Source organism: Juglans regia, chromosome 2 (assembly GCF_001411555.2).
Source record: "Juglans regia cultivar Chandler chromosome 2, Walnut 2.0, whole genome shotgun sequence".
NCBI lineage: Eukaryota > Viridiplantae > Streptophyta > Magnoliopsida > Fagales > Juglandaceae > Juglans > Juglans regia.
Genome location: NC_049902.1, coordinates 26,965,204 through 27,078,973, shown reverse-complemented (window position 1 = coordinate 27,078,973; position 113,770 = coordinate 26,965,204). Strand labels below are relative to the sequence as shown.

Genomic DNA, 113,770 nt, shown 5'->3' with positions numbered 1-113,770 from the left:
ATGCCACTATAGGAGGAAAAAACTCACTATTTATGATGGATTTCACTTTTCAAATGATTTGCATATCTTATAATTAGTTTGGGTAATGAAGTATTTTCAGATATTTTTTTTTTAAATATGAGTCAAATATAAAACATTTATTATGTATGATTTGTAGTGTAGTGTGAAGATGGTGTTAAAATTTCTCTATTTACGGTTACTTTAATTTGACAAAGAGGGTTGTGCAATATTTTCACGAGTTCCCTTGATATTTCTTCTTGATAGCTTGAATGCCACCATAGGAGAAAAAAACACTCAAGTTCACTATTATCATCTTTGTCTTGAAACTATCATCATTATTTCTTCTTCACTTGCCTCTTTTTCATTTGGACTAGCATCGTCTTAACATGTCTCTGTTTTCTTTTCCTCCATTTCTTTCATTTCTGTTTTTTCTTTGCTTTCATTTTTAGTTACTGAAATTAGTTTTCTTCATGAGTAATTATCGTCATGAAAGTAATTACGACATAAATGTATGTGCTGTCTTATCTATTTTATGTCTTGTATGTGCTGCCTTATCTGTTTTCTGACAACTTAAACATTACGATTCTTTAAGGATAGACACTCCATTTGAGGAGGACACCTTCTTCACCACTTTTTTACAAAGTGGAGGAGAAGGTTGTAATAGCACTCCAACATACACTCAACATTTTAATGTTGTGGTCCAAACAACCTCCATTCACGGTGAAAAGAGGCCTTTGGTAAAAAAAAAAATTAAAGAGGTGCATATTTCACTGTTGAGGAGAATAACTTACTTGTCTCCGGTTGGCTCAACATTAGCATTGATGCCATACGATGTACTAATAAAAAATCCACTCAAATGTGGGACAGAATTTCTGAGTTTTATCACAAGTATAAAAAACCAAATACTGTGAACCGTTCAGTAGGGTCATTGATCAATCGTTGGTCCATGATCAAAAAATGCACAAACAAGTTTTGTGCATTTCTAGCACAAATAGAATCATTGCACCCAAGTGGTGCGACTGGCAAGACAAGGTATATATAATTTTCCTTTAATAATGTATTTATTTATCTAATATTTATTTTCTGACAATATTCCTTCACTTTTTCAGATTGAAAAGGCAAAAATAATGTACAAAGAGATGGAAAAGTGAAACTTCACACTGGAGCATTGTTAGTGTCTTTAGAGACACCAACCCAAATGGCAGCAACACATAATTTTACTGAATACGAGGAGAAGGCCACACAATAAACGTCTAGCTAATTAGCAGTCAAGTGAAGTTGCTGACGACATTGTGGAGGAGAACATTGAGAGGTCTCCAAGCAAAAAAGCTGAGAAAGATAACTTGAGGAAGCGGAAGGCCCAGGAATCATGTGATGCTGAGTTTAACATGACGTTAGAAAAAATGACCAAGAATAGAGGGTTGTTCATAGCAGAGAGGAGATCATGAGTGACGAAGGCAGATGACAATAGAGGTGCACAACTAGAACTTGATAAGAGAAAGTTCGAGGCGGAGATCATGAGCAAGGATCTTTCTGACATGAATGCCATGCAGCAAGCCTACTTTCTAAATATTCAAAGAAAAATTTATGATGACTCTTTAAATTATTCCGAAAGTACATCTGAGAAATCTCCATCCACACCTGATGGAGGTGTGTAACTGTTGGTTATGATTTCAGATTTCCAGCTTTTAGTGGCTAGGCAGCCACATGTTTTGGGCAGCCACTATGAGATCTAAATTTTTTTTATTTTGAAGTTGGTATGTATCCTTTTTGTGTTTGGCATAGACTGAAATTGTATATGTGCCCTTGGACTTGTTGTGTAAGAATTGATGATGTGTAACTGAACTTGCTGTGTAACTGGAATTGTTGAACTTGTTGTGTAACTGGAATTGCTGATGTTAGCATTTTGTGTGATGATAGCAGCTTGTTCATATCTTGTATGTTACTTGATGATATTTGCCTTACTGTACTAGTTTCTGTGAGGATGAATTATTTGTTTTTCTTTGGATCTAAAGCTCTTTCTCTTCATGTCTCATGTTGCTTGTGGTCCTGTCTCATGTTGCTTGTAGTGATTGAAACAAATTCAAGGTATTATGTGCATTTAATTGGAGCAACTAGCCATGGTATATTGAATATATTTATCACATCATCTACTCAATACATGTGCATTGATAATATTTATGACCTTTCCAAAATGGAGCAGCTAACCATGGTGTATGTTGTTGTCTTACTTAATAAAGCAGAAAAAAGGGATTTTTTTTCGCTATGCCAAATAATTTCAATAGGTTTAGTTTTTTGGTTTTTTGAAGAAAGGGATCTACTCAATGTATGTTGTTGTCTTACTGTATCGTTGGTATTGTGGAGGCATGATAGCTACCTAGACAGATTTTCAATAAAAAGGGAAATCTTAAATAATGAACAATAAAAATGGATTGCAAAATATGAAAGAAAAAATTAAAAATATTATTATTAAAAAAATAATATTATATTATTATTTTGAGCTAAGAGCATTCGTAGTGGTTTATGCATCTTGATATGCAAAATCACATATTTTGAATATTGATTTTGCATATGAAGAACTTGTCACACATTAGATTATGCATCTTTAAATCAAATAATAATAAAATATTCATTATTTTATAATTTTTTCCTATAAATCTGGATGGTTTATTTTAAGCATCTAGATAGTCTATTGTTAATCTGGATAGTTCAATAAATTCAAGTCAAATTACACTACCCGAAGGCAAACAAAATTCAATAGACCATCCAACTCAAATAAATTCAACTTCAAGTCCAATAAATTTCATAAAAATTCACAACTTAATATAATGTAATTCCAAACAAATTCAACTGCCTAAATAAATTATATACAAATTCAACTGCCACAAAATAAATTCCATACACATTCAACTTCCAACCAAAAGAAACTCCATACAAATTTATCCTTAAACCTCATGTATCAAAATCAACTTAATAGAAAATTCACAAAGTTGATTTTAATACAACTTGAACTACATAAAGTTGGACTTGGTAGCTCCATATGTCAACCACCAGCTCCTCAGCAGCCTAGCTCCACACCAACTCCACAACAGCCCAGCTCCATAGTAGCTCCACAAAAAAATGATGCAATTTGATGTAACCAGCAATACAAAAATTACCCAAAATATGCCACCACAACCAAAACAATTACAAAATACTAGCGTACAAACATACAACTATGTACGAGATATGGCCTTATTCCTTTGTTCCTCAATGATCTCCATTTGAAGATTATGGAAATATTCTTGTTGCAAACCATTCATGAAATCAATATCCAAGTTCATAATTTTCATATCAGCTTTTCTCTTTTTAAGAGCTACCAAGTCAAATCTCTCTCTTTCAGTCTTAATTTCTAACTCAATTTTTCTCTTCTTAAGAAGTAGTAACTCAGATCTTTCATTCTCATACTTCAATTGTGATTATCTTCTCTCTATCATACTAGTCCTCCTTTCCTCTTTCATTTGGTTTAATGCCTCATTAATTACTATATTTTGTTTTTTGTTACATTTTCTTTATTTCTCTCTTGCTTTTTCAACCTTCTTGTCCGGAGGCCTCTCACAATTGACGGACACATTTTCTATGTCTTCCCCTAAAGGTATTGAGTTTGGAGTAATACTTGAACTTGTCCCATTTTTTTTTTTTCTTTTTATGAGGTCCATGTGTGTTTGCCATTTCGGTTGGTGCCTCAATAAATTCCAACAATGATCCATGTTAAAGTTATGTTTTTGGTTCTCTTTGTACAAGATTTTTGCCTTATCAATCTACAAAATAATGGAACAAGATACAACTAAAAACATTGCAAATACGTAATAATTAGAACCACAAAACATAGGAAAAAATATTATACCTTGTCTTGCTCGGTTGCACCGCTTGGATGCATTCCTTCAACTTGGGCTAAGTTACCACATAATTTATTAACGCATTTTTGAATGACTGATCACTGATTGGTCAAAGAGGGTATAGATCGTTCTTGACAATTAGGTTTTTTAAATGTGTGGTAGTAGTCATAAATTCTACTTCACATTTGTGTAGATGATTGGTCAGTCCCTCGTATGGAGTCCATACTAATGTTAAGTCAAGCTGAAACAATGAGAGTATCTTCCTCTACAGTAAATGACACACCTCGCTGTGATTTTTGTTTCTTTTTTTCTCATTGGGGTTGTGTCGCTTGGACATCAACACTTGCACTGCACATAGGGGTTGTTAATATCACCTTCACCACTTTCCAACAATGTGTTGAAGAAGGGATCCTCATCAATTAAACAGTTCATCCTTCAACAAAATATTGAAGGATAAAATGTTACTAAAATTGTCACAATAGAAAAAGTATGTATGCAACATGGAAAAAATAAAATACATGGAAAAAACAGAGTATTTATGTAGTGCACATGGGTTAAACATAAACATGCATTCGTTTTATTTGTGTGAATTTGTCTAAAGGCATACATAAATAGAACCGTTCTTTTGATCAATTTGGTTTAAATGCATGCATACTTGCTGACTTAATGGTTGCTGACTTAATGGTTTGATACATATACACTCAAAATCACTTTGTTGAAAGAATAGATCATTAATCATATTAAACGAAAGGAAAACAATATATTTTTGTGCGATATTCTGCCATACACGAAACACTACTACTTGATTTCTCATGTCACATTTATAGAACCGTTCTTTTGATCAATTTGGATTAGAATAAGTGAAAGCAAGAAAAAGAGAAAAGCAAAAGGCTATCCCCCACCATAGTCTAAGAGATAAACCAACCAAACCCACATGAAACTAAGGCTGCGTTTTGCTCGAGGAGGATCTAAAAAGCCACATTCTCATGATAGACACATTATACAGAGTAGTTTCCTTTATTTTGGCAATAAAAGGGCAAAGAACATAAGCAAATCATACCAATTAGTGTAGGTAATTAGCATACATTCTCATTTGCAAACCACAAGAAGCAAATCCCAAGTTTTTAGAGACAACATATACAACCCATGAGTTTTTTTTACGAAAAATGAGAAGCATGTATAGAGGCATGTACAATCTAAAAAACCCAAGAACCAAATTATACTGCTCTATGTATCCATATTCTCGGTTCAATATCAAGGAAAATCACACAAAAAACCCTAAAAAAAACTATCATCAAGGGAAATCACACATTCCATATAAGGAAAAATCACACGACAATTACAAGTGGCTTGCACGAAATCACCTTCTCTAGGGTTTCCAAACAGCAGCATGAAATCGAGTACTGGGCGAGAGAAGAGGCCGTCGTTGATGAAGGAACGACCCCGTGGTGCACTTGAGCTTTGCTTTGGGCAATGGTGTAGCAGAGCAAAGAGAAGAGAGAGGAAGGATGAAGACTTTCGAGGGAAATGAGTTTGTCGAAGAGAAGAGAGCAGAGAGAACAAGAGAGAGGAATGAGGGAGACTTTTCAAGGGAAATGGGTTTGTTGAAGAGAAGAGAGCACAGAGAGCATGAGAGAGCAAGAGAGAAGAGGGAGACTTTCGAGGGAAATGGGTTTGTCGAAGAGAAGAGAGCAAAAGAGAGGAATGAGAGAGACTTTTCAAGGAAATACGCGTGAGAGAGAGGAGTCGTTTGAATAGAGAGAGAGAAAAAACATTATTTTTAATGTTTGAAGACTAAAACAGTGTTTTTTTAAATTTGAAGAAGTATTGTTTATAGCTATGGATAAAAATGAAGATAGATAAACCAATGTGGATGATTTTAAAGACATTATCTTCAAATTTAAAGATGAAGATGAAGATGGAAAAGCCACTACCAGTGCTCTAATCCAATGTGGGGTTATAGATATAGAAGTTTTAGATATATAGAAAATATGTACTTTCTATTAAAATTTAAAGATGAATTTGATGAAGACAGTGCTAGTGCTCTGAGTTTCCACCATCAAACTGACCAAAATGTAAATTATTTCTTACTTTCAGACAACGTATCTCTCAAACCCTAGCCTCCAAGAGTCCAAGTACCAGGGATGACCATTTCCTCATCTGTTTCAGTTCTAGTTCTCCCAAGTCCGTAGTCATGGTGCTGGTGGGTCTCGTAATCCGGAGTCAATCTTGAGCTCCTTTCCTCCACCACTTGACAATGAGTGTATTCCATGCATTGGCCCCGATATGTAAGCCCGATTCTCCATCTCTTTCACCCGATATGTAGCTTAATTTGACAAGATCCTCGTAGATCTGGCCATCCCGAGTGAAGGCCATCATCACCTGCAGGATCCCAAGAGGAAGATTGTCCCTCCTGTCAACCTACCAGAAGTGGAAAACCTTCCCATAAGTCTTGGCACACTTTTCCATCTGGCTTATTTATTCACTACCTTTTGAGCCATTCTCAGCCCTCTCATCCAATCTCTCCGGCTATCTATACTTCCAGCAATGGCTCCTACTCTTCTGTTCTGCAATCTTACATCCGAAACCTTCGATTCAACATGTCCACAACCCAAAAACCTTATCTCATTCTCACTACTTACATGAGTCCCACATTCAAGCAACCGTGGTTTGTGCTCACATGCACAACCTGCAAATGAAGATCAGAAGTGGAGGCCATGACTATGAGGGTGTTTCTTATGTTGCCAAGCTCCCGTTCTTTATCCTCGACATGTTCAATCTTCGTTCCATTCACATTGATATGGAAAGTGAGATCGCTTGGGTCCAGATCGTGGCAACTCTCGGTGAGATTTACTACAAAATCTACGAGAAAAGTAAAACCCATGACTTTCCTGCTAGTGTTTGTCACACAGTCAGTGTTGGTGGGCATTTTAGCAGAGGAGACTATGGCAATATGATGCCAGCCTGATAAGCTAAGTGTCTCCTCGTTTTCATGTGTGCAGTAGTTATGAGCCTCAACTTGGCAAGTCAGTGGCTTAGAGGAAGACTAGAGAAACAGGAGAAAAGAAAATGAAAGAGGTGAAATGCAGTTGGTTCTAAAAGAGGTGAAAAGGAAAGGAAAGGGAGAAAAGACTAGAGAAAAGTGTTCAGTTCCGAAAGTTTTTTACCCGACCTCGAATGTTGTGGGTTGGGTCGGACCAGTTTTAATCTGCCTGGTTGTCGGGTCGGCCCCAAATCTATCCTCGATGGATCAGGTTGCAAGCCTATTTGTAAGAACTTGTCATTGGCTTCACATTTTCATGTGGAATGATGTTTTTACTGTCTCCTCTTTGTCCTCGAGCAATCAACAAAGTTGCCAATCATCACGTGTGCATCCTGCCTCGCCAGTTGCCAACGTAAATTGTTAGTTTTTATAAATGCATGAATAATTAGCAGAATTGCTACATTTATAAAAAAAAATTCACAAAAAAAAATTATAAATTGATATAACTTTATATAATATGTTATATCTACTTTCTAATAAAAATAGTTTTATAATCTAATATATTACATCAAGTCATATCAATTTGTAAATTTATTTTTATAAAATCTATTTGTGGCTAAAATATCTATACATTATACACAATATTTTGATGACTTTTATAAAATAAAAGGCAGATTTTTTTTTTTTTAATTTGGGTATTAATAAAATAAAAGAGCATTATCCCAAGACAAACAAGGGCACTTACAGATTTTTTATCAGTTTTATATTCTTTATTTTTTTTGTCAGGCAAGTCTTGTGCAGTTTTTTTTTTTTTCCCTAAAGTGACTTCATTGGAGAAAAACATTAGTACAATAGTAGATTATATTACAAACCATCTCATGAGATCATGCTTCTAATACCTAAGGGAGGGTCCTTCCCACTATGAAAAGCTAATAAACATGGTGGTATTTCTATCAGAGGGATTTTTCCAAACTTATTGTTGGAATATGCCCATTGCTCTCCATTCTTCCAAGTCTTTTAACAAAAACTTGGTATCCCTTGCTACACTTTCTGATTTCCAATTGTGTGATTTTTGTGGATGATTAATGTTGTTGATGACATTCAATGAATCCCATTCTATGATCACTTTTCTGATACTTCTTGAACTCCTACGTAGGCTACCATTGTTTCACTCTGATTTGAATATGTATTCCATACAAACCTTGTCACTACAAATTGAACTTCTCCATTGTTTGATCTGCAAACTATTGTTGATGTACTACTATGTTGTCTCACTGTAGCATCAAATGTGATGGAGTAGGTGTCTTTGAATTCAGGTGGCTTCCAGTTCCAATTTGAATTGAGTTTTGAACTTTTCCACTCCCATGCTTTACAATGTTCCTAATACATGTTTAAGGTTTTGTTGACAAATTGTTCTACTGCTATCTTGTTGTTTTCATGAGGGACTAGAGTTTTTTCCATGAGGGAGTGGGATTTGTTGAGTTCTGCTGCTATCTTGAAGATTAAGGGACCAGAGTTTTTTCCATGAGGGAGTGAGATTTGTTGAGTTTTGTTCATTTTGTTGAATAACAATAGTTGTATAAGCTGATTTTACAAAAAATAAATCTGGTGTATGTTGAATTCATCGTGAATTGTCCTACTGATTATGATAATGGTGCTCAGTTAGATTGATTTTCCTTATTGCAGTTACTGTTTCTTAGTAAAAAAAGCCTATAACAAAATTATATTCCATCTTCTTGACTCTTCAAGAATGAGTTCAGGAATTGTCATTTGAGGGTCTTGCCATGTTTCAGGTGTTTTTGGTTTTAGAGTGAATCTATCAATAGAAGGTACCTATGGGTCTGTCCAAACTTTAGTTCCTGCCCCATTGTTGATTTGGATACAGAGATTCGAGAGAATGAAGTCTTTTTGTTTGAGAATGCTTTTCCAGAAATTGGAATCTGTTGGTTTTGAAAAGATATTGTTCCAATTTGAATTTCTCATATATTTTTGGATGAGCATTTCTTTGCATGTGCCTGTTTCTTTATTGATAAGATGCCAAGTAATTTTGCTCATAAGATAATTATTGAAGTTTGTTGCAGTTCTCATTCCTAAGCTTCCTAAGGATTTAGGTTGACAAATTGATTTCCAAGATTTTGGTGTAAGATTGTGAATTTTGTTAGTCTGAAACTCCCACCAGAACTTTATTTGAATTCTATCAATTTAGTTTGTGATTTTCTTAGGAAGCCAAATAGTTGCCATAGTATAGGAAGGAATTGTGCTAGCCATAGTATAAGCCAAGTCACGTGTGGTTAATTTAAAGAAAATAAAATCTAGTATTAAATTTTTTTTATTACGGTTCTAAGACTTGTTTGTTTTTAGAGATAAGATGAGATGAGTTGAGATTAAAATTAAAAAGTTGAATAAAATATTGTTAAAATATATTTTTTAATATTATTTTTATTTTAAAATTTAAAAAAATTGAATTGTTTATTTTGTATTGTATTGGAAGTTGGTAAGTTGTAATGATTAAAGAAGATAAGATGAGATGTTTTCTGAAAATAAACGAGGCTTAAATCTTTTCCAATAGCCTGATAGAATTATTATATTAAAATAATATTAAAGATAATATATTCAAATAATTTATTATATTTTTATTAAATTTGTTCTCCTTAATTTCATAAAAAAATTCAATAAAATATACAAACCTTGCCTTAAACGATTCAGCTCAAGCGGCTGAAATAAACGTGGCATGGAACAGGAAAGACACGCGGACGGTTAGTGTGCATCGTAAGTTTGGGACATGTTCGACATTTATACAAAACCACAATGCCCTTCCGTCCCACCGAAAGTCGAAAAACAGAGCGGTTTCCCTCTTAAAAGATGGCGCTTCTTCCTTCCTAGGGTTATTAAAAAAACTGTTCGACTCTCTCGTTCTCACTCTCACTCTCACCGAAACTCTTCTACTTTCTGTTCACTTTCTGTCCGATTCAACCAGATTTTGCCTCACTTTCACTTTGTCCAAACGCCTCAATCTTTTTCCTTAAATGGCGATAAATCTGACGGAAGGTGCGATAATGATGATGTGCCGCGGGGAGCTGAAGGCGGAAGAGGTGAAGCCGGTGCTCCAGGTGATCGACGTGAAGCAGGTGAGCACTCAGGCACAGCAGCACAGCAATACCGAGAGGTATAGGGTCTTACTCTCCGATGGGTCTCACCATCAGCAAGGGATGCTGGCCACGCAGATGAATGCTCTCGTCAAGGAAGGGAAGTTGCAGAAGGGCTCTGTCGTCCAGTTGACTCAGTTCGTCTGTAACGTCGTCCAAAACCGCATGTAAGACTTTCTTGCGTCAATTGCTTCTGTTTTCGTTAATTGTGTTCGGGGGAATTGTCGGTTCTTGGCTGAAATAGATTGATTTTGTTCAAGATTTCTGGGTCTGGCTTTGCTTGTTTTTCTAGACCGTGTTGTTGGAGAAAATGTGGAAATTAAGACAGATTATTGAAATCGCTTCAATTGTTCTTGATGGATATATACTTTTGAGGGTTGGGAAATACATATGCGCTTTAAGTTATGGTTTGGTGATTTGACGGCATGTTGGGATAAAATGAGTATGCATGTTTGAACAAGCACATCTTTCCACATTCTCCGATACCAATTGTTGAATCAATTCACTTGTCAAAAAGGTCACTTTTTTAAAAAATTGTGAAGGACCTGAAACTGTTTTTCTATAATTGTTGTATATATAATTTTTGTTTTAGTAGCTCTCTATTTAAGCAAGTCATGTTTCATCATGACCACAAGGCATGACAGTTTGGTGGAACTGCTTGTATATTGGAGTGAGCGTATTAGAGCATTCATAGTCGGCTTGGCAAACCAACTGCTTGGCTATATATTATCCAATTCCCTTAAACAGCATCATACAATGAACTAGTTAAATGAACAGTATAAATAGCTAGAGCTATTTTCAGAGGCCAAATCTGTTGAGCCAAATTCGCTGGCCATTCAATTTATTTGCTTATTTTATTTATTTCGTGTCTTTCACTATGCTATCCTTGGTAGATCTGGAGCTCTCTAGCTACTATATGTTCTGTTGTTATTAGAAAAAAGCAAATGAATGGGAAAGGTATCACATTACAATTAGTTCATGTCTGTTTGCCAAGTACTATATGTTATGTTGTTAACTCTTAGGGGAGGTTTGGATACAAAAAGCCTCTTAACTCATCTCATCTCATCATTATAATTTTCTCAAGTTTCAAAACAAAATACAATAAATAATTCAATTTTTTCAAATCTCAAAATAAAAATAATATTCTAACAATATTTTATTCAACTTATCTCATCTCAACTCACTATCCAAACTTCCCCTTATTGTGTGTAGTATGTATGCATTTCTTTCCATTCAACCAAGTTCAAAGCAATGTATGTTTATATATAGTTATGTTGAACTAAGAATTTATTTGTTAGAAATTATCATGTTTTTTATGTGTATGTGTTTTTTTAATATGATTATCTTAAATAAACTTTCCAACTACAATTAGAATAAAAATTGCAAGGGAAGAATGGAAATAATTATTTAAAATGAATAAGGGATAGGTTTAGAGAGTTTGTTATTTGATGTTGTTGAAAGTGGCTAGCTAAACTAGGAAAAATGAATTTTCTAGTCAAATTTTGGCTAAAGAGTAGCTTCACTAATGCTCTTATAGGCCTGGAAGGTTTTCTTTACGGAAAAGTGAATGTAATGATGGCACATGTATAGCTTGTGTAATGTGGTTGCATAATTTCATCTTAAGTGTATTAGGGTGTTACATGGTCAACGTTTTTACGGTTTGAAATATATATGGTCAACTTTTTGTTTCTATATATGCATTGGTGGTCAATAGATTTTTTGTTGTTTTGGGCCTTGGCAAGTACTATGAGTTATGCTGATGTTTTTTAAAAGAGAAGTGAATGTAATGTGATTTGAGAAATTATAAAAGTTCTATAAAGAGAAATTATAAAAGTAAACTTACAAACTGACGTGATTTGATTTGAGACGCCATATCGACTTTACAATAGGAGTTTTACAATCTAACGTATCACATCAAACCACATCAGTTTGTAAGTTTATTGTTGTAAGATCTCTTTGTAGACCAAGTATTTTTAAGTTTAAAAATGTTGAAGTTCGCAAAACCTAAAAGTAAAACTTTTTGTGTAAGGTACAAGATAAGAAAAAAAGAATAAAACAAGAGAAAAATGGGCATACCTAAGAAAACATGAGTCATGCGCTAAAAAACTGGCACAAAAAAACTCATGGTTTTGTTTTTTTGTTTTTTGGTGTCTATCATGCATAGAGCCACATGCTGTGGCACAATTCAAAACACAAGTGACTGGAAGCCCACATTTGCACATTTTATTATCAGCTTAAACATGCTACACTGCCAAATATCTTCTTTGAACTATATGTCAATAATATATACTAATTTATTCACTCAGATCCCTATGCTGTATGTGCTTAGCTCTATTTCCACTTATAGTATAAGAAATACGTATGTCTTGCAGCATAAGAGTTGCTCTTGTATATGTCCCGTGTACTTGGGCTATGCTTACTTTTCTTATTTGGTTACGCAGTTCAGATGAGATTAGATGTTTTGTTGAAAGTTGAATAAAATATTCTTAGAATATAATTTTTATTTTGAAATTTGAAAAAGTTGAATTGTTTATTATATTTTGCGTGGGAGTTTGGGAAAGTTGTAATGATGAGATAAGATGATTTTGTGTATCCAAACTGGGCCTAAAGTTCTTCTTCACTGATAAAAAAAAAATACTTATGTCTTGTAAGCACTTTAGAGGAAAAAAATACTTGTGTCTTCCTGTGGGTACCATTCAGAATATTTCGGACTTGGCCAATATATTGGGTTGCAGAATTTCTTCACTTCCTATGCGATATCTCGGTCTTCCGTTGAGGGCTTCACATAAATCAGTTACTATTTGGGATGGGGTGATTGAGAAAATTGAAAAGAGGTTAGCTAGTTGGAAATTGATTTACTAGTCTAAAGGGGGAAGATTAACATTGATAAAAGTACTTTGTCTTACTACTTATTTTTTATCTTTTTTCCCGTTGCCGGCAAGGGTAGAAAGAAGAATTGAGAGTTTATATCGGAATTTTTTGTGGGGTGGTAATGGAGAAGAAAAAATGTTCAATTTGGTTAGTTGGAAAAAGGTTTGTCAATCGATTACTTGTGGTGGGTTGGGGATAAAAAAAACTTGAGATTGTTTAATAGAGAGCACTACTTGGGAAATGGCTTTGGAGATATCACATGGAAAGAAATGCCTTATGGAAAAATGTTATTGATGTAAAATATGGAAGTTTGTGGGGAGGTTGGTGCTCAAAAGATATTAGAGGTGTGTAACCTATCAAAAAAAAAGAAAAGAAAAAGAAGATATTAGAGTTTGTATAAGGTGAGTTTGTGGAAGTTCATTAGAAAAGGCTGGGGGGATTTCTCTAATCATATTAAATTGAAGGTGGGAAATGGGAAGAGAATTTTTTTTGGCATGACATTTGGTGTGTGGATTCTACACTTAAGTCGGATTTTCCCTCTCTTTCTAGGATTGCAAGGGATCAAACTGCAGCTGTCGAACATTCTTTCCCATGCATTGATAATAATATTCAGTGGAATGTTAACTTTATTAGGGATGTCAATGATTGGGAAGTGGATGATGTTACTGCTTTTTTGGAAAGACTTTATTGTTCAAAGGTGATGCTAGGAAGGGAGGACAGTATGCTGTGGGTTCATGCAGGAGATTCTAAGTTCTTGGTTTCTTCTTATTACAGCATATTAACCTGTCACAGGAGCAGTGAGTTCCCTTGGAAAAATATTTGGGGAGTGAAGGTTTCTTCCAAGGTGGCTTTTTTCAGTTGGGTGGTATCCCTTGGCAAAGTTTTGACAACTGATAATCTTAGGAGGGGTATGTACATAGCTGATTGGTGTGTCATGTGCAAGAAGGTTGGAGAATCTGTTAATCATCTATTTCTTCACTGTGAAGTGGCCATGTTCTTGTGGAATGAGGTTTTTAATCGGACGGGTTTACTGTTGGGTGATGCCTAAGGAAGTGCTGGATCTATTGGCAGGGTGGTATGGATTAAAGGGAAGAAAGTATGCTGCTGATATTTGGAAGATGATTCCTTCATGTCTCATGTGGTGTCTATGCTTGAAAGGAATGAGAGATGTTTCGAAGACAAAGAACGTTCGATGGTAGAACTTAGGGATTTTTTCTTTAGTACTTTGTGTTTGTAGGCTAAAACTCTTGTAATGGAAGATGATAACTTTCAGAACTTGTTTTAGATTTTCTTTTGTTATTAGAAAGATGTAGGTTTTTCCTTTGTATATGTCCCTTGTACTTGGGCTTTGCCTATTCTTGGGAATAAAGTTTCTTATTACTTATCACAAAAAAAAGTAGTGAAATTGCTTATTTGATCTTGGGATATTAGTTTATTTCACTAATTTTTGTCCTTGTCTTCAATTATGTAAATAAGGTTTCTTTGGCATGGTCCTTGAATTTTTATCTCTGATTTTCTTTTTACTCTGAATTTTCTGCTTCTATATTATGTTTCTGTAATGGAAAATTACTAGGTAGTCCTGGAGTACAGATGACGTGGTACTCCCAACCTATCACAATATGCCATGACATTAAAATTGCTTGTGTAACTATTCATTTTTAATGACATGATATCCTATGATAGGTTGGAGGTATCACCTGTCCATATCCTATGATATCCTAATAATTATTCTTCCTTGACATGTTCAATGCGAGCATGCTCCTGTGTATTGGTTGATGGAAAGCAGCACTTCAATGCACATATATTTAAGGAAAAGAGAGAATGTTTCAAGTAAGGCCCCATCAATGGGTCCCACCATAGGTGCCATCGCGAGCGGTGCATTTTTGGTGTGTGATGGTCAAATTTGTTAGCCTGTAGCATCTTTAGATGTGCTGAAAATTAGAAACTTAATGGTTAGGTCCAGTTGGAAATTGTTGATATGTTGGTATATGGTTGAGAGTCCATTCTTTACTTGAAATTTCTGTCTTTTTAAGTTGTGAGACACACTTTTTCTTCTGTAAGATTTTTAATTCAGAATACTTTTGCGTTAAATGGTCTTTGGACCAAGTAATATATCCTACCCCATTGATCTTCAGGGGGATGTCAGCAGTTTACACAGGGTGTGTGAGTGGTACTTGCCTTTAAAAGAAGTCTCAGTTTTATGAGTTTTTCTTCCGAGTCATTTTTTCCTGATTTGTTTTTGCTCTCTTACTATAGCATGCTTTTGGTGATGACATGTTGACTTTATTACTGCAAGCAGGATTATAATCATTGTTGATTTGGATATGATACTGGAAAAAATGGATCTAATTGGAGAACCTGTATCAGCTCCAAGAAATGTTGCTGTACAGTCCTCCATAGCTCAACCAGGGATGCAAATTGGGAATCTCTCATCTTTTGCCAGCAGTTCACCTGGTGGTCGGGCTAGTAAACCAAACATGGCTGAGGCATCCATGGAGCATCCTAGAATAAATCAATCACATGGCAATACTTATCCAACAAATTCCGATTCAGGAAGATATGCTGCATCTAATGCACCTTCCATGCACCCTAAAGTGGAGAATAGCACTGGGTTTCCGGGATCAGCATCCTTAAATGGGTCATATGGTGGTCAGAACACAAATTTCCGTAACCCCAGGCCAGAAGCTTTGCGGCCTCCTCTAAATACCTCTACTCGTCAACCTCAGTCTGGATATCAACAACCACCTCCAATGTACACTAACAGAGGACCAGTAGCTAGAAATGAAGCTCCCCCTAGGATAACTCCCATTGCTGCTCTGAATCCATACCAGGGCCGGTGGACAATTAAGGCTAGAGTCACAGCAAAAGGAGAACTTAAGCACTACAATAATCCCCGTGGTGATGGTAAAGTATTCTCTTTTGATCTTCTTGATTCTGATGGTGGGGAAATTAGGGCAACTTGCTTTAATGCTGTGGCTGATCAATTCTACAACCAGATTGAAGCTGGTAAGGTCTATCTGATTTCCAAGGGAAGTTTAAAACCTGCTCAAAAGGCTTTCAACCACCTCCAAAATGATCATGAAATTTTTTTAGAGAGCATTTCAATAATACAGCCTTGCTTTGAAGATGATAGCACAATTCCACAGCAGCAGTTTCACTTCCGTCCCATAAGTGATATTGAAGGCATGGACAGCAACAGCATTGTGGATGTAATTGGTATCGTGTCTTCTATCAGTCCCCCTGCTTCAATAATGAGAAAAAATGGTACTGAAACTCAGAGGAGAATCCTACACTTGAAGGACATGTCTGGCCGAAGCGTTGAATTGACTCTGTGGGGAAACCTTGTAAATGCAGAAGGACAGAGACTGCAAAACATGTGTGATTCAGGGGTTTTCCCCATTCTGGCTGTTAAAGCTGGTAGAGTAAATGACTTCAATGGGAAGGCACTGGGGACCATCTCTACCAGTCAACTATTTATTGAACCCAATTTTCCTGAGGCTCACAGGCTGAAAGAATGGTTTGACAAGGAAGGAAGGAGCATCCCATCTGTCTCTATTTCCAGGGAAACAAGTGTGGGTAAGACAGATAGTCGCAAGACAATATCTCAAATCAAAGATGAGAAGCTAGGGACATCTGAGAAGCCAGATTGGATCACTGTCAGTGCAACCATTTCATTTGTGAAGGTTGACAATTTCTGTTACACAGCATGTCCTATCATGATTGGTGATCGACAATGCAACAAAAAGGTTACAAATAATGGGGATGGGAAATGGCGGTGTGATAGGTGCGATCAGTCCATCGAGGAGTGTGATTACAGGTATATACTTCAGTTCCAGATACAAGACCATACAGGCTTAACATGGGTAACTGCATTTCAGGAATGCGGTGAGGAGATAATGGGTATGCCTGCAAAAAGTTTGTATTATTTGAAGTATGAAGAGCAAGATGATGATAAATTTGGAGAAATAATTCGCAAGGTTCTATTTACAAAATATATATTCAAGTTGAAAGTAAAGGAGGAGACATACAGTGATGAACAACGAGTAAAGTCAACAGTGGTCAAAGCAGAAAAGGTAGATTTTGCATCTGAATCCAGATTCCTTTTGGATTTTATGGAAAAGCTTAAAGCAGGGAACTATAGTTCTTTTGCTTCAAATACAGAAAGTATCTCTCCTAACCCTGGAATAAGTGGTACTGTAGTTGGGAATATTGGAAATAGGCAACCAACACCATCAATGAACTATACCGGGAACAGTAGCAATGCTGGCAAAGACTTCAGTGTACCATCACACCAAGCTGGTCGGTATGGAAACCAGTATAATAGTTCTATTGCTGCTGCAATTGGCACTCCTGGTTCATATCCATTCTGTAACAGTTGTGGGGGTACTGGTCATAGCTCCACAAATTGCCCCAGTATCATGAGTAGTCCTGCATTAGGAGGGAGCTATCCTAATAGAGTTTCCTCTGGGCCTGGTGTTGGCAGCTCCTCAGGCGAATGCTTCAAATGCCATCAACCTGGGCATTGGGCAAGAGATTGTCCAGGGTTGAGCACTGTACCTCCAGCTTATGGAAGCAGTGGTGTTACACCTGGTAGATATGGTGGAGCTTCAAAGCAACAATTCGGTGGCTTTTGAAGTCGCCTTTAAATTTGAGATATTAGACGTTTGTACAGAATAGTGCATGTTTTCCTGGGTGTATCATGTTGTTGCATAATATGAGAGACGTTGCATTTTGATGCTCTTGGGGTTTGGTGGATCGATCGGGTGTTTCTCTGTGCAGATATGGTTGGCATGCTTAGGCGCTTATCGAGGCTGAGAATGGCTGTGGGTTCCAGCCTTTTTAGAGTTACTATTTTTTGGTAGTGAAACGCAGCCAAGGAATGGGAGGCATCTTTCTTGTTTCTGTAATATATTTCTTTCATGTTTGAGCTCTATTTTCAAATTGTTGCAAATGCTGTTAGGCTAGACATTGTTTCTACATGGCTTTTCTTTGATGCTGGTGATCTCCAAGGTTTACTGAATTCATGTCTGTTAAATCAGTTTGGTTGACGTAATGGTATTGTAATTATGATTATGTAGCCGAACCTAAAATGATCCTCCTTTTTCCAGGGACATAGCCATAGGTGATGCCTGCCTTATTCTATATTTCTCCCAATCCTCCAACAATTGCCTTGTATTTGGATAGGATAATTGTTATCACAACTGCTTGTGCTTTTAAATTACTTGTGGATTAAACCTTTTTAAATATATATTTCAATTCTAAATTCGGCTTGAATCTCGGAGTCAAAATCATATATATTTTTACCCACTTAGAAAATTGAACGGTCAATTAGACCAGATACATGAGCAAAACTAAGGGCCCATTTGGATGTTGAGATGAATTGAGTGTTTTTATAAATAGTAGTGAGTTAAGATAGTGAAAAGAAATTAATTTTTTAATAGTGGACTCCACTCTTTTTCAAAGCGATTGCACGGCGTTTGCGCATTCCACGACTGTACGTAGCATTACTCTTTTATAAATAGTAGTGAGTTAAGATGGTGGAGTGAGTTTTGTGGAGTTCACTTAAGATGAGTGTAAATATGTTTGGATAGTAAGATGAATTTAGATTTATTTATAAGAAGTTGAAAAATGTTGTGAATTTTATATCTAAATAGATGTTGAGTTAAAAAAGATTGTGGATCGTACGTGTAAAGAAGTTTTGAGTTGAAATGAATTTAGTGACTTGAGAGTTTGGTGTTTAGATGTTAGAATCAACCTAAAATTAAACTGAACTGTTTGTATGTTAAAATTAGCTTAAAATTAAAATGAATTGAGTTGATCTATGTTCAGTTCAAGTTCCAAATGGGGTCTAAAACTTCCCGTTATTCATTTCAAAACTCTAAAGGGCTACACCCGACAAGGTTGAACGAAGCGAACTACCTGGGGAGAGGAAAGCAATCTATTCATGGGCACTTCGAATAGAGCAATTACCTGCACATTTTATGTAACAATGAGTTGATCTATGTTCAGTTCAATACCTGCACATTTTATATATTTTGGGTGAACATACACATAAATTACCACTCACCATATCACACAAGCACAAGATATTATAGTTAAATAGCATGTATTACTAAAGGGTAAATCTTTAACGTTCAAATCTCCGTTTCTTCCACTGCATGGTAGCAATACTGAACACACTTTATTTTATTCAAAACCCAGCTCACGAAGTAACAATCAGAAACACGTACTTGCCGATGAACTTGGCCCATCATTTTTGACAGGAAGTGTGCTGTACTTGAGTCCTTCTGAACCACAATGACCACCTGTGATGCCATCAACCTGGCTGGAATCATAACCTATGACTTCATTTGCAGTTTCTATGTGAGCTGTCACCCTTCCCCTCTCAGCCACTCCTTTAAGCCGGAGCCGCTCAGCTCTTGAGCCAATAACCTGCCCCAGGATAGAAGCTGCAATTGTCAATGCCATAGCTGTTTTGGGCATCATTACAGACTTCCTGAGCATGGCTATGAATGGCACAGCCGCATGCACTGCTGCAAACCAAGATAGTGAGAACTTCTGAGTATGCTCCCTCCATACACCCAAGGGCACATTAGCAGCCATGCCTAAGACAGCTATTACTAGCATTTTTTCAGGTAGTGGCTGAGGGCGCAATGTTTTAACAAGGGCGGTCCTGGCCAGGGCTGCCCTTGCAGCAACTACTGCTGGAGGGCATTTAAACTTCATACCAGGTGGTGGCCGAAGTGCTGTTGCCACAAGTGGAAGGACATGGCTGACGGCTCTGTAGGACTTGGCAATTGGGCAGTTTCCTGTTTTTAACCACTCATTTCCCAGCGCCTCGTGGTTTGATAAATTTCCTTTCTGCATGGTTGATCAGAAACAAAAAGCAGTTGGTCAGGTTCACAACAAGTAGATTTTTTATTTGAATCTCAAAGCAAGGGGCATGATTCCAAGAAGCATATTTATATCATATTTCCTCCTGCAACATTAAAAAGAAAATCACTGTTTGATATAAAATTATAAATTAAATTTTGAACCTGAAATCTAGGAAGTAGGAACCCATAACAGATTTTATCATCCCACACAGAAGCAGGCACCCACCTTGATTACAAATGCCATTTTGTACAGTTTTTCTTTTCCCCATTTCTCAGAATAAAATGGCTTGCAAAAGGAGTTAATCTACCTCAGAAGGGGGTTCCCTTTCGCGGGATGGCTCAGACTTCTTCTGCTGCTTTCGTTTCTCAGAGAAGTTACCAAAGCTGAATGGTCCTCCAAAACCAAATGCTGACAAACTTATTGTGGCCGCTTTCGCTGCTAAAGGGTTGAACTGAGGTGCAGGCTCAGGTTCTGGAATCTCACCATGAATGTTAGATCTCCCCAAGAGTGGGACAACCCCATCCTTCCCATGAAAGAGCCTAAACGCCATATCAAAATTGGGACCATCTTCAAATATTGGGCCTTTGGCTCCCCAGCCCTGAAGAACATAGAACACAAGCAACTTCAATATTTAATCACATTGACGCATCAGCATCTAGTAGTCAAGATTAATAAGAAACTTAATAAAAATCGCAAAGTGGCATAAAAGGAAAAGAGATAAAACTCACAGGAGCAAGGATATTCACTGAAGAGAAGGAAAAGCAAGTGGGTTTGTTGATATTCCTCAAAAATGGACATTTTTTAATCTCCTTCTCACTAAAGGGGCATTCAGATGCCTCATCATTCATTCCATTAAGAAAAAAATCCATGTATTCCTCTTTTCAAAGCAATTTCCCTGCAAAGAGCATGAAATGTGTCAAAAAGAATAGTAACAGTAGTTAGAGAAAATTAATTTCTGAGGTTGATAATAATCATAGCGAAATCACACTTTAGAGACAACAAAGATTTGCATGTTTGGGTACAAAATTGACACAAATTCTATGCTATACAAATAACAGAACATGTTCATTGTAGCAGTCACATTAACAAATCAATAAAGCTAATAATATGGTTAACAACTTACCATTATAACATGGGTTAATCGCAAAATCAATACTAGGGTTTTCATGTTTTTATAATTTGAGTCCTCAGTTTTCAACTTTGGCAAAATTGATACATGAGCTTCAAGAAGCTCACAATTAGGTACCTCCGTCAATCTCCCGTTAAAAAACTAACGGGAGGCCATGTGTCAGTCTTTGATTGGCTGACATGTGGCATTGTGGTGCCACATTGCAATCCTCCCTTAATTTTCTAACGGGAGAGTGACGGGGATATCTAACTGCACAATTTTTAAAGTTCAGGTATCAATTTTTCGAAAGTTAAAAACTGAGGCCTTGAATTGTAAAAATGTGAAAATTCAAGTACTGATTTTGCAATTAACCATTTATAAAATTTATGAATTATAGTGCAATTACCATCCTCAATATTAAAGTAGTACAGCTGTTCCAAAGGTTGATCTGTCCTAATTTTCTGCATTATCTCACCATCTCGACTTCGATATATGCAGTAAAAACCACGAAGAGAGAACATAACCAGCATGAACACCGAAAGCACCCACACCCTGTATTTTTCTGTCAACCAGTGGCTTTTATGAACTTTAGTTTTTTCAAATATCCATGGTTCCTTATCATTGGCTGAGTGCTAGATGATGACACACAAAAAATCAATTATCACAAAAATTATCCTGTTTAGAGTCTTTAGACTAATCCATGGCACAATTGCATTTGATTTGATTCAATTCGATTTTGAAGAAATGAACAATTCAAAGTCACAATTCAATTTGTTAACTACAAGAAATTGAATTGGTTGGTTAGAATTAAATTTGTTAATGACATGAATTGAATTAGTTTTGCAATTCAATATTTTTTTTGGAATATACACGAGAGAAATGGAATTCCTTTGATAAATGTAATGAAGTAGGGAGGTTTTTGGGATTTAGTAAAAAGTGACTAGATTTAAATGGAGATGAAATAGGAGTTGTAGCAAATTTGATGCAATATGGTCATTTTTTGTCCAACTCACGTGAGTCCAAAATCAATTCATTCAAGTTGGTTAGTTGGGATTCAAACACACGAAATTTGAATTCATTTATGTTTTTCTCCAACCACATGGATTTTTTAAATGAATTAAGTTTAAAATAATTTTTTCCAACTAATGGGTTCCAATGGTATGTCAACAACACAGATCAGTGCAACTCTCTCATTAACTCACTTTCAAAAAATTAATAATCGTCACATCACGAGAGAGATTGGGCATCTCTTGCATCAGATTTTAACTTGTCAATATATAAAAAATTAAAAATTACTTGTTAAGGTCACTTTGAACAACACAAGCTTGTAGAATTATATAGCATGAGAGAGTGCCAATCACTATAGTAATCTTACTTTAGCCTAAAACATTCGCGACACCAAACCGTCATGGAAACAAACCCTAGAGTATAGACAGGAAAAGAAGGCCCTCAAATAATGAGTATGAAGTCGGCAATTATTAACTAGCAATCAGAAATTTTTATGACCAAGAGCAGGAGCCAGACCTTTTGGCAAGAGGACTTGTCATACGGTCATAATTAGCTAGCAATAAGCAATATTTATGACCAAGAGCAGGAGCCAGACCTTTCGATAGGAGGAATTTGTCACCATTCCACAACCCTATTTCAATTTCAGATTTACGTGCATATAATATTTCGAATTATACAAAAACCTCAAAAGAATGAAAGCATGGTAACAGGACTTTACACGCATTTAACTTTGCAATACAGAATTAATAGGATAACAAAATAACGAAAATGCATTACGAAATAGGAAATAGAAGCCTCGTGCATGTACATGTAAAATCAAAGCATCTACAAGAATTCACAAGAAAAATGTCTGTGAAAGAGTTCCAAAACGCAGGGAATTATGTCAAAAAAAAACAGGGAATTAATTGTGTTAAGAATCGAACCAACGTCACATTCAAAAACCTGTTTCTTGAAAAAGGAATCGGAGATCTAATGAATGAAAAGTGAAAACGAAACTTACCTGAGAATCGACCGGAAAATCCCAGCCAGAATCTAGAAAGTCGTGTGGAGGCCACAGACGCGCGCGCACTGTACGGGATTATTTGTGGACGTTTCGGCTGCCCAAAACTTACATGCTCAGCCGGTAAATGTCCCGTAGCTCACTTGCTATTGCCGGTCTAAATTAAGCAAAGTCAGGAGGAGCCCCCACAATTATTTGTAAGAGAAATAATATATACAAATTTAAATGCACAAGTCTTCCATAAGTTTTTTATAAAAAAGTAAATTTTATTATGAAAAAGTATAAAAAAATTTAATTTTTTTTATGAGACTCACATTTTTATAAAAGATTTATACGAGACTGTTACATTTGAAACATATCTCTAATATGAGTTGTGCTACACAAAAGCTCCACACCCTGCACACCCGCTTAAAAATATGTGATTTTACTTTTTTATCTTCATGGGTAGATACAATTATTTGATATAAAGAAATGCAAAAGATAATAATAAAAAATGGGATATTGAAAATGAAGGTAACCATAATTATTATTATTTTTTTAATAGAACTTGATTTTCTTAGTTATGTTAAGCTTATTTATTACTTATTATTAAAATAATACTAGATACAGTATATAAATACTAGACACTCTATTTGGAAAAAAAATGGATTGATTAAGAAAAAGTTGACTTTTTCATATGAATTACATATTTTTCTTAATTTTTTTTAAAGTACGAAAGACTTACATAATTCAGAACTGTATAAATCATTTACTTGTTATTAATGGTCAACAAACTTCTTTTGAAAAATCAACCCATTTTTCAAAGTAAAATTTTATTATCAAGTCGGTACATAGAGCATATTTAATAAGGTGCTTACATGACATAATTTAATTTAGAAGATAAATTTTAAAATTTGAATCTTATAAATAAATTCTTATAATTTAAGTGATGTGAATGATGTATTCTATATACCGACTTAAAAATATAATAATTTTTTTCAAATAATATTTTTTCGAGTATCATAAAAGTAGGATTATGCATTAAAAAAAATAGTTTGGATTGGAAAAAACTTCAAATATGATTTATTAGAGTATGTAAAAAACGGCGAGATCCATTGAAAACATGTTTGTATTTTATAGATTACACAGATAATTAACTATTTTGATTATGAGTTATTAGGCTGCAAGTGCACAATTGGTAAAGCAATACAAGCTAATGGATTCTAACTTCTAAGATGAATGAAATTATTCACCCAACTCGAGAATCAAAAGTCAAAAGGCAAGCCCCACAACATTCAAGTTTCCTTTAGACAGTCATACGAGATAATTTTAAATAAAAATAAAAAATTATTTTTAATATTATTATTATTTTATAATTTAAAAAATTAAATTATTTATTATATTTTATGTAAAAATTTTTAAAAAATTATAATAATAAGATGAAATAAAAATGTTTATATATACAAACGAGACCTAAATTTGTGAAAGAAATTATTTTTATTAAAAATTCAAAACTACTTCGATTTTTATAATTTATTTATCATAAAAATACAATATAAATGATTGCATGAGAAAATTAAAAAAAAAATGATTTTTTTTTTAATAGATCAAAAGAAAGAAGCGTCAAGGACACGAATGACGAATGTCTTTTCCGGTTACGGTGGAGCAGACAAGCAATCTGTCTCTTTCCTAAGAGTATTCTCAAATTTATCTTTAAAATTTAATGGATTTCATAATTTTTTATATTTATCTATTTTATTTAAATTTAATCTTCATATTAAATTAGTCATTTATTCTCTATATAATAATAAATATTATTAATTTAATATTTTTTTATTTAATTTATTTGTATCACATTTTATAATTCTATCAATTTAATATTGATAATAATTATATTTTAATTAAATTAATCTTTATTACATTTATTAAATATTAATATTAATATTAATTATATTATAATTAAATTAATATTAATATTTATCACATTTATTAAATATTAAATATTAAATTAATATTAATTATATTATAATTAACTTATCATTATAATTAACATAATGATTAATATTCCAATTAATATTAACTAATTAATTTATTTTTATCACATTTTATATTTAATAATAATAAATTGATCCAAATTTCATAATTACAAAAAATACCTACATATTTTGTGAGAGGAGTGAGAATTGAATATTTTAATGTTTGGCTAACCTACTGTTCACCTACAAATTTGGAGAATCAATGTTGTAACACCTGAGATCAACACCAAGCTGCTTTCTAAAATTTCTGGATTTATGTGTATAGAAAGCTAGTTGATTTGTCAAATATTTATATGGGCTAATAAATATTTTTCAAGAGACAAGTTGGAATATTGTAGAGTTTTGGTTTAAGGCCCACAACTTAGAAAAGAGTCATTTCATTTATTTATTTATTATTCACTACCATACTTGGACCCAAATGTTTTTGAAATGGGCCCAGCCGCCCAAGCCGTGGGAACTTAGGATCCGACTCCATGCGATACATATCTCCACGCTTATGCACTAATTCACGTATCTCCCTTTTGTTTCTCGAGAGTTTTTTATCAGTTTTTGTTTCTATATTTATGCGCCTTAAACACGTCCTGCACACTTCTCTTCCTTCTAAACATAAGACCCCATGGCAAAACAACAACCTCGGCCCTCCTAAACCACGAAATACGTACACTGCCATAAAGATAGTAAACACAGCGTTGCATTGCATGCCCCTCCCACCGTCCAATTTCAATGCCCGTCCTCACCACCGCGTGAAGCCCAACAGCTAGTTGTCCTAGCGTCAACCACGGGACCACCGTGGAACAACCACTGCCACTAGCATCCATCCAATCAACAACAACCAGGGCACACCTTCTCCTAGACTCCACAACCTAGCCATGGAGGGTGCACCCTTGCAGAAACTGTAAGTCAAATCACCGTGAACCACCCCCATTGCCAGAGCTCCTTCACAACCAACTCACAACTGCTGGCCAGCCACTAGATCCAGCCTTGTAAGCACTGTGCAAGGAAGCCACCAAGTCACCTGCAATCACACGGTGAACCTCTGTTTTTCACAACTAAAAACAGAGTAATCCACATATAACAACTCCTCCACGCTGGTTGCCACAGCCTCAAGCAACATCACTGCCCAGCCATCGAGCTCACCACTATCGACCTCCACCTAGCCCTTTGGTCTGCCGTGTGCCACCTCAGGCTCACGGTGAGCTTCATTCTCTCTCGTGCCGAGCTCTCTCTCCGTCTCTCTCTCTTTTTCTACGTGAGGTTTTTCTCTCACTCATCTCTCTCTCTCTCTCTCTCTCTCTCTCTCTCAGAGTGCCCCACCACCGTGATCTACCACCGCCCCCAGCCATGCCGCCGTAGTTTTCCACCCAAGCCACCACTGCACATAGCTTTCGGTAAGCATGGCCCCTGTCACGTGATATTAGATCCTAGGTTATTTTTCTCAAAGAGCCATGCAGATTATAAGTTTTTCTTTTCCAAAAATGCCCTTGAATGAGTATGTATTGATCATGTTTTTATCATCTGCCATGTGCGGGATTTTATTTGTAATATAAGAATTTATATTTACGGATAGAAGTTAAATTACTAAATATATGAGTTCTAAATATGATTAAGTTAATTTTCAAAATGAATCTAAGTTGTAGTTGTTTAATTTTAAAATATTTTGGTATAAATATATTGGCTAGTATTAAGTTTTACAATTTTATTTCATTAGTAAATAAGTTAGATTTTGAGTTTTAGTCGGACTAATTATTTGGACATTAATGAATTGAGAAATGTGACGATATTTGAGGATTACGTGAATTTAAGTTTTTGAGGAATTAAATAGCTTATTTTAGAAGGTTAGGCTTAAATATCGAAATACATTATTAATTGGAAATTTACGAGAATTACGTGATTATTTTATAGGTGACGATTAATTATTGTTCGGCATTTTGAGAAAAATTCTGAAAAAGTTAAGAAATCCAGATAAGCAGGGTTCCTATGCTATATTTGCATAAAAATAAAATGGGTTGAGGTTGATTTTTGAAAATATGCATGTTTTGTTATGAAAAGATATTTGAATTACCTCAGTTATTTGTTCTGCATTACTCATGAGATTCTGTTTAAGAATAAAGTATTTTCTGGCATGACTGGTATAGACGTGCTATTTTGCATTTTGCTTCTGAACTATGCAAAAGAGAGCTAATATAAAAGTTTGTGCATAAAATTATGTTTTGTGATTTGATTCTATTATATTCTGAAGATGTTCTGTACTCTGATATGATGTGATTTTTGAAAACTTTTGGCATGACATTCTGAATCGGGATTTGGTTTGTGGATTGTGATCTATTTGACCTACCACGGGTGCTAATAGTGGCTTCTGTTTGGGTTGGTACCAACTGTTATGTTTCTGGTGAACTCACTTTGGAAACAAAATGATTTTTCTGGTGATCTTTCATGTGTGCACACTCGGGGCTCCGAGAATAAATAAGGGGAAGATTCACATTTTGTTTCTGCTCTATTAGCTACTGGGGTTTGCACAACCCTACTACGGGGGTTAAACATGGCATCTGATGTGATATGATGTTCTGGTATGATGGTGGTCAGTTATGCTATGCCAAAAGACTTTTGAATAAGAATATTTTCTGAAACTTTCACTCTGATATTTTTGATAACATGTTATGATTTTGCATTCTGAAAAGAAAAATATTTTGTTCAGCATTCTGAATTATGATAAATGCTTATGTTTACACACTAGTATATATTTTTTGCTTACTGAGTTGTTGATAACTCATCCCTTATCTCTAAATATTTTTCAGATGATTTTGAATAGTTAAGCTAAGGATCAGGATTATAGAGCAATGGTGAGATGATTATTTAAGCATAGTGGATTACTCATAGAAGATTTTTGAGAATTGATGGATTTTATTAAGAGATTTTGTAGTATTATGATGACTTTATAATTTGGAGTCTGTAAATATATTGATGAATTGTGAGTTTAAAGTAATAGGGAGTAACTCTTCGATCCCTACGGGATCGGGGCGTTACAACTGTAGCAAAAGTCTAAAATTTTGTAGAGATGTCTAATCCAATGTGGTGGTTTTTTTGGCACATATTGACTAAAGTTTAGCTATCATTAGACTTTAACCAAGCCAATGAGGATGTTCTAAACCGTTTTGGCTAAATTGCACATCGGGAAGGCCTCAACTATGTCACATCATTCAACTTTATAAATTAGACATGTTTTGAAATAGATTCTCTCGTAAAATAGAATAAATAATTTAAAATTTTAAAATTTTAAAATAATAATAATATTAAAAATAATATTTTATTTAAACTTTCAATTTTTATCTTAATTCATCTTATCTCAACTCAATATCCAGACCTCTCAAAATTTCTTTTGAAGCCATCAAATTAGAGGACTTTTTTTCTTTAAAATATTTGAAGGAAAAATGCTATATGAACTTAAGAAAAACTTATAAAAAATCTAGTTATCCACGTATCAGTTATTAATATATTAAAAATTATGAAATTTAAAATTTAAATTTCAAAATAAAAATAATAAAATGAATTTTATAAATAAAATTATAAGTAAAAGTATAAGTTCATATAGCACAAATCTATTTGAAGTAGACTTACAAGAAACTCACTGCAAGTTGGTTATAACTTATGGCCTCCATGGGGCCAAGAGAGAGCTATTATACATGGTGTTAGAAAGAAGAAAAATGGGACTCCATCATCCATGTTTATTGTAAGCTATATATATTGAGAGAAAGCAATTGGATTGGAAAGCCATGTTAAAAGAGATGATGGTCGAGGTGTGTGCCCACTTGAAAGCTATTTTTCTTTCTTGACATTGTTATATGTTAGACACTGTTGTAATATAGTAAATTCCAAAAAATCTTACACCCTTGTCACCTTCCAATTTGACCTATATTTTTCTGTTTAAAAATTACTGAATGCATCCGGTTAGAAAAATATCAAATAATATAATTTCTAATAAAAATACCAATAGTTTTTTTAATTTTATCTATTCATATTTCAACTTGATGCATTCAGTGAGTTTTTAACAGGACTTTTTTTTTTTTTTACATGTTTTTTCTTTATCAAAGAGGCTTATTTTTCTTTGTTTATTTCTTTCTTTTTGAAGTCCCTCCCATTGTTGTTTGGCCTTACACCTTTTTTTATTGTTATTTTACTATCCTTTTTTTTTTTTTTGGCTCTTTGAATTTGGATTAAAAATATCAGAATATGATGTTCGTGCATAATCTAGAAGAAAATAAATTCAATCAACTAATGTAATCATGTAATTTAATTAAAAATAAATTCTGTTTTATAAAACTTGACTTTCTTTTGCTCTTTGAATCAATTTTTATAAAATTGAAATTATTTTAAATTAATTTACGTGATCACGTTGGTTGGTTGATTGAATTTATTTTCTTCTAGATTATGCAAGAAGCTCATATTATGAGATTTTTAATCCAGATTCAAATAGCAAAAAGAAAAAAAAAACTGAATAATAAAGCAATAATAAATTAGGTGTAAGGGTATCGATCATTACCCTTGTGGTTTAGTGTTGAAGATTAATAAATCTAGCTGGTTCTAAATACTCGACAAAACCAGTTTGACAAAATGTTAATCTTCTGATAATATAGGAAACTCAGTTGTTTCGAAAAAGCAAACATTGATTTGCCTCTTAAACGTTACCTAAATGGCTTCATTGTCTTATTTATTTTATGGGAAAACTATGTTTTTGTGCTTTCAAACTAATTAATTATGATTCTACATTTTTTTTTTTTATAAATACTATAAAATTTGAGACATTACACTTAGATTAATAAAAAAAAAAGGTGACATTGCATAATTATGGCTTTCATATCATATCTTAATGGAAGCTGAAAATTATAAAATTACTGATAATTTGAAGGTGTAACATGTAATTAAATGATTTTTAGGGATCGTTTGGATAGTGAGATGAGATGAATTGAGATGATTTGTAAATAGTAGTAAAATTATTAATTGAAATTAAATGAGATGAGATGAAAACCTCTATATCCAAACGGGCCATTAATTATTCCAAGGTTTATCCAAAAAAACAAAAACTGCTTGTGAGACTCAGATTCTTTGTGTGTTCAGTATTTATAGTTTGCTTGCTTCTGTGGTTAAGATTGGAAAGGACTAGTCTTCCTTATCTAAGATGTAAATAATCCCCTGTTTTGTGGATCCCTTGTTTCATGTAATGTAGGTTGGATTTGTATAGTTTATGTATAAGATCAGCTAGCTAGGTTTAGAATCTTGGCATCTTAGTTTATATTTTTTTGGTTATCTTGTAAACCCCAAAATGTTTAGATGTAATTACAGTATTTATCCGCTATAAGCGAGATTTTACCAATAAAATCTCGGACATCGTCCTCTTCTCTGAAAAAAAAAATACAATAATTACTATTTTAAATTTGACAATTTTTTTTAAATGAAGTGCATGATTATTGATTACACACCTTAAAACTATCCAAATCATTTATCGTCTCCTTGCGCAGCCAATTAATTTAAAAGCAAATCCTAAAATGGTTAAAAAAAAAAATTATCTAGCAGCCATATATAACACATCTGCTTTTATTTTTTTATTTTTTTTTTCAATAAATATATAGTATAAGAGTGCTGAGTACTCAAATTAAAAATAAAAAACTTGCCATGCATTTCATTCATATGTTTGTGGTCATTTTTTTTTTCTAATTTTTAATATTTAAAATTTTTAACACTAAAATTGAAGAAGAAATGAGTGATAAAAAAATTAAAAAAAAAAAAAGGTGTTGGGAAAACCATAAAGTCTTTTGTCAACGTCTCTGTGCCTCACCACGACCCTGCTGCATTACTCACCGCCATAAAAGTCTCTGTCTTCCTGTCAATTGTCATGACTCGTGTGTGTATATCTGCAATATTATTTCGTATTTTCATTTTCTACATTCTTTTATTGTACCTTTCGAGAGAGATTGCCTGTGTGTTTCTAGGAGATAAAATGAATTAAGATTAAAATTAAAAATTAAATAAAATATTTTTAAAATATATTTTTAATGTTATTTTTATTTTAAAATTTAAAAAATTTATTTTATTTTATATAAGAATTAAAAAAATTATAATAATAAAATGAAAATTTTTTAAAATTTTCAAGATTTTAAATTTTAATCTTAAAAGCAAACCAAGTCTCGATAATTAATACATACATACATATATCTCATTTTATATTATTGTTAGACAATATTTTATATTGTGAGTTTTACCCACCATATTTGTGGCTTTATAAATTTACAAATATTTAAATTAAAAACTTTATAGAAAATCTTAATTCATAATTTGATACATAAATCTTGAGTTGTCCTCTCCATTGGCTCTCATGCATGCTAGCTCATTCTATATGTAAGAAGTCTTACATTTAAAAAATAAAAATAAAAAATTTATAAATTAACGTGATTTTATATAATATGTTAAATTTATTTTATAATACAAATAATTTTATAATCAAACATAACACATCAAATCACGTCAATTTATAAATTTATTTTATAAAAACTCTTTACAAATAAAATATTTTTTTATATAAAAATTATTTATTTAAAAAAATATCATAAAAATAAACTCGTGATGAAATATGAGGTTATTATAACATTCTTTTTACCGTAAGTACTTCTCCTAAGAAATGATAATATTATATATTGCCGGGCGTCTTGACCCTTAACTTTAGCGACGTTCATCTAGTCGTAGGGAGAGGGACCGCTATGTTTGTCTTTATAGGGTAGAGTGGGCGTACGTGTACTGCATGGTTTATGTGCATTTGGCTGTTCATATCATATCCTGTCCGATTCTATTTTTGTAATATATATATATATATATATATATATATATATATAAATACAATTTGGCAGAGGAATGTGTTATGTCACGTTATTAGCAAGGCAATCAGAATCGAACGATCCAAACTTCTGCGAATGTCTTGGATGCAGAATTGGAAGGGTTGGCTGTGAGAGAGAGGTGGTTTGGATATATATAAAGATAAAACTTCTCATAATTTCATTTAAAAATATTTTTTAATTTTAAATATTCAACTTTTTTTTATCTAATTATTACTTAATCATTATCCAAATACAAAAATCAATACGATTTTTACAAATTTTAAAATAAAATATAAAAATCAATACAAAAATTAATACAATTTTTATAAATTTTAAAATAAAAATTATATTAAAATAGTTTTTTAACTTTATAATATTTTTATCTCTCTTATTATTTACAGAATTCTGAGATACTCAAAGTGTCCAGATGAGCTCTAATAAAAAGAAAAAAGAAAAAAAAAATTATGGGACACTATCCATGTTACAAAGAGTTATAATAAATAAATTTGTTGAGTGTGTTCCTTTTGATTTAAAGACAGGAAATTAAGGGCATGATCGGTCCTCTTGACGAATCCGAAAGCCATGTACGTCCAAGACAACTTAGAATCCATGCCCTTTCTTCAATTCAACCACCATCTCATGAGTTGTATCTTGACTCTTTTTAACTTTCAACTCATGGCACCTTTGACTTGTAACATCTTCATCTTGGGTGCATCGTCGTGCATGGTTCACTAAGTATTCCCACTAAATAAGTGATATAGTTATATAAAAGTAAATTTATAAATTGATCTGATTTTATTATGTGATCATTTTGATCTATTTTATTATAAAAATAATTTTATAATATGAGATATCGCATCAAGTTATGTCACTTTGTGAATTTATTTTTATATAATTCTTTTGCGTCTAAAGTAATTAAATACTACATTCATATATCATTTTTATTATATATTTTAAAAATATGCTATTTTTAGTACTCTTACATATATTTTTTTATATATTTATTATTAAAAGTGAAAAATAAAAATTGATAAATAATATTATCTTTTCCTAATAAAATAAGTTAGAGTCTAATATTTTTCATTTATAAATAATACGAGATATATACATATATAGATAATATTATAGTAATATTCTAAATATTTAGAATATAATTATTTCAATATAAATTATTTTATGACTTAATAATTAAATTATCATTGAATTTAACTTTGAGAATGCTTAAGTAAGGATTAAAGATAGAGAGTTATGGCAACGGAAGGCTTGTGTCGCTTGAGCAAACCAGAGTGGAATACCTGAAAAACCATTCAGTTGGACCTTTACGTGAATCGATGTAGATTCACCCAGAAGGAGAGGAAAAAAAAAGGACAAAACTTTAAAGTGAGTGTAAGAGGGAGATTTCTACAGTATTTTACCCTTTTTCTTGTTTTTTCGAGAACGGAGAAGATATTAATCAAGTAAAAGAAAATCTATTGAAGGCAAGGAGGTCATAGTTTTTTAAGACAGCTAGATATCCCAGTACAGTTATCGCATAATCCTGAATTCAAGGCTCTTCTCTCTTGTTCACGCACAGAGAGAGAGAGAGAGAGAGAGAGAGAGGTGTGTGTGTTCCGGACAGCCATAGCTTACTCTTTGGATTTTGGAAGCAAAGTAAAAAGAGAGGCTATACACAGACAGAGAGAAAGAGATAGACAGAGGTACATACTCGCCGATCATCTCTCTCTCTCTCATCATCATCATCTCCCTCAACTTGTACTGTGCTACTATTCTCTACTTCCCTCACTGTTCTTTTGTAATTTGTTTCTTGCTTTTCTTCGTTCTCTTTCAGATCTGCTCAGATACTATCATCCAATTGATACTCTAATTACCTTCTATCCGTCCTTTTCCGTTTTCATTTCAGATGTATATGGTTGTCTTTAGACATAAATGCATGCCTCCTTCATGGGTTTTCTTTTAATTGCATAATGGATCTGCATTTTCGCTGCAGACCCTATTTTTCTGTTTTGATTTCCTAGTTCTGAATGGTATACATGCTTTAGTTTTGATAATTACTGGACGGGTATTTTGGAAAAGAAAACATTTTCTAGACATAAAGTCTACATCAGTTACTTTGTTCTGCTTCTGCGCTGTCTCGCTCTGTTTCAGCAACATATGGATGATTTTCATGCTATACTTTGATCGATATGCAATGGGACTGTGTGCTTTTGCCTTTTTACTTTTTTTTTTTCATCTCATGTTCCTTTCTTGAGGTCATACAGCCATTGATGATTCAAAAGAAAAGCAGCTGATTGGCAAGCAGTGACGATAAAATCATGGAAACTTTCTTACGTTTCAAGAAATTATTAAACTACATGATTCGCTTTCTATTTTATTTCCTTTTTGCTTTTCCATGGTCTGGGGTAAGATCCAGTGCTTCTTTTTCGACTTTTTATACTTAAATGTTTGGATTGTTGTGGAAAATATAGCTTAACGAATAAGTTTTATTATTAAAAAATTATTTATTTTTTGATAACCATATGTTTAAAATACTTTCAAATGTGTTACATTTATTTGAAAACAAATTAAAAAAGTACAATCTAATATAGAAATAACGATTATTTGATTTTTTAAAAAATTATGGCCATATCCTTTAAATTTTGAAAATTATAATTATCTGAAAGTTGTATAGTTATTTTCGTCCATTGACAATCTTTTTTAAATTCGAAATATGTTTCACATTATCCGAAAAAACTTCTTTGAGAAAATAATATTTTTCTTCGAACCTACTTTTTGATTTATTTGATATTAAAAAGTACTGTTATAGTAGTTTCAGCCTCTACCCAAGTCGTTTTAGAGATTGGTATTGAGTATTGACAATGAGAAATTGGAGAATCCTTCCGAGATTTTCGTTGATTATGTTTAGAGTTTTGTTTTGTTTTTTTTAAATGTCCACCTAAATCTCTCTCCTACTTTTTTTTTCCTTAGCAATCTCTTCTTCGGGGTGATTGAGGACAATTTGCATGCATAAACTGGAACTTTCCTTGAAAGTTGAGTCCTGTTTCATGACTTGCATCGATCTAAGTGATACACTCTCCTGGGGACTTTAACTTCTCACCAAAGTAAACATCTTGCCTTTTGCTTTCCACGTTGTAGATGTGTTTTGCTCAGTCGAACACATTATTAATACACACTTTTTACGTGAAGTTGTAGCATTTTTTTCTTTCTTTCATTCATTTTGTGCGTGTGTTTTTAGTGGCTCTTGCAAGGTACTAAGTGTTCTTCATTTCCTTTGACTTCCAAGTGCGGATGGAATATATAATTTTGGAATTGAGGAATGGTTCTGATTTCTTTAATAATAAGGATACAAAAACAAGGAATGCCTCTGTTTTATATATGGCTGAATGACCGAGATTTACTGAGTTGGGGGAGGTGGATTATTAGCATTGTCAAAAAGTCATAGAAAAATTTCCAGTCTTTATTTACTTGCTACTTTTTTCCCTTGCATTTGTACAGATAGTTTACGACTTCAAGGATCATGAAGCATAAAGATGGAAAACCAGCTCCCCAAGGGGACAAAAGTTTGAGGCTTGTCCCCATGTCAGTCATGTTTTTGGTGCTATGTGGATGTTCCTTTTATCTTGGTGGGATATTTTGTTCTGAGAAGAGCAGGTTTGACACTAAGAATGTTGCAAGTGATGTCCAATCTCCCAAGGTATTGATAGTTGCGCCTCTTCAAAATAAACACGTTGAGTTTCCTGAATGCAGCAGTGACTATCAAGACTACACTCCATGCACAGATCCAAGGGTACTGTTAATTTTCATGTTCTTGTGCTGTAGTCCTTTTGGGATTTAGGACAAGGCTTTATGGTATTAAATTCCCTTCTGATTCAAGTTTATTTGTACAGAGGTGGAAGAAGTACAGTGTTCATCGGCATAGTTTCATGGAACGCCACTGCCCTCCAGTATTTGAAAGGAAGGAATGTTTGATTCCACCCCCCGATGGGTATAAGCCACCAATTAAATGGCCAAAGAGCAGGGATGAATGTTGGTACAGGTATAAGATCTTTTTATTATTAATTTAAAGTGCCTTTCTAACTTTAAGTCACATGGTTCAGATATCTAATTATGGTGCTTCATTGAATTAATCATGTGGACCTTACAGAAATGTACCATATGATTGGATTAACAAGCAGAAATCAAATCAGAATTGGCTCAGGAAAGAAGGGGATAAGTTCCTCTTTCCTGGTGGGGGTACTATGTTCTCTACAGGTGTTGGTGCATATGTTGATCTGATGCAAGATCTGATCCCAGAGATGAAAGATGGAACTATTCGAACTGCCATTGACACTGGGTGCGGGGTGAGTGACACACATTGATCTTCTCATTTGTTCATGGAATTCATCTTATTGAAAGTAAACAAGATTTTTGAGGGGGAAATGTGCTTACCTTCACTGTTCATCATGAGGTGGTGCTCATCTTTGATTTAAGTCACTGATTGCAGAAACTAACGTCCAATTTTTTTTTGGTCCTTTCTACTAGTCATTCATTTGTATATATATTTGTTGATATACGTTTTATCCATATTTGAGACATGTTCACCTGTTTGCAGTACTGTATATTCCCAATGAGAAGTAGTGGAAGTCATAAATATTTTTTACGCGGCAAAAGCTAGGCCAATTAATTTGTGTAATTGACTAAAATTTCAGGTTGCAAGCTGGGGTGGTGATTTGTTAGATCGTGGGATTCTAACAGTTTCTCTTGCCCCAAGAGATAATCATGAAGCTCAAGTCCAGTTTGCACTGGAACGTGGAATTCCAGCAATCCTTGGCATCATTTCTACACAACGACTTCCGTTCCCCTCAAAGTCATTTGATATGGCTCATTGCTCAAGATGCCTTATCCCATGGACAGATTTTGGTAATTCTTCTCTCATACTGTGAAAATTTTCTGGTAATTTCTGTTTAAAAATCTAAAAAACTTAATCGAGTCCAAAATAGACAATTGAGTAGCTGCATACAAGTTCTTTTCATGCTTGGTTTTTCCTTTTTGGAACTTTGGGTGAGAATGCTTGTGATATGATCTAATTAGAGTGCTTTATGTGCTCTATGTACTAGATCAGCAATTATTCATTTTTTGCCTCTTTTATTGGCAAATAGCATGTTGCTCTTTCTGATCATACTGTATATTCAGTTAAGTGTCTGCAATTTAATTTTCTGTAATTTTCATAAGGCAGATTGTTAGGAATTTCTGAGTTGCCTGAGTTTCTTCTTTCTTCACTAATTTAGATGGGAGGTGGTGGTATTAAATCCTCCTCCACAGAGGTGTTAGGAATTCCCTTTTACAATATTCATAAGGTATTAGGGGAAAAAAAATTGCTGACTTCTTTTTTCTTCTCTGGGTGGTATTAACCTTGCTTTCTTTCCACAATGGACATTTCCTGCTTTCAGGTGGAATTTACCTCCTTGAAATACAACGCATACTTCGTCCTGGAGGTTTCTGGGTCTTGTCTGGCCCACCTGTTAACTATGAACGTCGCTGGCGAGGATGGAACACAACTGTGAAAGAGCAGAGATCGGATTACCAAAAGTTGCAGAAGCTGCTAACTTCTATGTGCTTCAAACTGTACAACAAAAAAGATGACATTGCTGTTTGGCAGAAATCTTCAGACAGTAGTTGCTACATTCGGCTGGAAAATCCAGATGCCTACCCACCTAAATGTGATGATAGCATTGAGCCAGATTCAGCATGGTACAGTCCACTTCGCCCTTGTGTTGTTGTTCCAAATCCAAACCATAAGAAATCTGCATTGGCATCCATCCCTAAATGGCCTGAGCGGTTGCGTATTGCTCCTGAACGGATTTCAATTATTCATCGTGGGAGCGCTAGAGCTTTCAAGCACGATGACAGTATGTGGAATGCGCGACTGAAGCACTACAAAAAGTTGCTCCCTGCCATTGGGACTAATAAGATACGAAATGTAATGGACATGAATACAGCTTATGGAGGTTTTGCTGCGGCTTTAGTTGATGATCCCTTGTGGGTCATGAATGTGGTCTCATCCTATGCTCCCAATACACTTGCTGTGGTCTTTGACCGGGGTCTCATTGGAACTTATCATGATTGGTAATATTTTTTTTATTAATTTTGGAATTTGTCAAGCTTTCTCTCTGCATTGATAGCATACCAAGTGCCTTCTTTGTAACGTATTAATTATGATACTGAATAGTGTGTGATGTTGAGTGTTCAATTTCTGGTTGCTAGGTGTGAAGCATTCTCAACATATCCTCGAACATATGATCTCCTTCACCTTGATAGCCTCTTTACTGCTGAAAGCCACAGGTAAAGGTTTTTTTTTTTTTCAGTTTTGGGTGCACTGTAGCTTATATATGAGAGCAACAAATCAAAACAGTCCTGATTAATTGAAACATAGAACACTTGATTCATCTAAGGAAAAATTATGAGTAGTAGAATACTGTGAACTACACATAATGTTGCTTATGACTCATGTTGCTTATACTCTAGCAGATGTGATATGAAACGTGTGCTCCTGGAGATGGATCGGATCCTGCGACCAAACGGGTATGCAATGATTCGGGAATCCAGTTATTTTGTGGATGCTGTTGCCTCGATTGCCAAGGAGATGAGATGGGGTTGCCATAAAGAAGACACTGAGTATGGTACCGAGAAGGAGAAGATAATGATTTGCCGGAAAACATTATGGTACTCGTCTATCAGGAGCTCAGGCTGAGAATGTATTAGAGGGTCAAGAACAAATATAATTCTGGATAGAGAGATTAGTTCAGTCTAAAGAAGCTCAAAATCTTTGAATTCATATTCTTCAAACTGAAAATTAGTTACCGAGTAATATTAATTTATTAATGTAAAAGGCCTTTAACTTTATATATATATATATATATATATGTATATTCTTGAAGGCACCATATAAATTAATTTGAAGGCTTACTACGTACCCTCTTACCACCTTTTTACTACTCTTTTTTCAAATTTTTATTTTTTTTTATTATTTTTTTTAAAGTATTTTTTTAACATCCTTAATAATTAAGAAAAAATTAAAAAAAAATATTTAACTTCACTAATAGTTACTTCCTTAACCATTAAGTAAAAATAAAAAATAAAAAAATAAATGAGTAATAAATGGATGGTAGGAAGTAGAGTTGTACAGAAACCGAGAAAAAAAAATAAAAAAATAAATGAGTAATAAATGGATAGTAGGAAGTAGAGTTGTACAGAAACCGAGAAAACTAGCTGGCATGGTTGCACCGACTCAAACTAGCTGCCAGACCATGAAACCAACGAGGAACCGGTCGGCTGGCGGTAGATATTAACTAAAATCGTGATCGGCCGGTTCATGCAAACTGGTTGATTATATAATATATATATATATTTTTTTTTTATTTATATGCGTATGCAACATTTCACTTACTTAAGTGAAACGGTATCGTTTTAAGTTCCCATTTTTGCAAAAAACATAATATGAAAACGACACCGTTTGGTTTAATACGCCAAACGGCGTCACTTTGGGTTAGGGCTTCAACCCTAACCCCCAACACACCCCCCTCCTTTCTTTTTCATGATTCTTTTCTTCAATTCCGCCGTAGCTCTTTGGTTCTCAACTTCTCATCTCCCTCAGCCCTCTCTCTCCCTCTCACGCGCTCAGATCTCTCATCTCCCTCTCAAATTTCCCATTTCCCTCACAGTCGACTCTGGTCTGAGATCTCTCAACTCCCTCTCAAGTCTCATCATCTCCCTCTCACTCTCATGGGATGTATTGTTTCTGGCATTAGTGGATGTTTTGATTGACTGAAATTGTTTGAATCTGATTGTTAGTTACTTGGTTGAGAAATTTGTATGTGATAGGAACTGATGGGACGCCAATGAATCGACGGCAACTGACCAAAACTACACCGGCCAGTTTTAGCACCCTTCATCGACGGTTTCAATCGGTATCGTCTCCTACAAATCATATCAGTTCATTTTTTATTTTGGACCGAAACCGAGCCGATATGATCGATTTTCACCCCTAGTAGGAAGTAGTAAGTCTATCATATCATATTATACATATATATATATATATATATATATATGATTACAAAACAAAGGCACTCTGACCATCCCCAGATGATACGTATTTCTGCTCTGTTCTGCACTACTCGGGACTAGTTTGACAACTTCTGGTGTTTGGTTGAATAATTCGAAGCAATTGACTCTAAAAGAAGGAAGTAATGAATCTCGGCTGCCAACAATTTTGACCACCAAAAGCTATTTCCATCTTAATTTGATGTTTTTGTAATCTTTTATCCAAATTAAAGATCGTTTTTCAACATTTCTTTTGGAAAGAGAACTTAATGTTTAAGCTTTCACAAGGATGCAAACAGGTCAGATGCCTTTGCTTGAGTGCCACGCAACGCTTCTTGCACTATAAATTCTAAATTAATCCCCGTCCCTGAACTTATATTTAACACTATTGATCAGGACAAGTGAGCTACTCGGAAAACACAATTCCTTGTAAATAAACACGCATTAGAAAAGATCAATCATCAAAAGAAGCAACACCAGTTTAACAAACATATTCTTTCCAACACAGCATATATATCAAAGGACCAATATTTCAAACAAAAACACAGCTTCATAGGTTTTCTTTATATATTTTTTAAATATAATAAAAGACAGTCTCGACCACAACCGACAAACAGCACACTATGCATATATATATATATATATAAAATAATGGAATAATCCATCAGAGAGCAACGTTTCTCGTATATGTTGAAGGAGGCTGAAACTGATCTTTAGCAGGCTTCAGAAACATATCACCTGATCCAGAAAACCATTGGACTCCAGCCTTCATGGGAGGTGGTCGTGGCTTCCCCACATACTGCCTTTGTGGACCAAGACTCATGTTTGCCAACTTCTCAGTTGAATCCAAGACTTCCCGTGCAGTCATCATCTTGTTCATGGAGTCTTATCAACAAACAGTGTACTCAAAGTTAGTTGTAAAAATCATATTCGACATAATATGCTCCGTTAAAAAATACATTTAAAACAAGCAACAGAAACAAAAACACCATATCTCATCCCCTCCTTTACAACAAATGGTTTAGTACTTCTAACTTCAAATTATATATAAACTAATAACAGGCGGAAGATGGAAGAAAGAAACAAAGAATGTATTTTAACAACAGAACGTAAGAGACGAGAAACTTACTTGGAATATTCCTTCCTGGCGGCCGATATCTTGGCTGTTCTATAGAGCTCTTCAGATATTTATCATCTTTACTTGCATCCTTCACCCCAAAAAACAAAAGAAAAGAAAAGAAACAGGGTGTAACTAGCCATTCTTTTTACAAAAAAAAAGATGCAAAAACTGAAATGCGTACAGTCATGTTTATCCTTCATGAACCTCAAGAAATTTATTTGAAACATGAAAAAATATTTGATGGGGCCAGGGGGAAGCACAATCGTCTTTGGCACTACCGTGTTGGTAATACCATTAAAACATTTTACCAGGCAATCTTCTTAAAAATACAGCTAGTAAATGCACTCAAAAAGTCTCAAAGCCACATGACTCATTCTGAAAAAAACTGCAACCAATTGACACTTTCCACAAATCTTAATCATCACAGTACAATTTAACTTCCAAGAAAAATGGTTTAGAAAAAATTGAGTGCAATCAAATTTCATGTGAAATATATATTTTTTTTTATTAGTAAATTTCATGTGAAACATAAAGTTTAAAAATTCATCAAAAAGACATTAAGCAAAAATAATGTTCCGTCCTAGTTAAAAAAAACTAACATATTTTGCAAAAACACAAACAACACACAAACTACAATGTTAAACAAAAGACTTCCAGCACCTACCTGATTAACCAAATCCAGCTTGCGCTGCACACCTGTAACACCATTTAGGATAGCATGAGAATATGGCACTTTATTTGGCACCTTGCTTTGCACACCATATGTTATTTAAAAAAAACTCATAATTCAACACGTAATGAAAACTTATTCGTTCTCCTCAAACTATATCCAAACAAATTTAAAAATTGACAGATAAAAATAAAACATAAAATTTGCATTATACAAATCACATATGATCACTGTATAAACAGTGGTTCTTGGGAGAATGACAAGTTAGGCTCACTTGACACATACAAGTATACACCAAAAGCCTTCCGACATTGATTGATTGACCAACAAGACAATTTTTGTGATGACCCAAGGGAAGCCCAGCCCATGCCTCATCTGGGCTTATACTCCAAAAGAATTAGTGAAGGTTATAACTGAAGCCTCTGGGAATCATTACAATCCGAAAGAACTTCTACCTCCCAAGGATCCCGACCACCACCCTTTTGTACCATGTTCAAAGCATTACAATTTCAATCCTTAACACGGTGCTCTAAAAAGACTAACAGTAATGCATTTGAGTCCTCAGAAGCTATCTTGCTATAATATTTGCATCAGATTAAAAGCTATACAAGTATGGTAAATAGCACACTGTCATTAAGTATTGAAGCAAAAGAAGACTCAAAGTCTTATATGTAGCTCATTATGATTATGGTTAGAAACAGTGTCTTTGAAAAAATCTCTGAACATTTTTTCAATCTTAATCCACACTTATTTCACCAAAACAATGTCAACAATATATATTTTTTTTTAATCAAAACATCTAACCTCAATTTCTATAAAAAAACAAAACCAAAACTTGGAAAAGAAAACTCTCAAATTTTTCCTGTCCCCTTTTCAAATCCCAATAAAAACACATCTGCAGAACTTTCTCAATCCAAAAATATTTTCAGTGGGTCACATCACTTTCACAAAACCTCAAAAAAAAAAAAAAAAACACCATCTCTAAAAGTTTCCCAAAAAACTTTTTTGATAAGTAAAAAACTTCAGAAAGAACTCAACAAATTCTTACATCCAAACATACATATGTTCAAAGTCAGACTGTGGCAAAGATATACAAATTCCTTGCAAATTCATGTCAAGTCTTCACGTAGCATTTCACGAATTGTCTAGTTATGCATTCATAAATAAAATTTACCAACCCACTAGGGCACCATCCTGATATGTACAACTTATGTCTTTTTTCTGCACGTCGCTTGTAGAAGTTTTATTCTTTAGTTAAGAGAAAACTGTCGTTAAGTTAAAAGCAGACTATTTTTTCTCATAACCTCATCTTACGCACCACAACTATCCCCTGAACATCATTAAACAGATCAGGCAACAAAGTCAAAGAAAGATGATTTAAATGCAAAACTATGTAAGTAACCACCTGTGCTTAAAGAAGCATTTAACTTAGGAGAAGGATAATTGCTAGTCAGCTTTGAGCTAGGTAAAGGCCCAGATTGTCTCCTAGCAGATTGTTGCTCAAATGCTCCCCTTGTTCCAACTGTGCAACAAGGAAACCGAATTAGGGTCCTGCATATTATAGGTAAAGCAATCCAAAAACCATCAAACATTGAACTAATGGCAGTCCAAGTAGTAGACAAACCTGAAGGAGGTGTTCTAACAACAGCTTCCCTAGATCGAAGGTATGGTGGAACATAAAAGCAACTCTGCCATATCAAAAGGAGTTAGGCTTTAGAATTCATGGAATAACAACATTACTTAACATATCGCACTCAAATTCAAAGTAAATATCACCAGACAGATTCACAAAGATGAGCCAATACCTGGAAGAAAGGATGCTGAAGGGCTTCAGCAGCTGTTGGCCTCTTGAAGGGATCCCAGGAACAAAGTGACTAATGTTTATTAAGAGAGAGAAAAAGTGAGACAAAAGAAAAAAGAAGGTTTAAGTATAGATTGCAACCTCCGTAGAACTAAAATAACAGAAGCAGAATACAATTTCTTAAATTCCCTATTTTTCAACAATAAAAAAATACAATCATCTTAAAATAGCGGCCAAGAAAGAAAGAAATGCACTGTATTGGTTGAAAAGAAAGAAAGCAGGTTCGTATTGCTTTTTACATGGTGGTACTTACTGTAATAAGGCTGATAGCATCATTGCTTGCAGATGGGATCAATACAGAGAGATGGACAGCAGCAAACTGCAATGTCGGAATTACAAATGTCAGTAAAAAAGTTTACTTTTTGAAGTATCACCAAATTAGCTGTTAGCATGATAAGAAAAGAATGGACTGCATAGATTACAAACTCAAAAACCATGCACTTTGTGGAATAATTAACGTCAGATGAAACTGCTCATACTGAAAGTGAATAATGGAATGACTTTTTGTCACCTAGTTAAGACATGAAAAGATCAAGCATTTTTCACACATTTTTATAATCCATAAAGTAATGTAAGGCAGAGTGACAAAAACCATTATCCTCAGAGCAGGTAAAGCTCCTCTCCATTTACTTCTTCCATTCAAACCATAATTTTTTTTTTCTTTTAAAAGGCTAGCAAGACCAAGCCTAAAGCCCTCAATTATTTTTTTGTTGATCAGTAAAGAAGGACTTTATTGATACAAATAGGTATAGCCCAAGTATACGGGAAAAGCACTCAAAATATATCACAATGATAAATGCAAAATATTTTCAGAGTTTAAAGCATGCCCACAGAAAATTTTCAAGAGTCAACCTCCTACAGCACATGCAAATAAAATATATGCAATTAAACAGAAAAGCAACTTACCTGGGGGAACTGGTAGTTGATGTCTCTTGCCAGATGAAGTCCATCAGCCCATGTATCCTTGGTTGGACTGCCTATAACACTGCATATTTTGTATATCTCATCGGCTTCACTGCAAGAATACAAATAAGCACCAATTATGGACCATCCAATTAGCAGATCCCTACCTAATACTTATCAAAATTAAAACCAGATCCTCAAAGTAACATAGTTTTAACAAATTTCCAACAGATGAGAACAAGGATAAAATAGGCATATAAAAAAGAGAACAAAGAAGAAAAGGGATAAAATTTCATATGAAATTCTCATATGCTGCCAAGAAAGTCTCTCCTCATGCAATAAGCAACAGATGAAAAAGGTACTCAATATTCAGAAAAGAAATACATGTACCTAATACCCGGGAAAAGAGGACGGAGAGTGAACAACTCAGCCATTATAGCACCCATTGCCCACATATCTAGATGTCAGAGAGAGACAACAATTCGTAAGTACCATATGAATAGAACTGCAGGCAACCATAAAAGTTAACTACAAGTTCTTCCAACCAAACACTTACCAACTTTAGAACTATACAGGTATGACTGAAGCAGTACTTCAGGGGCTCGATACCTGGCAATGGTCACATATTAGAAGCCTATAACAAAGTACAAATTCAACTCCAATAATACATGCAGAAGTTCATAAATAAGAAAGAAGAGTAACAAGAAAAAAGGAAAACACCTACCAGCGCGTCGAGACATACTCAGTATATGGTGGTTGCGAGTTAATTTCACGAGCAAGACCAAAATCAGCAATCTTGATTTTGTCCTTTGTAACCAACAAATTCTCTGTAAAGTGGCTTGCAGGTATTAGTTGTAAACTACAACTAAAAGAAACTAGCAGCATACCCGTTGACATAAATTAGCAGGCTCTCTGCAGTTATTGTACAAGACATGATTCTTTTACATAAATCCAACAGTATATCTTTGTCCTCAGAAAATTCATAAAGCACTTTGGTTTCTCTTTAATCAGTAAGGTTCCACCAAGATTGTCAATTACCTGGCTTAAGGTCACGATGAAAATATCCACGCTGGTGGATGTAAGCAAGAGCTTGAAAAACTTGAAAACACCAATTTCTGACTTCAGCTTCAGAGAAAAGCTTTTCCCTATCCTTCATGAGTTGGTATAGGTTGCATTCCTGAAACAAAAATGTTATTTAAAAATAAAAATAATTAATTATAATGCTAGCTTTTATAGCAATCAATTGCCAAGGACAACAGAAATGCCACCTACCATGTACTCAAACACGAAGTACAAGATGTCATGTTCTCTAATGACTTCCTTAAGCTTCACAATATTTGGATGATTCATTTTCCGTAATGACTGTCATAAGAATAAATCTTTTATGTTATTTACAATATATAGCAATGCCAGAAATTGAAAATTCAGAAATGGTAGATCACATTACCTTCACTTCTCTCAGATTTACACACTCCTCCCACGAATAATACCTTTTCTTCATTTTTTTAATTGCAACCTGTTAAAATCGAAGAATCTGTATTAGAAACAGAAGTGCATTAAAGACAAGAATACTCAAGTTCATAAAGGTGAATTAAAAATTATAAAATAAAAATAAAAATCACCTCTTAAAAAGAAGAATGTATTATAAACAGAAGTGACTTTCAAAAAATACTCAAAACTGTAGAGGCCAATTCTAGAGGCAATGGAACTTAAATAAAACTTACAACTTCATCAGTCTGCTTATTAATAGCTCTCCAGACACATCCAAATGTTCCATCACCAACTTCCTTGATTAGGTTGAACCTAGAATAGACCAATAAATTATGACAAGAACAAGAACAAACAAACACAATAAAGCAAGCCACACAATAGAATAACTCACCTCTCCATTTTTTTGGAACAAAAGCAGCTCTTTCTTTATTCGGGAAAACTATAGGAACTCGCAAAAGATAAAATAGTAGTTGTCTTCAATAGAAACTTTCCATATGACACTAACAATTGCCTTGCTGGTCCAGCTGAATCCAGCATTAATCTTCAGCAATAGCATCCACTAGGGCAAGACCAGAAATCTTTTGATGGATGGGCTGCACAGACTTGTTTACTAATAAACCCACAGCTTCAAGGCAGTAACGCAGGGTGGACAGTAAGATAGGATGAGTACCAGACATCATATTGAAGCCAATCAAAGAACCAACAGGAAATGATTGATCTAGCGAACAGAAAGGATCCCCTAGCTCAAGACAGGGTTACCCAAGGGTTCGGAACTTAGCAATAGCTAACTCATCTATACTATGTAGAATTTTTAGCAGAATCTTCAAATAACTTGGATCTTTTCACACGAAATGGTACCCATTTGGAGCAACAATGAAACAACTAAGAACTAAGCAGTCTGCACAGAGTCGACAGAAATGCTTATCTAAATGTCAACTATGGTAAGCAACCTCCAAAGTGTTATAGGCAGAGTTCAGCCCTGTTTAAATAGAGGAGGAACACAGTTAGAAATGGTAAAATGTCTTAAGAGTATAAATAAATGTAATCACAGAAAGATAACTGACAAAATGCCGTACCCCGGAAGATGTTTTCCCAAAACTTTTGACTGGATGTTGTATCAGAAATGCACTAGAAACAAAATTATTTATTAGAAAGTAGATCAAGAACTTGGCCAGAAGAGAGAGAGAGAGAGAGAGAAAGAGAGAGAGATCTTACTTATACAATTGCACTAAAGGTCCAACATCTATCTCCGAAAATACTTGCATTCCGCCTTCTGAAATGATCATTTACGAGCAGACCACTAAGTGCAATTAACAAAGGAAACCAGAAGAAAATCTCCAACGACAAAAAACCTCCAGTCAAGCACTTCCTGGAATGAGAACACCCTAAACTGGTAGCATTTTGACCAGAAGCACACTTGCTCCATATCTTAGGAAAGATAATAAATCCCTTTGAACCCGAGCCTGGCAGAACCTGAAAAAAAATTGCAGCATTCAAGCTCAGCGCAAATAATCATCCAGAAAGTATTAACCTAATTAATATCAGCAGGTGAACAGTCTCTCAGAAGATACGGGAGAGCAAGTTCTAAACCTAAACTAGTCACATATTCAGGTGAGAAGTATATTTATTTGTTCAAAGCTACAGTATCTACCAAACAAGTTAACCCACCATCATGCTTTTTAAAGTAACGATAGCTTATCTGTTGTTCGCTCTTACAACCGACCCATCGAAATATATTCTGAACATGGCACGTGAAAGAAAACAAAAATACCGGGGATCTAACACAGTGCAATAATAAAGGATTAAAATAAATACTTCAAACACAAATTTAACAGAAAACCACAAGTGAAATTCTTCAAAAGATTAAAACAAGGGCTTAAACATGGACGAGAAAATAAGATTACCACAAGATGACTACAGATACAAACAAAATATTAAGGAAATACAACCAAATGTGGAAAATAAGTCCAAAATACGAAATGCTAAAAAAAAGAAGCACATCCCTCAAAGTTCTTAACCCACGAGAGAGAAAAATTGATAAACATCATGCATATCAAATTAGCAATCGCAGCTAATGGTATAACGACAAAAATAAAAATGTATTGACGATTTCTTTATACAAGCAATAAAGATATTAAAACTATCAATCCCGGTAAAAATCTCAATTACGTACTTATAAAAAAAAAAATCTCGATTACCAACAAGTTAAAATCAAGTGAATAAACCCTAAATCCAGATCCGAAACAAATCCAAAAATCCTTGATAAAATTCCGCAAGGAAACCATAACCCTCAGCGGTGAAAACCACGAAATATCTAAATTTGTTGAAATTAAAGGTGTAACAACGGAAAGCTATCCGTTTCAGCCACACACAAAAAAGGCCACAAAACCCCAAAGTCTCAATTTAATTCGCACAAATTTCTATCGATTAAACCCAATTCGGAACTTACCAACAAAGCAAACAAATAAAACACAATACAAGAATAAGAATTCGGGACAACCCAAAGAAACTATAACCCCAAATCGAAAAACTCCCTATCTCCCCCCCCCCCCCCCCCCCCCCCAAAATTAAAATCAAACAAATACATCAGATATGATTCGATCCGACCACAACGCACCTGAAAGCCAAGCGGCAGAAGCACCGTCGCCAGGGAGGAGAAGAATTTGAATCCAGAGCTTCCGTCTCTCTCTCTCTCTCTCTCTACCCCAAAAAATCTTGATATGCGCCTTCCTTGCCTCCGTCCTTCGTGGCCACCAAGATATATATAGTACCCTTCCTTATACAAGTATAACTTTTATCGCTCTCCCGGCTTCGATTTTCTACGGTCAGATTTATTTTTCTCTCTTTCCTCCAACGGTCAGGATGTCCCGCTTGTTGGTCACCCATCTTTCCAGACCTCATTCTGTTTCTTTATTTATTTAATCACAAATTCAATAGTAATTAAAAAAGGGTAATTCTTTGTATTTTAAGTCTTTTAATTAAAACTTATTTGAGCAAGTAAACATAATCCTGCTATTTTAAGGCATCAATTGTTTATGCGATATAATTTAATTTTAAAAAAAAAATTAAATTTTATAAATTAAATTTTATCATTTAAAAATTTTAAAACTATAAATATTATTTCTTTCCATTAAAAATCGAACAAAATAAAAAATTGGATGATTTAGGCTTCGTTTGCTTTGTAAACTCATCTTAACTGATTATTATAATTTTTTAAAATTTTAATATAAAATATAATAAATAACTTAATTTTTTAAAATTTTAAAATAATAATAATATTAAAAAATAATATTTAATTATCTCAATTCAATTTAACTGACTCGTTTGTATTCACAGTTTCCATATTAATTTATCTCAATTTATCTCACTATTATTAAATAATTTTAACTCATAAATTTCATTACTATTTATAATGAGAAATGCTTTAAGTTCCGAATTCGGGATCCAAAAAATGTCCCGAATGGAACTTTTTTTTTTTCACCAAATGATTAAAAAAATATTTTTAAATGATGTTGTGAATTTTTTATTTTTTTAAAAATATTTATGATAATTAAAAAAATACATGAAAAAAAAAAATTAACTCTTTTCGAGATAATTTTTAGATCCCGAATTCGAAACCCGTAACATGACTCATTTATAATTTATCTTATTATTATTCACAATCTATTTTAACTCATCTGCGAATCTAAACCACACCTATTTAACATCCAAACACAAAGATTCCATCGGTCGGTTGGTGGGTGGTTGGCATCGTATACCCTCCCATCCTTATCGGATTTTAATTAAATTACTTAAACAGATCAGAAAAAAAGGTTAAATAATTAGATTAGGACAGAAATAGTATTGGTGAAATTAAAAAAAATAAAGAAAGAATAAATTGGGTGGGTGCCGACTGCCGACCGGTCGAGGTGTTTGGAATTTGGATTAGCACTCACACAGGTGGCGGCCCCGGAGTCCAACTGCGGTATTACGTGTCACGCATGCGGATTGTCCAAATTTCTATTACTTTTTAATTTGGCATTTTTTTTCAGGCAGGCTTTTCTATTAAATAAATAAAAATGTTACTTTCTCATTTATATTTTGTAATGTTGTGTATATTTCACATGACTTGTTTTATCAATTACTTATTAGCAGTTATATGCCACGTGACTGAAAATACTAATAATTAAGATAAAATAAAGCATTATTTTAAATAAATTATGTCTGACTTAGTTTAGAAATTTGATAAGGGTCAAAGGCATACAAAGTATGTAGGTGTGTAAAGCATATTTGATAAGATAAATATTTTTTAATCACAAAAATATTATATAAAAATAAATTTACAAATTGACGTGACTTAAAATTATACGTTATTATGTAAAATTATTTTTATTATAAAATAAATATAACGTATCATGTAAGAAAATATCAATTTATGAGTATTTTGTAAGAAATAATTTTATTTAAAAGTTTTTACATCACATATCATAGATAAACTTACAAATCAAATCATGATATGTGAATAGTATATTGTATAAAGATCTTTAAATAACACTACTTTTTATAAAATATGTTTGGGGTGACAGCAATTCTCATTTGATAATTCACATGTAACACAAAGTCAAAGGTAAGACTATTCTATATGCTTGACATCTTTCTTCGTATTTTTTAAAGAGTTCAGCTACCCATCATTTATTGTTCATCTAACACTCTACACCTGACGTGATTTTTTTTTTCCTTACCAATTGAAACGTGCATTTTAGTCTTCCCCCAGTTTCTCCCTAGAAGGTGTAAACAACCCATTGCTCGCTCAAAATTTCTTCCTCTTCGTCTCTCCATGCTCGTACTATTACATATTGGTGAAGTTTTTTTCTTATCTCCCTACTAGCGCAAACTTCTTCCTCTTCGTCATAGTAACATTATCAGATGAATCACAATAAGAAGAATCACAACAAAATGATCAGACAAGCTTACCCTCCCCTTACATTGCGTGCATGTGTGCTTCACATTCTCGATCTTTATTAATGATTTTTCTATAGGCTTAGGAAAATAAAGCAACCGTTCAATGAGGAGCATCTATTTGGGGGTCTTAAGGCTTGTTTGGGAAGTAAAATTAGATGAAAATTTTATGAATAATAGTAAGATAGTTTGTGAATAGTAGTAAGATAGTTTGAGTTGAGTATTTTTTAGATTTTAGAAAATGAGAGAAAAAGTTAGATAAAAAATGTTATAAAATTAAAATATTATTAGAATATAGTTTTATAATATTATTTTTGTTTATGGATTTGAAAAAGTTGAATTGTTTTTTATTTTTTGTTTGAAAGTTTGGGAAAATTATAGTGATTAATTTGAAAAAATTGTAATGATTAGTTTGAAAATGTTTGTATTTGAATTATGTTTGAAAATGAGATGGGATGAGAATTTTGAGATGAGATCTATTTTCAAACAAACCCTAAGTTTTTGTAGACAATTTTGGGAAACAAATATGCCATTGCTTTCTTTTCTTCTTTTTTAAATCAATTTCAAGATAATGAGTTTATGGCTAGTAAGAGCTGTAATTTGTTGCGTAAATTTACTACTGGGTTTAACTCCCAATATCTTTAGAACAATAAATCTTGCTGGAAAGAAAAACCAGAACAACAATTATCCTTCCTCACGAGATGCAGATCTATGTTTGTTTTTGCCCTAAAATCTTCATTCTTCATTTCCTCACTTCTATCTTCCAAAAAGAAGACTTCCATACTGAACAAGGGACGTGTGCTAGACTTCCCAAATGTCTGTGTTTATCTAAATCACAGAAAAATGAAGAGATTTGTTTGCCCTATAATCATAGACAAAAAAATAGATGGACCTAAGAATGAAAGAGGAGCACGGATTTTGCCTTAAAATGTTGGAAAGAAATGACTAACTCGGTTAGAGAGGAAAATGGAGAAAAACATGCACTACACAAAAAGGGAAAAAGAGCCTGCACGAAGAGGGGAGAAGAGAGTAGGAGAGGTGAAGTTCGGGTGAAAGGGCACTGGGTGAGAGAGAACAGTCCATTTTTTTGTTACTAAACTCGATCTGCCACATAGTGTAGTGTGAGGTGTAAAAAGACTAAACCAGATTATGAAAAAGAATATTTCTTTTTAACTGCTTCCTAACGTCTTATCTCATACAAATAAGATTAAGAGCACTTTGTTAAAGAATGGACCCTAAAATATTTGTCGTCAAGCTCCTATTTCTCTTTCCATTATTTCTTTTTTAGAAATCTCAAGTCAAGAGCACAGGAAACAAATATGAAGATGTAAAATTTTGGCTAAAATTAGGTGATTAAGTTGATAAGTTTGGATATGATTAAGTGACTAAAATGATAGAGTTTATCCTATCATTAAGTTGATAATTTTGGATGAATGTAAATTATTTATTGACTTTATCTATAACAATATTAAATTTATCTAATAGGTATTAGAAGTTGTTTAGATAAGTCATAAGTGTGAAAATCGAGTCTCAATGAATCTGCACTTATCTATAGAAGGGATTGAACTGAAATCTATTACTACAGAGAAGATTTATCGCGAGATGTCAGCATTCCGTCAGGAGACTTTTTTGCAACATACTCTCCCCGTCAGCAGAGTCTTACTGAAACTAAAACTGCTTTCAGATTGTTTATTTAAGGGATCTTACTGCTTAGGATCTGTAAAGATTTAGATTTAGATATTTTCTAGAACACTTTTCAGTGCATATTTTGGTAAGAAAATTCATTGGAGAATTTTCATATTATTTCTCTCAAAGAGTGTGATCGTGCTCCATGTTGGAGAACTGATTGGTCGAGTTTCAGCCACTGAAGTTCTAGGAGAAAAGTCAATATTTGAAGATCGTCAGAGGTTCTGGCTACTACTGCGGTAAAAGACAAATGAGTCATTTGTCTGGTCAAGTAAAAGTGTCAATTGACAAATGTTTTGTAATTGAGCTTTACTTGTAATTGATTTTCAAATAATAAATTAAATTTTCTAGGTTTGGCTGCCTTGTAGGGTTTTACATTTAAAGAGTTCTTTAAAGGATTTTCTTTCGATATTAATCTTGATGTTATACAATTTATTTACTTTACGTTATTTCTTAATTATTAAATTAATTGCATGGTTGACGACTAACCAATTTGTTGAGTGAATTTGTAGATATTTTCGCTACATTACAAAGGTACTTGGGTAATTTCAATTGGCATTAGAGGGTGATTCACTCATTTGAGTGTGATTCGTTCCCCTGTTGACCACGTCGTTATATGTCCCGCCACACTTTGATGGGGAAACTTATGCTTATTGAAAAGTTCATATGAGAGATTTTCTCAAATCTTTGGATGAACGTGTGTGGTTTGCAGCTGAGCGATGATGGACTAAACTCGAGACAACTATTGATGCTTGGACAAGATATGAGATTACCAACTCTAATTGGAATAGCAAGGGACTTAATGTTATCTTTATGGTTGTATCTCCGGAAGAATTTAAGAGAATCTCTATGTGTGAGATTGCTAAATAAGCATGAGATATCTTGGAGGTTACACATGAAGGAACAAAATTTGTGAAAAAATCAAAATTACAATTGTTAACAATAAAATTTGAAGATATTAATATGCTAGAAGATGAGAATTTTAATAATTTTTATGCGAAACTTAACGATATTGTGAATTCCAAGTTCAATTTAGGCGAGAATATGGAAGATTTAAGAGTTGTGAGGAAGATCCTAATATCTCTACCTGAAAGATTTTGCCCAAAGGTGATTACTATAGAGGAAAGTAAGGACTTGGATGTAATCAAAGTTGAAAAACTAGTAGGTTTTCTACAAATCTATGAATCTTCTCTTCTTCAAACAATAAAAAGTAAATCCATTACTTTCAAAATTGTGAAAGAAGATTGTGAATATTTTTCTAATAAAGAAAATTTAAATGATGAGGACATAACACTTATTGTTAGAAAATTCAGGAAATTCATGTTTAACAAGAAAACAAATGGAAAGCAAAAGAAATGTATGGAATTTCCTGATAAAAAGAGTGATTCTGAAAAACAAAACAAAGATAAATCTGAGCAAAAAGATAAAGTGAAGTGCTATAAATACTCAGGTTATGGCACATAAGAAATGAATGTCCGAACTTTAAGAAAAACAAAGGAAAAACACTAAATGTCACACTTAGTGACAGTTCAGAATTTGAAACTTCAAGTTCATCATCTGATGATGAAAATTCTTTTGTGGCTTTTTGTTAATGATTTTTCTAAAATTGTGCAAACAAAATCTGAAAGTGGGTATGATAACAGTGGCTCAGATGCAACTCTTGTTAATGTTGACCATGAGCTGGGTATACATGAAGCTTATGATGATTTATGTGAACAAGTGGTCAAGCTGAAAAAACTCAACAAGAAGCTCAACAAGAAGCTGTACTATAAACTCACAACTATAGAGAATGAAAATAATAACCTTACTGAAACGCTGAAAATTTTTGATGTTGAGGTATCAAGGTTAAATTATCAAAAGGCTGCACTAGAAAGAGAATTAAAAAATTTTCAAGAGTGCAAACAAAAAACTGCAACTCATAAATTTGATGAGATGTTGAGCTTTCAAAAATCCAGTTGTGATCTCACGGGTTTGGGGAACATGAATGTTCAAGCTATGGAACTTAAAGCCTTATTATCCACTGCCACTTTATCAAAAGATATCATTTTTATTAAAGTAAGTCAATATGAGGAAGCTCCAATGAAGACCGTGTCTAAAACTCATGTTCCAAGAGCCTCACATGATAAATCATGACAAAAAAGCTCAATCAATGTAAGTTTGAAAGTAAGTTTATTCCTATTTGTCATTATTGTGGTGTTTCTGGCCATATAAGTTCATATTGCTTTAACTTGATTAAAGTGAAGAAAAATAGAGGTGAAAGAAAGTTAAAAAGAAATGAAAAGACTCTAGAAAATTAAGTTGATGAGATGAATCAACAAATCACCTTCATAAGTCTAAAGCTTGGTGAACTATCAGAATTTTATCTTCACAACAAAGAAAAGATCATACAAAGTGATGTTGATGAAAAGAATAGGCCAAAATTTAAAGCAAAACGGGTGATCAAAGAAGATGTCATGTCACATTAATTAATAGGACTACTTGCATGTTCTTGCATTTCATTTTATTAGTCTAAGACATGCATTTTATTTTTCCGTTTTTAATTTATGCTTTTGTTTTCAGTTTTTAAATAAGAAAAATAATATAAAAAATTTCTAGTTTGTTTTTAATTTTTTTTTTTTTTTTGAAGTGTATGCTTGATATGTCAAAATTTTGAACACATATGTTCTCACAAAATAAAATTTTAAACTTATGCATATCTCTACTTTCTGCAGTTTTCTTTGTGCATGCTAACCCTATGGGTTATCTTGACAAAGTTCATTTACAAGCATTGTGAGGAACTTATATGTATGTTCATTATAATTAAATTCCATTTATTATTGAGATGCTCACCACAGAGGGAGTTCATTCATTGAATTGATTAATACTAGTTGAACCTAGTATAATAATAAAGGGATCTCCCCTTACCAAACACAAATAGTTGATCCATTTAGAAAAATTCGGTATTGAATCATTGCTAAAACAGACAAACATCCTACACTGATTTGTCCCTTAAGTTCTTATAGAAAAAATCGTTGCTCAAATCATTGTAGAAAAATTTGAGTAACAAAAATGGACATAAAAGAGGGGGGGGCTTGTGCGAACTAGTGTTTGGAGAAGATACTCATGTATCTAAACCCTAGTATAAAGTTTGACTTTTGAGGTGAATGACAATATCTTGGGAGCATCTATAAGAAGAAAATATTCATGAATAATATTATCAAAAATATATTGAAGAAAAAAGGGATAAAGAGTTACTTTTCTTTATAAGTTTGCTCACTCACACACTTACATAAACTTTGATATTGATGATCTTATGAGGTGTGAACATTCATGGTGATTGTTGCACATAAGAGGGTGTACTCTATTGATTTTTTTTTTGAGTGACACTGTTTGAATTGAGATGCATCAAAACATGTTACTCGCCTTATTGCCTATATATATATTATATATATAAGAAAAATATTATTTATTATTTATTATTTTAAGTTTTATTTATTTTGTTCTATATAAAATAAATAAAGTGATGAAAATATAAAATGTATTTAATATTTTTATTTTTGAGGTTGGGTCAATGTTGGACATGTGTGATGTTGAATTAGAAGTCTCGAAGGTGTTTTTGTTTTAATAGGATAAGTCTCAGTGGGACGGGAAGGCAGAGTGCATATACATGACTTTTAGTCACGTAAATGACTTAAGCCACAAAGACTCGCCCAGCCCTCTTTCCGAATATTAGTTCCCATTTTCTTGCGATAACACACTCATAGCACCTTCGTCCCTTATCTCGAGTCCTACACGCACGGCGCATACCTTATCGATTTCGTGCTTCTCGTGATTAAGACCCAAAACTAATACCACTAATCTACGTCCCTTCATCACGGAAAAGTTTCTATCTCAGTCAAATTCCTCTCCTTCTCAAAGTCTAGGGTTTGGCACATATTAATGGAGATTGGGTTGTTGATTTTAGTTATGTGATATTGGGTCTTGGATTTTGGTTGGGGTGAGTAGACATTTACACGTATGATTAAATGGATTTATATTAGCATGTATTAAGGATGATTTTTGGTGGGTTATGTGTTTAAACATTTCGGTTTTAAACTAGTGTCCACCAAGTGTTTGTTTTTATGTCTCAACCAAACTACTTCATTTACTTTGTCATGATTTTACTTGCATTCATGCTCATATATTAGGTGCATTTAATCCATGAAAAGTTGATACACATGAGAGTTGTTCATCATGTATTTCTTAATGTCTTCATCTCGACTCACATAAGTGGTATTTATTATATTATGAGTCTTATCAGATTAGTGACAAAAATGGGAGAGATATTATAGGAGTATAGGAGCAAATTGATTTTTTTTTTTTTGTGAAATTATGGAAAAGTTTGAGTAAGTGTGTTGTTAAGGAGGAGTTGAATGATTTTTTGGTATGCTTGTGATAGTTTATTATTGAGGGAGAGAACTAATTATAATATTGAGATAGAGAACTAAATTTTGGACATAATTCTGATGTTGGACTAGAACATGATTAGACTTTGATTTGGATTTTAAATCTTATGAATTTTGATAGTACTAATCTTAGTCAATATTCTATGTCATTACTTTTTTCTTGATTATTTGTTTTGAATTTTTACTCGGTTTCTTGGTCTGTTGTTTGTGCTTTTAACATATTTATATTACATTCATCAAGTTGGCTTTGTCACCAATCCGCTAAAGGGAAAGATTGTAGATGTAAAAGTTTGGTTAGGACTACATAACTAAGTTGATAAGTTTGGATAGGATTATGTGTCTAAAATGATAGAGTTTATCCTATCATTAAGTTGATAATTTTGGATGAATGTAAATTATTTATTGACTTTATCTATAATAATATTAAGTTTATCTAGGAGGTATTAGAGGTTGTTTAGATAAGTCATAAGTATGAAAATTGAGTCCCAAGGAATCTGCACTTATGCAGAGAATAGGTTAAACTGAAATCTGTTACTGCAGAAAAGATTTATCGCGAGATGTCAGGAGGCGTTTTTGCGACAGACTCGCCCCGTCAGCAAAATCCTACTGAAACTAAAACTGCTTTCAGATTGTTTATTTAAGGGATCTTACTGCTTAGGATATGTAGAGATTCAGATTTAGATATTTTCTAGAGCAATTTCCAATGCATATTTTGGTGAGAAAATTTATTAGAGAATTTTTATATTGTTTCTCTCAAAGAGTGTGATCGTGCTCCATGTTGGAGAATTGATTGGTCGAGTTTCAACCACTGGAGTTTCAGGAGAAAAGTCAATGTTCGAATATCGTCAAAGGTTCTGGTTGCTACTGCGGTAGAAGATAAATGAGTCATTTGTCTGGTCAAGTAAGAGTGTTAATTGACAAAAGTTTTGTAATTGAGCTTACTTGTAATTGATTTTCAAATAATAAAATTGATTTTTTTGGGTTTGACTGCCTCGTAGGATTTTACCTTCAAAATTTTTTTAAAGAGTTTTCCTTCGATACCAATATTTGTATAATGTAATTTATTTACTTTATATTATTACTTAATTATTGAATGAATTGACTGGGGTACTTGAGTAGTGGAAACTTCATTGCCATGCAAGCTTTTTTAACTCCCTCGGCCAATCCAATATCATCCCAGAAGGTTTCTCTCTCTCTCTCTCAATGAGTCTCAACTGGTAAATGGAAATAGGGTCTTCCTAATTGTATCATTGGATGCATAAGATACAGAAATTTTCTGCTTTAGATAGAATCAGTTTCTTGGCAAGAATATGATAATCTGTTAAATCTCATTCCTTTTGGTAAAACAAAAACCTCTTTGGCATAGGATTTCTCAACCATGAGTTCTTAAACAAGTTGGCATGCAGATTGATAGAAATTTTTGCACCCTCCCCATGAACAGCTACTGTTTGGAAAGACGTGATGACGCAATTCCCAATTTCTGCAACAAAACTATACCAAAACCATACTCACTTATCTCAGCCTACATTACTGTTTTCAACCTTGAGAGGTCCCCGAGGCTTTGTACCATCTCCAAGGAAAACCAAGAAGCCAAACACAAAGACAACGACGGAAAGGGACAAGAAGAGGAATAGGAATAGGAAGAGGAAGATCAAGGGGTAATACCAGAGGTAGTGACCAACAGACTGATCAGTAGGATGGGTTTCTCGGTAGGGATACCACTGTTCATAGGGCTTTTACTCTTCCCATTCTTTTACTATCTGAAAGTTGGACTCAAGATTGATGTGCCCACACGGGTGCGCTTCATTGTGCCATTCTTCTTCTTTGGGTCTGCTCTTTTAGGGGTGAGTTATGGGATTGTATCCTCTAGTTGGGATCTAATGAGGGAAGGTTCACTCTTGGGTTGGAACGAGGCTCAGAAGAACTGGCCTGTTTTTTGGCAGTCACTTTGGGGTAGATCTGGGAAAAACTAGAGTATTTATCTTTCTCTCTCTTTCTCTCTCCTTAATTTACATTTCCCCCCTCCTCTTCTTCCTGTCATCATCATTACTATTATCTTCATTCAAACCATGAAGTAAATTTGATGGGCTTTGAATCTGTAAATACATAAATCAAAGCTGATTTTTTGCAGACAAATATCAAATACCAACCTGAGCCCCACTTCCAACACCTAGCTAAAGTGCTAGAAGATATACAGAACCAAGGTTTGCCACCCAAATCAGATTATAGCAATAAAGCCCCAACAATCTATCCCCAAATACAAGCTAGTTGAATAAAAAGCATCTTCAAAAAGAATAGAATCAGCAGAAAAAACCAGCTCCATGTATGACAGGGAATGATTTCAATTCCATTTGTAGAACATTAGTAACAGATAGCAAACTCTAGTATGTAAGTGGGGAGCCGGATAATCCCATGATGCCCAAAAAATTTCACTAAATAAATAGTGACAATAATCATAAAAACAAAGACAAGGGCAAAAAAGGACCCATCTGGACATCTCACTGAAACGAGCCTTTACTCAAGACAGAGCCATCACCACAAGCTAATGATAGTGCACAACCTTCTGTGTGATGAAGTAATGGTAATTCAGTTTATAACCATCACTTGTGGTGGCTAACTCCAATTCGTTATAAAGGCTCCATTACAACATGTAGATTCATCCTGATATATTCTAAGAAATAAAGTTTGATGATTCCACCTGTTTGAGAGATCCATATGCACCCTAACTTCTTGTATCTTATCTGTGGTAATTAATGTATGTCGTTTAAATCAATTCTTTAAAGGTACTGAGCTTGTATTCTCTCTTTGTTCTCTTCCCACCACAGCTTTGCGTGATCCTCCCCGAACCTTTCTCGGCTGTGCAAATACAAATGAAACTTGTCAAAAAGGGGACTCTACAGAATGCCAAAAACTTCCTGTTCTGAATCTACAATGTCAATGTGACTGATTCCAAAGTTGGTGAGTAAAGCATGAAAAAAAAAAAGACTGAAAGTACGAGCAAACTTGAATCATACCCCCAGGACCTTTAGTGGCTTAAGTACAAAATATCAAGAAAATGAAATGAAATTATCCCATCTTTTTCCAAGAAAATCTTGACTTAAAAAGCTCACATCCAGCGACATTTGAAATGGGTTCCAAGGCCCAAAAACAAAGTCAAATCCGTTCATTAAATCCTAAGAATATTGTTTTGAAATCATGAAAAATCTACTCATTCAAAGACCATTTCAAGTGGTTTACGATAATTGTTAAAATGCTGTTTTAGACAACTTAGGAATATAAGAAAAAGAAGTTAGATTTGGAGCTTAACGGTTAAAGTTCCCCGAGTCCCTTAAGTTCATAACCCTTTCCTTCCTCCGGTTTGATTGCCACCAAATGGTGCAACACCAACAAGGAATACGATGTAGATGCAAAATTAACTTGTTTACCTGAACCTGACACGCCGCAGCTCCCTAGTGCCATCAGCTAACTGTCTGATTGTAATGTACACCCCAGGGTCATCTTCCTCTACCCATTCTGTCTCTAAGTCACTGGCATTGCTTATCGAAACTGAAGCCTCGTCCCTAGATGAGGTTGTCGTCCGTGATGCTTCCATGGATGAGCCTACATTGTAATGGTGGCCACCACCTTGATCCATAGGGTCAGAGGGGTAATAACCTTTGCCAGAGGGTCTATAGTGGCTCCTTGGTGTCCACTCCCTGTTCAACGATGAAGCCATAGGGCTTTCCCTGGCTGATCCGAGCCTTGTGAATGAAGAATCCCTCTGCTGCTTAAGAGTAAAAGCATCCGTCAGCAATGAGTACAAATCAGCTATCAAGAGTATAACTGGAGAAACAAACATTTTAATAAATTTGGAGAATGTGAACTCATTATTTAGGATAGAGATACATATGTTTCTAGACATTGTGCCAATTTTCAGCTTATTATCATTCAAGCAAATCCAAGGCTGAATTTTGATTGTCATTAGAAACAGCAAAAAAGAAAAGGAGATATAAAATGATCTTTACGAGTTTAAGACTGCATCTCCAACACAAACACTTTGAAAGGTCCCGAGTTCGCATATATCTTTCCATGTGTCGTAAATGAGAATGAACACAAACAAAACCTCTGACAGCAGTCGATGGTTTCGTTTTAATCAAATGATCTATTTTTTTTTTTAGGTTTGCGAGGATCTCATTGAATCAAATGAGCTACTAGAAGGTTATGTGCCTGAACCATAACATTCTTATCATATATCCACGAATTGTTGTATTTGTCCAAGCTAGAGGATCGTCTACGGAGAAATTAAGGAGAAACAATGTTCGATAATGATAGACTTACTACCCTCTCATCACTCTCATCACCCTTTTCCTACTCTAAAGTGTATTTGAGATTTTTATTTTTTTAACATCCTTAATTATTAAGAAAAAATTTTTAAAAAAATACAATTTCACTATTAATCACTTCCTTAACCATTAAATAAAAATATAAAATTAAAAAAATAATAAAATAATAAAAAGAATAGTAAATTGATAGTACGAAATAGTAAACTTATCATTATCCAACAATGTTTGCATAGTTAAGGTTTCATCATGATAGAGGAAAATAAATGTTTTTCATTGTGGAGGATGGAACCGACATGGCTAGACAAGTCCAGAGCATTTAAAAGTTAGTAGTCCACTGGTTAATTCCAATATGCTAATAAAGTAAAAAGACAAGGAAAATGATGACATAAGAAGTTTTTACCTCATCCTCAGACCTTGGGGGAGTGTGAAGAGCTTGTCTGTTGAATCTCTGGACGTTGTAGAGCTCCATGATCCGGTCATAATTCTCTCCCCACCACCGTTGAGCTTGCCATTTATTGAACATCTCTCGGCTTCAAAATTAAATGCCAAGGAATCAATTTCTGGCCGTGCAAAGTAACTAAGTTCCAGTGACCAAAATCTGAAGTTATTTGAAGAAACTTAGGGTCCTAAAGGTCCACTTCCTGTTATGCTAATAATGGCTTCAAAGTGGCCCCAGTGGTCAGGCAAACTATCTCATGCATCATACAGCATGGAGACATGACTAATCAATGCGACATCTAAATCCAACCTAAGAAAGCTACAAGACTTTGGACCTTTGCTGGCAGTGCAGTTGTAGGGCATGTTAAAAGCTGAAAAATAAGTCAATGTTAATGTCCTTTAGAGGTTGATTGATTTCCAAGACATCTTTAGACATCTCAAAGCATGAACAATTTTCAACTCAAATCAAGGGGGAAAATACTAGGATTAAATTGCTGATGTTGGAAGTAACCTTCATCATACCTGAAGCGTATTCGCTTAAGATCATTTCCGCCATTAGGAAGGGAGACGAAAGTAATGTGAACACCCGGTTCCACCTGTGCCATCCACTCCTTGGGCTCATCCTCATCCTCTAGCACCACATCACAAGACTGTGCGGATACAGACACTCCTCCAGGAGTCTGGTCACCTCTCAATGCACCAGAAAATCTTGAATCAGATCTTGTATTATGGTGGTGACTTGTGAAGTCCCATGCGGGAGTTGAACTTGCACTTGCACCTCCAAGGTAGGGGTATGGAACCCCTTCTGAAATAGTATCAAAGTCTGGGTAATGCCGCTGGCCTTTCTTGTAGCTGCTGCTGGAGCCTGTGCAGGGCTTGCATTGCCGGTAAGCACCAGAAAATTTCAATGCCATATCCTTGATCTGCACATTAATGAAATCCATGGTTAATGAAATGCTTAGCAGGAATTGGAAAACTTGATTATCACATAATTAAAACTCAATGTTATAAATGCTGAACATCGGATCAGATGAAGAATTATAAATTGGGCATGCCAAAAGAATATGGTACAATTCCATGAAATGGAAATTCAAGTTGCAGATATCTATACTATGTTCAGAATAAATTCAGTCAAATCTACAAATACTAAAGCCATTCTTAAAAAGACTCTACTGGTGAGGGAGTGAGGGATGCATTAGTAGATGGAGAAAAAACTTAAAAGCTGATATCATGACCCACACGAGCTAAGCTTTCCTTTAAGACTGATAACAGACTTCTGAAATACAATTATGAAGTAGAATACTTGCACTCGATGTGGCGTAAATACAATAAAAAAAGCCTGCATCATTTGGATGTTCATGTATATAGAAGAATAGGAAGAAATATGATGACGATCCTCACACAAATAATTTCTTGATAAAAATAAAAGCCTAGGATAGAATGAAATCTCAATTTATGGGCTTGGCCTTCCAACGTGGACAGTTTTTATTTGAAAAAAAAAAAAACTGGGAAATCCAGGATTAGAAAATATTAGTCATACAGGTAAGTTTTGAAAATAATAATGCTAGACTTAGTATTGAATTTACCATTCTTAATCAACACCCATTTATGTGCCGCATTATAAATGGTTTCTAGATCAACGAGAAAAATAACTCAAAATGAATCATATCGGCTTATATGATTAGAGATTGACAAAATCAATGCTAAAGAATAACATTTATCATTGACAAGAAGTAATAAATAGAATCACATAATTCCTTTTAACTTGAATATTTAGAGTAGTGCTAAAATAGAGGTGCATGCAAGTAGCAAAGTTCAATCAATAGACAACAGTGGCTTGAAAGATTTTGAACCTTGCAAGATGAATTAATGCTATTGAAACGATCCTTTATCCACACACCCAGAAAAAAATAAAAATAAAAATGGCCCTTTATCCACTATCAGATTCTAGATATCTGGTATAGAAACGAACCCTTGTACATGTAAAATGTTCTACCAATCTACAAGGGATCCAGCCTAGAACTGAGAGTACTGCAAGGTGTTACTTCTAAAGCTGTTGAGATGTGCATGGTTCAGGAAAAAGGACCCAAAAATGTGAAGCCAGTTGTCCATGCATTAAAGTAACTTGACTTGGCAGTAATCATCTTCTCCCTTCACATGTACCCCATTAAACGGGATGGAACCCCGGTACCTTTCCCTCATAATAATGATGATAAATGCCAGTCGGGCCAACAACACCGGCGCCTTTTAATTGTTTAACCTCAATGCTATTTCTTTATTTCCTTATGGTTTTTCATGGGGCCAAACTTCGATAGAAAGAGAAAATTAAGAATATAATGGCATGCATGCAAACATAAGAAACAAAAGCCATGGCTTCTACTCTCGGTGCTAAGCTAGACGTGCTCTATTCAATGAAAAAGCAAAATTCAGCCTACAAAATAGTGCCAGAAATAGATTTTACAGTCAGCATGAGTGAATTGAAGCATGCATGCAGCTTTTATTCTATATACAGTAATTTTTGTCTTCCAACATGTCAGTTTATGTGTTTATTTTTATAGAATCTTTTTGTGCCTATTGCACTTCTATTTTCTTAATGCTGAATATCGCAGTAACTCTTATCCACTTGTAGTAGTCTAGCTTTCAGCATATTGTGTTTCTTAAAATTAATTAAAAATTAGTTCATTAACACATTAAATAAATATATATATATATGCTTGTAAAAATAACCATATCAATAACCATATCTATTAATCTGAAATATGTTAAAAATATAATACAAATAATTTATCTATTCCTATGAGTTTAAGTTATTGAGTTAAGTAATGATTTTACATGATATCAGAATAGAAATTCTAAATTCAAACTCTGACTTTACACTCTACCACATTTAATTAAATATTTTACGTATTAAATTATTTATTGAGAGAAAGTGTTAAGAATATAATACAAATAATTAAAATTTAAAATATATTTAAAAAAAAAACTTAATTCTACATATGTTAATTATTAATATACTAAAAATTATAAAATTTAAAATTTAAAATTTGAATTACATCAACTTAGACACTACCAATCATAAATTTAAATCAACGATAACATTCTCTACTATTTGTTGTAAACCTCCTAGAAGTAAACGCCACAATATAAAGAAACTGAAAATAATACAAAGGCACTTGTCTCAGTTGTCTGTCTATACGGGACTTGGCTGGTCAGCAAACGTGGGCAGTGCGGGAAGAGAGACATGGTCAAAGCTGATGATAATCTAAACACAATCTGAAATGAATATGCACTTTTTTTCTGATAGGCTCTGATCCCTTGGTCGGGTTGTCACTCACATTTCTCTTTAAGATGGTACCCTTTTTTCTCTGTCATTGGCTGGTTATAGTTCTCAAATGCAGTGGAAACGACAAAGAATTTAATGGTGGGTCACACAAAAAGGATACTTATATTTGGGGCAGTCTTTTCTTGATGTGTGACTTGTCTTTTCTCAGATCCCCCCCTTCCCCAAGACTGGTCCATCTGTAATCTTGTAATAGTCTCTCTCTCTCTGCGCGCAATCACCCACAACCAGGAAGGAATGAAGGAAGTCTCCACCAAAACGAAAACCAAAGGCCAGTCTCATATATATATGAGTAAAAGTCGAATGTTTTTGAACCGAATGGTATATATTCCAGCCGGCACAACTATGGTTACATCGAGGTTGAAATCGTGGTCAAACAAGCAAAGGAAAAAAAATAAACATAATAAAACAAAACAAAACCCTCGTATTAATTAATAGAAAGTGCTCCCAGACAAAAACAGCTAGCCCCCAACTCACTCTGTCCTTCTACCTATTTAGGCTCAAATACTTAAGCTAAACAATGCCATTTTATCCACTGCACAAAGCTTTTCTAGGGTCCAAAACTTGTTACAGACAAAACTACAAGTATTTATAGTTTCTAAAACTGAAGTGAGGACAACATAAAATGAAATCAAACAATAAGGAACACACCCATGTCTCCTAACGGGGAAAATAAAAAGAAAAGAAAAGAAAAGGGGGGAAGAAGGAATGAATTGAGAATCCACTAATATGAGATTACCACAGAAGTTACCAAAAGTACACACATGTGGGTATCCATCCTCACCTAAGTGACCCCTGAATAAGGGGATTCTGTTCATATACTGTCTTTTCTTTTTCCGTAAGAATATAAGGTGGGTCACGTACAAACGTGGCCATTCTAATCTCCCCTAGACCAAAAATGGTGCGGTTCATGAATAAGAGACGACTATCAATTCCATGGAACTCATTCATTGGAAAACCAAAAAGAAAAGGGATCGAATTTATAAGATTGAATGAATATGATAATATCCGAAGCAAAACCCAAAGGAAAAAAAAAAAAAAAAGGGACTGTCGCACGTGACAGAAATCGAATAAAAGCTGGACAAAGCAGATTCTACAGTGCATTCACACGAAAGCATAGCAGCTAAAATATAATATTGTTCAGAGCAAACAACAACAGTACGTTTGTACAACTCTCTCTCTCTCCCCGTAAGTGTGTAGGCGTGAAAGATGCCAAACAATGGTCCCCACGATGCATGATTTTGTTTGTTTTCACAAATATGGAAAAAGACACTGAAAAAGCAAAGATAGATTGAGGACGAAGCAAAACAGCGACACAGAGGTAGAAAGAAACGTAAATCCACGAGAGAAAAGAGAGTGATCAGTAAGTGAGGGTGTGGGATTAGGAACCTGCGCAGTCAGGCTTTTGACGGCTTCTTTCGTACTTGGCGTGCCACTGCCGCGCGCTCCTCCGCTTTCTTCCTCGCCATCTTCCGGCTTCGTGCACGCTATGCATGTAAACATTTTCTCCCCTCTCCCTCCTCCTCTTTACCTCCTCACCCCTGCGCAAACAGAGCACATTCAAAGTACTGCATTAAAAACAAAACAGAGAGAGAGTATATAGATGAAATAGTGGTAGTCAACCGTGAGAGTGATGAATATGGCTTAACAGGAGCAGAGTGAACAAATCATGACTTTATTATAATTTCTGGTCAAATTTGGACCGTTTCTCTTTCATGGGAAATTAAATAAAGTTATCTTTATTTTAAATCACTGTGTTGCCCATGTTGGGTCCAATTTTTCCGGGGTTGAATTTCACCATTTCACCCACGACCTCTTATTGCTGCTGTAGGAAGCCAAAACCAATTGTCGTGCTAAAAACACTGTACTGACTATCACCCAAACATCAAACTTAAAACGACGCAAACCGATAGACAGTGGCGATGTCTTCTCTACAGAACAGAAGTGTTCTTTTTCTTCTTTTTCCTCGTTTCTCCTTTGGATTTTCAAGAAAACAGGTTGGTCCCGGAGAGGAAGAGTAAAGCGAAGCGAAAGAAAAGAGATGCTCGGGATCAGAGAAGACCAAGAAAGTGAGTTACGAGGCAATAATTGAACAAAAAATAAACAATTGTGGGCTTAAGCCATTTTGAAAGTGATCTCATTATAGCGACCGACTCTGGTTTATGTGCATGCTTTAATGCACAACAGCCCCCGAATGAAAAGAATCAAAGATTTTGCAAGCCGTAGTTTCTGACAAAACCCAAATTTTTTCCCTAAAAAAGAAAGCAGTGTTTGATTTCTTTCTTTTTCTTTCGTTTAAATCACATCCCTCCTCCTCCTAGTTCTTCAAGAACCACCCCGCCCCCTCCCAAAAAAAAAAAAAGTAACTTAAGACAGAAACAAATGTATTCGGAAAAAAGAAAACAGAGGTTCTCGCATCACTCTTAAACTCTCTGTTTGTGTTTATGTTTTTTTTCTTTTTTTTCTCTTTCCGGGGTGGTCGAGGAATGAAAGCTGAGGATGAGAGGACAAAGAGACATGAGAAAGTAACGATCACGTTAGCATTAGACAATTTGTCCATCTGGAATTAAATTGCATCATTACCATACGAAAACGACTTCGCTTACCCAAAGCCAACCAACCTACTGTTTCTCCTCTTTTCTCTCTTTCCCTTCAGCGCCCTCCACCTCCAAGTCTCAATCACCAGTAAACCCTTCCAAATCAATCTCTCTCTCTATACCTGCAAAACAGAGTTCAGACTTACAACATGGAAATGCAAACTATGATTGAATAAATGAATAATGCTAGTGGTATAAAGAACAAGCAAATCAGAAATCTCCAAAAAGTAACATTCTGCTTGGTTGCTGAGAAAAGTTCGACAAAAGAATATAAAAAAGGGAAAATCTGAGCTGTCTTACCTTGTGATGCTCTTCGCGATACGAACCGATAGAATTATCACTTTTTTAGGCTTGTTTTGATTCTCTCTGGCTCCAAACGGCACATAAGAGAAGCAAGGAAAAAAAAAAAAAAAGAGAGAGAGACTAAAAACTCTCCCTCCCTCCTTCCTTTTGCTGCTATCAGAATCCCCGAAATTTCGCTGTAGAATCTCAACTCAAAAATAAATAAAAAAACGAATCAAAGAAAAAAGAATCCGCACTTCAATCTGCTAAATCTTCGCCGGGACCAAACGCCGGTGATAAATCGGGTTGAAATCCCAAATGCTCAAGAAGGGAAGGTCTCGGAAAGGGGAGCTACTGGCTAGTAGCTCTCGGACATTACGTTTCGGTTCGACAGACGAGAGGGGGGAAAGAATATGGGGGCTCGGATATTTATACAGAGGCGACTTGACGACGTCTGATTTTGCCGTTAACTTAACGGGTAAACAGTGTCCATCAATGCGAGGCCGTTAAAAGGGACCAGAAGTTGAACAGTTGGTCTCAAGCTCGGACGACAGTTAGGGTCCACATGTTCAGTGGAAGAGGATCGAATGGCTTGTATTATGTGGGAGAATACGTGGCGTGTTTTCATTGGCTACGATATGAATTAGATGAAGATGGACGACTGGGATTTGTCCAAAATATAAAACATCCCGTTATTGGACTCGTGTATTTTGAGGTAAGGGAGTTGATTAAAGCGAGAAAAACTAAAATGTTTTTTTTATTTTTTTTGTTGGGAAAAATACGAAGGTATGTTTGGATATTCAAATCATTTCAATTTATCTTAAATTAATTATTAATAAAATTCATTATTTTTTAATTTTATAAGAAAGTTAAATTTATATCAACCTATTTTTTATATTCAAATGCATATTTTAATTTATTTATATTAAACATATTTCAATAAGATTCATAAAATATTACTAGTTATATATCAATTCAGATCATCTAAAATCATCTCACATCCAAACGAAACTTATATCTACAAATTATCGTAGAAAAAAGATAAATGTGTAATATTGGGTCGAATTCAAATTATGGGGTATAACTTATTTATTTATTGTATAAGAGAGGAAACGATTTATCTGGCTAAATCAAGTGCTTTTGAATTGAGACTATGGGAAATATAATTGGTGAGCCACAAAGGTGTGAGTTATAGGACATGAGTTAGGATGGTATTTGTTACATTATTGACTACTTGAATCGTCCCAAGCAAGACTTAAATCATATGATCCTAGTACACGTTTGGGTCAGCACTTAGGTGAATGGGTGGTGTGAATGTTTTGATGGGATAAAAATTTTGTAAATAATAGTGAAATAATTTAAATTAAAATATTTTATTAGATTTTAACAAATGTGAGAGATAAAGTTGAATAAAAATATTAAAAAATTATTTGAATATTATTTTTATTTTACAATTTGAAAAAGTTATATTTTTTGTGTTTTGTTAAAAGTTTGGAAAATATATAATGATTAGATAAAAATTTAAAAAATTTAAAATTGAAAAATGTTTTATATTTAAGTGATGTTTGATAAGAAAATTATAAAAAAATTTGAGATGAGATAAGATGATTGTGTTCCCAAACAATGCCTTAGTCTTTTTATTTTTTTTACTTTTTTTGCTCTTCTAAATGTTACACAACAGTCAGATATTGACGCTGATGTGATGAACGGATGATAGTTTAGCAAATAATGTAATCAAAGTATTAAAAATACAATGAATAAAAAACTTAAATTAGAGCTTAAGGATTAATTTATTAAAAAAGACAAATTAGAAGAACTATTTTAACATTAATATTAAGGTCCCGAATATATAAATGGTTTCATCTCATCTCATCATTACAACTTTATCAAATTTTTACATAAAATATAATAAATAATTTAATTTTTTCAAAAAAATACTAATAATATTAAAAAATAACATTCTAATAATATTTTACTCAACTTTTAACTTTTATTTAAAACCGTTTTATATAATCTCATCTCATCTCATTATCCAAACGGAACCTAAGTTAACCCTAAACAATAACATTTATCCTTCTTACTTTCCCTCCCTTGCGCGAGACATGATGAAAGGTCTCTTTTGAGGCCATATGGCACTTTTTCGAGCCAACTTCAGAGACCAACTTTATATAAACATTGAAACCAAATCACTCTTTTTAAGTGATAGTCATTCCCTAGTACTAGAGTTATTGTCATTGACAATGAAATGTGATGATCAAAATATCAAAATGTTAGTAAGTAAATCAATGTCAGAGAGAATCTAAGTTATTTAAATTGAATATTATTTTTCATTTAAGAAAATGTAAAAAAAATAATTTTATATTTATTTTTTAAATTTATTTCAGTCAGAAGAACCCTTTTTTAAGACTTGAATTGTGAAGTAATTAAGGTCACAGCTATGTCTATTTAAATTTAAATTTAAAAGTGGAAGTGTTGAGACAGATAAATTAATTATTTTCTTTCATCATCTCTTTATTGCTTTATTCTTTGTTACTTTATTCACTTCTATGATCCTTAAGGAATGATTGGGTGGAAATCATGCTTGCTAATTAGTAAAGGTAAATAAATAATTAAACTCTATTAAGAAAAATAAATTAATAATAAATTAGAATTAGTTTATAATTATATAAAAAACAGAAATGAATGTGAATATTTACGGGTAATTCTAAACTTGATGATTTTCTCAACTTTTTGGCATTGCTTTTTCATAAAGGTTCTCATTGTCTTGACTGCCGACTAGAAATTTCATTCGTCCTAAAGCTAAAAATTACAACATCCCATTCCTTTCCCATGAAGATTTCTTTTGTGAGTACTTTCATTTTATCTCATCTCAATTTAATATCTATATTTCTTTTTATTGTTATTCAGACTCATTCCATCTTGAATGGCACCATGTGAGTAGAAATGGAATTGGAAAAATTTCGAACCCCTCCCTCTCTGTGTAGTTTCGCCATACCGACTGTGGAGGGGAAGTCTCCGACCACCCACTGAGCATCAACAATCTTGATATTTTTGTTTAAAGTTTAATTATTTATTTTCATTTTTTCCCACCAAAGACATTTTCCAATAAAATTACCAAACACTCATTGCTACAATATAAAAGCATCTTACATAGGGCTATAATTGAGTCAAGCCGAGCCATTATTTGGCTTGCCGAGCTCGGCTCGACTTAAAAAACTCGAGCTCCAGTTCGAGTTCAAGATTTTTATTTAATCTTTGTTTCAGCTCGGCTCAAGTTGTTTTTTTAATAATATTTAATAATTAATAAATTAGATAAATAAAAAATTTAATATTAAAATTGTACAACTAACAATTAGAACCTCTATTGAGTTATAAAATTTTAAAATTTTATATTTAATTTATATCTAATTAGTTGATATTTATCCATAATAACAATATATTATATGTCTACATAAATTATTAATACACACACATAGTATGATAACATATATCTATTTCACATATGATTTTCACATACTAATATATGAAATTATTAAATTTCATCAACTAATTATTGTACAAATTATAAATATAGCTATGAAGTATATCAATATATAGGCATAAGTAATTAGGTTACATATTATACATATAATTATAAAAGTGTTATGCTTATATTATTAGCTAAGGCATAAATATATATATATAGATGTATGTATATATTTATCAATATATGAACGAGTTTTAATCGAGTTGAGTTAACGAGTCGACTCGAGCATAAACGAGTAGGCCTTAACGAGCCTTAACCGAGTCAAATCAAGTTTTGTCGGGTATGTATCACTTACAAATCGAGCAGGCTATTGAATAGACTGATTCATTTATAATCCAAAATTCTTACAACACTTCTTAGAGTACTCTCAATGGTTCATTTTATATCTTGTACTTTAAAATGAGTATTACTATTCTATCGCCTAAAGTATACCACTGGAGTTGCTCCATTGATGCGGCACCATCACTTGCCATGTAGCTTATTAAAAAAATTAAAAAAATATTTAAAACAAAATAGAGTCGAAAACACAAAAAAATGAAGATTGAAATCTTTAAATTCCTTCTAGCCTTTTTATATTTGTATTTGTATTTGTATTTGTATTTGTATTTTTCATTAAGCCACGTGGCACCACGTGATGATGACATGTCAATGGGGCAACTCTTAGCGGTATACTTCAAGTTCAAGACTAGTTCAAGCAGAGTAATAGTATTTTTCCTTTAAAATACATCATCAAGATTCACTTTTTCTATTTAACACACTGAATTTTATAATATACCATACATTAACTTATTTATTTTTTCTTTATATCATTTTAATATTTTTTTTCTTCATTTCAAATACTTAATCTAACTAATGAGTTTTCAATTTCCCTATATCTTTTGATATTGCAATATCTCTGCATATACAATGTGATGTAATTTCATCCTATACACACAAAATAAAAATATATAAGCCAAACAAAACTATAAATAAAATCAAAAGATGAAAAAGTATGAAAATATTATGAGAATATTCTTAATAGATTATTGGGTATACAATGAGAAACTAGGGTATGAAATAAAAATAGGAGAGAATAAAGGAAAATGAGAATAGAAAGATAAATAATAAAAAAAGTTTTAGATGATGAACAATACCCGCTACATGTAGTATGTTTACTTTACACAAATGGGAGATACACATGGGATACATAATCCATTGGACATTCATTTGGACAAATATTTACACTTTTAGAAGAAAATATATATTTTACATAACCCGCTCTAAGAGCATTGGCATTCGTCTAGCTAAGGCCATCTCTAAAATTTAGTTAAAAATACATGATTTCAGTAAAACCAAAATTATTCAATATATAAACCCCACATTAGAATAGACAAAATAATAATATAATATTATTTTTTTATTTATCTTTTATATTTTATAATTATTCTAACAATATGTTAATTAATAATTTAAATTTTTAATTAACTTATTGTTTTCCAACTATTTATTTTTTTTCAACCTAATTATATAACATAGACCACACATATATATAATCAAATACGGGAGAGAGAGGGGGTTAGAGCAGAACAAAATTTAGGAATAAAAGAATTCATTTTAACTATGAACAGTAACTCACTAAACTTGAATAAAAGTTTAGAGTTTTTGTAGCTCAAAAGTGGACCTGAAGAAAATCATTTTAGTTAAAATTAGACAAAATTTAAATATGGACGAGCATTTGACTAATCCAATACCCGAGCTCTAACAAATGCACTACCAAAAAACACTTCTTAGAAAAACAAATGAAGCACGATATTCAAATTTATTTGTAAAAATCCAGATTTACATATACCATAATTTAGTGGCAGATTTTGATGTGCCACTTTGCCCTGGCCTTCTGGGCTAGCAATCCAAATATAAGGTCTCTTGAACTGTCCCACCCTTTTCTGTATACCTCCCATACTTCTTTTTGGGTAGTAACCTTTTCTTTGTACATCCAGGTCAGTAACATATACTAAGTTGATTTGGGTTAAAAAAAAAATAAAGAAAAAGCATATTGTCCAATCACATTGCAGGGTTGAGGTACATAGGTCAGCTACTTTAAATCAGACACTCTCATAGTTATGTGTATCTACTGGACTAGATAACCAAACCGGCCGCGACTCAGTACTGATGTTATTGTTTTTCTTTCTGGGCGAGGTACAATCCGTCAACTGTATGGTCCAATCTAATTGCAAAAGAGTAGTTAGATCCGCCGCTGGTGAAAGGAATCAAAACTGCTAAAAATCCAAATTGGAATGTAGGAAGATCTTCAATCTTGTCGGAGTGATGACAAGAAGAGAGAGAGAGAGAGTAAAGCTATTTGGTTCCCAGGGTTCTGAGTTGTTTTTGTCCTTCCGTACTCTTTACTCCTGACTAAGCAGTGGGTCAGAGGTTGCAACCCAAGCTCTCCCCTGAGGTGGGTATGGTCAGAGAAACTTCATACGGAAACTAGATAGTAGTTACTAGTCTCAGCCCCTGGACACCGGCTAGAACCGGTGACTATACGCTTGGGTTGGGGGCAATTTATATGTGCTGCTGTTGTGTGTATGTATGTGTCTTGGTCTGTCTTGGGCAGAGTTGTTTTGTGTACAGAGAGTTGTATTCTGGGTGTGGTCGGTTGTCAGCATTGGCTAGGTTGGGTGGATGGAGGGATGAGGGGGCATGGGTGGGGGTGCAAATGTGGTGCTAGCTTTGGCATTGTGGGCAAGTGAGAGATCATAGCTTTAAATTTTTATTTTGTTTTGAACTTTAACCCCATCACACTGCCCCCTTGTCCTTAGCTTTATTCCTGGGGCTAACCTCTCTTTAAGCAAAGAATGGTTGGACTAGAGGGACAGCAAAACCCAACTGATCATGATATATACAAACCTCTTTCTCTCTCTAAGACTGCCACCAGTACAGTGTTCTTTGGACACTAATACCAGTCTCTTTCCCCCCATCCATCTCTCTCTCTCTCTCTTTCTCTCTGTGAAGAAAGGGTTGTGCCACGGGTCAACATATGGCGGGTGCCAAGCTTTAGGTAAAGAGGTTCTTCTTACAAGATCTTCTTAAGCAAGAAAAGCGTAGTCAAGGTCCAAAGCAACTCTCTCTCTCTCTCTCTCCATTAGTTGGGTTACGAAGCAATTCTTTAAAAAAAAAAAAAAAAAAAAGATTTAAATAGAACTTTGCTATTTTTTTTACTTCTCTTTATGTGTGATCAATGTAAATCATGTGAAAAAAGAACAGTAATAACATGAAAACAAGAAACTCTTTTACTAAAGAGTACTGCTACGCCAAAAAATGTCCGGAATAGTTTTTTTTTTTCTTATTTTTTTTTCATATATTTTTTTAATCATTATAAACATTTAAAAAAAATAAAAAATTCACAATATCATTAAAAAATATTTTCTTAATCATTCGGTAAAAAATAAAAAAAATCTCATTCGGGATATTTTTTGGATCTTAAATTCGGAACCCAAAACATTTCTTTTTACTAAAACAAGAATTCTATACGTCAGTTATTATTCACTTTCACACTCCATCCTCATCGTTTTTTTTTTATAGGTTGTGAGGTGTGAGGTAGTGAAAATAGTGGCTGATATGAATACTTTTTCTTTAGCCCCTGTCTTGATTATAAACCCATCTCATCTCATCATTATATTTTTTTTAAATTCATATACAAAATATAATAAATAATTAAATTTTTTAAATTTAATAATAATAATATTAAAAAATAATATTTTATTCAATTCATCTAGAATTATTTAAACTCTTCACAATTCATCTCTAAATATAAATATATCATCACATACGTCCATGAATGTGAGATGATGATGCATTCAGGGACTATAATTTCCTCATAAAAAAAAGGAATCTAAACATCATTATATAATATTACTGTGTAAGATTATGGATCGATCAACAGATTTTCTTTTTCTGGGTAGGGTTCATTTCAATATGTGGGATGGATACAAATCAGCTTTCACAGATGATCATAGCCGTTTCTTGATGATTAAACCGTGCCGTGCATGTACTTGACAAGATTCTCGAGCATAATCATGAATTTTCAAAAACTCCTGAATCTCTCTTTCTTAAAGGAAAGATACAATAAAAAAAAGAAAAACAAATATTTTATTAATTACTTGAAAGACTGGAAAGAATGAAAGACACGATGGACATTAGACTACTTTTAACGTTAGGAATGTTCGGTTTTCAAGTTTATTATAATAATGTGCTTTGAAAAGTGGTTATAAAGCCAATCACCGATCCTCTCTAAAGTAGATCTCTATCTCAATCCCCAAGTCTTTCCCTATTTCCAATGATAGATTGATTACTTTGATTATTATGCATGCTAGCTAAGCTAGCTGCTTGCTTGCTTGCTTGCTTGCTGCATCGGTCTTTTGATTTTCTGCTGCAGATCATTAAAACAAAAAACAAAACATATATGCATGTTAAAAGAAGAGACCAGGCGGGACTCATGTCTTACACAAACATACGAGCTTTTACTACTCTGTGGCCGTACAACCCTACTCTTTATGTTTGCATGGAGCTGGCTGGCTGGCAGCTAGTTATTACTACTATATATCTACGTGTATAATCTATATATAGTCATCCCCAAAGGTAAAATCTCAGTCCCTGCAGGAGGAATATCTCATGTGTTATGTTCGTCTTGATTTCCAAACCATAAACTAAACTATCGTGGCCCACCAAAGGGGCAATTTCAAGTACTGTCCAGAGCAGGAATAAGTTTGAATGGCCAAGAAAAGTTGGAACAAAACGTCAATTTGATTTTTTTTTTTTTTTTCTCTTTTCTTTATCCTGGTAAACTGGGATTGATCTGTAGCATGAATATTCTACTGCTTTTTAAATGTTTCTTAGTAAATTGAGAGAATTCATGAAGGAAATAGATAGGACCTGAAAAGAAGATCAGGGGAGTAGTACTGTACCCTCTTGATGATGGTCTCTGCCCCCACCAAGAAAGTAATCTCCCTAGCTAGCTGGCCTTTTTCCCACGAGGAGGGAGAGATTTCCTCATTCGCTTTTATTTTCTTCAGCAGTGTGGATGTAAAATATTGTATGTTTGAATGAAATATTTCTTTGGACGGAGTAGATTATATCATTGAGCAGTAGTGTACGTATGTTGATGGCCATGATTAACATAAACTACTGCTCTTGATATGTCTAAAGTATTGTCTACTTGAAAGAAATGTTGTGAAAAATACCACACCCACACACAACGATAACAAGACGGACAATGAAGTAAATGTGAAAATACAAGAATCAACCACTTACACACGACACACATTATTTAAAGTGGTTTGGCAACATTCCTATATCTATAGAATTGCAGAAAATTTTATTACAGAGGAGATTACAAATATACAATGAGTTACAAGAGCTTCACTTTACTCACACAAATCTCAACTCTCTCTCTCTCTAGGACTTTTTTTCTCTCAAAATATTGCTCTACACTGTTTTTGTACCTCTCTATTCAATCTGATCCTTTATGAACATAAAACATTACATATTTATAGTGTACGATGATGGAAATCCTAATCTGAAAAAATGGTTCTTTGCTCGAGTAGGTGTTGAGCGCACTGCGAGCGAACAACCAATCCAACATTGGCTTGAGCTGTTTGTCGAGCGAATTTTCTGTCCAATGTATGGTCGAGTGCACTTCAAGTAAACTCACTGTCTGAATTTTGCTCGACCACATTGTCGAGCGAGAGTTGATCGAACTTTCAGCTTGATGTATTCTCTGCTAAAAAACAACCATGCTCCATAACCCAATATGAAATATTTCCTCATGGCTTTTTGATATGTTTAAAATCATGTGGGGATGATTTAAAAACCTTGTCTCAATACCATATCCATGATTAAACAACTTTAAGCATATAACTGACTTGGCTTCAATGATTACATAAATTGGAAGGGATATTCCCCTCCCAGCCCACTAGGTTGGGCCTGGGTAAGACATGCACTGAAGCCCATTTTAGCCTGGACCCTCCCCTCCTACAACCCATGAATTGCCAAAAGAACTCAGTCCACAAACTGTATTAGTAGAAATGAGATACATCGCACAGGAAACAAGTTGGTGGGGGAAGGGGGGGGGGGGACAAACGGGACGCACCGACCCTGACACTCGCTTGTGAAACCTAGCATTAAAAGATCTACGTTGGTAAGTAAACAGAGAATACAGACAACCTTCCATTCTTTGACGATGGAGACGAGAAGTGATCATGCCGATCGCCTACCATCGAGACACTATCCGAGGAGTCACGCCGCATTAATGGCGCTATCTCAAATGCCATATTGCATTAAAAGCCATAACTTGGGCAACTGTGGACGTGACCCAGACCCCTGACACAAGATACAAGATGTGTCCCCAAAACCTTGTATAAAAGTCATGTTTCAATTACGAATCACTCTCTTTAAACTCCCTAATTCTCTTAGAAGAAGTGCTGACTTTGGCATCGAAAGCTCTTCGGACCACCCATGAGCTACCTTCGTCTCTGTGATTGCAAGTAGAAAGATCTTGGAGTTTAGCCCTGGTGTACGAAACACGACATTAATAGAAATGTTATAAGAGCTTTGTATCTCAAAAAAGAAAAAGAAAAGAAATGAGCTGATCAAGGCTCCACATATTAAGTACATATACATATATTTTAAAAGAACTTCCATTTAGGGTATGCTAAGCTGACTATATATAGATGAAGAACCCAATAGAAGTCTCAATAATATGTTATATTTAGCCGTTAATAATCCTTTTTCTAGTAATTATAAATCATTTTCATAATTAACTAAATTGAAACAATTAGTACTTTTCTCGCTTAGCTAATTACTGATAATGATCAGCTACGTGTGTATATATATATGTGTGTGTGTGATGACTTCGATGTTTAAGCCCACTAGCTAGACGCCTTGAGGTCCCATGTTCCCCTCTAATCTAATCGTGAAGGGAACATATATGGTTTCTTTTTAATCGTATTACAAGAAAAATATTTACATGTGGCTAGTTATTTATGATAAAAATGATTATACATTTTTTTTTTATATTAAAATGAGAATATTCTCAATCATTTTTGTCACAAATGATCGTTTTCTTATAATATCTTGAAGTGCATGCTTGTGGGTATGTAGATATACAAGTCAACAGGAAAACTTCTTCTCCATCTCTCGTTCTAGTCTAATTATGTTATTGGAATATTGATCGATCGTGTTGTCTGGTATCAAATGGCCGGCGTGGCCATGTTTGACTTTGAGGGGAATTTATAATCTTTGGAAAATCATTTGCCACAAAAGTGAAGAGATTCTTATCCTAGTTGGCTGTGAAACATGACAGATCATAATGTTCAGTGCAAAGAGAGAGCGAGCGAGCTAACATATTTGTCTTAAAAGTTCACAACAGAACACATGCTATGATGTTAACATGTCTTGAAAGATCAGTTAATAAAGCTTATCTAGATAAAGGAAATTAGGATGGCACAAGTTTCAGATTCCTTTGGTAGGGAAGTTTTGCTGCTTGCATGCATATATACATGCATACTTGCCTGCAGCCCCAGACCTAATTACCAGTAGTCATTGTCACTTAAGTACGTAGTTGTCGAGAAACTGATCATGAAAACACATGAAGCCAAGCCACTTGCGAACTACTGTACCAGTACAGTACTTCATTAATTTGCCGCTTATGTATCCTTAATAGTTAATTCTCGTTTCTTCTGTACAGGAATAGTTACCATCGCCATTAATCGACTTATTACTTTTTTTCCCACATGATGTACGTACGATGTCGTTCTTTCCTCCTCAGGGGAGGAACGTACTAAACCCGAAAAACAGATCAAGAAGAGATCAAGATGTTAATGGCAGTTGACGTTGTTGCGAGCCATACATGGAACCAATGGGTATTCCAAAAAGTTTGAGGATCGGTTTCTTGCATGCATGCATGCATGTTGTACGAGGAGCTGAAGCCCCCAACCATGGTTCCAAATTCCCAGTGAGCCGAATTGCATATATGGCCCAGTTATTTGTTTTTCCAATTCAATGATCGTTACTTAATTTACTCCGTGAGGCAACAGTCCCTTTTTTTAAGCTCGAGACTGAATGGGCTTCGTACAACTATTCAGTACTGTGTTAATACGGTCAACATCTCTTTAATGTTTTTATTTAGATTTAAAGTGGAAGAGAGGTAAATACAACAAACAAGTACTTCTACAATATTTATTATTTCATCTAAAGTAATATTATATATAGTCTTAGATAGGGGCGGAATCATGAAATTTGGTTTGGGGAGGCCAAGTTAAAAAAAAAAATTTCGAGAGGCCAAATACTTATTTTTATATATATTCTATTTTATAAAAACACATTTCAAAACTTAATTTTCATCAAATTTTGAAAATTTTGGCTCCCCAAGCCTCTTAGTAGTTTTACCCTTGGTCTTAGGATATACAAGTTTCGCATACTTTATTTTTCACGTGGGTCCTAGATTTGCCAACTTTTTTTCAGTGAGAATGTGTGAGATTTGCATATCCTAAAATTAGAAATATCATTTTTTTTTCATTTAATGTTGCATGAGATATATATATATTTTTTTTGTCGGGAAATCTCTCTAAGGTAGGGTCTTTTGGATCCAGTCTTGTAGAGTAGACCCCAGTCCTGTACTCCGCACCCTCATAAGTTTTCCTATATGAAACTGGTTAAATCGTTAGCTTTTTACTAATGAGTGTGATTCTAAATGATTGTTTACACCCATAAAGTATTTAACCTTAGATTTTGAAAGGAGTGATAATCCAAGACTAAGTCCTTCACCACTTGAGCCAACTCCGAAAAGTTTGTTGCACGAGATATCTATACATGCATGTAATATTTATAAATGTTGTAAGACTGTGTTTGTCAGTTTCTTACTTGTGGAGATCTTTTCCGCATTTCAAGCATGTCAAATAGAAAATGGGATGGAATAATATAAATGGAAATATAATACCATTTTGGTAAGGATCTGAAGGGTTAGGAAGCTAATTGATAAAAACCCAAACATACAATTACAGGACCAGTTTTAAAGTTGTCCTAATCATGGTTGAGTGTGTCTACAAACAGGATTGAGGGAGAGAACAAGCCCAGGGAGTGATTGAGAATTCTCCCAATTATGATTACCATTTTATGCTATTTCAGAATTCTTCCTTTTTTTTTCTTCTTATTTTAGATTTCCATTTTTACCCCTTCTACTGGGTCCCCATATCTTGTTAGCAGATTTTTATTTTATTTTATATAATGTTCATTTTTTCATGGTACTCTTTCTAGAAAGCGTGACTGGGCCTATCCGCGATTCCTCCCTTTGGGCCAATGTCTCTCCTTTTTTTTAGGCTCTAGCCCATAAGATACCATGTGCTACATATGCTCCTTGTAAAGCCAATTTAATTAAAGATTTTCCAAATGGTTATAAAGATTTTTATTTTTCTCCATATGTTTTAATACTTTCTAAGTGTATTTTTATAAGTATTAATTTTATAAAAATTTCATAAATAAAATTTAAAAATTGATATGATTAGATGTGATTTATATTAAAAAATAAATTTATAATCAAATGCACAAATCACAATATTTTATAAAATTTATTTATGAACTAAATATTTCTGTTTCTCTTTTATTTTGGCTGGAAATTGAAAGGTTAGTCACTAATCAAATTCTACACGTGTAAGCGAGAGTAAAAAAAAAAGGGGCCATTTTTATCCATTGAGTAAAGAAAAAAATTCTACTACGTACATTTATTTTTATTTATTTTTTTGTGCATTTCACTTATTTGATTAAAAAAAATAATTATTTTATATTAAAAAAAATGATGCAGTCAATCATATTAATAGTGTTTAAGAAATATGTAAAAATGACTATATATAAAATTTTTGAAAAAAAAATGATAGTGCATATCTTATAGTTTTATCAAATTTTGATCGTTAATGTATTTTATATATATATTTTTATTTTTTTAATAATTAAGAAAGTCAGTATATTGGTATTTTTTTAAATGTTTAAAAATATTGAAAAACTATTTGAAAGAAAAAAATAGTAGTGGCACCCATTAGTAAAACAGTAAATGTAAAACTCCGAAAGCTCCATGTAATTTCTCCGGACACAGGCATGGTAATGATTGCATTATCCATTTCCCATACGTCGCTTGCCATTCTTTATTGATCATTAAGCTCAGCAACAAAGCCGAAGGCCCAGATATTCAATCTGCTTCAGAAGTAGTAAGAAAACAAGAGGAGGAAATAAGAACACTGATACGGTTCGAAGCAGAATTTGATGGTAATCCCAATGCTCCAATTTTTACTTCTCTTTTTCAGTATATTCCAATTTATTTTTCTATAGTGCTGTAAGTTCTTGTTATTCGTTTTTCTTTCGGGTATGATGTGCTCTGGATGAGTTTCCATTTGTTGTTAGCGCATTCTCTTGTGACGAAAGGAGATGGGAAATTTTTAGGCTTTTTAGTTTTTGTTTTGAGGTCGAAACCTGTTGAGAAAATGGAAATTGGGGATCATATTTTTTCATATCTGGGTTTCTTCTAAAATTTTCTCAAAAACAGTTGGAGTATAATTATTCGGGAGAAAAGATGCATATTAATGTCATGTGATAGAAAGTTTTCGAGCTTATGCTGCATGTTAAGGCAGCAGATTTCCCTGCCTCAGATCAACATAGTCGAAAGGAAGATTCTGGAACACTTGAGAATACTCAGGAAGAATAATTTGTAAAAATTCTAGGAGGATACCTTGTAACAGAATATAGTGACCTGACTAGCTAGGCATCACGATGATGTGATTTGAGGATTGGATTCTGTTATGAAATTATGTTTATATATTGGTCAGCATATGCTGGAATGGAAAACAGAAAGGAAATTACTCTGCCCAAAATTGAGGCTTTTTCACAAACAGTTTATCCTCACTCTATCTTTACACAATTCATTATGGTATCAAGAGCCTAAAAGACACGTCCATTCTTTTCTCCTCTTCCTTCTCATGGAGTCACCAGAAAAATCACCCGCCCCCACTGTCAACTCCTCCATCATTAATTCAGCCACACACTTGTCACACTTAAGCTTACCATAGACAACTATCTACTATGGAAGTCTCAGATTGTACCTTTCTTAAAAGGACACCAGCTTTTCGGTTATGTTGATGGCTCCATTCCAATGCCTTATGCTTTTCTTGATGATAATCCCAATCTAGCGCACACACAATGGGTCCTGCCGGATCAACAGATTATTTCGGCCATCAATTCCTCCCTTTCAGATACTATATTGGCCCAGGTTCTAGACTGTACAACCTCTTGTGAGGTCTGGACCACTCTTCAAAGTCTCTTTGCAGCACAATCTTCAGCATATGTGATTCACACACAATATCAGCTCGCCACTCTCAAGAAAGGCGCGGAGTCAATCTCTGAGTATTATAGCAAAGCCAAAATACTGGCTGCTTCATTGGGTGCTGTTGGGCATTCTCTCTCAGATTTAGAATTTTCAATTTATCTACTAGCAAGACTCGGCACCGATTATGAGTCCTTGGTTACCTCCCTTACTGCAAGACCTGACCCACTTTCACCTCACCAGATTTACAGCTACATTCTCAATCATGAGTCACGCCTTTCTCATCAGACTCAATCCTTACTTTCTGGCCCCACTCTTGCTGCTAAGAATACCACAACCAGACCTGTTCCCTCTTTTGGCTCTCCTAATCGTGGTTGTAATTTCTCTTCCTGTGGTGGAAGCCGTTGTGGAGGTGGACAATCCTCAAATTACTTCTCCAATCGCTCTGACAGTCGCCCAATCTGCCAAGTATGCTACAAGCCTAGACATACCGCCCTCTCATGTTATCATTGGTTCAACTAGTCTTATCAGGCCCCTGCCCCAGCTTCTCTTGCTGCTAATTTTACCACTCTTCCCCCATCAGCACCGTCGTCTCCTACCTGGTTCTCGGACACAACAGAGACCCATCACTTTACTGCTAACTTCTCCAATCTCAACCTGTATTCTTCCCCTTATTAGGGCTCCAACCAAGTTAGCATCGGAGATGACTCTACCTTGCCGATTCAACATGTCGGCTCTGCCGATCTGAATTCTCCATCTGGCAATTTTCTTTTGCAAAACCTTCTTAATGTTTCTTCTATCTCTCGCAACTTACTATCCATTCGTCAATTTTGTCTTGACAATATTGTTTTCTTTGAATTTCACTCTAATTTTTTTCTTGTGAAGGATTTACATTCCTGGGAAGTTCTTCTTCAGGGGCCCGTTGAGAATGGATTGTATGTTTTGCCTCCGTCTGCTGCTTCAACGACTTCTCTCTCCTTACGTTCTCCTCAAGCTTTTCTTGGTGCACGGACTTCTGCTCAACTCTGGCACTCCAGGTTGGGCCATCCTTCTCCTCTTCGCCGTTTTCAGCTTCCTACCACTTCAAGTGTTGCTCTCTCTCCTTGTTTTGCCTGCTCCCAAGCTAAAGCCCATGCTTTGTCGCATCCTCCTTCTCCGTCTCGATCTCAAAGGCCTTTTGAGCTTCTATTTTGTCGATGTATGGTGTCCGGCACCAATTATCTCTACCAATGGCTGTTGGTTTTATCTTTCAATTGTAGATGACTTTTCTAAATACATTTGGTTATTTCTTATGCAATCTAAGTCGAATGTTTCCTCTTTAATTCTTGCATTCCTTGGTTTTGTTAGCAATACGTTTTTTGCAAATGTTGTTTCGGTTCAGTTCGATTGGGGAGGGGAATTTCGCCCTTTCCATGTAGTATTTCAATCTTGTGGAATTTCTCACTGCATCACCTGTCTCTACTCCCATCAACAAAATGACAGTGCTGAACGTCGCCACAGACACATTGTAGAAATTGGTCTCTCCCTCTTATCTCATGCCTCTGTACCTCAAAAGTATTGGGCCAAAGCCTTTCAAACCGCCACTTTTCTTATTAATCGAATGCCCACCCTAGTTCTTCATAATATGTCTCCTTTTGAGGCCTTGATGGGTCAATACCCTGATTATTCATTTTTACGCGTTATTGGGTCTGCCTGCTAGCCCAACTTAAGGCCCTTTAATCGCCACAAATTAGATTACCGCTCCAAGCTATGTGTCTTCATGGGCTATAGCCCAGGTCATAAGGGTTATCTTTGCTTACATCTCCCTTCAGGTCGGACCTACATTTCATGGGATGTCACATTTAATGAAACAATCTTCCCCTTTGCACCGAAGCCCAGTTCAATATCTCCCTCTCATTCTTCATCTCTGGGCTCCCCTTCTTGTGGGCCATTATCTATTTCTTTACTCCCTACTTCGGCCTCTCTTGCATCTCCCACTTCTTTTAATAATCCAGCACATATCTAGGTCATCTTCTTTCATATCGTCTAGGTCATCTTCTCCCACAGAGTTGCCTCACTCCGATCCCTCACCTCCCACGTTGCCACTGACCACTCATCCAATTTTCACTCGCTCTCAGTCTAATATCCACCGTCCTCGTCTTCGTACCGATGGTACTATTCCATGGCCGCTTCCTAATCCGTCTCTCTCACTTACTGTTTCCACTCCCAAAATGTCCTCTCTGCCTTTCTCTGTACCTGAAGAGCCCTCCTCTTATTCCGAAGCATCCAAATACCCTGAGTGGTGTTCAGCCATGAACATCGAATTCAAAGCTTTTCTTCAAAACCAGATGTGGGATCTGGCTCCTCCTTCCTCCAACCTCAATGTTCTAGGTTCCAAATGGATTCTCAAAACAAAGCATCGAGCTGATGGAACTCTTGAGCGCCGCGAGGCACGCCTTGTGGGCAATGGTTCTCATCAGCAGTTTGGCCTCGATTACAATGAAACATTTAGCCCAGTTGTTAAACCTGTCACCATTCGGCTTCTTCTTTCCATTGTTGTTACCTCCAATTGGCCACTTCATCAGCTGGATATACAGAATGGTTTACATGAAACCATGAAATTGGCTCCTTACGCCTTGTGGGACCTTGAGGAAGCAGTTTACATGAAATAATCACCCGGGTTCATGAATCCAGACTTTCCATCTTATGTCTGTAAGTTAAAAAAATCTATCTATGGTTTGAAGCAGGCTCCTCGGGCCTGGTTCGCTAAGCTCAGTGATAAATTGCTTTCTTTTGGTTTTCATAGCTCTCGCTCTGATTTCTCTTTGTTCATCCTGCGAACTGCCTCTGATTGTATTTATATTTTGATATATGTTGATGATATAATAGTCACGGGTTCTAATCTTGCACTTATCTCTGATTTCATAGCTTCTTTACGTTCTTACTTTCCTGTTAAAGATCTGGGTGTGTTACACTATTTTTTCAGTATTGAAGTCAGTAGGACATCCTCTGGTCTATTTTTTTCTCAGTCTAAGTACATTTCTGACCTCTTACTATGCACCAACATGCATAACTCTAAATCTGTCTCTACACCTATGTCATTGTCTGTCAAACTCTCTGCTTTAGATGGTTGTTCTTTTGAGGACCCTCAATTATACTGTAGTTTTGTTGGTAGTCTTTAGTACCATAATTTTACAAGACCTGATATTTCTTTTACTGTCAATAAGGCCTGTCAATTATACATTGTCCTCGTCTTCCCCACTGGCAGGCTGTAAAACGTATTCTCCATTATCTAAATCATACTCAGCATCTAGGCTTATGGTTTTCTCCTTCTTCTTCCTTTAAACTGTCTGCTTTCTCTGATGCTGACTACTGACTAGGCTGGGTGCCCTGATGACTGCAAATCCACTGGCGGCTTTTGTATTTATTTCGGGACTCATCTTATTTCCTGGGGTTCTAAGAAGCAACCTACGATTGCTCGGTCATCTATTGAAGTCGAGTACAAATCTGTGGCTAACACAACGTGTGAGCTTCTCTGGTTACAGTCTCTATTGAGAGAACTTGGAATTTTTCTCACTAATTCTCCTACCTTGTGGTGTGACAATCTTGGTGCCACATACTTGTCTGTCAATCTTGTCTTACATTCTCGAACCAAGCATGTTGATCTTGACTATCATTTTGTAAGAGATTGGATTGCTGCTAAATCACTCCAGGTTTCCTTTATTCAAGCAAGGATCAGATAGCTGATATACTCACAAAGCCCCTATCTTCTGCAAGGTTTTCCCAGCTACAATCAAGCCTCACTATCACTCCAATGCCGCTTGAATCGTAGGGGGGGCTGTTAAGTTTGAAGATTTCCCTGCCTCAGATCAACATAGTCAAAACGAAGATTCTAGAACACTTGAGAATACTCAGGAAGAATAATTTGTAAAAACTCTAGAAGGATACCTTGTAACAGAATATAGTGACCTGACTAGCTAGGTGTCACGATGGTGTGATTTGAGAATTGGATTCTGTTATGAAATTATGTCTATATATTGGTCAGCCTATGTACTAAAGAAAGTGGAATGGAAAATACAAAGGAAATTACTCTGCCCAAATTCAATTGAGGCTTTTTCACAAACAGTTTATCCTCACTTTATTTTTACACAATTCATTACTGCATATTAAACTTCTTTTTGCACAGTTTAATTTTCTTGAATGTTAGAGAGAATTGAATGCTCGCTAAACTTCTGGTGGTATAGGACACAGTCATGGTTTTGGAAGATAGATGCCTGGGAATAAACTAGAGGGTAAACTTCGAACTAATCTCTGCTAGATTGGATTAACGAATCAGGGTGTTGTTGTTGCTGCATATGCCTTTATATGTATGACGGCTTCTTATAGAAGATTGTAAGGCTCTTGTTGAGAGGAAGGACTTCAAGCTGAGCCAGTAAATGTTTACATTTATGCAGACGGGCAGAAACTAATGCAAATTCTGTGTATTTAAATAAATTTTAGGATGATTTCAGGGCACTGTTTGATTTTGTTCTCTTTCCTGAACTTGTTGATCTAAACTTTTTTTTAATCTATTCTACTTGTTGATATATGAGTCAGTACTCAGTTGTATTTTCCAGTGGATCAAACATCATACTGTAACAATTTTTTATTTATAGGAATAGGATATTGGGAGGCTTTGCTCCAATCATATTTGCACAATCCCGTATGTCTGTGATGTACATGTATGTATTGAGATTATTCCTTCATCGATGAACATGAGTGCCTAAGAAAAAACTTAAGGGGCCTAAGGTCTTTCATTGCAAAATTTTGCTTTAAACATGAAACACGACAAGTGATTTTGCAAACAAGCTTTTACCAGTGACTATAATGTCCTCAACATAAATCAAGAAAAAGGTAAATTCTTGATCTATGAAAGATGAAAAGGGAGTAGTCAACCTTAGACTTGATGAACCTGAGAATGAGAAGTGTAGTAGCAGCTTATTGAACCAAGCTCTAGGGGCCTGCTGAAGCCCATAGATTGCCTTCCGAAGCTTGGAAATGTGACCAGGGAAGTCAAACTTGGGGGTTTTTCCTTATAACCCCCCCCCCTCCCCTCTCTCTCCCATTTTTTGATATTTTCCAATTATAGGTGTTGTAGGCTTCGTAGAAAGTCTGGGAAATGATGCATATTTGTATTTTATTATTAGATAGCCTGCCACTTGCAAAACTCTACTTGGGAACTTTTTGCTGTGTTATGCTCTGGATGCTTATATAGACTTCCATTTTTCTATTTAGCATGTGCATTAGGCATGAATATCCTTTTGAGTGATTTTCTGTTCTTTTCCATTGAGGAGAGTATAAGAAAGAGTTCAGCATCATTTTTCTTTTCCATGTGAGGGGAGCATACAATTTCTTTCTCCTTTAGTTATTTTTCTACTTAATTCTATATATCTTATAGTAACCAAATAATTACTTAAGATGATTGAGTAATGGTGTAGAAATGGTCTTACACTAATGTCATTATGTCATGTTTGAGGTGCATTGTCAAACAAAAGTCTTTTTTCTTTCAATAATTTTTTTAATCATTTCTGCCTGTCATCTTCACTCTCAGGTAAAATGATTATAAAAGGTGTGTTCAGGAGATATGAAAGATGGAATCCTGTACGTCCAACATTTGGAGCCTTCTGGGGCATGGGAATAGGTATTGGTTGTGGTGTTGGATGGGGCCCTGGTTTTGGCCCTGAGGTAGTTGGCTATGTTGGAGCTGGCTGTGGTGTTGGATTCAATGTGGGCATCACTCTGGCTGGTTTTGGATTCGGTCTACCTGCAAATTACCTCTTTGAAGTTCCTTACAATGGTATACTATTTGTTGGAAATCAAGCCATTACACATGCTACATTTTGTATTAGTTGCTCTGCAAAAATATATTCACACTACTTTTATGCATTTTAGTAAACCTAAATTCTTCAAGACTAATATGAATTGCTTCATATAATTATGCATGTACGCGTTGTTGATTTGTATGTTTGTATGTGTCTGTCTCAGTTAAGGATTAGTCTTGAATGCCAAAGCTTGATGACTGAATTCTTTTTCCAGCTATCATGGCTACAACAAGTGGTGCATCAGAGTTAGCCCATTCAAGTGGCCTTCTTTCCATCAAACATGTTGCAGAGGATGGCTGGAATAATATTGCACCTCACATCTCTGGTTTACAAACAGAAGCCTGTAGAAGATTGTCAAGCTTTAAGAAGAAACGTTTTTCAGACAAAGAGGTCGACTTATTTGGATGGAAGAGTGTGATGCCCGTCCCTAATATGTCTCTACTGGGAAGTTTAGGAATGTTTGGCCATCGCTTCTTTGACCATCAGAAAGGTAAGCAAAAAAATACCTCTGGCCTTGTTAGTAGTTGTGAAAAATATTGATGATAATTTCTTCTGTAACTGACCCACCCATTGGTAGCCCAAGCGATAAGGGTGAACTTGTGTGCATGAGCCCCATGGCACAGGTTCGATTCTCCCTGAGATCAAATTGTGATTTAAGTGGGAGGCATGGCGGTGGGTTGCTATGCTAGTCTCCCCAGGGATTTAAGTTCCATGGGTGAGTCCCAAGGGCTCTGTTGTGGTTCCCCCGTCATAAAAAAAAATGATAATTTCTTTTGTAAGTGGAGCTATTGCCTCTATTTGGTTTTATTTGAATCCTTATACGATTCTTATATCTTTTTGTTGGTTTTTTCTTTTTTCTTTTTTTTTTTTTTGGGGGAGGGGGGGTGCTGCTCATCTTCTAGTCTTTTCAAAGTTAGTTTTTCTATAATGCTGCATACTATTTACGTGATATATGCATCTTTGTTGTTTTAATTTGCTTTAACTCCTAGGGTTTGACTCAAGTGGTAAAGGACCTGGTCTTGGTGATATGCTCCCTCCAGGTCTAAGGTTAAAATCCTCTTCGGTGCAAACAATGTCTATGGGCCATCGAACTGGGGGAACTTCCTCTTGAATTACCCGAGTTGTACTTGTGGAAAACTCTTTGCTGAGGGCCTGTGCACCCCCGGGATTAGTCAGCACTTTGTTCTCGGACACTCGGTGCCAATAAAAAAAAAAATTGCTTGCTTGCATTTGTTGATAATATCAAACCAATTTGAAATTCTGGAAGCTAGTTGGAGATGTTTTCACTAGTATTTATAGGGTCGTAATTCACCATAATAGTTTTGAATGAGCCAAGAGAAGGAAACAAACTAGGTAGTTGTGCCCTTATTTTGCTAACTTTAGGATCTTCATTAATGAGTTTTCATTCCTCATTTAGATGACATATTTGAGCAGTAAAGTGATTTGAAGAGTTAACATCTTAAAGTTGTTTGTTTGGCATCTCTTATCTTTCACTCCATTGTAATTTTGCCTGAAGTGTGAGTAAAACTATGCCTGGCAATTGAATTAGGAAGGTAGGAGTCCTCTAGTCAAAATAATTGTTTTCGGACTCTGAAGAAATGCTAAACTCATTGCACAGTATAAAATTGACTTAATGGCCAAAAATAATGACACTCTCAATTATGGGTTCGGATGCATGAATCTTACACAGTTTTTTTGCATTTTTATTGCTTAATTTTGTTTCATTTTTGTTTTTCATGAATAAAGGCTCAAATTATGTTGCCTTTGCAATATGGTTCCCATGCTTGTAACGCATTGAATACAGTGTGTCTATGCAGTTCAAAGATGCTGCTGGTTTAGAAGATTTTATATGATAGTGCATATTTTTTTGTACTTGTGATTTCATCTCTCTTTGGACTTTCATGTTTCTTACGTTTGTTGATCAAGGAAACTGAAAGAAAGTAGTAAAATGTGCATCCCTCGCTTACAGGTTTGAAAGATGATTAACGCCTTGCGGGCTTGCAGACCTCCAAGTCATGTAGGTTATATTTTATGAAATTTGTTAGCATTCTGCAACTGCCATCGTTTTGAATTATGGTGTATGTTGGATGCAATACTGAAACGTGCTTTTCTTTTGTTTCTTTCGGTATAATCTTTTTTCAGTCGTACTTTTGGATTCTTCTCTCTAGCGGTAGAAAAGGGATGAAAAACATTGTTTCATTGTCATCCCCAAGATACAATTCTCATGCTCTAGATTTGCCTTTGACAACATAAACTGTTCAAAATCGTTGGAAGTTCCCTTATTTCTTAGAAGCATGTAGGAAATGAGAAATGGGAAGGAACAAGAAATCTGTCAGCATGCTTTTTTCCTCTTGGCTTTGGGTTGCAAGATATCATCAGTCAGGAGCTTGAGACAAAAGAATAATGAAAGTCATGTTTACAATCATCTGTATCTATTTAGATGAACTGAGCTTGGATTCTTGCCGAGAAGGTATGTCGGAGCCAGCATGTCGGTAATTCTGTTTCAAAAGAGTTTGGGGGTAGGGATTTAAAGCCTTCATTTAGAAGGAATAATACATTGTTAGTGATTTGGAACTTGAGTGAGCCATTAACTATCTGTGGTTTATTATAATCTAAATTAGATTTGTTTGAGAGATATAAACATATTTGGTCTTATTTTGATTATTTATTTAAATTAATGTTTATGGACGAACACTGTAAAAGGAGAATTGGGGAATCTGTGAGGTTTGAGGGGCTGGTCTGGGTGGAAAGCAGATGGTGGGAATGTTTTCATTAAGACAGTGCCGTGGGTTTTATTTGCTTTCGGCCTCTCTTTACAGGAATACAATAATAGATCCTTCCTAAGAAGGGTAAGAAAATATAGAGAAATAGCTATCCATTCTTTGTAGAGAAAAAGAAAAATAGGGCTGCTACAGACACAAATGGATCCCACACACTGATGTGGCACAGTGTGCCACGTCTCCATACTTTTTTTTTTTTGACCGTCCGCATATGCTTGCCGGGTGGGCAAATTGACACCCCTTATATCGTTTGTCAACACATTTTTTTATAAAAAATTTGCACAAAATCGAATATACATTAGAAAAATTGGAGAAAACCAACAAATAGTTTCAAATCTATGCCCAAAAAGATAGATCCATGACCATGGGTTATAAAACGCACATATCCATGGTCGCAACCGTGGGCCTTAAACTTATAGATCCACGGTGGCCAAGCTGTGGTTGTACCATTGTATACCGTGACTTGGCCTTGACCCATGACAATGGAAAGAGAAGCTGGGCTGAGAGGAGGAGAAGAAGAAAAAGAAGAAAAGAGGAGGAGAAGAGAAATGAGAGACAAGATCACGGTGAACTGTGAGGCGTGAAAGGAATGGGGGAAGAGGAGAGGACAATGAGAGGAACTTAGGAAGGGAGAGAAATGAGAGATGAGAGAAAAATGTTTGAATTTATAGGTAGTTTTTTTTATTTTTAACGCGGGTGGGCAGGGTGAAATTCTAGGCAGGTTGGGTACCCACCCATACACCCCTTGCCCGTATAGTTCTTTTTTGAGTGAGGAACCTTCCCACACCGACACTCAGGGGGCGAGTTGTCTGCCCATCCCCTAGTGGGATGGGGGGCCTGGGTGGATGGGTTGGGTTGCGGGGGCTCGCTGCCCAAACCAACATGATAGAGGTGACCAATTGCATTCCTTGTGATAGCCTGCCTGCATGCATCCCATTTTCGAAATGAGTAAATACATTAAACATTGCTAAAGTCACACAATCAATCAATATTGTCTATTCAAATTACATATTTTCTTGTTCCCTTGAGCCCAAATCTTCTCTGGTTGCCATCTCAAATACTCCACCATTAATGTTTCTTGTCCCTCCTTTGTTCAGATTACAAATATCCCCAGCTAGCTCCCTCAACCAACGTCCCCTTCTTATCAGGCGAAATTATTGGTCTTGCTAGCTGCAGTGCTCTGGAACTAATCTCAGTATAATTTTTATGCTGGAAACTACTCGTTCATGCATGAAGTTGATTATAATTAGGTGGCTGATTGGGAGAGTAAAGCTGCTTATTGCTAAAATTTAGTAGAGCCTTAAGGCTCATCCCATTGGCAATGAGCATGCAGTACTGCATGGATGGATGTGTTGATAGAATTGTAATGCTAACATTTAGCTGCTGATTGCTTGTAGCTTCCTGATCTTTCTTTCTATTTACAATCGTTTGAATAGAGTTGGACAATTAATATTGATTTTAAAAAAACAATGATGGGAAAAAGAAAAAAAAAAAGAAAAAAAAAAGAAGAACAAAAAAACTTTAATAATTACAAAGATTGAGAAGATTGGGGTCATGTACCATTGAAGATCAAACTAACTCCATTTGTGTTGGGGAGCTAAAGATTTGCAGAATTGAAAGCTAGCTTCTTAATTTCTTTATTGTGAATTAGAAGTATCATCCAACGAAAAATCATACAAAAATCAAACTACAAAAAAAAAAGAAAAAGAAAAAAAAGAAAAAAGAAAAGGAGCAAAATTATCGATCTTCACGATGACATGAATTCATCATTAATCATGTATGCATGGACAAGTACTATAGATGAAAGATTATCTAAATTTCGTTCCCGAGAAGTTCATGTTTGGATTCTGAGCCATGAATTGCTTTAGCAACTCTTGCTTTTGAATCTCATCGCTCGATGGACGGCCCAACTGCTTCTGCCTCTGATCAAACATCATCTTCTCGACAGCAGAACGAGTTTCGGAGTCCAACTCAGACAACCTGCTCGGCTCTGGTTCGACTTTCTGTGTATCGATCTCCGGACCACTCTTCAACAAAGACTTCCACCAGTCAATCTGATCTCTCTTGCTCATAAGAACAGATATCGACTTCTGATCCTCCAAACTCCAAAAGCAATCGTCAGCTTTCACCGGCTTGTACAGCCCCCCATCGATGATTGGAGGTTGACCTTTAAGCCCAATCTTCAAAGAATTATTCTTTATTTCGCACAAAACAAGGCTGGATTTCGTTCCATGAGGAACTGGTACATTAATGGTGACCTCTTGTAGGGACTGACCCCATGAATAATTCTCCATGTCGAGGCCATTGCCATGATTTGGAACAAGCTGCTTCTTCTCCTTCTCCTTCTCCTTTTGTTCTTGTTCTTTCTGATCAGTCGCCATCTTTGCAGAAGCCTCGGCTAGTTTCAAACGCTTCTTTTGATCAGCCTCTTGCGCCTTAATCTTTTCCTTGATCGAACGAACCGACGACATGATTTCTTTCTCAGCAGAATCGTTCTTGAACAAATCGGACTTCTGAGATACAAAGTTGAAAGCAGATTCTAAGAACCCTAGAGGGTTTGATGGATCGAGAACCGCATTGAAAGAGAACGAGTTAGAAGAGTAGTGTTGATCATGGGGTTGATCTTCTTGGTAATCCGAAAGGATGGCCATAACTGAAACTCTTATATATTGGACTTGTTTTTTTATGGTACGTTCTGTGCATGGGTTTCCAATATATATAGAGGCCCCCGGAAGGAACAATGGCAATTCTTTTCAATATATATATATATATATATATATATAGAGAGAGAGAGAGAGAGAGAGAGAGAGAGAGAGAGAGGATTTGGAAGTCTCGGCAGCTTTCTATTTGTTTTTTTTTTTTACCTAAAAAAGTTTTAGAATAATTGGTAAAATATTCAAATATTCTATATAACTATATAAATAAAAAGCATTCAAACTATATATAATATTCAAATTTTACCAATAATATAAAACATGCTCAATTTTCATTTTCAATCCTGTGATTATAATGTCCAAATCTGACATTAAATAATAATATTTGCATTTATTGATTCATGATCATGTAAAGATTTTGGGTTATTAAGCTTTAATTGGGTCATGATCTGTATTTTCAATCCTTTAATTTCATACGCATGCACAATTTATATCATACTGAAAATCTAAGTAATTGAATTTGATATAATTGTACGGTGTTTTAAAGAAAAGTATTATATTCCAAAAAGATTTCATAAAAATAAAATCACTAACATGGTAGCTTATATATTATAAGAAAATAGGTAATTTTCAGCAATTTTAAGATTACTCCCAAAAAAATCACCCAAATAGTAATTATTTGCGGCGATTTAAAGTTTACCTCTCAATTCAGTATGAATTTGGCAAAGGCCATGGGAGAAATCACTGTTGAGGTTTTTGTGGTGACTTTTTTACCTATAGCGGTGACTTTTTTTGTTGTAAATAATTATTGATACTGTAGCGGCATTTTCTTTTTGTAGAAAAGTAAAATCGCCACAATAGATACTTTTTGCGGTGAACATTGCCGCCTTAAAATTCTTATGCGGCCAATTAATTCTTATTTGCGGCGGAAAAAAGCATCAAAAAAGGTTATAAAATTTAATTAACCCGTGTGTTTTCCCCTTGGTTATTTCCCTCCCCCCTCTCTCTCCCCAATCCCTCTTCCTTGTTGGCGTGAGTCATGTAATTAGCCAGCTATAAAAATCTTAGATACAGGAATTCCTTCAATTAAGGGTCAAACATCATTATAGCCGTAGATACTATATAGACAAAGAATAACTTCCAAAAATAGTTTCTTGTATCTCTATATCTTGTACTATGTTCTATGGAATAAAAATACTGAAAAATTATGTTTTATATGGTATCAGAGCATGTTCTTGGGTTCCCTGTTTCTTGATCAGGCAAGGGTCCAAATTGCTCGGCATCCATGTCTGACTCCACTGAAACTATCCTTGACAATCTGACATCGAAAATGATGGAGGTCTTGACAATGGCCCAGACCCTTCATCACCCATCACTGATTCCCCGATGGTTCCAATAAGCATCAAGTTAGATGGTACCAACTATGGATTATGGTCCCACGTTGTTGAGATGTACATCTTAGGAAAAGACAAACTGGGATATATAAATGGAGACTACCCCGAACCACCAGAAACCGACCCATCATTTCGTAAGTAGCGTACTGAGAATGCCATGGTGAAAGGATGGTTGATAAACTCAATGGACTATTCCTTGGTCGTGAACTTTATTCGCTACCCAACGGCTAAGCAGGTATGGGACTCTGCTGCCACAACATACTTTGATGGAACTGACACCTCACATGTATATGATCTCAGATGTCGTGTATCTCGGATGAAACAAGCAGGCGGATAGAAAAATACTATAACAATCTACAGGGTTTATGGCGAGAGATTAGTTTTCATTGTCCAAATCCAATGGAATGTGCAACCGACATACAAAGCTACAACTCAATTCTACAGGAGGAGCCTGTGTACATTTTTCTCAACGGACTAGATGATCGACTGGATAATGTTCGGAGCAATGTTTTACAACTGAAACCTTTCCCTTCAGTTGAGTAGGCATATGCTCACATTCGAAGGAAAGATATCCGACAATCTATGATGGCATCGGGAGTGGAGGCAATAGCTAGTGGTGTTGTTATGGCCATCAAAGGCATGAAATCTGGTCAGTCACACTTTTAGGGGTGCTACCCGCCCTGTAGGGGGGGGGGGGCACCCCTTCCCTGCACCCTGCCCCGCATGGGCCGAGGGGGTGGGGTTTTCACCCCAATCCTACAGGGCGGGGGCACCCCTTCCCTACACCCTGCCCCGCATGGGCCGGGGGGTGGGGTTTTCACCCCAATCCGCCCCGCCTCTTTTCACTTAAAAAAAACCTACATTTATTTGATTTAAAAATTATTTATAAGTGTAAATATAATTAAAAATACATTTTTAGATCTAAATTATAAATTTAAATTTTGTAAATATGACTACAATTTAAAAACTATGTAATTTTTAAATTTGCTAGTGCATATTTTGTGTAAATTGTATATTAGTTTTAAAATTATGTAGTTTTTAAATTTGCCAATGCATATTTTGTGAACAAGTCTAATAAATTGTAATATATATTTATATATACACAATTTGTAAAATATAAATATATATTTATGTTTATATATATGTATATAATATATATATATATATATATATATATATATATAAATGGGGGCAGGGGAAATGTTGGGCGGGGTTGGGCCCTCCTTGCCACCCGCCCCTGCTAGGGGCCCTAGATGTGGGGCGGGGGGTCCCGCCCTCGCATGGGAGGAGCTGGGTTGCCCGCCCTGCCATGTGGGGGCGGAGCGGAAGCTGGGCGGGGCAGCGGGGGTAGGGCCTCGCTGCCCACCCCTACACACTTTGGTGAAGTCTGGATCATTCTCACGATCCAAGGGTGACTCTGATGGGAATAAGTGCACTCACTGTGGGAGTACAAAACATACCTGGGACACTTGCTTCAAACTACATGGCTACTCAGACTGGTGGCATGAATTACAAGCCCGAAAGAAACGAGATGCTCCTGTAATTGAAGACGTCACGGGTCGAGTAGAAGTGGCCATTGTTGAATCTCAACTGTCCCTTATTCTTGTGGCAGAGCTTTCCACTTCAATCCCAGATCAAGGTAACTGTGGTCAAGTTTTTTGTAGCTCTACTTCTCGGAATGATGGCACCTGGATTATCGACTCTGGGGTGACGGACCATATGACATTTGATCCAAATGACTTCTCCAACACAACTCAATCGAGGAGGACCTGCATTGCCAATGCCAATGGGGCAACTTACCCAATCACAGGGGCTGGAACTGTGTCCCTATCTCCCTCTCTCTCTTTATCTCACACACTTCTTGTTCCATCTCTTTCAAATAAGTTGATGTCAGTGGGTCAAGTTACTGAAGAACTTAATTGTGTCATACTGATATACTCTACTTTTTGTCTTCTTCAGGATGTTCTCAGCAAGGAGATTATTGGGTGTGGTACTAAGAGGGGGGGACTGTATTACTTGGATGACTTTAGGCCAGGCAAAGCAAATACATGCACCATCAAACCAGTAGCAAAGAAAGGCAGATTTGGCTATGGCATAGGCACTTGGGGCATCCATTATTCGGATATCTACGACATTTATTCCCAGATTTATTTTCACGTTTGCAGAATGTAGACTTTAAATGTGATACATGTATCATGGCTAAAAGCCACCTAGTTTCTTATCCAGTTAGCTTGAATAAAACTACTACTCCGTTTGCCTTGATACACTCCGATGTGTGGGGACCATCCCCGATAACTACTTCCTCTGGTTACCGTTGGTTTGTAATTTTTGTAGACGATTGAACTCGAATGACATGGTTATACCAGCTGGAAACCAAAGACGAGGTTTTCACTGTTTTTCAAGCATTTCATGCCATGATTTAGACTCAATTCTCCTCCAAGATAAAAATTATTCGTTTTGATAATGGTGGCGAATTCATCAACCAAAGATTTCAGGCCTATTTCCAACAACATGGTCTCCTCCATAAGACATCATGCTCTTAGACCCCCCAACAAAATGATGTTGTCGAGAAGAAAAATCAGCACATTCTAGAAACATCCCGTGCTTTACTTATTGGAGCAAAGGTGCCGAGTTGCCATTGGAGGATGCTGTTGCTACTGCCGTGTACTTAATCAACCGTATGCCATCTAAAATTCTACACTTTTAAACCCCCTACAAATCCTCTCTACTCATATATCCCTACCTACCATATTGATGTTTCCTCCTTAAATTCTCGGGTGTGTTCCCTTTTTCCATCTCCACAAGAATCAACATACCAAACTGGATCCATGTGCAGTTAGGTGCTTATTTTTGGGATATGGTTTACATAAAAAAAGGCTTCTGGTGCTATGATCCCACTGCCAACTGAACCTATATCACCATAGACGTTACTTTCCTTGAGTCCAAGAATTTTTATTCTTCACTGGTACTCAATTTTTGCCTTCAAGGGGAGACTCAAGTGGAAGAGCCTAATTGGTTTATGGCTCCGAATTGTCCCGTAGATGAGCATGGAATTGGAAATAGAAAGGTTGAACCGCAAGATGTATCACCAGAAAATGAACATGCAGAATTGAGAATTGAAGAACCAGAAAATGAAGAGGCTAAAAATGAAGAACCAAAAACTACAGAGTCCCCCCACTCCTCAATACCCGAAGACCTTTATCCTCCTGAGAATGTCCCTGAGGTAAGTACTCCTACTGCACCTTTACATGCTAATGTTCTAGATTCGTCTACTGGTTCTGTGTTGTCTTTCAGACACAACCGTGGGAAACCACCAAACAAATACTCTCCATATGAGGAAGAAAGAAAGTCCAAGTACCCAATTGCAAATTATGTGTCTACTCAATGTCTGTCCAAACCTCTCAAGACTTTCACTCAAACACTATCCTCCTGCCATAATCTCAGTAGTGTTGAGAAGGAGTTATCTAATCCAAAGTGGGCTCAAACAATACAAGAAGAACTAGAAGCCTTAAAAGAAAAATAACACTTGGAAGTTGGTTCCATTATTGAAAGGAAAGAAGATAGTGGGATGCAAATGGGTGTTCTCTATAAAATACAAGGCTGATCGATCAATCGATCGATACAAGGTGAGACTCGTGGCGAAGGGTTTTACTTAAACGTATGGCGTAGACTATTTAGAAACATTCTCACCAGTAGCTAAACTGAATACTGTTAGAGTTTTGTTGTCTCTTGCAACAAATTTGGATTGGCCACTACACCAACTCGACGTGAATAATGCTTTCCTTCAAGGCGACCTTGACGATGAGGTATACATGGACATTCAGCCAGGATATATAGGATCCGTTGAGACCAAAATTGTTTGTAAATTGGAGAGGGCATTGTATGGACTAAAACAGTCACTACGAGCGTGGTTTGACTGATTTAGTTTAGTTATGAGGAAGTATGGCTATTGCTAAAGTAATTCTGACCATACTCTCTTCCCGAAACTCCGACAAAGCAAGGTGACAACATTAATCGTCTATGTGGATGACATGATAATTACGGGGGATGATGCTAAGGAGATCTCGAGGCTACAAGAAACAATTGTCTACTGAGTTTGAAATGAAGAACTTGGGAGGGCTTAAGTATTTTCTGGGAATAAAGGTGGCGAGGTCATAAAGGGGCATATTTCTCTCTCAATGGAAATATGTACTAGACTTATTGACGGAAATGAGATTAATAGAGTGCAAACCCGTGGATACGACGCCGATTGTGCAGAACCATAGGCTTGGGGAATATTCAGATCATGTGCCGACTGATAAGGTGAGGTATCAAAGACTAGTGGGAAAGCTCATTTACTTATCTCACACTCGCCCAGACATTGCTTACGCCTTAAGTGTAGTAAGCCAATTTATGCATACTCCTAGCGAAGACCATATGGATGCCGTAATTCGAATCCTCTGCTATCTAAAGTCATCCCCAGGAAGAGGATTAATGTTCTCCAAGAATGACCATCTGAATATTGAAGGGTACATGAATTTGGACTGGGCAGAGAATATCTTGGATAGAAAGTCTACCTCAAGCTACTTTACATTCATGGGAGGAAACTTAGTTACGTGGAGGAGTAAAAAGCAAAAGGTAGTGGCATTGTCCAGCACTGAAGCTGGGTTCCGAGGCATGGCAAAAGGATTGTGTGAGCTCCTTTGGCTTATAAGCTTGCTAACAGAGGTCGGTTTTCCTCTTGGTTCTGCAATGAATTTATTCTGTGATAACAAGGTTGCCATTGACATATCCCACAACCCAATTCAACACGATCGCACCAAGCATGTGGAGGTGGATCAACATTTCATCAAACAAAACCTGAAGAGAAGATCATTTAGTTTTCTTTCGCTAGGTCTGAAGATCAGTTGGCTGCTTACCAATGCAGTTTCCAGCAGAAGCTTCAATGACTCACTTGACAAGTTAGGCATTAGAGATATTTACACACCAACTTGAGGGGGAGTGTTGGCGTGAGTCATGTAATGCCAGCTATAGAAATCTTAGATATAGGAATCCCTTCAATCAAGGGTCAAACATCATTATAGCCATAGATACTATATAGACGAAGAATAACTTCCAAAAATAGTTTCTTGTATCTCTATATCTTGTACTCTGTTCTATGGAATAAAACATACTGAAAAATTACATTTGACATTCCTCTCTCGTACGGTGCTCATCTCTCTCTCTCTCTCTCTCTGTGATTTCGAACCCCAGGGCCTTCACAGTAGACCCTGTCTCTCTCTGATTTATTGTGGGTTTGGTGTTGTGTGCATTTGTGAGAGTTCTTTGCATTCTGAGTTGCCGATCGGTGGTAAGGCCCTTCTCCTTCTTTGCGTTTCATGAACAAACCCACATTCACTTCAAGTTAATTTTCACTCCCATGATATTTATGTGAAATGAATTTCATTTATGCAGTCCATGGGTTTTTGAGATTTTTCCTACGTTTTGTACGATTTTGGGTTATTGTTGAGAATCTCTCACTTCGGTAAGCTCATACTTTTAGGAAATGCCGAAAGTATGTTTCATTCTTAAACTTAGTCATTTTATTCTAGGATCCATTTTTAAGAGTATCTAGAATTGTTGTATAATTTTTGGGAAATGCCAAATTTTTGCATACTAGTACTAGCTCATAGTTGTATAATTTTTTTATTTATTTTAACGAATGACTAAGGAACCCTTGCGTTTGGTTTGTACTTTTTGGTCTAACATTCTCTATTATCTGTCTATGCTATTACTGTTCTGCTATTCAATGCAGAAGACTGGCTTTTATTATTGTTGCGGCTGCCATGCACTTTTTGGCATTTCCCAGATTTTGTGAGTCTTTTGTTCTCTTGGACTAGAAGAAGAATATTCTCATCATATGGCTTATTTAATATGGATACAATATTTAGATATGCTTGATCTACATAATATTTTTAGATATTGTTAGATCAAGGGAAAAGAATCTACGTACGTACACCTCAAAAATGTTTTCATGTACTACCAATAATGTTCACATTAAATATCATGTATTTCGTTTATTATTTCTTTGAACCGATCACGAATTGGATCAACACAATTGTATGCTAGCTACTATACGTACATCGATCCCAATGGCATGAATAATTTTATATATACTAGTGTAGATCAAACTCGATCTCATCGCAAACAATTATTATTATTTGCATGCACGTACCAATATTAATAAGTTGTAAATACAGGGAAGAAAATCGCCACAAAACTCATTTGCGATGGACAAATTTCATAGAAATAAGTAGTTGTTGTGGCACAAATTATCAATGTCCAATATATTTATATAATTAGGAGGGTGCTACATCCACCAATATTAAAGGGTAATGAATGGTGTACCGATAGTGTTAAGTTTTTTTTTAATCGTTTGTTTTGGTATTTGTTTAAAACAAATTAAAAAAATAAACTTAAAAAAAAATACTGTGTGTATTTTTGAGAGTATATAATTAAAAAAAAAAACTAGTCGGTACACTTTGTCAGTACCGTCATCAATGGGAGTATAATTTTCCATATAAATTATATATACCTTTGATGAGCAATAAAGATGTGAGGATAAATTGTAGCAAAAAGTATGGCATTGTACCAAAAAGTATGGTAGTTTTTTCTAAATTTGGGCAGGTCGCTATATAAAGAGAAGTATTATAGTCACAACAAACTTTTATAAAAATAAATTCACAAAATAACGTAACTTCATTATATGATACTTTAAAACTACTTTACAATAAAAATAATTTTACAATCTAACGTACAATATTTCAAGTCATGTAATTAGTTTGTGAGTTTACTTTTATATAATATTATGTACATACAAAAGTTCTATAATATTGATTCAATAGTAATATTACTATTAAACAATTTGAGAAGTAAGAACGAGAACAATTTATAGAGATTTACTTGAAAATGAGAAAGTGATGGAGTCTAGTAATTGATGGAGCTTTTCTGAGATGGCTAGCCGAATACTGAGTTGGGACACAGAATTGAGTCTGTTCTATTGCGATGGTACTCTCCTGTGTTGCTGTAGGTGCAGAAGCAATGTTTCTGATTTAGGTCACTTCTTTGTACGTGCCATGCATGTTTATTTCTGCACTACATCAAATTATTTTTTCCTTGAAAAATAAATTCATGTATTTGCTTTACAAGAGACTCCTTATAAATAATCCATACTATTTATCTAGCTTTAGGGTTTAGTTCATATGTTACTTATATCTTAAAGTTACATATACATATATTATATATAAGGGTCTCTAATATGAAGTATAGTTTGGGTATAATTCATTAGGATTAATTTTGTGCATTTTTTTTTTAATTTTTTGAAATATCTTTTCCGGCTATTATAATTCGCCGGAAATAGTTTTTAACACAAAACTTATTTCCGGCGATCATATATTGCAGGAAATACTCTTTACTGGCATTTTATGGTATTTCCGGCGATTATTTTTCGCCGCAAAAAGATTTCCCAGCGATTTAACTAAGCCGTTGGAATAGATCTCAGCATTAGCGGAGATTTATTCTATTTTTTGCGATGAATATTGCCAGCGATTTTCTCTCTTTTAGTGACAATATTAAATCGCTGGAATTAATATTTTCCAACGATTAACAACTGAATCGTATCTTACAATTGTGGCGATAAAAGGTACTTTTTGTGACGAATAAAAATCGTTGCGAAAGAAAATCTTTGCCAACGATTTTTGGCTTCCGTTGGAGTAGATCAAAAGTGGGGCTTTAATACTGGCGAACTTCCAGCGATTTATAAATCGCTAGGATAGGTGAGAGGCGGCGATTTTGTTGGTTTTGCCAGCAATAGTGAATCGCCGGTAAAGGTGATTTTCCTTGTAGTGAAAGCGTACGTACAAAAGTTCTATAATATTAATTCAATAGTAATATTACTATTAAACAATTTGAGACGTAAGAATGAGAACAATTTGTAGAGATTTACTTAAAAATGAGAAAGTGATGGAGTCTAGTATCCAAGATGGAGGAAAACTAAAAAAGCTTAAGGAATGTGTACAAAAAAATACAATGAGAATTGGTGTGAAAAGAAAATAAAGGCCTAAGCATACGTACAAAGAAAATGTAGTGAAAATTGGAGGGAAAAGAAAATAAAGGCCGAATGGGATAGGCGAAATTCTTTTTTTTCCTGTTGAACACGTCAACAACTTTGTTATCCTAAAGAGAAAAATGATGAGACATGTACCATTTTGTCCTCAGTTAATGCTTAGCTTAATGTTTCATTAATTTGTTATCCGAAAAAAAAAATTGAGGGATCATGTGCCACTTTTTTTAGTCGATTAACTGAATCTACTGATCATTTTATTTTCTTAAAGAGAAAATGTAGGAATCATGTTCCATTTCATTTACCTCAATGTCAATGAACTCATGCGTGCCATTTTTTTTTCTCAACTGTCAAACTCAATCCACTCATGATTATTTTGTTTTCTTAAAGAGAAATGGAGCAATTATGTGCAATTTCTTTTTTCTCCATGTTCGTTAACTCAATCCATATTTTCCTAAAATCTAGGTACTTAATGTTCACAAATCATTCATTCCAAGAGGTCAGAGGCAAGACATGCATTATTTTTTGAATCACTTTGAAAATTTAGCTTCATGTCTACTATATACATTATTTGTGCATCCTGTTTTTGTCTCCTCATAGTGTTCACTATATATAAAATTTATATCAATACGTGACACAATTACTATCTCAAATCATGTACAGTTAAAAAAGTCACAGTTAATTTACTTACTTTAGATAACGCTTAATTTCTGTATAGTTATTTAGTACATACCATTAAGCCATTGCAAAAAGCCTTTTAATCTAAATTCTGAAATGTTGAGAATCCTAATGGACAAAGCTCCATTTGTAGTTGAAAACAGTAGATTCATAATCGTCATTACAATGTCCATAAGAAGTTGAAATGAAACAACGACATGAAAAAAAATTGTAGTAGTACAATGGTACTCTAGCTTGCCTCAAACTCTACTTTTAACAGGACATTTCTTTTCCAAAATTAATGAGCGAGTGATCAACATATTTTTATTTTTTAAATAAATAAAAAGTTGCTCAAAATCAAAATAAATTCAGAAGATATAGTGACTTATAAAACTCCATTTTGTTGTTGAAAAAATGTATATTCACAATCGTCATTACAATTTCCATAAGAAAGATGAAATGAAACGACAGCAGAATTTAAAAAAATAAAATAAAGAAATCCTAGTTACATGTCCCACTACTACTCAATCGTATTTCTTGCACTTGACCCCCAACGTTGCTGGGTCTATTGGTAAGGACACCTATATAAGAAGATCCTCCATTAGAGGATCACGGTTGATCCATAAGAGCGCCTCTTTAAGTCAATCAAGATGATTGTTCTCCACTTCTTCGAGCTCTAGTTGGGGCCATAATTACTAAGAAAATGTACATACAAAAGTTCTATGATATTGATTCAATAGAGATATTAGTATTAAACAATTTGAGAAGTAAGAATGAGAACAAATTGAAGAGATTTACATGAAAATAAGAAAGTGATGGAGTGCAGTAGCCAAGATGGAGGAAGACTAAGAAAACTTAAGAAATACATACAAAAAAAATGCAGTGATAATTGTTGGGAAAAGAAAATAAAGGCCTAAGGATACGTACAAGCAAATATAGTAAGAATTGGAGGGAAAAGAAAATAAAGGCCAAATAGACATGGGCTGAATTCTTTTTTTTTTTTTGGTTGTACATGTCAACCACTTTGTTATCCTAAAGAGAAAATTAAGGAGTCATTTACCATTTTTTCCGCTGCCAGCCAAGGTTTTGAAATCCGCTCCGCTCTGGCAATCAAGTGGAAATGAAAGGTGAAATTAAACAACGACAGAAAAAAAATGGTTGAAGTATAATGGTACTCTGCCTGGCCTCCAGCTCTACATTATTAGGACATCTCATTTCCAAAATTAATGAGCATGTGATCAACAAATTTTTGCTTTTTAAATAAATAAAAAGTTTCTCAAAATTGAAAAAGATTAAAAAGATATAGTGACTCAGGCCTGGTTTCGATACCTATATGAGAATCTCATTTGGGCTGTACGACAAGTCTCATCTAGGTATCCAAATGGCCAGTTGGATGTTTTTATTTCATCTCTGCATTTTTAGCCTTCAATTGCATTTTGAAATTAATAATTGATATAAACAGTATAATGAACAGTACAAAACTGACATAAACATTGCAAAAACTGACATAAACAGTGCAATGAACCGTACAAAACTAACATAAATAGTAAAAAGTTATGTAAACAGTGCACTTTTTTTTTTCCATTCCATTCCGAGATCATTCTTCCTCTTTGTTCACGCCTCTTCCCTTTTACCAAAACCCACTATTTTAATTTTGCTAGAAATATAGAGTAATTTCGATTAGAAAAATATATTTTGAGGTATAAATTTATTTATGGTATATTTTTTAATTAATTATAAATATTAATTTTTATTAATATATTCATAACTATTAATCAATAATTATAAAATGATTTTCAATCATTGGTGGGATCCACACCTTTATCAAGTCTCAAAAAGTAAAAACTATCTCATCAAACCTAATTATCCAAACACACTCTTTTTTTACAGATAATCTCATCTCATCTTAACTAAAAAATTTCATTACTATTCAAAATATCTCATTTGAATTACGTAACAAAACGAGACCTTATAAAAGCTCTATTTTGTTGCTGAAAAGTAGTACATTCAAAATCGTCATTACAATTTGCATAAAATAGTTGAGAAGAAACAACGAAAGAAAATAAAAAGGTACAAATACAGTTATTGAATATTTATTTTTCAAGTTTGTTACAATCATTATATTGGAAAGTTCCATAAGAGAGTTTAATAAACTTAGGAGCATTACTTTTTCTTTTTTTGAAAAAAGCACATTTCGTGGAAAAAATTTTTCCCCATATTTTATTTTATTACAAAATTATTGTCATTAGTAGATATTCATCCTTTCAAATATGACGTGAGTCTACAATAGCAAAATCTACCATGTAATTGTTAAAAGGATAACTCTTTCACTTTGTTGAGCTAAAAGCTATTATTAATTTGTGGCTCCAACTATCATTCGTCATATTTTATTTATTTATTATTTTTTATCAATGGCCATAAATTTTGAAAAGAAAATGCCATTTTAAAAGTAGAACTAGAGGTAACCTAGTCCAGTTCAATCCGATCCAAAATTTATAAACCCTGGGATCAGACCGAATTTCTTTGATCCACAATTTGTGGGACCAAAACCGACCGGTACAGTTTTTGGTCCGATCTGGTCTAGTTGGTTTTTCTGGATCGGACTGAAAACTGTACATCCCTAAATGTAGTTCTAGCTTCTTAAGACCCATTTGATACAAATCATGCTACAAGAAAAATGGTCTTTTCCAGCGCTCAAAATCGCCACAAATACCCTTCAGAATCGCTACATTTGATCATTTGTGGCGATTTATAAATCGCTGCAGGTTCGCCACAATCCTAAAGCCATTTTTGATCAATTGCGGCGATTGGAAAAAATCGTCAGAAAACTGACAATTTTCGGCGATTTTAGTCTGTCGGAAATGTTCAAGAAATCGACAGAAATGGCCTTCCGATTTACCTTTAAAATCGCTGAAAACAACTATTTCCGGCGATATATCGCCACAAAAACATAATAAATCGCCGCAAATAACTTATTATTTTTTCAACGATTTAAAGTTATCGCCATTAGGAAGTATTTCCAGCGGGTAAGTTTCGCCGCAAAAAAATTTTTGTGGCGATTTGTGTCGCCGCAAATAAATTTCTGCTATGAAAAAAATATTTCCGGCGGTCAAAACTCGCCGCAAAAGATGTTTCACAAAATAAAAAAAAAAAATGCACAAAACAGTATAGAGAAAATATTATACACAGCCAAGTTTTGCAGGCTTCACAATTTTACCTTACACTATGAATTGCCCTAATATTCTTTTTACATGCTCAAAAAAAATCCAAAGTTTATAGTAACTTAAATAAAGAACCCAAGATCTATAGTAACTATACTTGTTGAAAGGGAAAAAATAGAGAAACGGACTCAATATTCCAGACGAATATACGACATTCAAATTGATTATAATGACAAAAACAAAGAAACAGGATAACCCAATTTAGTGCACATTAATTGAAAAAGGAAAAAAAGGACTTATTACGTGGCCTATGTTTCCATTGATGAAGATGTTACTACAATTGAGATATTTGTGAATAAAGCATGGCTCATGGGCATGCAGAAACTCCAATCCCTCAAGCACCTGCTTTGACCACTTCTTCAAGGCCTTAATGGAAACATGGCGATGCTTCTTCCTGTAATCCCTCAAGTTTCTGGATGTGCACACCTCAGTAATTGAGATCTTTTATTCGGCTGATTAAAAGACTATAACAACCATGATATGGCCTTTATCTCATTCGATTAGTAGTAAAACTTACAAAAACAAAAAACTTAAAATGGGCAATGTTCCCTTGGTGTCACTATGAAAAAAACAACACTAACTAATTGTAAGTAGTACATTACTGAATCCTCTTGCATAAACTATAAAGTGAAGGAAAACTTTGACAATCTAACCTTTTCATTAGCAGAAGCAGAAGTAGAAGATGCCCATCCATAGTCTGTTGACCAAGCCCATGCTTGTGGATCTCCATGTGCAACTCTGGTGCCTAAGAACAATAAACAATGGAATCAAATTAATAGCATGAAAAATCATGGCAAAAATCAATTGACACTTTGGTTTATGAGTTAAAGACTAGATTATTTGAAGTAGAAAGGATATTAGTAGGAGCAACGCAATCTCACACTCCACTGCACTTATGCATGGCCCAAAAACTAAAGAAGCACTAAATTATCTGCTAGATAATTAGTAGTACCGTACAAGCTCACAAAACTATATATAGTCCTTTTAATATTGCAACAATGCAATGTCATCATCTTAAAAAAAATTTGCCTTAACGAAAAAAATCATTTAAAAATGCAATGCAAGTCATTAGATTAAAATCATTTACAAGTAAGATAGCTAATTGATAATCCATTCAATCTTGAAACAGAGCAGGAACTAATATCACCCCCTCCCTTAAAAAAGGGCAACAAATACCTCAAGTTGCGCATTTTGTTTACCAGCAACAGGCCAAGGTAAACTTCTATTCAGCAACAAATACCTCATAATATTTAAAGTATGTGTTCAATGAAGTGAACCAAGTTGCTAATGAGGCAATATCTGTTCAACACTGAACTTAAAGTGAGTTGCAAAATCCATTCAGTAGCAATATTCAATCAGACAACATTAAAAAATAGACAAACAAGTAGTGCATAATAAGGGGTAGTATTAATACTACTCTGCCAAATCTTAAATTCAAAAGAAAACAAAACTAGAGATCCCTACAGCTATAGCAATGAATCCTAACCCAAAGAGAAGAAAAGATTATAATAAGGTTTATCATTATCAAAACTTGGGATATTTCTCAAAAAAAGATATTATTCTTAGAAAAATTTACATTTTAGAAACTTTATCTAATAAAGATGAAGAAAATAGAGAGAAAGAGGCAGACCCTGGAACAAATCCATAGAACTTCAACAAAAATATCCATGCAAACTATTTCCCAACACTTCATGATCAAGAAGCAAGAAAAGTTTCCCAGCTGGTGCAACATCGTTTATAGTATTTTACTTATCAAAAAAAGAAGCAAGAAACAATAACTATTTGGATAGAAATTTAAGAAATCTCTATTTACCAGATGTGAATACTAGTGAGTGAGGCATTATTCTTTAATGGAAGCACTAGGAACCAAGTGAAAAGTCATTTGGTTCTTAGTGACTATATGCAAGAGGCCTTAATCAGTATGGACTATGGAAACAAATGTCATTTTGATAAACTGGAACTTGCATCTTTAAAATCACTGAAAAGGAAAAGTGGGTGACACTATGATCATGTAAAATAAATGGGGCTCTTCTAGTAAGCAAAAGATGCTGGACAGGAAATCTTTAGAAAAGTTCTTAATTTTATAAACTAAACTTTCCACATCCAGATATCTTGTAAATAAACATCATTAAACTATTTGCATCCACCCACTGCAGAAAATTTTCCTGTCTGCCCAGTCAAAATATAAAGGACCACAAAATGGATGAAAAACTTCAGCCTGTTCATAATATTGCTAGATCGACAAGAAAATATCCATCAAAGGACGAAAAAGAAGTTTCAAATCCTACTAGACTTTAAGGCTCTAGTCTAAAACTTTGACTAGAGCCTTAAAAGAACAGAGTTAATGCATTTGACTTAAAAGAACAGAGTTTCATCATTATAATCTAGAATGAGCCTTCATCTAAGAAATTGAATGGTGTATTTTTCCATGATATGAAACAAAGGGAAGCCGAATAATTACTTGATTTTATTTCTTCAATAATTATTCAGTTCATATACTAACCAAGTCTAACAAAATATTAGACGTCTTAAAATCACGATAGATGAAAACTAATTTTGATAAGAAGTTTATTATATATGTCTCGATTTTTCAGTACTCTAGCATGTCATAAAATGATAGATGTAACTAAATGGAATTTACAAAGGAAAGGGAAAGAACAGGGGCTAATTAGAGGCTAGAAATTGGAATGCTACGCTTGAAAGCAAACTTTTTCTTTACAAGTTGGACTTCTAAATATAACTAGCCTTAACCAATAAAAAATCATAAATAGCTTCTTTTTGGGAAGTTATAAAATAACTACAAAAGAAAGAGTCCCGTGGGAAGTACCTTTACTCAATTAAGGAGACTTAGATATGGTAACCATCAAATGATATTGAAAACTAGGTAACATAAGTATCCTCTGCACAAGCTCAAATAAACATATACAACTTATGACACAAAAGAAAGATATGAAAATCAATTCAACTAAAAATAGTTCACTAGTTATGCATTATGAACAAATGTTACATAAAGCAAAACGAAATCATAAGGAATAAAATAATTCACTATTAAAATAATAAACAAAAAAGACATTAATTTGAGAGCAACAAAGACAATTCTAGATTTCCATCTTCATCGAAATTACAAAGAATATTTCACCTCAGGTGAGATACTTTTCATTTATATGATACTTTTCATTTATAAGAGGTCATGTGAAGATGTTTGTTTACTCTCAGGTTTCAAACCCTCAGGTACTTTTCTCTAATTAAAGTAAGGATGACTTGTTAGCATCAAATGCTCTAATTGTAGGGCACAAGAGATTTTAGCAAATTACAAGGAAAAATAATCCCTCTATTATTACAAAAGTATAAAATGAGAATGAGGAAGACCCAATAATTGCCTTCTTTATCCAAGAGTAAATCCCACATTTGAACCTTCCATCTATCCTCACCGAGGTACAGATCCAAGTGTAGCACGGTAGACATTTTAACCACCAAAATAAATATAATTCAGAATCAAAATTAATGAAACCCCAAATAAAATGTTCACACAGGTATTTAGTGAGAAAAGGGTGTTCCCTTTGGAAACCCATGAAGATTAAGTAGATTTGGAACAACATCAACAAATTAAAACCCAGATAAAGAAGAAAACTGCATCTAACTAACGCTTGGAGAGAGAATAACCTTGGGAAGATTAATACAAAAGCACTATATTGGTACTCGGGGGTGGAAGCTATTTGGCCACATCATCGTGGGTCTAGATGCTTGAAGAGCAGCGAATGAAATAGAAGATGAAGACTTAGAAGACCATAAAATGGCAAGAAGAAGATGATTTGGAAATAAGGGTTTGGAAATCTTACCTCGGGGAAGTTCGAATATGTCGCAGTGAGTGGAAGGAGAGACGGAGAGGGCAGAAACAGGGCCTTCCCCGGCGTGGGTTGTGCTCGAGGTGAGGTGGCGGTGGCGTGGTGGGGTTGCGGGCGACGGACTGTGCTTACCGGCCTGGGTTGTGCTCGAGAAGGAAGAGTTGGGGAGAGAGAAGGGGAGGGAGAGGGGGGCAGGGGGGAAAAGGCCTGGAGGGAAATGACAGGGGAACGAGCGGGATTTCAATTTTATCAGCTTTTTTCGGCGTCTCCATATCGCCGCAAATTACCACTTTCACAATCGCAACGATTTGGTAAGCGTCGCAAAAATTTTTTTAATATTCTGACGAATTTCTCGTCACAAAAATTAAAAAAGTCGCTATAAATAATTAATTTTGTATTTGCGGCGATTTTTTCCGTTGTAAAAATTATAAAAATCGCTGCAAAAGACTATTTTTCAACTTGAGGTAAAAAACACACGACGATGTGAAAAATCGCTGTAAATAGTGACTTTTTGCGGCGATTTTATTTGCAACAGACATAAAATCGCCGCAAAAAGCCTTATTTCTTGTAGTGTCATTTCATGCTTTAATCATGTCTTTGGTCTTTCCCTCGATATTCATCATCTAACACATTATTACAAATATTATTTTCAACATGCGTGACGTCCAGGTAGTGTCTTAAATTCAGTATTGACCAATATGGTAACTCAAAGAATATATTATTTCTTGTCCAATTCAACTTCTCTACTGTACGTTTTCTCTTATTTATTTTTTCAAATTGTACATTTATGACATTCATAATTTGTTCTAACAAATCATTACTAGACAATTCACGATGTGTTAATCTATACTCTTCTTTACCATTAAAAATAGCCTTCTTTTTTCTCCAAATATACCCTGGTTGTAAAAAGTGACGATGAACCATATAACAATGATTTCAATATTACATAGATTATGTCTCCTCAATACACTGGATATGCTTATTTTCCTCTGGTGCTCCATTCGAATAGGTTTTCATATGCAAGAAGATTATCTCAATGTTCATAATAATGTTGCATATAATTGAAAAGTTTGTAATACTGATGCATCAGATGTATCTACACATTCTTCCCACAACTGCTTCAACTCATCAATCAATGGTCTCAAATACACATCAATTTCATTTTGGGTGCCCTAGGTCCAAGAATAAGTAAGGTTATCATGAAGTACGAATATTTTATACACTTTCAATGAAGTAGGTTATACGACATAAGTATTATCAACAACATGCTGTGAGATGTACTAATGTTTTCGAATGGATTAAAATATTTGTTGCCAGTCCAAGTCGAACTTTGAGATTCTTGAGCAAACCATTGATGCGATTTTTCAAATTCTTTCCAAACCACAAAATCGGTTGGATGCCTCAAATTATTCTTTTTCTCTATGCCATCTCATATCCGCATCTGCCTTTTTTTTTATATAAATAATCTTTGCAATCTCGACTTCAATAGAAAATACCGTAACACCTTATGCAAAAAAAAAAAAAAAAATCATTGACAATCCATGTTGGCTTTTTTGCATATAAGACACTCTTGACTACTAGCATGCTTTTTCCAAAAAAGTACACAATCTTTTTTGCATGCATCTATCTTATCATAATTAAAACACAATACTCGCATTAATTGTCTTACCTCATATATAGTATGACTTTGACAACGTCTCTTCATCAGAAATTGCCTTTCTCAACAGGTCGATCAACATGTCAAAAGACTTATTACTCCAATTTTTAATTATCTTCAAATGGTGCAACCACACAATGAAAGTCAATTTTAAAAACTTCACACAATCTGAATAAAGTTGTTGTTGAGAATCTTCCCACAGTTATTCAAGATTTCCATTTCTCAATTTTGGCAATGCGGGATCTTGGTTAATGGAAGACTCTTCTACATTGACATCCATGAATGTTCCCATATAAATATCATATATCATTTCTTCAAGATCATCAACATTTTATGTCTAGTCATTCTCATTAGCATTGTCACAAACTTGATTTCTATTCTATGTTTAATCTTCTCCATGAAATATCTAATGCATGTAATTCTTATTAATTTTTTTAATGAATAGATGATCTTCCACAACATTTATAATCCTCTAATATCCATTCTTACACTTGACACATGGACACCTGATCTAATCCAGTTTGTCTGCATGACTAGGTACAATACTAATAAATTGATTTATCATTTCTATTTATGTTTTAGAAAATCTTTTAGTAAGATGCAACCACCTTTTGTCCATTTTGTTATACCTATTAAAATTTTAACAAACAAATCGAGTTCTAAAACTAAAAAGCATTGTTGAAAAGTATGTGTGAAAAATTACAAATTTACCATCTCTTAACAATTACATTATAATTTAGAAAAACCAATTTCATTATCCTGAAAAATAATACTGTTAAAAACTTTTTTTAAAGATAAGGTACGTTCTTTTTCTATTAAATAATAAATTCAAATCATCGTTTACATTTGTTAAAGCAAATGACAAAAGATCCTCAA

General features: G+C 34.7%; 7 protein-coding genes and 1 pseudogene across 18 annotated transcripts; 4 read left to right on the top strand and 4 right to left on the bottom strand.

The window, feature by feature from the left end:
* The first annotated feature begins 9,719 nt into the window (after positions 1-9,719).
* LOC109004017 (replication protein A 70 kDa DNA-binding subunit A-like) lies at positions 9,720-17,985 on the top strand. The gene is made up of 2 exons (XM_018982401.2): positions 9,720-10,174; positions 15,178-17,985. The coding sequence occupies exons 1-2, from the start codon at positions 9,888-9,890 to the stop codon at positions 17,510-17,512; spliced, it is 2,622 nt and encodes an 873-aa protein (XP_018837946.2). The 5' UTR covers positions 9,720-9,887; the 3' UTR covers positions 17,513-17,985.
* Positions 17,986-18,882: 897 nt separating this feature from the next.
* Positions 18,883-23,000, bottom strand: LOC109004018. 2 transcript variants are annotated; one of them, XM_018982403.2, is made up of 5 exons: positions 22,871-22,990; positions 22,387-22,501; positions 20,483-20,649; positions 20,062-20,352; positions 18,883-19,739 (listed from the first exon to the last, which is right to left on the bottom strand). In XM_018982403.2, the coding sequence occupies exons 3-5, from the start codon at positions 20,621-20,623 to the stop codon at positions 19,095-19,097; spliced, it is 1,077 nt and encodes a 358-aa protein (XP_018837948.1). In that variant the 5' UTR covers positions 20,624-20,649; positions 22,387-22,501; positions 22,871-22,990; the 3' UTR covers positions 18,883-19,094. The 2 variants fall into 2 exon arrangements, with proteins under 2 accessions (XP_018837948.1, XP_018837947.1); XM_018982402.2 differs by lacking the exon at positions 22,387-22,501 and having other exon boundaries at positions 22,871-23,000.
* A 10,233-nt stretch (positions 23,001-33,233) lies between these two features.
* LOC109004019 (probable methyltransferase PMT21) lies at positions 33,234-38,633 on the top strand. Of its 3 annotated transcripts, XM_018982405.2 has the most exons (9): positions 33,247-33,445; positions 34,713-34,846; positions 35,241-35,532; positions 35,633-35,781; positions 35,890-36,085; positions 36,434-36,644; positions 37,175-37,850; positions 37,989-38,066; positions 38,253-38,627. In XM_018982405.2, the coding sequence occupies exons 3-9, from the start codon at positions 35,263-35,265 to the stop codon at positions 38,473-38,475; spliced, it is 1,803 nt and encodes a 600-aa protein (XP_018837950.1). In that variant the 5' UTR covers positions 33,247-33,445; positions 34,713-34,846; positions 35,241-35,262; the 3' UTR covers positions 38,476-38,627. The 3 variants fall into 3 exon arrangements, with proteins under 3 accessions (XP_018837949.1, XP_018837951.1, XP_018837950.1); XM_018982404.2 differs by lacking the exon at positions 34,713-34,846 and having other exon boundaries at positions 33,234-33,445; positions 38,253-38,633; XM_018982406.2 differs by lacking the exons at positions 34,713-34,846; positions 37,989-38,066; positions 38,253-38,627 and having other exon boundaries at positions 33,241-33,445; positions 37,175-37,854.
* Positions 38,634-40,285: 1,652 nt separating this feature from the next.
* LOC109004021 (cyclin-dependent kinase F-4-like) lies at positions 40,286-48,619 on the bottom strand. The gene is made up of 19 exons (XM_018982407.2): positions 48,487-48,619; positions 47,085-47,342; positions 46,946-46,997; positions 46,261-46,848; positions 46,103-46,181; positions 45,826-45,894; positions 45,651-45,740; positions 45,417-45,555; positions 45,103-45,205; positions 44,935-44,987; positions 44,769-44,835; positions 44,382-44,490; positions 43,729-43,794; positions 43,420-43,488; positions 43,239-43,302; positions 43,020-43,136; positions 41,609-41,640; positions 40,954-41,032; positions 40,286-40,709 (listed from the first exon to the last, which is right to left on the bottom strand). The coding sequence occupies exons 4-19, from the start codon at positions 46,266-46,268 to the stop codon at positions 40,489-40,491; spliced, it is 1,365 nt and encodes a 454-aa protein (XP_018837952.1). The 5' UTR covers positions 46,269-46,848; positions 46,946-46,997; positions 47,085-47,342; positions 48,487-48,619; the 3' UTR covers positions 40,286-40,488.
* A 9,759-nt stretch (positions 48,620-58,378) lies between these two features.
* LOC109003951 lies at positions 58,379-58,890 on the top strand (annotated as a pseudogene).
* Positions 58,891-59,306: 416 nt separating this feature from the next.
* On the bottom strand, positions 59,307-68,055 carry LOC109004022 (protein BREVIS RADIX-like). Its single transcript, XM_018982409.2, has 7 exons — positions 67,915-68,055; positions 67,624-67,736; positions 66,407-66,558; positions 62,200-62,600; positions 61,640-61,769; positions 60,343-60,680; positions 59,307-59,773 (listed from the first exon to the last, which is right to left on the bottom strand). Exons 3-7 carry the CDS (start codon positions 66,518-66,520, stop codon positions 59,695-59,697), a joined length of 1,062 nt encoding a protein of 353 aa, XP_018837954.1. The 5' UTR covers positions 66,521-66,558; positions 67,624-67,736; positions 67,915-68,055; the 3' UTR covers positions 59,307-59,694.
* A 13,465-nt stretch (positions 68,056-81,520) lies between these two features.
* On the top strand, positions 81,521-92,792 carry LOC108980109 (cadmium-induced protein AS8). Of its 9 annotated transcripts, none has more exons than XM_018950933.2 (5): positions 81,524-81,715; positions 88,336-88,581; positions 88,821-89,096; positions 90,551-90,623; positions 92,484-92,792. In XM_018950933.2, the coding sequence occupies exons 2-4, from the start codon at positions 88,341-88,343 to the stop codon at positions 90,586-90,588; spliced, it is 555 nt and encodes a 184-aa protein (XP_018806478.1). In that variant the 5' UTR covers positions 81,524-81,715; positions 88,336-88,340; the 3' UTR covers positions 90,589-90,623; positions 92,484-92,792. The 9 variants fall into 9 exon arrangements, with proteins under 9 accessions (XP_018806471.1, XP_018806472.1, XP_018806478.1 ...); XM_018950931.2 differs by lacking the exon at positions 92,484-92,792 and adding an exon at positions 90,749-91,015; XM_018950932.2 differs by lacking the exon at positions 92,484-92,792 and adding an exon at positions 90,907-91,003.
* Positions 92,793-93,110: 318 nt separating this feature from the next.
* Positions 93,111-94,037, bottom strand: LOC108980108 (protein BOBBER 2-like). The gene has a single exon (XM_018950925.2). It carries the CDS (start codon positions 94,035-94,037, stop codon positions 93,195-93,197), a length of 843 nt encoding a protein of 280 aa, XP_018806470.1. The 3' UTR covers positions 93,111-93,194.
* Between the last annotated feature and the right edge of the window lie 19,733 nt (positions 94,038-113,770).

Bases quoted from the DNA above. Each gene is read 5' to 3' on its own strand.
- LOC109004017 (XM_018982401.2), top strand. From the start codon at position 9,888: ATGGCGATAAATCTGACGGAAGGTGCGATAATGATGATGTGCCGCGGG. The intron at 10,175-15,177 runs GTAAGACTTTCT...TACTGCAAGCAG, and splicing joins AACGTCGTCCAAAACCGCAT to GATTATAATCATTGTTGATT.
- LOC109004018 (XM_018982402.2), bottom strand. From the start codon at position 20,623: ATGGATTTTTTTCTTAATGGAATGAATGATGAGGCATCTGAATGCCCC. The intron at 20,353-20,482 runs GTGAGTTTTATC...TATGTTCTTCAG, and splicing joins CAGTGAATATCCTTGCTCCT to GGCTGGGGAGCCAAAGGCCC. The intron at 19,740-20,061 runs GTAGATTAACTC...TCAACCATGCAG, and splicing joins AAAGGGAACCCCCTTCTGAG to AAAGGAAATTTATCAAACCA.
- LOC109004019 (XM_018982404.2), top strand. From the start codon at position 35,263: ATGAAGCATAAAGATGGAAAACCAGCTCCCCAAGGGGACAAAAGTTTG. The intron at 37,851-37,988 runs GTAATATTTTTT...TCTGGTTGCTAG, and splicing joins ATTGGAACTTATCATGATTG to GTGTGAAGCATTCTCAACAT. The intron at 38,067-38,252 runs GTAAAGGTTTTT...ATACTCTAGCAG, and splicing joins TTTACTGCTGAAAGCCACAG to ATGTGATATGAAACGTGTGC.
- LOC109004021 (XM_018982407.2), bottom strand. The intron at 45,895-46,102 runs GTAAGTTTTATT...CGATTTTAACAG, and splicing joins ATAAGCAGACTGATGAAGTT to GTTGCAATTAAAAAAATGAA. The intron at 45,741-45,825 runs GTAATGTGATCT...TTCTTATGACAG, and splicing joins TAAATCTGAGAGAAGTGAAG to TCATTACGGAAAATGAATCA.
- LOC109004022 (XM_018982409.2), bottom strand. From the start codon at position 66,520: ATGTTTACATGCATAGCGTGCACGAAGCCGGAAGATGGCGAGGAAGAA. The intron at 62,601-66,406 runs GTTCCTAATCCC...ATTAATGTGCAG, and splicing joins TCAAAAGCCTGACTGCGCAG to ATCAAGGATATGGCATTGAA. The intron at 61,770-62,199 runs GTATGATGAAGG...TTAATTTTGAAG, and splicing joins CTTAAGCGAATACGCTTCAG to CCGAGAGATGTTCAATAAAT.
- LOC108980109 (XM_018950926.2), top strand. From the start codon at position 88,341: ATGATTATAAAAGGTGTGTTCAGGAGATATGAAAGATGGAATCCTGTA. The intron at 88,582-88,820 runs GTATACTATTTG...TTCTTTTTCCAG, and splicing joins CTTTGAAGTTCCTTACAATG to CTATCATGGCTACAACAAGT. The intron at 89,097-89,595 runs GTAAGCAAAAAA...TTTAACTCCTAG, and splicing joins CTTCTTTGACCATCAGAAAG to GGTTTGACTCAAGTGGTAAA.
- LOC108980108 (XM_018950925.2), bottom strand. From the start codon at position 94,037: ATGGCCATCCTTTCGGATTACCAAGAAGATCAACCCCATGATCAACAC.